Below are 139232 nucleotides of genomic sequence, written 5' to 3'. Positions count from 1 at the left end.
TATATTTCTGTTTTTGTGCCAGTACCATACTGTCTTGATTACTGTACCTTTGTGGTACAGTTTGAAATCAGGGAGCCTGAGTCCTCCAACTCTGTTTTTCTTTCTCAAGATTGCTTTGGCTATTTGGGGTCTTTTGTGTTTCCATAGGAATTATAAAGTTTTTTGTTCTAATTCTATGAAGAATGCCATTGATAGCTTGATAGGGATTGTATTGAATCTGTAGATTGCTTTGTGTAGTATAGCCATTTTCACAATATCGATTCTTCCAATCCAGGAACATGGTATATTTCTCCATCTGTTTATGTCATCTTTGATTTCTTTCATCAGTGTTTTATAGTTTTCTGAGTACAAGTCTTTTGCCTCCTTAAGCAAGTTTATTCCTAGGTAATGTATTCTTTTTGTTGCATGGTAAATGGGAGTGTTTTCTTAATTTCTCTTTCTGATTTTTCATTGTTGATGTATAGGAATGCCAGAGATTTCTGTGCATTAATTTTGTATCCTGCAACCTTACCAAATTCATTGATTAGTTCTAGTAGTTTTCTGGTGGCATCTTTAAGATTTTCTACGTAGAGTATCATGTCTTCGGCAGTGACAGTTTTACTTCTTATTTTCCAATTTGTATTCCTTTTATTTCTTTTTCTTCTCTGATTGCTGTGACTAGGACTTCCAAAACTATGTTGAATAAGAGTGGATAGAGTGGACATCCTTGTCTTGTTCCTGATCTTAGTGGAAATGCTTTCAGTTTTTCACCATTAAGTATGATGCTTGCTGTGGGTTTGTCATATATGACCTTTATTATGTTGAGGGAGGTTCCCTCTACGCCCATTTTCTGGAGAGTTTTTATCATAAATGGGTGTTGAATTTTGTCAAAAGCTTTTCTGCATCTACTGAGATGATCATATGGTTTTTATTCCTTAATTTGTTATTGTGGTGTATCACATTGATTGATTTGTGTATATTGAAGAATCTTTGCATCCCTGAGATAAATCTTGCTTGATCATGGTGTATGATCCTTTTAATGTGTTGTTGGATTCTGTTTGCTAGTATTTTGTTCAGGATTTTTGCATCTATGTTCATCAGTGATATTGGTCTTTAATTTTCTTTTTCTGTGATATCTTTTTCTGGTTTTGGCATCAGGGTGATGGTGGCTTCATAGAATGAATTTGGGAGTGTTTCTCCCTCTGCAATTTTTTGGAAGAGTTTGAGAAGTATGGGTGTTAGCTCTTCTCTAAATGTTTGATAGAATTCACCTGTGAAGCATCTGGTCCTGGACTTTTGTTTGATGGAAGATTTTAAATTATGGTTTCAATTTCATAACTTGTGATAGGTCTGTTTATATTTTCTAACTCTTCCTGGTTCAGTCTTGGAAAATTGTACCTTTCCAAGAATTTCTCCATTTCTTCATGGTTGTCCATTTTATTGGAGTATAGTTGTTTGTAGTAGTCTCTTATAATCCTTTGTATTTCTGCAGTGTCAGTTGTGATTTCTCCTTTTCCATTTCTAATTTTATTGATTTGAGTCCTCTCGCTTTTTTTCTTGATGAGTCTGGCTAAGGGTTTATCAATTGTGTGTACCTTCTGAAAGAACCAGCTTTTAGTTTTGTTGATCTCTGCTATTGTTTTCTTCATTTCTATTTCATTTATTTCTGCTCTGATCTTTATGATTTCTTTCCTTCTACTGACTTTAGGTTTTCTTTGTTCTTCTTTCTCTAGCTGTGCTAAGTGTAGGGTTAGATTGCTTATTTGATATTTTTCTTGTTTCTTGAGGTGAGATTGAATTGCTATAAACTTCCCTCTTAGAACTGCTTTTGCTGCGCCCCATAGATTTTGGGTCATCGTGCTTTCATTGTCATTTTTTTTCTATGTATTTTTTTTTATTCCTTCTTTGATTTCTTCAGTGATCTCTTGGCTAAAATTTTCTGAGTCTTGATTTGTGACCCAAGATGTGATCTATCCTGGAGAATGTTCCATGTGCACTTGAGAAGAAAGTGTATTCTGCCACTTTTGGGTGAAATGTTCTGTAAATATCAATTAAATTTATCTGGTCTGTTGTGCCATTTAAACCTTGTGCTTCCTTACATACTTTCTGTTTGGAAGATCTGTCCATTGATGTAAGTGGGGTGTTAAAGTCCCCTACTATTATTGTGTTACTGTCGATTTCTCCTTTCATGGTTGTTAGCATTTGCCTTACGTATTGAGGTGCTCCTCTTTTGGGTGCATAACATTTATAATTTTTGTATCTTCTTCTTGGATTGATCCTTTGATTATTATGTAGTGTTCCTCCTTATCTCTTGTAAGAGTCTTTATGTTAAAGTCTATTTTATATGATTTGAGTATTGCTACTCCAGCTTTCTTTTGATTTCCATTTTCATGGAATATCTTTTTCCATCCCTTCACTTTCAGTCTGTATGTGTCCCTAGGCCTGAAGTGGGTCCCATGTAGACAGCATATATATGGGTCTTGTTTTTGTATCCATTCAGCCAGTCTGTGTCTTTTGGTTGGGTCATTTAATCCATTTACATTTAAGGTTATTATTGATATGTATATTCCTATTACCATTTTCTTAATTGTTTTGGGTTTGTTTTTGTGGGTCTTTTTTGTCTCTTGTGTTTCCCGCCTAGAGAAGTTTCTTTAGCATTTGTTGTAAAGCTGGTTTGGTGGTGCTGAATTCTCTTAGCTTTTGCTTGTCAGAAAAGTTTTTGATGTCCCCATCGAATCTGAATGAGGTCCTTGCTACGTAGAGTAATCTTGATTGTAGGTTTTTTTCTCTTTCATCACTTTAAGTATATGCTGCCACTCCCTTCTGGCCTGCAGAGTTTCAGCTGAAAAATCAGCTGATAACCTTATGGGGATTCCTTTGTATGTTATTTTTTGATTTCCCCTTGCTTCTTTTAATATTTTTTCTTTGAATTTAATTTTTGTTAGTTTGATTAATATGTATCTTGGTGTGTTTTTCCTAGGGTTTATCCTGTATTGGACTCTGTGCTTCCTGGACTTGGGTGACTATTTCCTTTCCCATGTTAGGGAATTATCAACTATAATCTCTTCAAATATTTTCTTAGACCCTTTCTTTTTCTCTTCTTCCTGTGGGACCCCTATAATTCGAATGTTGGTGCATTTAGTGTTGTCCCAGCGGTCTCTGAGATTGTCTTCAATTCTTTTCATTCCTTATTCTGCTTCTCAGCAGTTATTTCCACCATTTTGTCTTCCACCTCACTTATTCGTTCTTCTGCTTCAGTTATTCTGCTATTGTTACCTTCTAGTGTATTTTTCATTTCAGTTATTGTGTTGTTCATCTCTGTTTGTTTGTTCTTTAGTTCTTCTAGATCTTTGTTAAACACTTCTTGTATTTTCTCAATCCGTGCCTCCATTCTATTTCCATGATTCTGGATCATCTTTACTATCATTACTCTGAATTCTTTTTCAGGTAAATTGCCTATTTCCTCTTCATTTATTTGGTCTTGTAGGTTACCTTACTCCTTCATCTGTGACATATTTTTTCCCCATCTCATTTTATTTATTTATTTATTTTATGAGTGGGATTTTCTTCCTGCCTTACTGGTTGTTTGGCTTGAGGCTTCCAACACTGGAGTTTGTAGGCTGTTGGGTAGAGTTGGGTCTTGGTGCTGAGATGAGGAACTCCATGAGACCTCACTCCAATGCATATTCCCTGGGTTCTGAGGTTCTCTGTCTAAAGCTCCAGCAGTTCAAACTCAGAGCTCCCACCACAGGAGCTTCAGCCTGACCCCCAGCTCATGAACCAAGATCCTGCAGCTGTATGGGGCTGCAAAAAAAAAAAAAAAAAAGAGAGAGAGAGAACAATAACAAAGTAAAAAATAAAATTAGACTAGGAAACTAACAGATGTGTTAGAAAGAATATAAAAATAAAAATATAGATGAATCAATAAATGGAAGGTACATCAGTACCACAATAGTAAAAAAGAGGAGGAGGGGAAAGGAGAAAAAAACGTGGGCGGGGGGAGGCCTCGGCTGTGGAGGGAAGGACCTAAGCAAGGGCGAGGTTTGGGTGGTGGGCAGGGCCTATTCTTAGGACCCACAGGACTGCAAAATGCCCTGGGGGCTGGGGGGAGGGGGAGTTAGGCTCAAGGAACAGAAGGGGTCCAGGCATGCCCCCCACCCATGGTCTCAGCGGGCCAGGGACGGGCCTGGGAGCTCAGCAGGCTCCCCGTGCTGTAGTGGGCAGGGCAAACACCTTCTGCTCCTCTCCAGATTTTCCCAGAGAGTCCCTCCCACCTGCCTCTCCTGATCTCCCCAGCCTCAGTGGTGCCAATACTGTCTGACCTCCACTTCTCCTCCCCTCTCTGTCCCCCCACATCCTACCTGTTCACTTTGGGGTTCCTCCCATTTCCTTGGGTGTCAGAGTCCCCCACCAGCAGCCGGCAGGTGCCCTAGTTGTGGGGAGACGCTAACTCCACATCTTTCCACACCACCATCTTGACTCCCTGTACATAACATTTTTTAAAGGATGAAAAACAGACTCAGTAAGAATGTTCAGTTGGGTGGCTTTTATTATTTAATTTTTTATACTTTCTGTGTATTATATGATAAAGCATTCTGGAAACAAAATGTTATTAAATATTCTAGAAACAAAAAAACCACTGGGATGACTATCCTTGAACATGTATTTTTATGTAAGTCATTGAATATTGTCTTAAATTTTTAAATCAAAAATTTTGTAAAAAGATATACTCAAATTTAAGGCTTATTGTAGATATTTATAAACTGAACTTGTTAATAGTCATTGTGAAGCATTTCCTTACTCTCTTGCTTTCACTGGTATCATTTTTTTGGAATCTTGTCCATTTCACAAAGATGACATGTCCTTATTTATTTATTTATTTATTTATTTTTATTTTTGGCTGTGTTGGGTCTTTGTTGCTGCACGCGGGCTTTCTCTAGTTGCAGTGAGTGGGGGCTGCTCTTTGTTGCGGTGCGTGGGCTTCTCATTTTTGTGGCTTCTCTCGTTGCGGAGCATGGGCTCTAGGTGCGTGGGCTTCAGTAGTTGTGGCACGCAGGCTCAGTAGTTGTGGCTTGCGGGCTCTAGAGCACAGGCTCAGTAGTTGTGGCACATGAGCTTAGTTACTCCACAGCATGTGAGATCTCCCCAACCAGGGTTCGAACCCGTGTGCCCTGCATTGGTAGGTGGATTCTTAACCACTGCACCACCAGGGAATTCCCGACGTGTCCTTATTGTTTTAATTTCATTTTTTAGTTTATTAATAAGGTTGACTATTGCATACATTTATTGGCCAATTGTGTCACTTCTTTTCAAAACTTATTCTTGCCTCTTGAGGGAAGAAATGAAGTGGCACACAGCTTGAAGGCAGAAAGCCTGGGTTTGAATTCTATCTCTGCCACTTCCTAGCTGTGTAACCCTGGGGAAATTACATAGTGTCCTTCCTTTTTCTTAATCTCCTCAATCGTAAAATGGAGAAAATACGAGTACCTCCCTCAAAAGTTTGTTGGAAAAGTTAAGTGAGTTAACAAACATAAGCACTAAGAACATATCTGTTTCAGCGGAAATGCTCAATAAATGTTAGCTATTGGGGCTTCCCTGGTGGCGCAGTGGTTGGGGGTCCGCCTGCTGATGCAGGGGACATGGGTTCGTGCCCCGGTCCCAGGAGATCCCACATGCTGTGGAGCGGCTGGGCCCGTGAGCCATGGCCACTGAGCCCGCACGTCCGGAGCAGGCGCTCCGCAACAAGAAAGGCCACAACAGTGAGAGGCCCACGTACCACAAAAAAAAAAAAAAAAAAAAAAAAAAAAAAGTTAGCTATTGTAATTAGTATTGTTTTATTTACTATTATTAATGATTTTATTCTTGTGACCATAGTGTGTGAATGGGCAAAGGACTGTGGTGAGTCTGAGTGATTCTTATTTATGTAGAAAAGTATTATCTCTGTTTAGAATATTGTCTTTTTCTGTTATAAATACCAAAATGTCTTTTCAATTTTGTTTCTGGCTTAATTTAAAATGTCTTAATCAGTGCAGAAGTTTTTTATTTAAACTTTTATGGATCTAAATCTATCAATCTTTTATAGTTTCTTTCTTAGTTTTTAAGCCAAGAAAGAAATTGCATTCTAAAAATTAGAACATCTTTTCATCAGATATTTTTCTGTTTTTTTACTATTTTGTAATTTCACATTTAACATTTTAAAGTATTGACTTTTTAAAAATGGTGATTTAACCATTTTCCCAAGTACCTAACCAGTTAACACAGCATCATTTGTTAAAGAATCCATCCATTTAATGAGGAAGATATTTTGAAGAAAGGTGGAGAATGAACTTTGCTGATGGCTCTAAAATCACAACTTCAGCTCCACATAAGGCCACTATGCTAGAAGACCTTTAGAAATTATAGAAGGTTTGATAGAGCATCTGTCCATTTTATCCAGGGTGGAATCCCATTCATCAAATCCAGATGTCAAAAGCCCCTACCAAACAGTTGGCAATGTTTCTTCTGAGTATCTGACCGTTAGATTTGGAGAGCTGTAAGAAATTAGCCCTCTGAAGGCCCAGTCTTGAAGGCTTTCTGGCTGGAACTCAGGAAGCAGGCAGATAGCAGCAGGAAAAAGCCTGGCCATTTAAACACAGTTATTGGTCAGTTACCCCAGAAGAGAAAATGTGCTCCACAAGAAAAGGTCTTCTGTCTGGACCCCAGAATGATGTTCAGCGGCTCATATGCAAGTTGTTTCCTGTGTATTTCATCTGGGAAGGTTGTTATTAGTAATAACCACTCACCTTACAATGTTTGTGTGAGAATTAAACAAGATAATGACAATGTCAAAGAAAGTTTTACCAGTTGCACAGAATTACACAAATGATAGTAAGTTTGGTATTTACAGAATACTTTCATGTACACTATCACACTCAGCTTGTAATTGTTAATAAGCAAAGCCTATTATAAAATACTTAGTAATTAATTGGTAGCTTAAGAGAAAATAATGAAAAGGAAGCAATAGCAAATCTTAAAATTTTCCTACTGAGAATTAAAGAAAACAATTAATTAATTCAGAGCCCACCTTAGTCAAGATAAAGCCAAAGAAAATTAAGAATTTGAACACTTATGTGCCTGGCACCATTCCACTTCCTCTCTCTTTTCTTTTAATTTTTTTAAATTTTATTGACAGATAGTTGATTTACAATGTTGTGTTAATTTCTGCTGTACAGCAAAATGACTCAGTTATATATATCTATTCTTTTTCATATTCTTTTCCATTATGGTTTATCATAGGATATTGACTATTGTTCCCTGTGCTGTACAGTAAGACCTTGTTGTTTATCTGTCCCATATATAATAGTCTGTATCTGCTAATCCAAAGCTCCCAGTCCTTTCCTCCCCAACCCCCTCCCCCTTGGCAACCACAAGTCTGTTCTCTATACCTGTGAGTCTGTTTTTCTTCGTAAACATGTTGATTTATGTCATATTTTAGATTCCACAGTTAAGAGCTATCAGAATGGCCATCATTAAAAAGTCTACAAATAACAAATGCTGGAGAGAGTGTGGAGAAAAGAGAACCCTCTTACACTGTTGGTAAGAATGTAAATTTGTGCAGCCACTATGGAAAAACATATGGATTTTTCTCAAAAAAACTAAGAATAGAGTTGCCATATGATCCAGCAATCCTACTGCTGCATATATATCCAGAAAAAACCCTAATTTGAAAAGATATATGCACCCCTATGTTCATAGCAGCACTATTTACAATAGCCAAGACATAGAAACAACCTAAATGTCCATTGACAGTTGAGTGGATAAAGAAGATGTTGTACATATATATAATGGAATATTACTCAGCCATCAAAAAGAAAGAAATAATGCCCTTTGCAGCAACATGCGTGGACCTAGAGATTATCATACTAAGCAAAGTAAGTCAGAAAGAGACAGACAAATACCACTTCCTCTCTGTTAAATCTACATTTGCCCTGGCTTGTTAAATACCCAATATTTTTCTTTCATTTCTTGAATAATTAGATGAGAATGTCTTTCCCAATAGCTAACTAACGGCTCTACTCAACCTTCCCTCTAAGACTTCTGCCCTCTGTTCCCTCTTTGTATTCTCTTTCTATAGAGGTTTTAAAACTTGTCCCCAAAATTCTTTGAAACTCTTCCCTTCTTGGGGGCAGTGGGGGATGGTCTCTGTCTCCTCCCCTTGATTCTGTGACTGCTCAACCTATAAAATACAGTGGAAGTAAACCCTAGCTTTAAGAAACTGGCAGCTTCCACTTCTAAGGACTCAATTTCACTCTTGGAATTTAGCATCCATGCCCTGTGGAAGTCCAAGAAGCCCACAGAGAAACTCACATGGAGACAACTAAGGATCTTAGCTCTCAACCCTAACTGATATTCCAGGCAACAGCCAACGCCAAGGCAGCCATATGAGTGAGCCATGTCAGAAATGGATCCTCTAGCCCAAGTTGAGCTTTCTCAGCTAATGTTGTGGGGAGCAGAGATGAGCCCTGCCCAAGTTACAGATTTCTGAGCTAATGAATGGTTATAGTTACTTTAAGTCATTATGTTTTGGGTTGGCAGGTTATGCGGTAGTCATAACCAAACACTACCATGCCATCTAATGCTAGTCCTGTGGCCTCGTGAGCTCACCTACCAAAGTTTATATGGAAGGCAAAAGACCTAGAATAGCCTACACAATATTGAAGGAGGAAAAAAGCTGGAGGACTGATGCTATCTGACTTTAAAATTTACTAAAAAGCTATAGTAATCAAGACAGTGTGGTAATGGTGAAAGAACAAATATATCAACAGAACAGAATAGAGAGCCCAGAAACAGACCCACATAAATAGAGTCAACTGATCTTTGACAAAGGAGTAAAGGCAATACAATAGAGCAGAGACAGTGTCTTCAACAAATGATGCTGAAACTAGACATCCACACGCAGAAAAAAAATGAATCTAGACACAGGCTTTACACCCTTTACAAAAATTAACTCAAAATGGATTACAGGCCTAAATTTAAAATGCAAAACTATAGAACTCCTAGAAGATAACATAGGAGAAAACCTGATGACCTTGGGTATGGTGATATCTTTTTAGATACAACACCAAACATCCATGAAAGAAATAATTGGTAAGCTGGACTTTATTAAAATTTAAAAACTCTGCTCTACAAAAGACAATATCAAGAGAATTAGAAGAGGGAAAAAATATTTCAAAAGACACATTTGATGAAGGGCTGTTATCCAAAATATACAAAGAAGACTTAAAACTCAGCAATAAAGAACAAACAGCCCAATTAAAAAATGGGCCAAAGACCTTGACAGTTACCTCATAATGGCAAATAAGCATATGAGAAGATGCTCCACAGCATCATTAAGGAAATGCAAATTAAAGGAACAATGAGATGCCACTACATACCTCTAGAATGGCCAAAATCTGGAACACAAAATTGAAGCCATGCTTGTGTGGGTGTAGGAGGTATAAGAGAAATCTCCATGCCTTTTCCTCAAGTTTGTTGTATACCTAAAACTACTTTAAAAAATTAAATCTTGAAAAAAATCTTATCTAGCTGATAGCATAGGATATGAGAATAATTTGGTTCCATTGTTAGTTCACTCGTGACCAGGATTCATTCCCGACCAAGCGTTGACTGGACAGGTGACCTCCTCTGTCCTTTTAACTCTGTTTTTGTCTTTCCAAAATCTACTGGCTTTCTCAGAGTTGACTCATTCTTCTGTCCAGAATTTATAAGAACTATGATTCTTCTCTAGAAATGACACAGAATATTGGAATTTGAAAAACCTTTCAACTTCTTCCCAATACTTAAATTGCCCCTACAAATCTAAAGCTATTTTTCGTCAATAAGAATAATTCAAGTGATGAAAATCTTACTAATTCAGTAGGTAGTGAGATTTACATGGAAAACAACTGATTGGACTAGCCAATACCATGGATTAAATGGCTACAGCTGGCTGACTATAACAATAACTCATATTTTATAGTGTTGTACAAAATTTTTACAAACTTTACAAATTCCCTTCAAAAATTCATACCTTGCACAATATTTGTGTCAGCAAAACATCCTGGTCCTTCAAACAAGCAAATAGTTAGGTAAACTAAGGGGCCCATTTTAATGATGGTACCCATTTAGATGAGGAAACTGCAACTCGAAAGACTTGACTTGCAGAAGTGACTTGCAGAAGAATACACAGCAGCAAGCAAGAACTTAAGCTTTGGTCTTCTGTTTTCACATTTATCACTTTTCCTACTATCTTATCCTACCTTTATATGACGCACCATTTAGCATTTGTATAGAACTTCACGGATCTACTAAGTGCCTTCTCCCTCATTTTCTCATTTCTCCCACAAAGATAATTTCCACATTTTTAAAGATATTCTTCTTAAACTGCAGGATTAGTCACATCTCAGACAGTATGACATATCTCTGACTGATTTATTTTGAGTCTTTCAACACAGGGAACCATATGCTCCCAAGAATGTACCAAATAACACCAAAAAGAGAAATTTAACCTAGATAAGAAAAGGAATGATCCTTTAACTTGGGGATGGATTAGGAAAGAACATTGAAAAATTCGAACTAGTTATTCCTCTATTTCTTAAAAAAAAAAAAAAAGGTGTAAGAACCCTTGACAAAGATAATTTGGCTAAGATTTTTAAGACTTAGGGAGCATAACAGTTTGTTAGCAGTTTATATTCAGTACTTTCTAGACACAGAAGCTCACTGTAAGAAGTAAGTGTTGATAAAAACAAAGAAGGAGAACATATTGTTTGTGTCCTAAAGAATTTATATGACAAAGCAAAATATCAACATAGACAAAATAAGGTATTATAAAAGTAGCTACAGGCTGCGGAGTGAGGGAATAATCACTCTGAGGTTTAAAATGCTGAGGTTACTTTAAAGGTTGTAGGAGGTGGGAAGATATGCAAAGCTCCTTAGGTGATATGATGGATGGAGAAGGTGTTTTATGTGTTTTGTGTGTCATGAGCTTACCAAGAAGCTGGATGTATTACATATACTATATTATAATTTTCTAAACCGTATAAGAAACAACAAAGAAAACTGCCCTGTTGGTAAGAATGGGAAGGTGAGAAGCAGCAGAGGCTGGGAGTCGCTCCTTCTGGGCTAAGATATGGAATGTGGGATGGCATGGCAGCCAGTCATACACCACTGGAAAGCTGAGACATGAAAATGTCTTTATAGGAAAAGCATTCTGTTCGCTCTGTGTAGAGCAGTGAGGAGGAGCCAGGGTATTGTGCAATAATAACAATACACCAAGCACTGTGTTAAGTACTAGAGCTTCAGACAGAACAATCTCATCCTGTCTCTGATGTGGTCCCAAGAGGGAGCAGCGGACGCAGTGGAAGCCCACTGCACCCTGTGTGGGTGAGAGAAGATTTCTAGGGGAAACATGGACACTGCGTGTGAAGAGCGGCTACGTGTGAGTCAACACAGGGGAGGGACGCTGGAGAGGACATTCAAGGCAGGGAGCAAAGTCTGCTCAAAGGGAAGGAGATCGGGGAGAGCGTGACGGAACGTCAGCGTGAGAAGGGAGGGGAGGTGCAGCTGCAAGTCCTGAGGATGAAAATGACAAGCAGGAAAATGCAGAAGAAAGGGCAGAGCTGAGAGAAAACTTGAAAGAAAATATTAACAGGACTTGGTCACCGACTGGCACTGGAAGATAAAAGGGATGATGGGGTTTTTAAAAGTCCCAAGTTTTGCAAGTCTTGGGGACGTAAAGAATGGGAATAGTGTTGGCTGTAATGGAAAGGCAGGAAGGGTACTGTTTTGAGAGGGAAGAGAAGCTAATCTTGACGTTCCTCGTATGACATTTCAGGTAATATTAGAACATAGAGGTGGCAGGTGGGGAAGAATTTGGGGATTGAAGAGAATGTGAAATTGGAGAGTGAGGCTAAGATGAGCGCTAGAGCCGGATTTAGGAATCGTCCAGATACAGGTGGAAGCCGAGACCACCTGTGCAGGAGTTACTTGAAGAAACTCAAAGTAATGAGAATATAAATTATTTTTTCATAGAACCTGTACACACACATCTAATATACAGAGCATAGCATAATCCTGTTGTATGCCTCCTTCAGACGTTTGGAGTATAATTAACAAATGAGCAGGATGTTGGTAAACTAGCTCTACTGACTCTCATGTATCCATATCCAGTTGGTTTCTAATCTGGAGCTATGAGGTCAACACTTGTCAAACATTTATTAAGATGCACTATGAAATGTGCGTTTATTCTCTCCACAAAACTTTTTTGCTTGTACGGAAAAGTTCAAGAGATACAAATATCTGTGTAGATGTCAAATATCTTTTGATAAAAGACTATCTTGATTAGTTGAACTATAACACACATACACTGTATTTCCAATAAGACATAAATAGGCTTTAGAAATTAAAGAAACTTAATAGAGCCATTATATATTGAACTCTAGCTGACCTGATTTGAAAAATGTTTAGATAAAGTTAAGTTATTGTCTAATTTTTTCAGATCTAATAATTTTCCCTAAATTAAAATAAATCAATGGGATCTGTATAAAAAGTTATAGATAATGTAATAAACCTAATACCAAAGTAACCACGAACATAAGTTATTCTGAACCATCCATTAGTGACCTGGGTAATGCTATTTTTACTAGGTTACCAGGTTAAACTAGACATCTAAAATAAAAAAGAGGCTTTAATGAGAAATTCAAATTGCTCTTGCCATTCCTGAAAATAAAAGAATATTCCTTCACAGAGTAAATAGCCATAGCCTTTCATTTTAGGTGGTCCCAAGGATAGGTACTGATGACTAACCCAATAACTGGGCAGATTTTTTGGCAGGTACTTCTCAGGATATTATAATATTACAAAAGAGAAACGTCTACTAAAGTCAATTCTACCACTTACCTTTGAAGGAATTTGGACCTCACTAGTTAGAATTCATATTTTGTTTTATTTGCAATAAACAAGTACCTTACTAGCCTCTGGACATATAACTACTATAATACAATATTTATTTTTGTAAGCTATAAAAAGCAGCATTATCTGCAAAGACAAAATAGGTCAAATAACTCAAGGAAGTAGTCTGAGATTTAGAAAGAGATTAATTTTCCAGATGGTTTAACTGAAGACCTGTTGAACTAAAGTTTTATTTTCTATGAGGTAATTAATGAAGGTTTAAGGCTCGACAAAAAGTGAGTGTCATTATAAAGGGCTGGAGTAATATTAACATAGAGGTTTGCATCTCTACTTCAGATGCTGGAAAGGAAAAGGTAAGCAGCAAGCCTGCGAACTTTTCTCTGTCCCTCAAATCTCTTTGTGAAGATGCTGTATTGGTGGGGCGGCAGGGAATTCCACAATCTTCACTCTGGATGAATTGCTAGAAGGACTCCTAGGACACAGAAGCTATTATATGCGTGGTCACAGTTCGTTACAAAGAAAGCATACAGGTTAAATTCAACATAGGGAAAAGGCACATGGGGTAAAATTCAGGGGAAACCAAGCACAAGATTCCAGGTGTCTTCTCCCAACGGAGCTGCACAGATTTTAATACTCTCATCGATGCATGCAAAGCACTGCCAACAAGGGAAGCTCACCCAAGCGTTAGTGTTCAGGGTTTTTACTGACCTCACCTACTCCATCCTCCCCCTACCTCAAGCCAAAACAGATGCTCAAACATAGATCCCTTTTTTAGCATAAACTATCTGGTCAAGTCAGCAAGGTCTCAGGCGTACAAAAATACTTTCATCCAGCAGAATATTGCTGGGCTCAGAGCTTATCTCTCAGGAGTCACCCAAGGGCCAATCCTGAAGACTTGGCCTTTTGCGGGAACGTGCAGGAGGAGATCCACCCAGGCCTGCTGAGCTAACACACCCCTACACACATGTTAATGACCAAACTTCCCAGTAAAGATACAAATGGTATTTACTAGGAATGGAAAGATAATGGGGAGAGATCTATATCTGTAAAATGTTGTTAGGGGGATATATCTTGACTATGTATGCTGTTTCTTATAAATAAACTTAGAATTTGTGGATTTATGGGCGATATAGTTTGCTACAAAATGAGATGACCATGCAGAATTAATCAACAGGGTGTGAGGGGCTTCCCTGGTGGCGCAGTGGTTGAGAATCCGCCTGCCGATGCAGGGGTCACGGGTTCGTGCCCTGGTCCGGGAAGATCCCACATGCCGCGGAGCAACTAAGCCCGTGAGCCATGGCCGCTAGGCCTGCGCGTCCGGAGCCTGTGCTCCGCAACGGGAGAGGCCACAGCAGTGAGAGGCCCGCATACCGCAAAAAAAAAAAAAAAAAAAAAAAAAACAGGGTGTGAAGAAGAAATGTTTGAGAACCAGAATTACACCCTTTGTTTGAACAATGTCTCTGCATACATTGCTTAGAAAGAAACCTGTCTGTTGAATCTAAAACCAAAGCTCATTCTACTGCAGGAGAATAGGGACATTTTCAGAGGGACATTTGCTGAGAGGCTTCAGACTTCTCCAAGAAAAGACTATTTTATTTGTGCCTGGTGTTTGCCTGATCTTTTGAATCATTCGTCAAGTTTGGTGCTTGTTAAGAGCTAGAATTCAAGAGAGTCTAATTTGAAAATTCAAGCCTCTGCTGTGTTATCACCAGGACACAGGTCGAGACAACTCTTCTCTGCTTGAAGACACATTGCTCTAGGTATGAATCAAATGGCACAAGATCAAAATAGCAAATTGGTAATATAACAACTTTGGGAAAGACAGAAGTCCCTTTAAATATTGTCAGCGGAATGCTCTAATCACATTCCAAACCACATCCCTACACCCAATGTATGGGCTCTAAAATGACTCTCTCTAAATAAAGATAAGTCCCTAAAGAAGCTTTTCCTTTTGAAGCCAAGAGTGTGATTGTTTTCCTTCTCCCTTTTTCTGTGTCTAAGATTCTGTGCCTAAGAGTCTATGTCTAAGGACACACATTTAACTCCTCCACTAAATCACAATGGTAACTGGAAATGGGTGAAGCACTGATGGCAGCTGCTACAAAAAAATAAACACTTCCAACCAACCATCACTGTAAGTCCACGGTGAGTTTGTTGTTGTTGCATTTCTTGTATAAAACATGTGTGTGCCTTTCACGGCCATTCTGGCATCAGATCCTTGAAGAGAATTCCAAGGAATACTAAGTGTGACATGTATATTTCTGTATATTGAAAATTAAGAAACATCACTATTTCGTTATAGATAATGAAGATATATCTGTTATGGGACTTAAAATATTTCATTCTGAGAGAAAAAGAAACTAATATTTTTGAACAAAATGCCTAGGGTAGTAAATTCATTTTTGTCCATGATTTCTGTAGCTTACAGAATATTAAAAATCCAAAAAACGAATTTTCTATTCTTTGATTTTATTTTTAGGCTGGAAGATAAATTGCTTTCTAGTAATAAATCACATGTATTATTACTACTATTATTCATTGAATAATAAATACTTTCAATTAATATCTTCTGATATGTGGTATTTGGAAACCAAGAAAAATATGACTATGCTCTCAAAGACAGGACTAAAAGCAACTTGTTTATCTTTCAAAAACATATTTATTGAACACCTACTGTGTGCCAGATGTTTTAGGTTGTGGCAATACCATAGTTTTTTGGTTTTTGGTTTTTGGTTTTTTAACATCTTTATTGGAGTATAATTGCTTTACAATGGTGTGTTAGTTTCTGCTTTATAACAAAGTGAATCAGCTATACATAGACATATATCCCCATATCTCCTCCCTCTTGTGTCTCCCTCCCACCCTCCCTATCCCATCCCTCTAGGTGGTCACAAAGCACCGAGCTGATCTCCATGTGCTATGTGGCTGCTTCCCACTAGCTATCTATTTTACATTTGGTAGTGTATATATGTCCATGCCACCCATAGTTTTTTAGAATCAGGAAATTCTTTCTTCAAGGATCTTAAAATTTTTCTCATTGATAGTCTGCAATAAAACATCAGTGTTTGGCGCACTATGTTAGAGGTAATAGCAGAGCCAGTTTAACCGTGATTCACGACTCCCTTTCTGGGTCATGTACAGCCTAGACTTGGCAAGAAGGTGCTATTCCAAGCCTACATACCCACAGCAACCTGCAAACTAACAGGAGCTAAATCCTATTTATAAGCTAGAACTTAAAAGATGTGTTTCATTATCAGTCCTCCAGTGCTTCTGTTATCTTTTGACATTTATGAGAGTTAATAAACTGCCATGGTTTCTGCAAATACAACTGGCAGTAATCCACAATTGATTGAGTTAATTAAGCAGAACAGTTGTCAAGAGCTAAAAATAGTGTGAAGGAAGAATTTTAATGAAACGGTGCATAATGCTATAGAGCTGCACAAGAGTGTAGACAGTTTATTTACAAATTTTCCCTAATAAACCGCATGTGTGTGCTTGTTTTTAATGTATCATTCTATAAAGTATAGCATATTCCTAACATTCAGGTAAAGGAAAATAAATTTTTAGAAAGTCAGTCTTTTCCAATAGCTTGACTGTGTAATACTTTCTGATGTTTAAATTCTGATATAATGAAAGCATCTTCTCATTATGAATGCCCTTTTATTATTAATCATAATCTTTTAAAAATTTATTTAGTTATTTATTTTTGGCTGCATTGGGTCTTCATTGCTACGGGCAGGCTTTCTCTAGCTGCGGCGAGTGGGGGACTACTCTTCATTGCGGTGCACCTGCTTCTCGTTGCAGTGACTTCTCTTGTTGCAGAGCATAGGCTCTAAGTGTGTGGGCTTCAGTAGTTGTGGCACGCAGGCTCAGTAGTTGTGGTTCGAGGGCTCTAGAGCGCACGCTCAGTAGTTGTGACACACAGACTTAGTTGCTCCACGGCATGTGGGATCTTCCCGGACCAGAGATCGAACCCGTGTCCCCTGAATTGGCAGGTGGATTCTTAACCACTGCGCCACCAGGGAAGTCCATAATCATAACCTTTTGATTCTAAGATGAAGGGGGCAAAGATGTTGATTCTAAGGTTACTTTATTCAATTCAATATATTCGTTAAAGGTTCAAATATTCTTTCGTTGCTTTCTTATTATGTGTGTGCTATACTGCAAGGAACGTGGGCTACAGGATATTCACTGCTTACATCCATGAGTTCTTACCAGGTATCAGACCCTGGTGAGTAGATTGATAACCAAACACCAGAAGAAGCAGAGTTTCAGGGATCTGGGCAGTGAATTGGTGTGTGTCGTATCCTAATAGTTTGGCCATCCTCTTTGACAGTTCTCTTTTTAAAGTCATGTTTATTTCACCACTTCTACTTTGTCTATTCCAGAGAAGTTACTCTTACTTGATATTTCAAATCACACAGTCCGTAAACATGTATTTCATGCAAAGATAGAGGATTTCAGGAGTTACAATAGCTAGATACCAACACAGAGTAGGTAGATAGATAAATATGACCTAACAGTTTACCCCAAGTCTTGATGGAATGGGACTCATGAGTGGACACAACGGAAGAAAGAGATCTCATGGCAGTGTTGAGGGATGGCATGAAATGTTACCCAAGACGAGACCTTCCTGAAAGTATGTGTGAAATTCTGACTTTAGTGGTGTTAGGTCCAATGCAATTGGTCTTAAGCTGTTGCAAGTTCATCCTGACCTCATCTACTACTATGTAGCCTATCTCCCCAAGGAGATAGGAGTTTGTGAACTGGCTTTGAGTGCGAGAGCCCTGCACCCAAATCCAGGTTCTGTCAGTGCCAGAATCATCTGTGATCCTAGAATAAGTTATTTAACCCTTAAGCACCAGTTTCCTGCTTTTGGTAATGCAAAGCAGAGGAGAACGATACCTGTATCAGAGATTTGTTGCAATGATGGAATCCGTGACTGAGATGGATGTGGTCACTCCCCTTCAGAGAACAGTCAAGTAAAAAGGTTACAATACCTTTAAGTATACTAGTGTGACGGTAGAATAAAAAAGCAAAATCTCCCCAGTGGCATTTTGACTAAGTCATTTTCATTTCATTTTCATTATGGCCGCTGAGCCTGCGCGTCCGGAGCCTGTGCTCCGCAACGGGAGAGGCCACAACAGTGAGAGGCCCGCGTACCGCAAAAAAAAAATAATAATAATTTTTAAAAAAATAAAAATATAAAAGAGGAGTGAGGAGGTCATCTTTGAGAGGAGAAGACACTCTTCCTGCTTCAGGATGAGGTTGAGAGGAATACAGGTGAATTGAGAAATGAATTCATCTAATTCACACAATAGACTTAAAATACTGTATAAATGTAAATAGATGATACGTAATACTGAGTAATCTGAGGAGCCATGAAATTTCACATGAACTGGAAAACTAACATTTGCATGGATTCCGGGTTCATCTTATTCTAAAAATATGTTGTTGCTGCCCTGAGAACAATAAAATTCTTCGTTTATCCATATGTACATATTGTTCTGGAACGATAGCTTTTAGTTGGCAATTTTTTAAATCAGCAAGTGTTGTAGCAGATATAATTGCCAAAATTAAAATTAAAAGTTGTCTCATTTATATGATTATTTAAGCATAAAAATTTCAAAATCATCAGTTTATTCATCCATTGCTGCATCGGTTAATATATTAAAAAATAGCTTCTACTATATACAACTTAGGTTTTCTCTGGTTAATTAAACTTGGCTGAAAGCAAAGCAAGAACAAAAGAAAAAGTGCCCTAGAAACACCCAGCTGTTGATCACTTTCCCTGTGAATTGGAGTATACATACACACAGCAATTTGGGGAAATGTTGCAAAATCAAACAAGAATTGAGAACCAAAATAACATGAAGCAAAATAGCCATGGGTTGATTTATTCCAGGGAAACCCTCTATTCACTCAGTGGTTTATTACCACCAGGATAGAGCATAAAGTGTTGCTGATATAGTATGAAGAATAGCACATGTTGCTGAGAAGTAGCAGACAAAAATCCCACTCCTGTGGCAGCCAGACTGAAGGTGCCAGATAGCATCTTCCCAACTTGGATTAAGGCAGTGAGTATCCACCTTCCAACATAACCAAAGAGCTGGGATTTCTCAGTCATCTCATGCAGTTTCTTCAGTGTCACCAATGATTATATTCACTTCTAATGGACAGAAGGAAAGCACAATCCTCTTAAAGTAAGAAAAATCCTTGTAATTTCCACCTCAGGGCATTTATAGATGAACACAGAAAAGAAACAACAGGAGCCCTGTACAGTAGAGATGAGACCAGTCAAATTATAGAATTTACTAAAGGAATCATTTCCAGAATGCTGAGGAGTACGCTTCTGGAAGCAGCTTGAACTGCATTTCCCTAAGGAGTAGCTCTTTGGTGATATGTTGTCGTTTAAGTGATATTACTGGAGGGGAGGATGGCCGTCAGTCTGGGGGGGCTGCAGCTGCCAGATGGGTTTTTCCTGGATGAAGTGGCAAGTTAGCTGCAGAAATGACAATCAAATTCTATGTGGAAAAATCTAGAAGAAGCTACCAAGTTCTGCTGCCAATAAGCTACAGGGCAATTAATTATACCTAGACATTCTTGAGCAATCTCGATGTTCAGCAGCACTTCAAAGATGAGAAGGTAAAAGGCAAAGATGGTGGCAACACCAGGCGTCTGGCTCAGGTGTTGTATCTCCCTGGAGTGTGCTCTGTCCAGGAGATGACATGTATCTGTGGATAGGGTCACAAATATGCTCAAGCCATATTTTCCCATATTGAGCTAATTACAATTTTCTCTTCCTGGTATGCTACTGTCTATTCTAATTTGTTGCAGATACCAGGACTTCGATTAAGAGAAGAGACTGGATTTTTAAAAACATTTTTAAAACAGTAATGAATAGAAAACTACCTTTGACTTTGGACAGAGAAAACATTGTATCAATGATCCAACACAGCATTTAGATAGAATCGTTATAAAATTTCATCTGACTTGGCCTTCTGCTTCTGGGCAAGGTGAGATAACAGGGACCAGATTTACCCTCCTGCTTGAAACAATCAAGAAAACCAGGCAAGATATACAAAACAGCAGTTTTTGAGATGGCAGCAGATATTAGCCAATAAAGGACAGGAATCCTGGAGAGAGAGGAAACAAGTCAGGTGAGCGCTGTTTGTCCCCAGTTATGCCTGGAAGGATCCTGTTCTACCCCCTGGGGTCAGGAGACAGAGCAGAGAATCCAGGGAGACCAAGACCCTGAGTTTGAAGGGCAGAGTACTAGAGAAGAGAGAGCTGCAGAGAGAGAGAGCCTCAGAGATCTGCAGAGGATGGGTATCCAGCAGGGCACTGATCTGACATACATGAAGAAACTACCCAAGGCCAGGGAGAGAGCCATCAGAAATGGCTCTACAGTCATCCCTCATTATCTGTGAGGAATTGGTTCCAGGCCCCCCACGGATACCAAAAGCCACAGGTTGCTCAAGTCCCTTGCAGTTAGCCATCCATATCCACAGATGCAGAACCCAACTGTGTATCTTCATTTCACTTGCTTAGCTTCAAAATGTAGAGCAATTGGTTCTTTGGTTTGGGGAAAGAAAAAATATTTTAATAGGACAGTAAGAACAAAAAAGACCTTCTAACTTAATCTCACTAAAATCAGCGTCTCTAAGGTAGGGCTCTTCCTATCTATCCACTGTAGAATCACTCATTTTGTTGTTTTTGTTTTGTTTGTTGGTTACAGAAGAATAGCAAAGATAGTATAGACAGTTTCCATCCACTACTATTTCTGTACCCTGTTTCTCCTGTACCCTGTTTCTCCTACTATCCATGTCTTACATTTAGTAAAGTACAATTGTCACAATTAATGAATCAATGTTGAAACATTAGTATTAATTCAAGTCCACACTTTATTGAGATTTCTCTAGTTTTTCCTAATGTCCTTTCTCTGAAAGTTACTCATTTGTACAGCCTTGACTCTACTATTTCAGGGATGCATGGACGACAAATGTATCAAGCATGTGCTCTGTCAAATGAAAAGCTGTTAGTGTTACCTTCATCTGAAAAAAGAATTACACTCAGTAAAAAATATTAAGCTATTTTCAACTTAAACCTCCATACGAAAACTACATATTCTAAGATTTAACGCACTCTTGTAAAAGAATAACTTAGGACTCTGGCAAAGATTTGGGGGACTTGGGTTCCCCCAGTCCCACTGGTCCCTCTAACGGCTTCATACTGCTCTGCCAAGCAGATCCGTAAATCTTAAGATCAAGTAGTGATACTTCAGAGCCCTCCACTGGCCACTGCTCACTACTGCAACCTCATTTTGGTCCATTCTTGACCTTGCAATCTCCCTGAAAATATCTTCCTCCACCAACATGAGCGAGGTCAGCTTTTATGGCACCTTGCTAAAAGCCACATAAGTGCAAACAATGTCTTAAAGGTGAAAATTTACACAGTTAAAAGTTTACACCCGGCCACACATATTGTGGCAAATTTGAAAAATTTTAAAGTAATAGTCAGCAAAGGACAACCAATCAGGGCCAAATTCAAGACACCTAACTCCAAAGATGCATTAAAGGACATTGACTACAGTAAAATTATCTTTTCATAAATTTTATTTTCAATTTAACAAATCAGGAGAAGATACAAAGTTAAAAAAATTTTCTTAATTAAAAAAAAAATTTAACTTCTTTTAGTAAGGTGAAGACATCAGAAAAAATTCCTAGCGCAGCAACTGGTGATTTGCTCATATATCTCACTCATGACTATCAGTTTCAAATCACTTTACTTTGATCTCTGCTTCATCTTTCTTCTCTTTTGTTTTGGCCTAAGACATCAGTATACATGTTGTGGAACAAAAATTTTCTTCGGGGAAATAAATTGTTAACAAGAATGAAATCATACCAAGTATATTTACCAACCACAATGGAATGAAATGACAAATCAATAACGGTAGGAAAATTAGAAATTTCACAAATATATGAAAATTAAACAACACATTCTTGACCAACCAAAAGATCAAAGAAGAAATCACAAGAGATTAGAAAAAAATCTCAAGATAAGTGAAAATGTAAACACAACATACCAAAACTTAAGGGGTGCAGTGAAAGAAGAAATAAGAGGGAAGCTCACAGGTATAAATATGTACATTAAAAAAGAAAGATCTCAAATCAATAACCTAACTTTATACCTCAAGGAACTAGAAAAAGGAGAACAAACTAAACCCAAAGTTAGAAGATGGAATGAAATAATAAAGATTAGAGCAGAGATAACAAAATAGAGAATAGAAACACAATAGGAAAAAAATCCAAGAAACTAACAGTTGGTTTTTTGGAAAGATCAACAAAATTAACAATCCCTTAGCTAGATTAAGTAAGAAAAAGAAAAGACTCAAATAAGTAAAATCACAAATGAAAGAGGGGACATTACAACTGATGCCACAGAAATAAAAAGGATAAGAGAATACTACGAACAACTATAGGCCAACAAATTGGATAACGTGGAAGAAATGGATAAATTCCCAGAAACATACAACCTACCAAGACTGAATCATGAAGAAATAGAAAGTCTGAACAGATCTATAACTAGTAAGGAGATTGAATCAGTAACTGAAAACCTCCCAACAAAGAAAAATCAGGACCAGATGGCTTAACTGGTGAATTCTACCAAACGTTTAAAGAAGAATTAATGCCAATCCCACCAAAAAATTGAAGAGATGGAAATACTCCCAAACTCATTTTATGAAGGCAGCATTACCCTGATCTCAATGCCAGAGAAAGACACTACAAGAAAAGAAAATTATAGGCCAATACTCCTAACGTATATAGATGCAAAACTCCACAGCAAAATACTAGCAAACTGAATTCAACAGCACGTTAAAAGGATCAGATGACCATGATGAAGTGGGATTTATCCCTGGGATGCAAGGATGGTTCAACATATGAAAATCAATCAGTGTAATATACCACATTAACTGAAGGACAAAAAACATTTGATCATCTCAATCAATGCAGAAAAAGCACCTGACAATAGTGAATACAGCTTCATGATAAAAATACTCAATAAACTGGGAATACATGAAAACTACTTCAACATAGTAAAGGTCATATATGAAAAGTCCACAGCTAAAATCAGTCTCAATGGTGAAAACAGAGCTTTTCCTCTAAAGTCAGGAACAAGGCAAGAATGCCCACACTTGTCACTTCCATTCAAAATAGTATAAGAAGTCCTAGCCAGAACAATTAGGCAAGAAAACAAAAGGCACAAAAATTGAAAAGGAAGAAGTAAAATGATCTCTGTTTGCAAATGAAATGTATACAAAATACCTTAAAGAGTACACACAAAAATTTAGAAGTAATAAATTCAGCAAAGTTGCAGATACAGAATCAACACAGAAAAATCAGTTGTTTCTATACACTAATAATGAACAATCCAAAAAGAAAATTAACAAAACAATTCAATTCATAATAGCATCAAAAAGAATAATACTTAGGAATAAACCTAACCAAAAGGTGAAAGACTTGTACTCTGAAAACTACAAAACATTGCTGAAAGAAATTAAAGAGCAAAAATGGAAAAGCCTCTTGTGTTCATGAATTGGAAAATTTAATATTGTTAATATGTTCATACTACTCAACACAATCTACAGATTAAACACAATCCCTATCAAAATGCCAAAGGTATTTTTTGCAGAGATAGAAAAATTCACCCTAAAACACCTCTAGAATCTCAAAGGACCCAAAATAGCCAAAACAATTTTGGAAAAGAAAAATGAAGTTGGAGAGAGATCTCACATTTCCTTATTTTAAAACATACTACAAAGCTATAATAATCAAAATAACATGATACTGGCATAAGATACATAGACCAATGGGATAGAATAGAGAGCTCAGAAGTAAACCCTTGCTTATACAGTCAAATGATCTTTGATAAGGACCACTCAATTGGGAAAGGACAGTATCTTTACCAAATGGTGTTAGGAAAACTGGATATCCATGTGCCAAAGAATGAAGTTGGACCCTTATTTTACACCACATACAAAAATTAGCTCAAAATGGGATAAAGACCTAAATGTAAGACCTAAAACTATAAAATTCCTAGAAGAAAACAGGGGAAAAGTTTCAAGACATGAGATTTGTCAATGATTTCTGGATATGACACCAAAAGCACAGGCAACAAAAATAAAAGTAGACCAATGGCACTACATCAAACTTAAAAACGTTTGTGCATCAGAGGATACAATCAATAGACTCAAAAGGCAACCAACGGAATGAGAGAAAATATCAGCAAATCATATACTTGATAAGGTGTTAATATCAAGAATACATAAAGAACTACAATTCAACAAAAAAATCAAGCAACCTGATTAAAAAGTGGCCAGAACATTTGGAAATTTCTCCAAAGATAATATTTAAATAACCAACAAGCATATGAAAATACACCCAACATCACTAGTCATCAGAGAAATGCAAATCAATACCACAATATTATGTCACGCTCATCAGGACACCTACCATCAAAATTAATAAATAAATAGATAAGCATTGGAGAGGATGTGGAGAAATTGGAACACTTGTGCACTGTTGATGGGATTGTAAAATAGTGCAACTACTGTGGAAAACAGTATGAAGTTTCCTCAAAACGTTAAAAAATAGAACCACCATATGATCCAGCAATCCCACTTCTCTGTATTTACCCAAAAGAATTTTTAAAGGAATTTGAAGACATATTTGCACTACCATGTTCATAGACGCATTATTCATAATGGCCAGGAGGTGGAAGTAATCTAAATGTCCATTGATGAATAAATAAAGAAAATGTAGCAACATACACACAATGGAATGCCTTTCAACCTTAAAAAAAAGTAAGGAAATGCTACAACATGGATGAACGTTGAGGACATTATGCTAAGTGACAAAAGCCAGTTACAAAAAGACAAATACTACATGATTTCACTTATAAGGACGAATCTAAAGTAGTCAAATTCATGGCAGTGGAAAGTAGACTGTGGTGGTTACCACGAGCTAGGGTGAAGGGGAAAAAAGAGTTAATGGGCATAGTTTCAGTGTTTGCCAGAAGAAAAAGTTCTGGAGATGTATTGTGCAATGTAACACTTCTGAAGTATATGCTTAAAAACAATTAAGATGGTAATTTTTCATTTCTTTTCCATAATTAAAAAAAATAGGTTTAGGGACTTCCCTGGTGGCACAGTGGTTAAGAATCCACCTGCCATGGGCTTCCCTGGTGGCGCAGTGGTTGAGAGTCCGCCTGCCGATGTAGGAGACACGGGTTTGTGCCCCGGTCCGGGAGGATCCCACATGCTGCGGAGCGGCTGGGCCCGTGAGCCACGGCCGCTGAGCCTGCGCGTCCGGAGCCTGTGCTCTGCAACGGGAGAGGCCACAACAGTGAGAGGCCCGCATACAAAAAAAAAAAAAAAAAGAATCCACCTGCCAATGCAGGGGACTTTCAAGCCCTGGTTCAGGAGGATCCCACATGCCGCGGAGCAACTAAGCCTGTGTGCCACAACTACTGAGCCCGCATGCCACAACTACTGAGCCCGCGCACCTAGAGCCCGTGCTCCGCAACAAGAGAAGCCACCGCAATGAGAAGCCTGAGCACCGCAACGAAGAGTAGCCCCCACGCGCCACAACTAGAGAAAGCCCGCGTGCAGCAACTAAGACCCAACACAGCCAAAAATAAATGAATTAATTTTTTTAAAAATAGGTTTAAAAAGTCTCTTTTAGCGTTAACCCAGGTATTTTATAAGTAATTAATTTCTGATACGAGACATCAAGATAGTGGGGACAGAAAGCTGGTACTATGCATATGCCTTTTCCACCGTTGGGGGTTGAGAGAGAGCAGAGACAGGCCGCCTGGGCATCCCTGGGCACAGAGGCCATCCCCTCTGTCCAGCAGTTCTCACTTTCGCCCTGTGAGTCTGGGCATGGTGAGTAGGAGTCGTTGTGCTTACAGCTGAGGGTTGCGGCACATTGGATCCACTTCAGGGATCCTGTGAAGGGTGGGAACAACTAATAGCGGAGGCTGCCCTCCAGGTGAACTCAGCCATTCCCCGATGGGCAAGGCCAAGCTTTCTAGAGCACCCCATAAGGAAAGCAGAAACAAAGAATTGAAGAGAGGCAGGAGGACAGAAAAGGCCAGGCCCATACTGGGCAAAGTGAACCCAAGGATTTAGCACCCCCTTTCTGAGACCTAAAGAGGAAGGTTATTTACTGGAGAAAGACTTCAATTCTCCCGTCGGAAGGGGGAGAGAATGAACAGAAGACTCCATCTCCTCTTAATGTCGTCAAGCAGATTCACAACGGAGTGAAGTTGATTCTCAGTTTATTGTAAGTGCTCTTTTTACAGTTTAAGTCTCCAAAAGGTCAAGGCAGTTTTATCTCATAAATAACATGTCAATCATATAAAACAGCTGGAACCAAAGTAGAGAAATATATACATTAAGTATTTTCAATATTTTTAATTGAATTTTTCATATTAAATTAAAAGAGGCTATTCTGATTTACAATGTCATTTCTCTAGTTAAAATTAAACCTGTCAAAGACGTAATATACATTTTTTTACAAAACAAGCAGAGCAGGATTAATAAAACTGCTCATGATTGTAATTTTTATTTTTCTATAATACAACTGCACCCGTGTTACAAAAACAAACAAAAAAGGCATTGCACTAGATGGTTTGAATACTGCTTAAGTCAGTATGTTAACACTTGAGGAATAATGAATGGCCTGATGTGTTTCACCACCAGGCTCATTCGCAAGGGTTTTCACTCTGCCAGGGAAGCAAACTTTCTATACCGGTAGATTACTTTCCTCAGCAGTTTTATACAAGCCCACCACACTAATGGGTAAAAAGCCAAGGAGAAGCTAATGCCACAGAAAACAATACAACCCTACTATTTACAATACCCAATAAAGGCCAAAGCTAGAAAACCACTCACTGCTGGATCAAGGAAAAAATTTTAAGTAGGCCATTCTGTAGGAAAATTTGAATATCTATAAATTTAAAATATTCAATAGACTACAAAAGGGCTTGCAACAGCTTATTCCCCTTATTTTTTTCTTAGGCTGGGTAAGAAAAGCGTGAATCTTTTTTATTTTTAAATAAAGTTTTGATGGCATCAAAACACTTCACATTTATAAATAAGGTTTTTATACAATGCAACATGTTCACATAGCTTTCTTGTGCTATCAATTATTCTCAGAATTCATTTTTTTATTCTAAAGAAGAAAGTATTAAGATTTCTTCCTTGTTCTTATCATCATCAAGGTTCTCCAGGCCTCAAATGGGAATTCAAGAGACGTAAACAAACAACCATTCAGTGCCTGACACTGAGTACACAGTATTTGAAAAGCCTTATGTACCTGGTAGTGGCCTAAACAAGAGCAGCAAGAGGCTGGGTATATAGTTCTACCACTCAAAACAAATTAAATTTTGTATTTCCCCTTCTTTAAGACAGTTTTAAAAGGACAGATCACCCTTGCAAGGCAACAAGTATTGTTTCAGATTATATCATATTGGAATTTTTTTTAGCCACAACATTACCTAAACAGCAGCAGTACTTAAAAAAAAAATTGGTTCTTCAAGTCATGGGCAAGGAAAACAAAATCAACATGACACATTATTGTCAACAGCTATTCCGATGGAGCATTCAAGCTATACACGTGTTACTGAGACTAAAACAAAAAAAACAACCTGATTACATCTGGGGAAGACACCTGCTCCTGGAAGTGCTCCTGACTGGGGTGAGGGAAATGGACAGGATAAATAACCCTAAGTCTCCTCACATAAAAAATAAACAGATGCAAAATATGTTTGCATTCAAAATGAGACACAAAATCCATGTTCCTGACACATGAGAAGTGAATAATGTTCCACATCTTTCAGCCCTGTACAACTCCTTTACTGGCCTTTGATATCAAAACTAAAATCGTCATTTTTCTGTACGTTTTCAAAAGGCACATCACATGTTAAAAAAGAAACAAGTGCTTATCATCAGATCAGTAGTAAGTCCTTGGTCAGTTTCTTTCTAGTACAGAACAAACCATGTTTCTAATAAGCACCAGGCACCAAACTAATGCTTTTGTTTTCTCCAGCAAACTTTCCAAAATGTTCCTATTTTACATACTTAGTCTCTGTAATTGGAATGTAACCAGATTTTTTCTTATTATGTGAAAGTTGCAATAGAAACATGCTATTATAGGAAGCCTGAAAAGAGTGGAACCCTTAAAACTTTACAAACCCAAAATTATCCTTATTACGGAAAAGAAACCAAGAGAAAATATTCGGGGTTGTGTTATCTTCCTCAAAGACAGTTTAATATACTTCTGATCACTTTTTAAATAAACAAAAACTCTATTAAACAATAAGTTTCTCACTAAGAATATCTTATCTGTTAACATTTCTCAATAGTCAGAACTGGCCTAGAAACTGGTACAGAAAGTTAGAAAACAGGGATGTCCATACTGGAAACTTCTTAGTTTTATATAGATGCCACATAAATTGCTAGTTATATTGAAAAGGATACTTTATCCTTATAAAAAATAAAGCAAGTGCTTCCCTCACCCAATTTACTGGATCAGGCCTAATTTATTTTTTATATTTAAAAAAACCCTTCATTAATAATTATCCCTTTGGGGATTTAGTCATTGTAGACTAATTTACTAATGTTTCCCTGAAAGTGGGAGAAAAACCTAGAGTATGAGCATGTGTAGACAAGTGCAGTTCAGCATATTACTTGCACAAAAGCTGTAAACAAGCTTCAAAAAACAGCTCCAGAAAAAGGCTTAAAGTTACTGGCTGTAGCCTCCTGTCACCCACAGACAAGTCGAGACAGAACTTGAAAAATATCAAACACACTTGAAAACAGGGCAAGATACAGAACATGACAGGACTCTCAATTTAAGTCAAATTCCTCAATAAAACAAGAATAGACTGTATCAATCTGTTTGTTTAACTGGCCATTAATAAAATAATTCAGAATTTTTTTAAGGTTTCAGAAATTCTGATAAGAGGTAACATTAAATTGTTACATAAGAAACACAAAACAAATTCACCAGGTCTACAAATGCTTTCTAGGTAAAGAATCCGTCCAATATGATGCCGGGAGAGTCATAATCTATGAGACACTGTTCTCTTAACAGAATTGCTAGCAAATATGACAACCCATTTTTTCACCCTATCTCATCTCTAACCATACATTTGTCCTCAGCCCTTTGAAATATGCCTAGATTTCAGCTTAAGTGAACAAAATGTTCATGCAACATCCCAGCCTATGGATAGCTCATTTGTCGGTATCAAAAAACCAAAGTGCAAATCCATGGAGTTTTAACCCTTCAGGCGACAGATGGCCTCCACAGCCGCAGAACTGAAAGGGCTTTGCATACAGTGGTGAATGTGATGAAGGAATAAAACATGTAGCTTATTTTTGGTCCTTGGTTCCAGGCCCCTTTTCTTCCTGGTCCATTTCAAAATATGTGCTTCGTTTCAGCAGTTCAGACCCAAGCCTGTCCAGTGGTCTGGTACCATCAGGAAATACTTGTCCATTGCTTCACAAAATCTGGTCCTATACAGCTCTGGAGAGACCACAGTCGGCATTTTACCTAGGATTATGAAAGAGAAGAGGGAAAAGGAAGCTGTTACATAATTGGTAAGACAACTGACTTCCACGGCTATGTTCTTTCATGTAAACAGACATGAAGGGCCATGGTCTGTAAACAAACACACTGCGGCGGGCTCAGAAAGGGGGGAGGGTGTTCACTGTGCCACATGACAAGGGACAGGTCCTTCTTGGCAGGAGGTTATTTTTTCATTTTTAAAGACGCTCTTGCTTAGAGATGAGAGATGTCTAAAAGCACAAATGGTGCTGGCAGCTCTCAGAGAACCTTGAGGATTTCAAGTGTTAACTCAGGACAACCTCCTGTTCAGAACTTCTGGCCTTTTTAACTTATCATTTTGAGAACCTCTGGCATCTTAACACAAATTTAAAACCCCATATTTCCCCACCTAAACATTCCCCTTATTATTTGATCACCTTGGAAATGATGATAAAATCAAAGATATGTTTTAGAATTTTTTTTAAAGTATCAATTTAGTATATGTTAACTGATGAGGAAGATAATGAGAATAGTTTAAAGAGTAAACAGAACAAAAATTCTGCTCACCTTGTCCTCCTAAAATTCCTGTTGATTTCACAACCATCTCAAGCTTTTTGTCCCATGTAAATGTTCGGATATAATCTGTTGCAGAGGGCGAGATTAGCAGTAAAGGTTCTCTTAATAAATACAAGCAGATGACAACCGCAATTACCATTACTATTACTTCTACAATAGTTACTGAGTCCTGGCAATACTGCAGGTGCGGACAATATGCCAGGGACTGTCCTAAGGGTTTTTACCATATTAATTCATTTAATCCTCATAACAACCTCATAGGGCTTCATCTTCAAGTGACTTTTGAATACAGATATTTTTGGTAAAAATAATGAAAATGGAAATGAGGAACCTGAATAAAAGGTACCAGAACAGAAAAACTATTATTTTTAAAATTTCAAATGAAAGTTTGTGAAATTATTCAATAAGCTATTACTAGACCAGATAGTCTTCAAATTTTACTCTGGCTTCAATCATGAACTATACGTAAGGCATGCTCATCAACTTACCTATAATTCCAACTACCAGCTCATTGCTGGTATCATCTCGCCCAACCAGCAAAGAATAATCTATAATGAGGTGGCTAGAAAGGAAGTGGGAGTCGCTACGGATTGAGGCTCTCAGCACAGCTTTGGAATGAGAACGGATATACAGAGGGTTGTCTCGAACCATCTTTAAGAGATTTTCATCCAGCAGGACTACATCACAACTCTCTTTCCCAGTATCGGTTTTTACATTTCGATTCCTAAGTGAACCCTTCAAATCAAAAACCTAGCAGAAAGAAAACTCTGTCATTTATGTGTGAGTTGTTACAAATGGTTAATTAAATTAAAAAGGCAGAAAGCTTCCTTGTAGCCACTACTGTTATAAACACTTTAAAATTTAATTTTAAAACCTAATAACTTATATAAGTCACTAAATGCATACATTGTAATTGTATCATACATAAAATACATGGTCACGTAATTGTATCATATGAAATTAATAGCTAGGTACTCATTTATTGAAATATTTCAGAAATATACTGACCCATTTAATCAACTCTAAGAAACACTAACAAGTAACTCCAAAAATATACTGCTGAATCATAAAGCAGTTTAAAAAACAGATGCAAAGGGCTTCCCTGGTGGCGCAGTGGTTGAGAGTCCGCCTGCCAATGCAGGGGACACGGGTTCGTGCCCCGGTCTGGGAAGATCCCACGTGCCGCGGAGCGGCTGGGCCCGTGAGCCGTGGCCGCTGGGCCTGTGCGTCCGGAGCCTGTGCTCCGCAGCGGGAGAGGCCACAACGGTGAGAGGCCCGCGTACCACAAAAAAAAAAAAAAAAAAAAAAAAAAAAAACAGATGCAAACATTCAGAGGAAACTTTAAGTACTGATACCAAAACTGTGCAATTACTTAGGACAATGTAGAAGCAACAGCATATCTCTAGGAATTTCTGGGCATTAGGAAAAGCAACACACTCAAAGGTCAGGGACTTGGGTACTAGACCAGTGCGACCTGAAGTGTTATTCGACAGACCACTGCTAGACAGGCTTTCCTGGCTCATGATGACAGAGAGGCTAGTGCCAGAATGTAAATCAATTACATCATTAAACCCACAACTTAGTACAGCAGATGCTTTTGCCATAGCAAGACATTCTCGATGAAGAAAGCAGTGCATTAAATTACATTCTATTGATCAGTACAAGCTCTTATCTCACCACGGACTGGAAACAGTTCAAGGACCAGCACATTGAAGAGTACTGTTCTAGAATCTAGACCAACCTGAGTTCTAGGCATAGCTGTGTGACTTTGATAAAGTACTCAATGTTTCTGAGCCTCAGTTTCTTCATCTTTAAAACTGTTATGTTGGGCTTCCCTGGTGGCGCAGTGGTTGAGAATCCACCTGCCAATGCAGGGGACACGGGTTCATGCCCCGGTCCGGGAAGATCCCACATGCCGTGGAGCAGCTGGGCCCGTGAGCCATGGCCGCTGAGCCTGCGCGTCCGGAGCCTGTGCTCCGCAACGGGAGAGGCCTTAACAGTGAGAGGCCCGCGTACCACAGAAAAAAAAAAAAAAAACTGTTATGTTCCATCTGCCTTCTTTTTCTATAATTCTGTGTTGCTAGGATGTTGGATATGTTAAATTTTAGGACCAGTCCACAATATTCCTCTTTATTCTTTCCTACAGGGTTCAATAACTCAAAAGTTAAATTTTGCCTAGTAACCAAAGTTTAATATTTACTATCAAATATCATGTTACTCTCTGATTCATCATGTTCAGGAACCAGAAATACAAAGGGTAAACGCTAGCTAAATGCTTTGCATAGTCCAGTATCCTTACCTGTGCCATCTTTCTCCCATAGAAAAGATTTTCCATGACAAGGAGATCTAGCTTCTTCTCAGTGTTGTTCTGGGAATTCTTATAACCAATTCTGTAAACTCCAAGAATCTTGGCCAATGCAGTGGGCCTCTAATCAAGAAAAAAGTAAACTCTTATCAAAAAGGACTATTTATGAATAATATGCTTAGTGAAATAAGTCAGTGAAAGATAAATACTGTATGATATCACTTATATGTGGAATCTAAAAGTAATACAAATGAATGTACATGCAAAACAGAAACAGACTTCGATATAGAAAACAAGCTTGTGGTTACCAAAAGGGAAAGGGAATGGGGGAGGGACAAATTTTTTGTATGAGATTAATAAACTACTCTGTATCAAACAGATAAGCAATAAGGATATATTATATACACAGGGAATTATAGCCATCATCTTGTAACGACTTACAATGAAGTATAATCTGCAAAAATACCAAATCACTTTGCTGTACACTTGAAACTAATATTGTAAATCAACTATACTTCAATTTTCCAAAAGGGTTATTTATAATTTAATACCAATATCTGGATTATTCATGTATTACCCAAACATGATTTTCTATTAATATGATCAGAGGACCTTAAAACAAACTCAAACCTTTGTATCTATGAAGCAAGTAAAGCAGCAATGCCAATAAAATTATTAGATCTTTAACATTCTCCCAAGGGGTAATCGTTCTCAATTTCTCAAACTCACAAATTTTATTATGACATAATTTCTCCAATAATAGGCAATAAACCCATAAATGGAAAAAAAAATTTGTATGACTCTTTCATACTCACGGGAGGGTCACTGCTTCATGACAAGTGGGTAATCTCTCTCTCTCTCTCTATATATATATATATATATATGTAGGAAAAAGAGTTTGAAATCCCTGCATTCTACCACACCTCAACAGCATAGCAGAGATCTAGTCATGTTCTGTTCACATATTACCACGGAGAAAACTGCCATTAGGACTCTCAGGATGTGAAAAAGCCCAGTAAACTTACAGATCAAGGTTTGGGTTTCTACCTTTTGTTGAACGGCATTTGTAATATAATTGAAGTAGTGCGGTGCAAAGTCAAGGAAAGACTGGACCTCCAGACGAGGCATTTGCTTCAAAATGAATCTATCATCTAAAAGGCAAAAATTTCATGTTTATTCAATTGCAATATTTACTGAGGTATTCTAAAATAAATCATTCTAAAAATCCCAAATGATCTGTTTGCTTCACATTTTTAAGGGATATTTTCTGACACCACTGTGAAGATTTTGATCAGAACACAGTTCTCAAGTAATTGAAGGTTTGGAAGGGTTTCTGAGGATTTATATAGTCAAGAAACCTCTACTTTTGACAGTACCACACCTAAATTCATAGCTAAATGATCTACTTTTTTTAAACTACCAAGTAAAATGTTATAAATTCCTTTGTTAACAATCCAGTAAGTAACAGTTATGAAAGTTCTTATCTAGCACATCTTTCCTGATGCATTTTCTCAAATAATTTCGCTTTCAGTGAGTATGGAAAATGGAATGTGAAATAAAAATGGTCATGATCTTCTGTAAAATTTTGTAGGTTAAGCACCTGGCCTTCTGGTTTTTAGGTCAAATGTTTCTATTTTTATCTCTCTCTCATGAGCTCTGAGGTACCTTTTGAGTCTTCTAGAAGTTCTCTGTTATTATTTACATTTGGAAAACTCAGGACTAGTAAGAATTTAGTAAGGATCTGATCAATATTTGTCTCTCATTACACACCATACACCATATATTCTTTTAAATATGCTTCTTTCATCCTCTCAAGCATAAAAAGAAAAACATGTTTGCAAAAAGACAGTATCGTATTACCTCAGTTCAATTATCCGAGGGAAAAAGATGGATACCGCTTAATTAGTAAATGATTAAAAAGACTTACCTTCAGTCGCATAAAAGGCAGCTCCTGATTTGCCTCCTCGGGCCTGCCACGGAGAAGAGTGAGAAAGGGAACGAATGAAATCTTCTTCGCTGCTGCCCAGAATCACTTCTCGCATCTTATGAAACTCTCCCGCATAGTAGAGCCGACAGTAAAACTTGGCGTTGGCATCAGAAAATTCTATAAACAGAAGTGTTTGTTTTTTTTTAAAAAAAAAAGCTCCTCTGGATCAGAAATACCTTTTCCTTTTCCTTCTTGCTCACTCCCCACCCCCACCAAATGCAATCATTTAAGTTTCTCCACGATAGCATTTTTCACATTAAGTCTACTACATCCCTGTTTATCACAATTCAGTTAAAGTTATCTTCAGGAAGGATTAAAGAGCATCTTATGACCACCCTTCATATTTCTAGAAAAATCAAACAGAAAATAAGACCCATTTCTAATTTTATGCTGGTTACTGTAATTTCATCATTGCACTTTTTTACATCTTATATTTTTCTATAGTGTTATAATGCTGGATAATAAATTTTTGGCACTCACATGTACACACACAATTCTAGATGCCTTATTAAGGCTCTGTGGCTCTAGATTACATAAAAAGTAATTATTTAAACATCAGACATTGCATTATTTTATAATTTATAAATTATAATTTTAATTTATAAATAAATTTCCTTCTAAATTAAATAATGAATATTTATAAACTAAATTTAGACTAAACAAATGTTCATCAGTACACAGACTTAATATTCATTTCAAGAAGTAGAATATTTATCTAGTGAGAAGCTGGAAGCTTCAAATAATGGAGTTTTGCTCAATTATAGTCCTGGTCCCCAAACCAAAGGTATTTATCTCATACTTACGGAGCTCCACATGAGGATTTGTGAGTTGTTTCTTCTGTGTATCTCCTCCATCTACTTCATCTAAAAGATTTAACATCATTAGTAAAGCCAAAGTTTTAGATCGTTATCAGGTCATTTTGTCTGTTCTTTTTCCCCTGATATAATACTAAAAACAAGTCAATTCATGTTATCCTAGTCAAGTCACTCTCAAGCAAGCATCATGTATACAATTAACTGTGTAAATTATAATAAAAATCTATGTACCTTCTGAAAGATCAATTTTTAGATTAAAAATCAGAGAATTCAGATTGAAGAATAATTTTTCTTATAGTTAAGTAATCTCTATGATAGCAATAAAATAACTCAGCTCTAACATCACAACTTTCTGGGCTTCTTTACCAGAGTTTATGACCAGTTTTCCCTGTGTATGGAATAATGCTTCCCCAGTAGTCTGAGATGCTTTCTTTATCATATACTAAGATATATATGTACAATACAGAAAATATACTAGTGTCTACTTCAGAGCTATCTTTTTTTATTTGACTGATTTGTCTGGCAAACCTACTGCCAGATCCACTCTAATTATTGTAGAGTTGTGATACATTTTAATATCTAGAAGCACAAGTCATCCACTAAGTTTCACATTTCAAAATTATTTTTTTCAAAGCACCAATGCCTTCCAAGGATCACAGCCCAATAGCAGCCTACAGAATACTTAACGCATATCTTCATTACTGATGAAAACTTATCATGCAGTTCCTATTTTTTAAACTAATAATTCATGATCTAACCCAGGGGTTGCCAAACTATTCCTGTAAAGGGCCAGATGGTAAGTATTTTACTCAGTTGCAGCTACTCAACTTGCCAATATAATGCAAAAACCACCAGACAGTAAGTAAATGAAAGGGTGTGCCTGTGTTCCAACACAACTTTATTAACAAAGACAGGTCAGCATAGTTTGCCAACTCCTGGTCTAATAACCCTGTATTCAAACACAATCAGGTAGATATATTTTTTAAATATCCAAATGAAGGTGGGTATCCACAGCTTCCACCTTACAGAGACTGGAAAAGAAAGGAAACGTCTGAGGGCGTAGTGGGATGAAAACGTTTGAATATATACTGTGAGCTACATAGTGAGACAGATGCTTTACATGTATAATGTCACTTAGTCCTCAGTAAACCCAGTAAACCTTGGAAGACACGGCTTTTCCAGTTTACAAGTACAGAAAGTAAGGATTTCTGATTCTACCACACAGTAAGTGACAGCAATGACATCTGAAACCAGTTGGATCCTCCAAGCGCCATGCTTTTCCCACTCTACCCCCACCAAGGTGTGAGAAGAGAGGGAATGCCCTGGTCTCAGCAACAGAAGCATCTACTTCAAGCTATAAGGAACATAACCAATTAAAATAAGTAAATCAAAACCTAGAATAAGCACATTTGGTCTCCTTTAACACACCTTGAGGCTCAATGCCTTGATTCTCCGTTCCCTCCTTGCCCGTCTGCCCAACCTGGTAGTAAGCACTATCTGCTCCACGTAAGGTCTCTCTTTTCTGGGAAGAGAGATCAGGGCTTTTCCCTGCTGTCCCTCGGAAGAAGGACAACATTCCAGAAGCCTTTTTGGCTAAAAATAAGAGGTAACATATTAAGTACAGGTCACTGCAGGTAGAAAAATTAAAAGTTTCAACTCATTCCTTTGTTAGCAGTAACCATTATATGAGAGTAATAAATATGAGTAACACTGATAGTTTTATTTGCACAGATTATTCCACATGTTTTATGGGATCTTTAGGGGGAAGTCAAGCACTCTTACTATCAGAAACATAAAAGAAGAGCAATGTTCAGACAGCTATATATCAAAATGTGAGAAATTATATAGAAAGCCTTTTAAAAATATCTTTCCGGGCTTCCCTGGTGGCACAGTGGTTGAGAATCCGCCTGCTGATGCAGGGGACATGGGTTTGTGCCCCGGTCTGGGAATATCCCACATGCCGCGGAGTGGCTGGGCCTGTGAGCCATGGCCACTGAGCTTGCGCATCCGGAGCCTGTGCTCCGCAACAGGAGAGGCCACAACAGTGAGAGGCCCGCATACAAAAAAAAAAAAAAAAAAATCTTTCCAAGGCTGTCAGAATATCTTAAGCAACAAGATTAAGTTAGGGCTGCGTTCTTATAGTATCACAGTATAGTTAATTAAACTAATACAAAACAGTATTCCAAGCTACAATGCATCAAAATTAAAGGTTTTTATATCATCTGTCTTCCTACATTTCAACATAGCAAAATATACAATTTTAGTTTTAGCATTTTTCAAAAATAAGTAGTACAGGATGACCAAAAATATCACTAAAGCTTGCTCTATACTTTTATTCTCAGTTTTGAGCTTCATCATATCACTAATACATATGATCCTAATCTTGTACATTTACCATTAACAAAACCCACATCAAATGTCGATCATGAAGTGCTTACTTAGGGCAGCAGACACCATTATGGCCTCCTTAATATCCAATCCCACCTTGTTCCTTGCTAACAGAACTCCAATTTTGTTTGAGGCAGCAATGTGTAGAGTCCCAGGAAATGAATCATGATTTATGTAAGCCAACCAAGACAATGCTGCTTACCACTTTCTCAGTCTCCTTTGCAGGAAAGCGTGGCCATGAGACTCACTTCTAACCGATGAGACTGAAGGGGGAAGGGCATTTCCCAATACAAGAGAACAGTTGCAGCTTGTACCTCCCCCTTCCTTCTGCCTCAAATGCAGAGATTAAGTGGGACATTTTTGACCATGAGTAAAACTTAACAGAATCAAAGAGAAACTACCCCTATGTTGTCATGACAATGCTGAGTAGCTGAACCAATGCTAGCAACCTGCAGTTGCTATCTTAGAAAAATAAACTGTCATTCAAGATGCAATAGTCACTTGAGTTTTCTGCTACTTGTAGTGAATATTCCTGACTGACAAAGTCAAAGAGATCCAAGTTCAAATCCCAGCTCTCCATTACGTGTGTAACCTTCAGCAAATTGCATTATCTAAGTCTTAACTTACTTTCTGAAAGATGGAGATATGTCAAATAACTCTTATGGGGTTATTATGGGAATTAAAGGAGACAATACATGAAAAGTTCTTTTCACAATGCCAACAATGCTGCAAAAACAAATAGGCAAAAACTCTGTTATATTTCTTCAGTTATATGCTTTAAACTGTAAGCTCTAGCCAGGAAGGCAGATTCTGCTTCTATTTGCAAAGACCTATGAGTTTCTAGGAGTTTCAAATTCAATAAACTTAAGGTAAGAATCAAAGAAAAGTGAAATGTGTACAAAAGAAGATATACAAAAACTTTTACATCCATACTGTATTTCAAAGACCAGAAGTAATATATCCTTGCCAGATGGCATTTCTTATTTAATGTGTTTTCTTCTTCACACCACAATTACAAACAAAACTAGGAATTACTTCTCCATTTGTAATCTTACTTGGTTGTGGTTCTACTTCTGCTGTACGGTTTGTCTGTCCTCCACTGATCTCAGGTAATCTAATAGGGCTGCTACTCTTTGGTCTGCTGTCTGAAGTACTAAAATGAAAAACAAAAGAAAAGTTGGTTTTATATGATTCAGACACAAAATAGCAAGTACTCTAATTCCTGATTAACCTATCCCCCACCTAACCCCACCCACAATATCAGAAATATGATTCACAATTTATATAAACACAGGTTAGCATGGAAGAAAAAGGCTTGAAATGTCTACTGGGCTTAAGAAAAAGCAAAATGATAAAGCTATAAAAGTGTATGGAAAAATATATAAAGTATAGGTTCTTATAATATTTTTCACAAGTCTATCAGAGCTATATTAGCATCCATAAGTCCAACAATTATGACAATTTCTGTCTCAAATGTCTAAAATACTGAACACACTTAAAGAACTGGTTTGGTGGGGGGCTGTTTTATTTTTTAACTGTTAAGATCTTTAATTATTATCAAAAATTCATAAATACTTTAAATTACAAAATCAAGAAGTAGTTTACTAATTTCAGAGTTACCATTTTTTAAATGAAAATGATAAAGAGAACTTAAAATGTTAAAAGTTTAAATCTGCAACACACAATGAACTTCTATGACAAATTATCAGAAAACTGTATCCGAAGAGACTTCTTAAGGTCTTTTGCTAGACATGAATTTCGTTCTATCAACTACTGGCTAAAGGATGAGTGCCACTGACTATATTCTAGAAACTTTTATATTGACCATAAGCTAAAATAAAATTGGAGTAGGAGCACCTAGAAAATGATGACGTAGCTCAATGAAAATAGATTTTACTCAATCGCAGATCACCTGTTTGTTGGAAGCCCTTCTTCAGCACTGTTCCGCAGAGTCACTTTGGACAACTCCTCTAAGGCATTCCGGTATTCTTTACAACTTAGGGTAGAAATAGGTTGAAAAATGTTAAACATTATGGTCTTCTTTTAAAGTAAATCATATGCTTTAGAATAAGCTTTGCACGGTAGAAACACCGTCATTGTAAGTATCCATAATTAAACAAACACGAGTTAAGTAACAAAAGTTATCAAGTACAAGCTTCATGAAGAAGGTCAATGTCTTCACAAAAAAATAATACAAAATATGACCCAACACACCAACCAGGCTCAATACCCTAAACTATGATGGTCAAGTCCTCCATACTAACATTTAGATCAAATGCCTTCAGGGGTTGAACAGCTAACTGAAAAGCATGAAACTTCACTGTTTAGTATAATAGAGAGGAAAGGAATTTAGAGTACTTTTCAACTTAAAGGTACTGAACTTTAAGAAAAAGCGTATTTTTTTAGTTTGCATTGGCCAAAAAAATCCAACTCTTGGACTAGCAGTCTGGAAGCCCTGATTTGGATAAATCAGATGTTAGGGAACAAGGGGAAGCACCTTAGCATGTATTATTTTTCCAAGACATTAGAAAAAGGTGACCTCAACTAGAAAACTTGCTTCCTCATAGTACAAAATATATGTTTTTCTTGGTTGACTTTCTTGCCTGTCTTATCTATTAATGTAGTATGTCTAACCAATAAAAGGAGAAGCAAATACTATCTTCATAAACATCAAAAGGCAAAGATAAAAAATTTATCATATGGAAACTTCTAAAGGAAAAAAATTCTTCATTATCCAAATAGTAACTCTAAACTACCTAAATGCTGAAGCCTATAAATCTATCTTGTTTAAAACCCTGTATACCCAGTACCTGGTATACCACACATTGCAGACATTCAAATATTTGTTGATAAATGGACAACTTTATTAAAAATATTAAAATTAAAAATATTAAATATTAAGTATTTAATATTAAAAATAAATATTAAGAATATTTTATATTTAAATTAAAATTTATTAAATATTAAATTATAATGTTATAGGTTATTATTAAATATTTAAATATTGAATATTAAATTAATATTTAATATTAAAAATAAAGTTTTAATTTCAATGTCTTCCAAGAGGAAAAAAAATGTTTTTTATTAAACATCTTAGATTCTACTTAAACTAGGTTCTACCACTGCCAAGATACCATTAAGATTAAAAAGCTTTATTCTTTTAGATGTGATATATAAATATTTTTAAAGAGGGGTCCTTCTTTAAGACACATGATAACTGCGAGCATGTAAATGGGTTAAGGCATAGGAACAGCATTACCGTAAGTAAGGAAACTACCTGCTATGTGTGGGAAGCAGGAAGGAAATGAATGAAGAATACAAAAAAGACATTCAGATGATATAAGGCAGATATGTTCCAAGTATTAGGTCAATAAATAAAGCAAAGGAAAGGATACAATGGATACATATTATAATAGAGAGAATGGTTAAAGGATATTAAGGATTAGTAAATAACTTGCCTAGTTAATTTAATTATTAGGAGCTTAAGAATCATCCTGTTATTATTTGGGTAAAGAGTACCTTATCAGATACAAAAAGAATAAGTTGTCACACCCAAAGAATACATTCTTTTACTTATATTTAACATTTTACATTTACTTATATTTTGCTCTACTCTATGTAACAGCACTCAAAATACAGCGATTAATAAATACACATAAAATATAAAGATACATCCATAGGTGAAAAAGCCCCATGAATAATACCTGAGAGCGAAAGCAATGATGGAGCTGGGCTCCTTCTCACAGACTGCAATGGGCACTCGTTCATGTTCATACATTAAGTAGTGTTTATCTGGATCACTGTTCAAAATTTTTAAATACATAAATCAGAACAAAATTAGCAGAAAATCACATATACCAACCATTAGCACTATTACAAGTAAATCTCAGGACAATTTTAAGTTAACTAAATAATGCACAATTACAAGAATATAATTAAGCCAAACAGCCAAGGAAAATAACATCAACAGAAAGTTTTTGAAGACAACTGAAAATTATCAGAATTGTTTTTCAAATCAGAGTGTTCTGGAATCATCACTCCCAACAAAGCTTTCCACACTGGCAGTGTAGAAAGCCAGCCTATGTTTTTCCCCACTCTGAGTGAGTCCAGTACAAACAAGATCACATGAAAACTTGTACAGCCACTGCAATTCATCATCACTATTAAAAAAGCATCATGTCCCAGTAAATTACTGGGTCAGTAATATCCTCATATACAATCAGCAATATGTTTTTATGATTATGAGATCAACAGATGTAGCAGTATATCTTAATAATATAAATATATAAGCAATTTTTTTCAGAATCAGTACTCTTAAGCATTAAGTAATACTAGTTAATGCTTTTTTAATCCACTCATTTACCATATAATGATTACATAGTCTACAAATTATATTATACCAAAAGACATCTCTTTTACTGTGATGAAGTGTAATTTTGGATTGAGAAATACATATATACAGTTAAATAAACACTTAAATATGTAGAGAGTATATCTACAGAGAGATTTTTTAAATGAAGTAAAAATAAAACCACCCAACAGCCACTGGCTTTTATAAATACTTACAAAGGAAATGGAATAGGGTTATAGCTGTTTCCTGGAAGCAAATTTGCAAAGATGGCTTTCATGGTTGATTTTTCCTTCACCTGGCTGTCTGCAGATCCCAGCAAATGTCCATCAAATACATCTAGAATGAAAAATATTCTACTTATACGTTAATATTCAGAAAGAGTAAAAGAAAGTATAAAGCGTCAACTATATTTCATTTCCTTTTTGGAACACAGACATGTGTTTCATTTCCTTTTTGGAACACAGACATGTGCACACCATAACTACCAATTATGGTGTAAAATTTTTGATCTAGGAATAATGACTATCAAACAGGAAGCAATAGTGAAGCATACATAGCACTGACCCCAAGTGGCTCTTTTTTTTTTTTTTTTACATTTCAACATGTTTGAAGTTGAGATCATCCTGCAACCGATGGGCTCTTACCATCACAGGGCCAGGCAGCAGCCATGACATCATTACTGGCAGAGCATGCGTGAACTCAGTCACAGCTGTTTCCTGTTGCCACTTCAACTCAGTTATGCACACTGTGGCTATTACATCTGAGTTTAATTGCAATTTAAAAGTTATTTTTAAAGTTTACGCTACAATTAAGTAGTTGGTGCTTAAACAGAAAGCAAGGAAAGAAAGAAAAAAGGTATAGATTTGTTATTAGTGAAACAAATATTTGTTGTTAGACAAATGGCTGCAATTTCTCTTTCTTACAAGGCAAAAATCATGTGCTTTTATGAGACTTAAGAAAGTAATATCCCCAGAAAGTAGATGAAGCTGAATAACATTTTGTTACTGAGATATTTACATGTCAAGCAGTGCAACTGAAGAAGGGATATGGTAAAAAGCTACATCTGAAAGAGCCCTTTCAATAGTAAAAACTTTAAATCCTAAGGGCTAAGAAAGCACTGTGTCACAGCACTCAGAGTGTTTGTCTCTATAGGAAGAAGTGCAGTAAAAGTGACTTGACCTGTACCTTCGGAACTGCTGGTGGTATCAAGTTCTGGGGGGCCTCCCACGGCCTGCTCAGGCACACCTTCCGGCGGAGTGGGCAGCTGGAGGTGGGGGGAACTGGTGGAGCTCTGACTGGACAGGGTAGCTAAGAAGCGGTCCTCTAAAGAAAAACAGAGTACAAATGAGTCACTTTAAAACATTATGCCCACTTCTATCTAACAGCAACGTTTTTAAAATGCCAACTCTTATTTCTACTTCATAAACCAAAGAATTTTAGCTTCTTAAAAGTTATGTAGGCCATGTCAGTGCATATTTTAGAAATGGATATAAAAATCCGGACAGGTTATATGACTTGACCCTAATCAGATCTTAGTGACAGCACTGTGACTGGTAACCAATTCTGGCTCCTATGCCATATTCTTTGCACTAGACCATAATGCCTACCTAAATATTAGTTCATTTAATTTAATAGAGAATGCAATTATGACACTACTGGGGGGAAAAAAATCACATGCTTATTCTCAGGGGGGAAATTCGCTTACTTATGATAGAAAAATGCCAAGAATTCTGAGTTGAGCTCTTGTTCTACAAAGACAGTCTAAGTAAATTTCCCTACCAATTTTCTAGGATAGCACCTAGAAAAGTTATTCTATGAAATACTGAGGAAAAATTAAGTCTGGAAAGGATTTTAGTGATATAAAAATATAAATTAAATTTTATAAGATTTTTTTCCATGAAACCTGGCAGTTGACTTCATAACAATCAAGACAGAAATTCAGCTTCCTTTTGTCTTTTTGTTCTTTCCCTAAAAGCAGTCTTCTCTATATATCATGTATTTCTATATCCCAACTGATCTTATGCAATGTACTTTATGATAATCTTAAACTCAGAGTGCTACAAACGTTTTACAGGAAGGAAAAAAAAAGTCTATGTCCAATTGCATCAGAAAAAAATTCTCAATATTTAGTAGTTAAAAACAACTTATAGACTAAGAAATGTCTTAAATTCAATGACAGGTGATCACCAGACTCAAGGACCAACCTTTTTCCCCGTTTTGAAGTCCTGGAGAAGCATTCCGTGGAGATGCATCCATTGCACTTATCTGTAGAGAACAAAATACTTTGTTCTTAAGGAAACACTAAATTTAAAAATTTAAATTAAAAAAAAAATTTTTAACCCAGTGAATCTTAACCATTTTGGCCTCAAGACCCTTTCAACCTCTTAAGAATCATTAAGACACTCAGATAGCTTTTGTTTATATGGGTTATATCTTCCAATTTTTCCTTATTAGGAAACTGAAACTGAAAAAGTTACAGAACATGCATTTATTAATTCATTTTAAAATAACAATAATAAACGCATTACATATTAACATAGAAAACATATTTTAATTAAAAATAGATTTTTTTTAAAAATTGTTAAGAGTGGCATTGTTTTATACTTTTACAAATACTTTAATGCCTAGCTTAATAAAAGACAGCTAAATTCCTCTCTGACTTCTGCATTTAACCTGTTGAGCTATAGTATTATGACTGAAGTACATAAAGAAAATCTAGCCTCACACAGATATACAGTTGAAAAAGGGAAGGCTTCCCCGGTGGCGCAGTGGTTAAGAATCCTCCTGCCAATGCAGGGGACAGGGGTTCGATCCCTGGTCCGGGAAGATCCTACATGCTGCAGAGCAACTAAGCCCATGAGCCACAACTACTGAGCCCGTGTGCCACAACTACTGAAGCCCAAGTGCCCAAAGCCTATGCTCCGCAACGTGAAGCCACAGCAATGAGAAGCCTGTGCACCGCAGCAAAGAGTAGCCCCTGCTCGCCACAACTAGAGAAAGCCCATGCGCAGCAACAAAGACCCAACACAGCCGTAAATAAATAAATAAATAAATTAATTAATTAAAAAAGAAAGAGAAACCTTGTGGAGCCCTTGAAAGGGTCTTGGACCCCCAGGATCCCTGAACCATACTTTGAGAATACTGTTCTAAACAATAGCTCACAGACCCATTAAAGCATCTAGGAACTACTTATGATTATCCATTAAGCCTAGTAATCTTTGATTACCCGCTGGACTTTCACAAGTCCCATTATCCATAGATAAGCTACATTTTAAATGACTATCAGTCCTGTGTACAATTTCATTACAAAGTCATTTCTTAGACTGCTACTTAAAATGTTCTTTGATTTGTTCACCATACCAGAGAGACCTCCCTGGACACCCTATGTAAAATAACTCACCATCACCTACTCCCCTAGCAATACTCTCCATTTCTCTTAATTTTTTTCTTCATAGCCTTGTTTCCATTTGTTTTTTAAATGTTTACTGGTTCATCTGTTTATTGTCAGTCTCATTAGACAAACATTCCATAGGGACAATAACTATGGCCTTCATTCACAAACGTGAATTCCTTGCACTCAGAACAGTGCCTAAAAGCACTCAAGAACTATTTATCAAATGAATGAATACAAAGGCAGTGCTACAGATTTTCAAATCAACTTTTAATCTTTCAAAAAGATAATCACCTACTGACTGATTTTGTATTTTCAATTCTATGTCTCAATATTATAATTAGAGGTCTTACACCACTAGCTTCACTGTTTCATCAGTAGGCAAACAGAAAGGCCACTAGCAGTTTGTGAGAGCCGTTAATTGTCCTAAACTACTTGGCATATACTAATAAATCATCTTCAGTAATTCTTATTCTTACTCTCACCTAAACTTTAAGGAAAAGTGATTCCTGGGCTTCCCTGGTGGTGCAGTGGTTGAGAGTCCGCCTGCCAATGCAGGGGACATGGGTTCGTGCCCCGGTCCGGGAAGATCCCACATGCCACGGAGCAGCTGGGCCCGTGAGCCATGGCCGCTGAGCCTGCGCGTCCGGAGCCTGTGCTCCACAACGGGAGAGGCCACAGCAGTGAGAGGCCCGTGTACCGCAAAAAAAAAAAAAAAAAAAAAAAGTGATTCCTACACAATTATTTATGAGACAAAAAGGAGGAATTCAGTTACACAGTGTTACTAAATAACACAAAGATCCAAGGCACTTGAACCCATCATTCCATGAAAATACTCTGCTACAGATACTACACACTTGTACAAAAAGATATTCTCTCAAAAGCCCTCATGATAACAGAACATTAAGCCCTTATAATATACTGACATTAATTCATCTGTTCATGGTTAGCATGGTAAGTAGAATTCTGTGATGGCCCCCAACAACTCCACCCCCTGGCATACACACACACACAGTTATTCAACTAAACATTAATCCAGATACTGTTGTGAAGGGATTTTACCATGTATGTAAGGTCCCAAATCAGTTAACCTTAAACTATGGAGATTAACCAGGTAGGCCTGACCTAATCACATGTGTCCTTTAAATCTGTGTCCAGAGGTCAGACACAGCAGAAGGATTCAGAGATTTGAAACATGAAAAGGATTCAATCTACTGCTGTAGGCTTTGAAGATGAACAGAGCCACATGCAAGGAATCAAGCAGCCTCTAGGAGTTGAGAATCGCCTCTAGTCAACGGCCAGCAACAAATGGGGGACCTCAGTCCTATAACCACTAGGAATTGAACTCTGCCAACAACCTAGATGAGCTTAGAAGAAGATCCTGAGCCTCAGGTAACAGCCTTGGCCAAAACCTCCATCTCAGTTCTGTGAGCAGAGAACCCAGCCATACTGTGCCAGAGTCCTGACACACTGTGAGATAATAAATTTATGTTTTAGGTCACTAAGTTTGGGGTAATGTGCTGTGCAGCAAGAGAAAACTAAAACAGTTAGGAAAGGTTAATTAAATCAACATGTAGAACTAACCTGGTGCAGACCCCTTAAGAAAAGCTTCTCACTTAAGCACAGAGATAAGAACACCCAGAACTCATAGTAAAGTAAATTAGGACTCTATTATACACTCAGCATATCCACACGTTCTCCTTTATAGCACTTACTGCCTCTGTGATACTATCCTCAATGATGCCAGCAGACAGTAGCTTTTGATAAATGTTTCCAATAAATGAATTATAATGTATTTTATTTCCGGCTAAGATAAAAAAAAATCCAGGTCACATCACCAAGAAACCTCATAACTTCAAAATTTAAAACTCCTACTATTATTAATAAAGTATATATTAAGCTACCACTTTATTTTTTTTTTGGCTGCATTGGGTCTTCGTTGCTGCATGTCGGCTTTTCTAGTTGCGACGAGCGGGGGCTACTCTTTGTTGTGGTGCATGGGCTTCTCATTGCGGTGGCTTCTCTTGTTGTGGAGCACGGGCTCTAGGTGCGCGGGTTTCAGTAGTTGTGGCTCGCAGGCTTAGTTGCTCCATGGCATGTGGGATCTTCCTGGACCAGGGATCGAACCCGTGTCCCCTGTGTTGGCAGGCAGATTCTTAACCACTGCACCACCAGGGAGGTCCCTGAGCTACCACTTCTAAGTGTCATAAGAGAAATTAATTATATCTATACCAATATATACAGACCCAAAGACAAAACTACATTTCATTACCTTGCTTTCTTCCCCTTGCCTCAGTCTTCCAGGACTTGGAGGAACTGAAGGCCGCTTTCTACCCTTTTCTTGCTGGAAAAGGTCCTGCAACCTGTAGTTAATGAAAAAAAGGAAAAGAGCAAAGAAGCATATGATTTTCCTTCTAATATCCTAAATAATGTTTACACATATTCTCCTTATAGCTTTGAAACCACAAGAATTAGATTTTCCTATTTTGAATGCAATAGATTTTAAAGCTGTACATAACTAACACTAAATTTTTGTTTTCTTTCTAATCAATCACTTGTTACTGATATGACTATAGTTATAAAAGAATAGCAAGTTATAATGAGACAATACAACATAACATAAAAAATACGGGTGTTAAAGACCAACAGACCTGGGCTCAAAGCCGAGCTCTGACAATTAACAGCTATATAAATTGGGCAAATCCCTTAGTCTCGAAGAGCCACAGGTTCCTCTGTAAAATGGAATTAGTATATATACTCTGTAGGACTCAAAATCAAATAAAAGAGTGCATGTCCATCTACTGCCTTACTTAGTGCCTAGCATGATCCAAGTGCTCAATAAATAAATGCTATAATAATCTAACTGAACTTTTCAATAAGCATTAAAGGGAAATATTTCCCCAAATAAATATTTAAATAAAGGTACAAGATACACAAAATAATAGAGTTGAAAGTCACGGCCTAGAACCCAATAATCATTCCATGACATACTAATGCAGATAAATTAGATTCATTAAGCACACACACTGTATTTGAAACAGCAATGAAGGCTATTCTCATCTTCGATTTTTTTTATCTTCACAACCTACACTTTAAAGGATGAAAGAGGTGAAGGGTGGTAGTGGCAATAAAAATAAAGCTCCTACAACTTGAGAGTAAAAGGAAAACATCCAAATTAATGAGGACATTTACATCGAAAACATGACAGCAGAGCAAATTTTGCAATACTATAAAAGAAACACCGGACTGCAAAGTCACACCTGTTATTCCAAGCCTGCAGCACTTCGCAGAGGCTTTGTTTCTTGGCGATGAGTGACTCGAAGACCGACTGCAGCTGCTGAGGGGTCTCCACCGAGGAAGACAGGAGCCGTGCTTGCATCTTCTCAGTCCAGCTCTTGAACTCGCTTTCTTCCATCTACGAGGAACAGAAACCACTCCAGCAATTTGAGACACACCCCAAAAGGAACCTCTAACAAGTTCACAGCTAACATTTGGATTGCTGTCAGAAAAATGAATTACCTCTTTTTGTGCAAAGATATCTTCCATTTTCTCCTCTCTTGTTTTGCTAAATGTATCAGTTTTCAAAGATGCGAGTCTTTCATCCACAGCAAGATATACCTGTGAAACTCTAACAATATAAACATAAACAATATTAAACACTTTAGAAAAGTCAGAATCAAATTATCTAATCTCACACAAGTAGAAAAAAGATGTACACACAAAACTATAACTAGGTCTTATCTAATTAAGAATCACATACAATTTTGCAGAACAGAAAAGGATGTATATCAAAATTTTAATAGTTGTTATGCCTGAGAGCATTTGACTTCTTTGTTAATACTTTTATGAACTGTCTACACTTTTCCTTTTATACAGCAGGCATATATAACACACAATTAGAAAAATACGTTATTTCTGTTTTCAAAGAAAGCTAAATGAACAAACATGATATTTAAAATAGTTTAGATTTCAGGCGGTACTAAACAAAAACAGATGACCAAAGAAAATAAAACTTACTTTTGAAAGAAGTCCTTCAGATCCTGAAGAAGGGACACTTTTAGTGGGACCTGACGTTTAATGAATATTTTGGGAAGTGGAACACACACTTCAAGAAGCCGAATGGGAGAATAACTGAGAGGAAAAAAATACAAGTAATAGTAGAAAAGTGAAAAATATTTTAATATTTTGAGTAGAGGTGTATCATGACAGCTAACTAAGTCCTATGAGGGGCAAGAGATCATAAAGTTTCTATGAAATGGCATTTTTAAAACAATCAAAAATACTGAAGTCAACTTTCAGCCATTACAAATACCCTCCCCAGTTTTAAAAAGATTTTGTTTTATTTTTCCCCTGCATTGTGATGTAATCATTTATCCCTCAAGGCCATCCTCATGTGCTTTCAAAACAAATGACTGGGATATAAACCTCCATGAATGAGGAGAGGGACTCCTTCCTACAATTAGCTTAGACACAGGTATTCACTACTTTCTCAGTTCCCAAGGATTCTTTGTGAGTTTCCTTTCCACCTGAAGTTCACGATGTCTAGTAAATGCTATATCCCACCTAGGCCCTAGGTTCTTGATTAACAGCTCTTGTTTAAAAAAGGAAATAGGGTTCAATTACAAGTACTTCCTATTTGTGTGCCTATATGTGCCTAGTATGTGTCAGATGCTGTTTTAGGTGCTGAGATACAGCATGGAGTAAAGGGCCAAAATTCTTGCTCTCGTGATTCAGGAATAATAAGACTTGGGCGATAAACAAAAACAAATACTTAAAACGTACCTTACGCCAGATACTAGGTGCTACAGGACAAAATAAAGCAGGAAAGGGAAGCAAGGAGTGCCAGGGGTGAGAGGGAGTCAGGGCAGGTGAAATCTGAACAAAGACCTGCAGGAAATAAGGAAACGTAGGCAGGTATCTGGGAGCAGGCAGCTCAGAGATGGAAGAGCAAGTGCAGGGCTCCCAGGCAGGAGCCTACCTGACATAGCTGAGGTCCAGCCAGGAGGCCAGTGAGGCTGAAGTACGGTGAGCGAGGCGGGGAGTAGTAGGGGGTGAGAAGCCAGAGCATGTAGGGGCTCACAGGCCCATAAATGGACTCTGGCCTTCACTCAGGATGAAACAGACACCCACTGGAGGCTCTAGAGCACATGAGTGGCCTGAGTTGATTTTCATATAACAGGACCACTCTGACTGCTGTGTTGAGAACAGGCTGCAGCGGGTAAGGCCGAAAGGAAACTGACTGAGGTTAGTGCAATAATCTAGTAAAAGACAACAGAGGTTCAGTCCAGAGTGGTAGTGGTGGAGGTGGTGAGACATGTTCTGGGTATATTCTGAAGGCAGAGCCCGAAGGCTTTCTCAAATCATTTAAGAACAAGTGCAAATAACCATTCTTTGAACTAGTGATTGTAGCTCTATCCGGAATATGCGATTACCCTTATGCTAAGTAATGTCTTAGCAAAAATTCTGATAAGCTCTCAGATGCAAAGACAGGGGTTAAGAGTAACACCTGCAGTAGCAAGAATCATGGATCATGACTTGCTAGCTCTATGTGTCAGCTTTAAGCTCTCTAAGTTAGGGTTATAACAATACATATTTCTTAAAGGATTAAATAAAATAATAACACTGAAAGCTCTTCACAGAGTATGGGCCCCCTGCCTTTGCAAGAGTGGGAATGGGGAACAACACACGCCAAAAATTAATTCAATCTAGTAACACTGGAAATGTTACAAAGCCTTCCAGGGAGTATGTGATTGTGACAAGGTCGCTCAGACTTCTTACCTGAAAGATGCCACCATCTGATTATAGGAGAAATACTGGTGATAATCATGGTGGATGGAGTGACCACACGGCTCCGCATTGGCTCTACGGGTGTACTGGTGCCCATAAAACCGAAGTTCAAGGTATTTTGCAAATGACATGGACCAGGACTCATTGGACAGAGCAACAACTGGTGTTACCTGAAATTCAGCATACATTGTTATCTAATCACATATTGAGAATCTCTTTTTTAAAAAACAATGTATTTTCTTCTCTAGTACTAATCTAGTATATTCTGACTGCAGAAAACTAGAAGAAGAAGAAAATGCTTCGAGGTGGGTAGAGTTAGGGACAGCTGGGGAACCTGTCTTGCCAGCAATCCCACTACCACCATCAATATGCTAGCATGTTTGCTTTCTTTCTATACATGAATACATATATGCTTAGCTGGGATGTTTATAAATAACAACTGTTCCCTATAATTAGGTTCGTAACCTTTTTTTATTAGCAATATATATTTTCCCACATAGAATATTCTTGTACAATTTGATTTTTAATGGCTGCAGAGTATCCCATAATATGGAATTACTTAACCAATCCCTATTGATGTGCATTTAAGACATTACAAGTTTTTCACTATTTTGATGAACTTCCCTGTTTGTGTGTGTGTATGTGTGTGTGTATATATGTGTGTGTGTGTGTATATATATATATATATATATGTACTTATAAATATCCGTAATTATTATTTCCTTGGAATTAATTAATGAAAATAGAAATTGGTAGGTCAAAGGGCATGGACATTTATATGGTCTTTGATACTTTCTGCCACATTGTGTAAACCAGTACACCTGTTTTGGGAGACAATCTCCAACAGTATCTGAGAATATCAATTTCCCTACTTTCTTACCAATCTCCTCAGGAATTATAAATCTTTGAAATGTAATTTGTTAAAAATAAACAAAAACACATTCCACTTATTTTATTTATTTATATTTATTTATACTTCTTTGATTACTAGTAATGAGTAAAATGTATTTGCACATGTCTACTGGCCATTTGTAGTAAATTGCTCTGTCACACCCTTTGTCCATTTTTCTATTATCATGGCTTATAGAAATTTAATAGTAAGTATACTAATATTTGGTCATATATACTATAACTTTTTTGGACACCTGAAAGTTTTCATTTCTGTGTAACAAAAACTGTTTACCTTTTCCTTTCTAACATAACCCCAAAGGCAGAAGTTTTTGTTTCAAAGTAAAGTGCATACACCAAACATGCAAGGTATAAAGATCAAATTTAAGTTATTCATTTAGTTCACTGGTCAATCTACAGAAGTTCACATATTCTACAACAAAATATTGCCAGCTGTCTAACAGCAACTAAAGGCCTAGAAGAACAAGTATAAAAAGACCAATCACTGCAAGAAATGACCTCGTGGCTCTATGTTCCTACCGAAGAAGGCATTACCTTTGACTTGGCCCTCCTCAACCTCTGATACTGAAATAGGTTGCATTATTATTTTATCTATAATTCCCAGATGTGCTTCCAAACATACACTCCAAAATAAGACAATTAAGATAACAATGAAGTTAAATTTGGCATATGTTCACTGTTAACAGTTTGAATAAAAAGTATATATTAAAAACATAATACTGGCACCAAATATTCCCCCCAGAGTTAGAAAAACACACAGAAGAAATAAAACACATGCTTCTTTCCTCAAGAATGTATATGAAAACCAGCAGAGATCAATTAAACATGGTCTCTCATCTCTATGTCTTAAGATAGAAATGTTGACATAGACTTAAACTTACACAAGCATTCTAGCATACTGTAATCACTGTAGGTCTGTCTCCCCGGCTAGAGGACAGGAGCCTTACCTTGTTCTTCCTTCTTTCCTAGGGTCTAGCACAGTACCTAGCACCTAGGTGGTGCTCAATAAGCGTTTACTGAATGAATAAACAAACATAATGGAGAACTGTCAAGATAAAATCTCCATCTATTTTACTGGACATGGTACCTATGTTTTATATAATGACTGATAAATCCTAAAATGGAATCTTTAGGAAACAAACATTAAAGGGAACATACAGCACTAGAAGGTAAAATAAATAAGAGCCCAAAGACAAATACTAAAACCAAAAAAATAGAGGCCACCCTCCCCCCCAAAAAAGAACTATATAAATACAGAAATAAAAGATACTATGTGATATATTATAGCAACAGGGTACACTTACCTGTTTGCAGATTCTGCACCAGGAATAGGTGAGTATTGTATGCTGATATCCAGGTACTGGAGAATCCAACTCCTTCAGGATTATCTGCACACAGCCTTGGCCATGGACAAAGCGTCGAATGTGATGCACCATGGGGGTATCACAGAACATGCTAGGACACTGATAGGAAGGCCTTTGACAAAAAGAAAGTCCTCACATTAACCACGAAACCGAGGAGCAGTGTATGGTGAATCCTGGCTCATCAGGACCACTGCAGAGAAAGTGCAGCGTCCTCTCAAGAGCAAGGATGACTGGTGGATGATCTGCTCGCGGTACCACTCATCCTGCTCAGAGCCTGCAGCTGAACATCCTGCCTTCAACCACATCACAGTGATAGGTTCCACTTGTTAAGCGCCTTCTATCTGCCAAGTATTTCTAAAACATCATCGCATTTTACCTATTAAAACTCCTGACATTTGTGGAGCTTGTTAATACCTATAAAGGGGGCTGGTAAAGATTAAACTACTTGCTCTTTGTCATACTAAGTGGCAGGTGATAGCTCTAAGACTTAAACTGAGGTCCTTAGCTTCTCTTGCCTCTCACTTGAATCACTGTAAAAACAGACATCCCAAAAAAAGTCTGTGCGATTGCAGGGCAATTAGATGGGCAAACATCTGAGGAATGAACTGGAGAAGACATGCCGTGTTGAAATATGCAAGGATAACTTCTCTGTATAGTAAACCCTGGCATGTGGCATGAACAGGAAGGTCACACAAGACTGCTCCAACTCATGTTTATATTTAGGTTGAAATTCTGGGCATCAAAAAAGCATAAATGGAACATAAGGAGAAAACTGGTTCTTACCGGAAACAGTATCTCTCTAAAAATATTCCTAATGTGAGATCATTTTTTCCATAAAATTCCATTGTTACAATCCTAAAAGAAAAGATTTCTTAGAAACATATCATATGAATTACCACCCAGCAAAAGATATTTCATGAGACTCCAAACTGATACCTGTTAGATCTGCTTATAATACACTAATTAAAACAGGTACTATTCTTTTGTTGTTACAGGTTTTACCTCAGCTGACAAAACAGGTTTGTACTAGCCACACTACAGCATCGTATCCATTGCCAGTCACTAGTATCCTAGGAAATTATTTAATCAGGATGTACAAACTTTAATATTAAATGAGTAAAACTGATCTGAGTTAGGAAGAAGTAAAAGTTTCCTTTACAAAGCCTTAAACCCGGTCAATATAAAATGGGACTCCTGCCTCTGCTCTCTAATCCACACCATCACTGAGCACGAAGAGCTGCAGCTCATATTCCTCCAGGAAAGCCAATTCTTAACTTTATACCCAACTTATAAATGCCCACAAATAAGAGAGTTCAGCTATACATACCCTGTCGAAACCCACATCTTATATCAAGCCTTGACCTAAACTCCCAGAGAAAATTCCCATGGGCTCACCCAGCCCCAAGTCAGACTGCTAGAGCTCTACTCATGCTGGAAGAATCCCTGATCTCACTGGTACAAGTAAGTGTTTCTGGTGTCCAAAATTAAAATACAGAACACATTTTGTCATGCAAAGTACTCCAAAAACAAGCAGTTATGTTCTTTAGTACTTTTAAAACTAAACTATGTAATAACTAGGCTTTTGTGACTATCACTGGAAATAAATTATAACATTATAAAATGTGTTTCTATCAATCTACTTAGAATTAAGTTTTAGAATAAAACTTAAGACAAAAGACTGACTGCTTTCATGAAAACGATGCCTAAAGAAAACCTGCCTGATTTGTAAATGTTATCAAAATGCTTAAAACTAGCTTTTATGTATCAACTTTCTCACTTTTATAACTACAAATTTCTCTTCCATCCCTCACATCCGTTTTCACTCTCACTAAAGGTACTTTCATTTACTTCTACCCATGAACAAATACAAATTTCATCTGTAATTCACAAGTTCAAAAGTTCCATCAATTCACATATGACCAGCAGCACGCCATGCACCTAAAAACAGAGCCTAACAGCTGCATGTTTTTCAGACTTGCTGGAATTCTATCCTCAAGTACAATAGTGGGGGGGGTGCAGGCGGGGTGGGCAAGGAATCCTACCACGGACTGACACAGGCACTGGGAGCGTTGCTGGACTGGGCAGAAGAGCTGCTGAAGAGCACGCACAGTCTCTGGTGGTTGGCAGGATTCAGACAGTCCACCTGGAAGAGAAGGAACATCCAGGTGAGCACCCACAAGTCATAACGCACTCCAACCCCAAGGCCCACCTCCAACATCCAACACACTCCACTCGGTTTGTAAAGCCTCTGTCATCACTACGGGGGTTTCAGTGAAGATTCAAAACTACAAGACACTAAGTATAAGGAAGAAGAGCAGTTAGTTTTTAAGGTAAAATAATCCAAAAGGTTTAAGTGAAACGTAAAAATACAAATAGATGTCTAAATAGCTTGTTTTCTTAAATAGTCTTATTTTTACAAAACTACATTAAATTATCTTGGAAGTAAATCAGTAATTAGATATGCAACAGTCTGAATTGATAGCTGGATATAACACCAACCTGAGATACCCAGAAATCTAAATCCTGAGGTATTTATTTGTACTTTATACCTGTTTTTGATCATTACAAAGGTAACACCTGTCTCTGCTGAAATTCAAACAGTACAGAGGTATATGAAGATGTTCATGAAGTACTTAAAGCCTCCTCTCCTTTGATGCTGCCCCACCTCCCAAATTGACAAATTTGACTGTATGGTTAAAAACTATGTACTTTCGCTAGCTCATACACATAAACACACAAAAACACCCACATAAGTATACACAGGTGATTTCGGTCTTCTACAAAAAATGGTTTGATGCTACATATATTAAAACACAATTTGCTTTTTAACACGAGAAAATATATCATGGGTCCTCTCTGGGTCACTAAATGAGATCCAACTCATCCTTTTAACAGCAAACAATTAGAAATAATGCTTCAGTAAACACCCTTGTACATACACTATAATAAAATGTAAGCATCCTTATGCCAAATGCTTACTTATCTGCAGGAATAAGTTATAAAAGATAGGAATCCTAAATCAAAAATATATATGTACTCATGTAAATTTAAAAGACCTCCCTATCACTTTTAATAAGTTTACATAAATACATATAAACATAAATTTACTTAGGTTATTGTAAGTATTTTTCCATACCTCAATAACCATGGCTCTTACCACATTCTTTTTTGCCAATTTCATGTATTGAAAACGGTGTACCATTATTATTTAATCATTCCCAGACTTGTGAAAGTCAACATCTTTTTGTTTTAGTAACAAACTGTATTTCCTCATCTAGAGATAGATTTGTTCATTAGTTTTATTACCACCATTATCAATAATGTATCCATGAATAAATATTCCTTATTTTTTTAAAACACATCCATTTCCTATAATAAACTTCCAACCCTTACTGTCCTGCTCACTGCCGTTAAAAGGATCAAGGACGCATCACACTAAACCCAAGTCATCATGCCAGAAATTTTAAGCAGCTCCACACTGCCCCACTACCTCAGAGCTCCTCCTAGTTTACTGTGAGCTTAGCCTGAAACCCTCAAAATCCAGTTTCATTACATTACACTCCTATTTCATACATTTTAAAGCAACACAGAAGCCGAAAGACCTAGACCAAAAAAAAAAAAGCATAGAGGAAATATTTAATAAATCTGCATACAATTTGTCATATTTGATTATTTTTACCCTGCCATAGCAGAGATTTTCAACACATTTTTTTTTAAAGACGTGTATGTTAAGTAGATTTATTTATTTATTTGGCCGCGCCTCAAGGCATGTGAGATCTTCAGTTACCCGACCAGGGATCGAACCTGCGGCCCCTGCAGTGGGAGCGCGGAGTCTTAACCACTGGACGGCCAGGAAAGTCCCCAACATATTTTAAATTTACACAAGCACACAATGTGGTTTTGCTCACCTTTGTTGACCACACTGCATCACTTGTAATCAACCCTTTCTCTTCGTCACCTTCACTTTTGCTTCCGGATTTGCCACTTGAAGTACCCGATGCATCCTTAGAATAAGCGAAAGGGTCTGAATTGTTTTGCTGAATTCTTCCTCCTCTGGCCCGATAATCGGCCAGCATTCTCCCCAGGCTCTGGCTATCACCCAGGTGCTCGGCAATTCTGGTGCTCACTAGCTCGTGTGAGGGCAGGACTTGAATAGACTTGGCCTGAACACTTCCATTCATGCCCTGAACGCCAGAGAGATCCCTGAGCATCTGTTTCTTCCGCCTGCTCTCCATTTCTTTGAACTCTTTGTTGAGGAGAGGAGACCAGTAAACCTGCTCCGCAAAATAATCTCGGGTAGAGCATCTCATCCCCTTTTCAGTTAAAAGGAAGGGCTCCCGGAATGTGATTACTGGGGAGATACAGAGGATCACATCTTTCAACTCCTGTTTAAAGGTCAAAGAATAAGTCTTTCGTTTATCTTCAGAGGAGGTAACTTCCTCAGTAATATACAGGCCAGTGTCATCCTGTAGAGGGTCTCTAAAGGCTCTCATCTGGCTTTTGGGATCCTGTAGCTCCTCTGTTTGCTGCAAAGCCTCTGGCTGCTCACTGCCTATGGCATCCTGTTGGTCGTCTATATGCAGCGGCAGCAATGATTCCGGTACCGATGGAAAGAGAGCACAGGGGGCACCTGCTGGGCAAGCTGCTGTGGCATGCTCTTGATGCTTCGAAGAGGCAACATCCTGTGGCACACTTTTAGTTTCCTGATCACCCTTCTCAAACAGAATCCTTGGTTCTGGCAAACTGCTATCATCAGAGGGCAGAAAGTCCGGAGGGAAGTCAGGCTCCTGGGGGAGGGGACTTCCGCTGAATGGCTCTTGTGCAGCCCCTTCATCCTCCTGTCCCTCAATCAGAGAATGGAAGGAGGGGTTTGGTGTTAATGTAGGAGGCATAGCAAATTCATCCATGAGGAAGGAGATTTCTAGTTGAGAATGATAAGCTACACAGATCATAAATATTAGGATCTCCTTAACTCGGGCCAGCTCATAATCAGAGCCTCCTCTAAGCTTGATTGTACAGCCCAAGTGCTGTGGACAGCCTTCAAAAAACATCAGTGTTTTGGTCTGTTCTACAAATAAACAAACACAAGGTTAAGAAGGCTTAGGGTGGCAATCCAGAAGTCCAGACAGAATTCACCATCTTAACATCTACCAGAGAAAAACCCTTAAGTAAAACCACAGTTGCCTGTCCTCATTAACCACTGCTAATAGCTATTTCCTACTAAGTCAGCCTGATAGTACTGATGAATTTACTCATGTCCTCAGGTCCCCAATTCCAGGTAAATCTATACTAGAGATCACTCACCATTAGGCAACTGAAACGTCTGCATGTAAAATTTGTGACAGGTGCCCAGGTGAGGTTTTGTAAGCAGCTGGTCCATCGACATCACCAAATCACCTTGGGTCATCCGACTGATTCGTTCTAAAACTTGCTAGAACACAGAACAACATTATATTACAAAATTAGAGAAGAATAAAATTCTTAGAAAATTTAATATGAAAAAATAATAGGAACATATGAAAATGCCCTCACAATGAATTTCCTTGATTTTAATAATTAAATGACTTTTACTGACTCTAGATTAGTCTACACTGAAGAAATCAATATGTGCCTACTAAAACAAACCATACTCATATTAATGACATTATCAAAAGACATTTAAGCATCATGCACTGGCAAAGGGTACTGATTCAGGGGCGGAGAGTAGGAAGCTTCCAGGAGGGTGGGAAACTTCCAGAACTGACCTCTGTTCTGAAGAGGGTAACTTTTCAAGGGAGAGAACATTTTCTGCTACAAAATGAAGTCTCCACAAATACTACTTATTAACTAATGTCTATTACACCTTTGGTCTTGTAGAATCTATGATGAGCATTATATAACTCGTATGAGTGCTATATGAATCGTACTTTCTTCCAGCCTGAGATCCTCCTGTCTTATAAATAATGAAATTACTGCCATGCCTGTCCTACTTTCAATACATATGGCACAGCATAGAAATAAATAATTAAAGATCCCTGCATATCTACCATACATGCATACAAATTTACAAGCCGTGATTATTTTTAAATAATATAAAAATAGAAAAATAAGAACACTCACTGATTTTACATTAATGACCAAAGTAATGCCATGTTCCAGTAACATATCCTGGGCAATTCGAGATACCGTTTTCTCAACTAAAACCAATGTGGGCCGAACATCAACTATTCGCTGAACGTAGTTCTTCAAGAATTCCCTTTCCTAAGTAAGATAAATCAAAAATATTATGTGTGGTACAATATCTAGACATGTAAAAATATCAGGATAGTTTGACTATTAATATCAAACTCAGCCTAAGTTTTCTTTGCCCACAAACCACTACTAATAAATATTTCCTACTAAGTAAACACTGTATTACTGATGTGTTCACTCATTTCTCAGGTCCCCAGTCTCAGGTGAAACTATGCTAAAGATCACTTACCATTGCTATAAGCAAATTAACTCAAACACAACCAGAATATTTTTCATCATTCTAATCTACTGATTATGCTGAAAAGAGTTTCAGGAGAAATTTCATTCTCCAACTCACTAACTTTACTTTGAAGGATTTTGAATTCTTAATAACCTATGACATAAAAGCCAAGAATCCAATTAGCTAGCTCTCAAAGGTTATAAATAAATAAATAAATAAATAAATAAATAAATAAAAACCCTTAACCCTAAATGAAAGCAATTTCTAAATGTTTTTAATATAGTTATGAATTCCCCCTTTTACATTCTGAAACTAACCAGAATATCCTTTCTTTTGGGTATCTGAATAAATAACTCTATACAAATGCTATTTCAGCTACTTCCTAATTTCAATCTCCGAACAGGTAATATTCTACCTAGAACAGCTATAGTTAAAAATTAAAACATTTTTAATACACTTTCATGACAAAGGCTTACTTTCAAAGCAAATGAATATCGTAAATAATAACCAGAGTTAAAACAATATAATTCATTAATTGTTTCATAACATTTCTGGGCTCAGAGAGGTGACAATGGAACGTGGGAGCTCGTCTGTCACTTCTGCTCCCTATGCCCAGTGCCTTCTGAGTAAGACTGTGTTCATGGTCAGTGCCACCAGCAATGGACGGGATGAGCCTATTCCCTGCAATGAACCTGCCCTGTTAGATGGAGTATATTTCTTCTCACCCTTCTCTGTCTTACTGATAGAAATTGTACATTTTCAAATTCTCCCATTATTAACAAAATGGAATTTTTTTCCTTGAAATGTGTTAATTTCCCTCTCTGCTTATTAAATCGTTATTTAATGACATTTAAAATGATTTTATTTGTGCAGCTCCAATAAAGAATAACTAAAATAAGTTGATTTTTTTTTTTTTTTAAGTTTCTGGCCTCTGATACAGGGATAGCAAATACATTTCTTCTCAGTTGCAGCTCCAGTCAACTATTATGATTATACATGAAGCACCACGCTAAAGAGGGGTCCTGGGAGAGGCTCAGCAAGGAAAGAGTATCAGAAGGTAGGCCAGGAACACAATGGAGCAGTGGCAGACCAACAGATCTTGAGGGCCGACCTTATGAAGACAGTATGGCACCACAGGCTAACTATCTCTTTGCCCACTGTTTCTCATCCTCCTTTTTCTAACTGTCTACATTTCAGCTTCTTCTTTGATTGGTTATTCCACAATAAGTGGACCAAAAAAAGGATTTAAAAAAAAAGTCATATCAATTGATACTTTCTATCAATTCAAACTAAAAACTTTAATAGGTCAGAACTTAAAGATACAATAAACTATGTTTTATAGCACTGATGAACCAGATGCTTTAAATTATATGAATTAAATCATGTTTACTAATATACATTACCCAGAGCATACTTCTCTAACATAAAGATTTTAGTCGGTTAACCGGGTCGTAAGGATGGAGTTAAAGTAAAGCAGATAAATTTAAGTATAACTTTTTTGTAACTAAATATCTATGGATTCTGATTACTAGTTCATCAACTCCAAGACATAAAATTTTACACATTTTAACATCTCTGCAATTAGGATGCATCTTGCAATCCACGTGGTTGTGATCCAAACCTAGAAAAGTCTTTCACTGACACCTTCAGTGAGATCGAGGAAAGTCCCAGCATCACAGTAACTTAGATTCTATGAACGATAATTGTGCTTCCCCTTTTTCCTTATTTCAGTTGTCACTGAAAAGTCATAGTAAATACGAGCTAGAAGGAATGGTATAAATCCAGCTGAAAACCCTCACTTTTACTGATACATAGCTGAATTCCAAAAAGGAAACAGTCCCAGTTAACAGCGTTCCTTAAGCAATAGAGCAGTTTCATAACCCATGGTGCCTTTCACCACAATTCAGTTTTTTCTGTTGCTGTCTACAAATTCAGAACAAAAGTGATTGCTCTTACCACTCTTGAGAAAACGTACCTATCACGTATGAATTTTCAAGCAATGCTTTTCCTAAATGTTTCTGGAACTGAATGTAAGTGTTTCTGCTATAATAGGAATACACATTCCTGAAAACTTCCCATTTTGAACAACTACAAATTAATTAATAGCATTTATGGGAGAAAAGAGGTTGGGGCAGACAACTTTTAAAACCTATGTAACTTCATATTCAGACCACTAACAAGAATAAAAATTGGAACCTTGACAGAGAACTTGGACAGCCCAGACAGACAGCTCAGTGTAGCTGGAGGCAGCCTCAAGAGAAATTTAAAATGTACAAAAGCAAGTGCAATGGTACAATTGGAAATGGAACTCTGAACAGTGAATGCCTAAGAGCCATCCAGGACCAGGGGTTGCATCTCTCTAGGGAGAGAACTCTTCCAACAGGAGCTCACTTCTAATTTCTTAAAATAGAGTTAAAAGGGTTCCTGCCTTTATAGGAGCTGAGCTGAGGCTGATTTTCCTTCCAGCTGAGGGTTATAATCCTACCGCAGTTATTCTGGGCCTCCTCACTTAAGCAAAACCAGACAGAAACTGACACAACTTCCATCTGATGTTATTCCCTTTTACCAACTGTGTGTAAGCTACTTAGTGTTCTAGAAACACATGCTTTAGTAGAACAGACTGTATTAAAAAATCAGGTATTATCATTGGGAACCTGATTAAGTTAGAGAAATCCTTAAAGTAAATCCATGACCCAGGTGGGAAGGAAAAACAGGATTTGGATTGGCACTTTTTCTTCATATATTCCCAAAAAGTCATGTGTTGCCTTCAACACTTTGAAACTAAAAACAGTGACAGAGGTTTCGGTAAACTTCTAAAGTGGGATACATAAAAACATCTTTTATAATAAATTTTTTAAATGAAACAACAGCAATTAAGTTTGTCTGTCAAATTTAACCAGCTGGAATGCGTTATAAGAGCTAGCAAGCATCATAGTACACAAATATCCCTCCAGATTACTGTTTCCGTAAGTTCTTACCTGAAGCACAATAGGATCAATGCAAGTAAATTTAGTTTCTTCTCTGTAGAGATACTCAATGGAACACTTCAACAGAAGAATTTTGGGGTTTTTAATAGAAGAATTCATCTAAATAAATGAACAGTTTGTTAAAACTTTGAAGTTTGCACCTTATGGTCCTCCTTTAATCACAACTTTAAATTCACACTGTTCATAATTCCTCTTAAATTGATGGATCTCATTATATTCATATTAGAATACTCTCATTTAGTTCTTCTGTGGTATTCTCTTAGTTTTTTTAAAAGCAAATTATTAGTTTAGGGCTATGCAAAATTCTTCAAAAATTGGCTTCTTTTCTACTAATGCTATTTTACCTAATCTTTTATACTCTTTAACTATTTTTTTTTTAAATTTCTAATGTTGCAAGAAAAGCTATCCAGCCCTGGGTAGGGCAGAGAGGGGCTTAAAGACAGTCTACTCCACAAACTCCCACAAATCAGCAACTCTGAAGGCAGAATTTAACTTTTCTGAAATTCAAGAAGGGTAGATGAGGGAGAAAAGAATTAAAACACCCGATGAATATCTTTTTAGTGGAATAAATTTCCAAGCAGTCCTAAAGTTGCAAGCCAAATTGGGTAATAAGAAGTTAAAACAGAAAACCTTAAAGCATACCCTGAAGCAGTGACTCAAACAATATATCCTAACCACGCAACTGAAGCCACAAGCAGAACAGCCAGGGTTCTGCAATCGAAGTTTCCGACTGACCAAGCTTATCAGGGCCAAGCCAGTAAATGGTCCTGAAAATAGTGACTCATCAGCTGGGAAACTACATTCAGGGCTCTTTTAGCAACTACAAGTTAAAGACTACCTCTAAATATGGTCAGTGGAGCAAGACAGTCATTCATGCATATGTGTCTACCACACCCACGTAACAGTTTTTAATTCCGGAGATGAGCACAACATACCTACCTCTGAATTCAACAAAGACCATTTAATTTGATTTAAAGTACTACTTTGGGGACTTCTCTGGTGGTTCAGTGGTAAAGAATCCACCTTGAAATACAGAGGACTTGATCCCTGGTCAGGGAACTAAGATCCCACGTGCCGCAGGGCAACTAAGCCCACGTGCCACAACTACTGAGTTTGCACGCCTCAACTAGAGCCCACGTGCCGCAAACTACAAAGCCCACGTGCTCTGGAGCCTACGCATGACACAACAAACATCCCGTGCACTGCAACTAAGACCCGACACAGCCAAAAATTTAAAAAAAAAAAAAAAAAAGTTTTTTTAAAAAAATAAATAAAATAAATAAATCTTAAAAAAAATAAAGTACTACTTTGATGGGTAAAATGTTTTAATAAGACTCTATGTAGAAATATGAACTCTGGATCGTTGCTATAATATCAAATCCAAACATACTTTTTTCTCTTTGGTCACTAACAACTTTCAGGAGGCTTAATGACTTAAAAAAAAAAAAGTATTAGACTCTGCTTAGAAAAGAGTGAAAACAGGACTGCAGTTTCTCCATCTAGTTGTTCAGGCTTGAGATCTGCCTGAGCTCTCACTGTAACCAAATCAGTATCCTCAGAGGTGGGGTCAGGGTGTCTCTATGTTTAATAAGTTCCCTTAGTGATTCTGAAGCACAGCAAGGTTTCAGAACAGTGTTACAGATCAATGGTTTCTCAAAATATGAGAACCAATAAACGACACTGGAAACACCCAGAGTGCCTCCATTAAAAGCAGTCCCAGCCGAATGTGAATTGGTGCAGCCACTATGGAAAGCAGTATGGAGGTTCCTTAAAAAACTAAAAACCGAGTTACCACATGATCCACAATCCCACTCCTGAGGATACATCCGGAGAAAACTCTAATTTGAAAAGATACATGCACCCCAATGTTCATAGCAGCACTATTTACAATAGCCAAGACACGGAAGCAACCTAAACGTCTATCGACAGATGAATGGATAAAGAAAATGTGGTACATATATATACACAATGGAATACTACTCAGCCATAAAAAGGAATGAAATAATGCCATTTGTAACAAGGATGGATCTAGAGATTACCATACTAAGTGAAGTAAGTCAGACAGAGAAAGACGAATATTACATAATATCACTTACATGTAGAATCTAAAATATGACATAAATGAACTTATACACAAAACAGAAACAGACTCACAGACACAGAAAACAAACTTATGGTTACCAAAGGGGAAAGTAGTGCAGGGACGTATAAACTGGGAGTTTGGGAATGGTAGATGCAAGCCACTGTGTATAAAATAAATAAACAACAAGGTCCTACTGTACAGCACAGGGAACTATATTCAATATCCTGTAATAAACTATAATGGAAAGGAATATGAAAAAATATATATGTGTATAAAAAACTGAATCACTTTGCTGTACACTGGAAACTAACATAACATTGTAAATTAACTATACTTCCTTAAAAAAAAATTTTAAAGTAGTCCCACCCTTCCCACCCCCAATTCCCACCCCCCTAAACCTACTGAATGAGAATTTCCAGGGTTTGGACTTAGGGATCTACATTTTTAACAAGGTCCACAGGTGATCCTGATGCACACTACACTTTACTAATCAGTAGCCTTCAGAATAAAGTGAGATACAAAGGCCCTGCCTGCTTCCTCCAGCCCCATCTCCTGCCATTTCCCATCTTGCACCTTAGGATCTCAGAGTTTCCTTAGTCCACCAGGTTACTTCACCCTACTCTCTGTGCTAGTGCTAGAAAGGGCCTCAGGGTTGAAGGTAGAGATAAAAGGGGAGAAGGATAACAGAATTCCAGTGATAATTCTGAGCTCAGCCCTATGAGGAAGAACAAAGTTGTCAAATGGTAGGCCTCTGGAAGGACTCCAGTCTGTTAGAAAATCCTGCCTCCCTGAGATGCGGTGGAGTGAAGGGAGAAATGATACCAGTGTCCTGTCAGCCTGCTGGTTGGGAAGCCTTCTTCTGTCTGATGAGTTCCCACTGTACAAGTCCCAATCATCATCGGCTCTGGGAGACTCTCCCTCAACCCCCAAAATTTCACCCCTACGGGAGACACTGCTGCTAGTCACCCCTCAATGTCCAATCTCCTTTTCTTCCATGATTAAGGTACCCCCAGCTTGTTAGCTTGGCACATAGTCATAGTTTGCTGAACTTCACTGTTGAACTGAATCACATTACCTTTTTATGGGCGATATTCTTGGTACAAACAAACCCACTGACAACCACAGAATCAAACTTCTTTCCACCTGGGATCTAATGAAAAAATTAAGAAAACAATAAAATTCAATGATACATCCTTAGAATCCAGTCAAATGAATTCTATTATTTATTATTTATTTCCAAATAAGTACAAAAAGTTCCAGGATGCATTTCTTCCTTTCAACCAATAATTAATGGCCTCGGGCTCCCCTGGTGGCGCAGTGGTTGAGAGTCCGCCTGCCGATGCAGGGGACACGGGTTCGTGCCCCGGTCCGGGAGGATCCCACATGCCGCGGAGCGGCTGGGCCCGTGAGCCATGGCCGCTGAGCCTGCGCATCCGGAGCCTGTGCTCCGCAACGGGAGAGGCCACAACAGTGAGAGGCCCGTGTACCGCAAATAATAATAATAATAATTAATGGCCTCTTAGCATGATCATCAACACTCTAACATACTACCTGGTACTTGATGCCAGATGTCAATTAAGACCACTATTAAGTTACATATCATAGGTAAAAAATACAGGCAAAACTCCACTACTCTCTAAATAAAGCAATTACCCACTGCTTTTATTCAGAGCAGTGACAGTAATCTGTGGGAAGAGGCCTTCTCATAGATGACACATCAAGAAGAAGAAGCAAGAAAGTCTGGGTTCCCAACTCATTGCAAGCCCAACTTACCCCACACCCCCATTCACCTCTCACTTCCTAACAGTGGCTTCTATGACCTTTAAGTGCACTGCTAACAAATAGAGAAGGCAGAAAAACTTCCCCCTCCTCACTTAGCACCCCTCCTGGTAATGACCCTTTCAGATTACCATTAAGAGACAAATTACTATCAGGCCCATCTCATCAACTCCTAGCATTAGGAAAGCATTAGCAGAGCTCACTTTTTTGATGTGGACAAACTGACGGACATCCATGTCATCATCCCGGTTCTTGACATCAGGTCGGACTGTCTGAACAACCTGGCAGACTAGTGATACAATGATGTCCCTCCAAGATGGTGACAATGACTCACTATGGAGCAACTGCTGGAGTAGTGCCATCATGTGGTTGTGATTCGCTGAGCTACAAAAATGTTACAGGAAAGAAGTCTGCATAGTTAACACTGCCAGAGACAACAGTTTTGAAGATACAACATAGTCTACAAAGAAATAAGCACACTAATTATGGCTCACAGATGAGATCTCCTTGGTCAATTTTATTCTTTCTGCATATCTGCACCTTAATGATTTTTCACATAAAGAAAATCTGTGAATATCCTCAACTAAGATGACCCACTTAATTTGATTAAACTTTAACACATAAATGGGGACAGTGGGGACAGACAAGCACAATTTAAGACACTTTTTGTTCTATAAGAAATTTCACCAGAACAGGCTTTATTTCCTAAGTAACGTTAGTATTTTTGACTTTCTGAGGAAGAACTATGCACATGCCTATCAAGTCACTGAAGATTATAAAAATGGAGAATTAAAATTAAAAAGCTCACTGCCTTACAGCAACCTCTCCATGGCTTGTTTCTCTCCATTCTCCTCCCTCAGCAGCTCCAGGCTGTTATGATGCCAACCCAAAGGCGTGAAAGGCAGCTCTTTGGATTTTTCCTCAACTCGACGGTTAAATAAGGATTCTAAGTGTAAAATAAGAAATTATACTTCACTGTCACATTTTATACCATCTACTCATAGATTTAGAAATTGCCAACTTAACGTTTCTACATTTTTTAAGTTAGCCAATTCAATTCTTGGTGTAAAAAAAGCAAGGACGTGTTTAAATTCATAAATAAAAAAATGAACTCTGAGTTAGATCATCAATACTCTCAACAGACAAAATCAGAGACAGAAGTGTGAAAAGTAAATTTACATAAGCAACCAGGACTCTCAAGAAAATAATTATAAATACGGCTTCTGAAAAGCAAATAAAATGAGATTTTTTTTTACAGTCCTTTTATTCATTTGGGGACATTAACAGAACGAGGTGGTTAATTTGTCCTATAAAATCACAAACTGAAAACTGCATTCAGTAGAAGTCAGAATGCAAGCAGAACACGTGATAGTGTGGGTGGTGAACTTTAAAGAGAAAAGCTCAGCCCTGATACGTCTGAACCAGTACATGACAATATAGAAAGTCTACTAAGACAATCCTTTTAGTGTTTCTTTTTCAATACAGGAACAAAAGGCTTTCTTTTTAATTGGCAAAACTTTTACAAGTCAGAGCTAAAAATTAACTGTAAAGAAACTAAAACATGGTAAATAACAATTTATGTAAAATTTTGTTAATGGATCAAGACCAAAAAAATGATAATACTACATGCTTTGCAAAAAAAGATGCTCACTAAATGTTGAAAAATGTGACTGAAAAAATGGAAAGAAAAGAGGTGAGAAATGCTTACAAATATTCTCAAATCTTTCCCCTCTTAAAGCAAACTAAAGAAAGAAAAAACCTTTCAACTAAACATTCCAGCAGCTTACACAGTAAAGCAAGTGTCCACGTCAAGTGATGTACAAAAATGGCACATTTCAATTATTTAAACCCCTGGTCTATAAACATCTAGTTGAACCAGATGCTTGGAGGTGAATTTACACTGCTAAATTATGACACCAGCTGCAAGTGGCTGCCCTTGTACCAGCTTGCCCTACCTTCTCTCTTTTATGTGAAACCCTCCCATTATCTGAGGCCTAAGCTGTAGAGTGTTATGGACCAATTAAGTAAGTGTGTCTTCACTCCACAGCAAGCTAAGTAGGGTCATGGTTAGAAAAGGCTTGTACTTCCTCTTGTCCCCAGGGAAATGATCAGCAGAATTAGTTCTTTATCTCTTTATCTCTTCTGTCCACTTGTCTTCGCAATTCCACAGGGCAAGTAGCATCCTCAATTGGATGATATCTGCCTGTAGGTTTTTTGATAAGCTTGACAATCACTGATGATATGTATAACAATACTTAATACTATACTCATGATATAGGAAAGCATAAACTATTCATGCCTTTAAATGAATAAAATTCAAAATCTATTTAAAAGCTTTTAAACAATTACTTTTCAGATCAGAGACCTTCTTTCAAACCAAGTCCAAGTTTATATTTTTGCTTCTCAAAAGTCTCAAAGTTACTACACATATTAAAACCTGTGTTCCCATGATACTAAAATAATCAAATACATTGTCAATACCTACTCTGTAGCTATCAATGTGCTTGGCCCCAAGTATATCCCCATGAACAAAAGAGACACCATCCCACGTATAGCTTTTGATAAAATTACCTTTGATGAAGGCATCACTTATTGAGAGCTGTTGTCCTCCATTGTCAGAAATCAAATACTCTGCATAGCAGGGAGAGAGGAGAGAGAAGAGGAAGGAAAGGAGAAGCTTATGACTATAACATGCCAGCATAATTTTACAGGAAACACACCCACATGCAAAGTATTACCCATACTAAACCCATCAGTACACAGCCAAGTCACGAAAACTTTAGGCTAAAATGATGCTTTATAACTTGTTCTGCACACTTCGTACTAAACCTGATAGACTTAAATTAATAACTCAACAGAACCCTGAAACAGTAATGACAGATAATCTTTAACAGATCATTTTTCCCTTATCAAAACTGAACTGGTTTATGAAAACTGAGATCGTCAGTAATTTTCATGACAAGCCTAAAAAGTTACTCTTTTTCTCATGTACAACTGTATTATTTAACAAAAAATGAGTTCAGATAGAGAAGCCACCTCATAATACAATATAAGGTGGGGTTTTTTAAATTTCAGAATATAAGCTATAAAATAAATTAATACAAAAGTGACAATGGCAGGGAATAAAGATGTAACTCATAAGGATTTATATTAGTTTTTAGAGTTTTAATTTTCAAAAATTCTAACCAAATACTTCCAAATAGTTGCTGAAAGATAACTTCTGAACACACTGTGAATGTGTTCTTTTAGAGCCTTTAGAATAATAAATATTTTTCTTATAAGTGAAACTTACTCTTTATGTTTTCTCTAGGTCTGTGACCAAGCACAGCTCAAATGAGGTTCTTTCTACCTTGCAAATTTAACCACAATGCATTTTAAGCCCTTTAAAAGGTAAAGGTGCTCCACAAAATTCTTTGCAGGTAGAGTTTATTTATAAACAAATGGGCTTCAGAAGTCAATGTGTCTATAAACCAATATGCTCATCCTTCAAACAAGAAGTGGAGAAAAAAATTTTAAAAGTTCAAGTGTGCCATGTCAAATACAATAAAATCAAGTATTATAAGGACCAGTGAAAACAGATGTTATACTTTATTCCTATACCTCCTGCACAGAAATTAATAATGTCTACCCTTATTTGTTCAACTAATGTAGAGGCTTTACAAGCTTTACTCTTCATACTAAAGGATATATATATAAAATTCCAGAAGCGATGGATTTTCCCCATTTTATTATGAAAAAAATTCAAACATACAGAAAATTCTGTATACCCTCCACCTGGACTGAACAACTTGTTAATGATTTGCCATATCTGATTTCTCTCTATATGTGTGCTTTTTTTTCCAGACCATTTGAAATTACACATATCATGACATTTTACCACTAATACTTCAGCATGCATCTCTTAAAAATAAGGGCATTCTCCTCTATAGCCATAATATTTACACACTTAAGAAAACTGACAATTTCTTAATATCATTGAGTTAGTCCATATTCAAATTTATCTAACTGTTCCCCAAATGCTTTAATAAATGTTTTTTCCCCCTCAAACCTGGATCCATTAAGGTTCATACATTACATTCTCTTTATTCTCTTTTAGTCTAAAGTAGACTTCCTACCTTTTTTTTTTTCATGATATTGAATTTTGAAAGAACCCAGGCCCAATGTCCTAGTGAACATCCCACATTCTGGATTTGATGGATTGTTTCCTCATGGTGCCGTTTAAATTGCGCTTATACCCCCTGTTTCCCTATAAATGGGAAGTTAGGTCTAGAGGTTTGTGGAAGTCACGATTTTCACTTTCTTCTCTAGGTTCTACTTGCTAACTTTCCAAGAATGGTTCAGAATCCTGCATCCAACACAGAATAAAATATATTTTAATTGCATAACTCTCCAAGACCAATAATGAAAAATTAATCAAACCAGAAGATCGCACTGTCTCAGTTTTACAAGTTTCTGAAAATGAGGGGTTTGCTTATGTAACATAAAATACATGACCAGTTTTTTTTAAGTATAGCTATTTCAATCAATTTTATAAATTCAAATTTCCTCAGCCTTAAAAGCTAGCAGATGATCCCAAAGAAAAGATTTAATAAGTGTTACTTTTAACTTTAATGGAAAGATTAAAAGTACCCATTCTCATTTTTATTTAAGAAAAATGAAAACCAGAAGCAGAGGAAGTCGTTCACACTTCCCTAACCAGGTCACTCTGACGACCTTTATTTTCTGGTAACCAGTGTTCTTCGTAATTACAGTGAAGAAAAAAATAATTTATTGTATCTCAACTTCACAAGAAAAATAGAAAAAAGAATAATTCCTGTTAGTATGCTAAAAAGTAACGAGAGAACTGTGAAAGCCAGAAATGTTTATTAAGGGATTTATAAAGTCCTCAAATTACAGGCTCTCAAGGTTGCAAATGACCTAAGAGGTCAATCTAATAATTACCTTCTTTCTGGGGTGGGTGGGTGGGTGTGTGAGTGTGTGAGTGTGTGTCTGAGTGTGTGTGTGTGTGTGTGTGTGTGTGTGTGTGTACACATATACAATGTAATATTACTCAGACACAAGAAAGAATAAAATCTTTCTATTTCTGAAAACATGGGTGGAACTAGAGGGTATTATGTTAGGTGAAATAAGTCAGAGAAAGACAAATTCTGTATGATTTCACTTATTTGTGCAATCTAAAAAACAAAACAAATGAACAAACAGAACATAAAAGAAACAGAGTTATAGATACAGAGAACAAACAGGGGTCGCCAGAGGGGAGGGGGGTGGAAGGAGAAAAGAAATAGGTAAGGAAGATTAGGGGTACAAACTTTCAGTTGCAAAATAACTAAGTCATGGGTGTAAAATATACAGGGTGGAGCATATAGTCAATAACTATGTAGTATCTTTGTATGGTGACATACTGTAACTAGACTTAACTGGTAATCATTTCAAAATGTATAGAAATATGGAATCACTATGATGTGTAACAGTTGGAGGTCAATTATACTTCAAAAACAAACTCAGAAAAAAGAGAACAGATTGGTAGTTACTAGAGACAAGGGGTGGGGGAGGGGAAATTAGACAAAGGCAGTCAAAAGGTAGAAACTTCCAGTACTAGGGACAGATGTACAACACAATAAATACAATTAACACTGCTGTATGTCATATATGAAAGTTAAGAGAGTAAATTCTAAGAGTTCTCACCACCACAAATAAAAGAATTTTTTCTATTTCTTTAATTTTCTATGTGAGATGATGGATGTCCACTAAACTTATGCTGCACAAGTTAAACTTATACAGTGCTTTATGTCAATTATATCTCAGTAAAACTAGAAGGGAAAAAAAACAATGAGGCATTCTCTAACTCTTCATTATTTTGCACTTCACTTCCTCTTGACAGAGAGTGTTCTTTCCTGGTTAAGATTATCTTGACAGAGGTTAAAAAAAAAAAAAAAAAAAAGTTTAATTAATATTGTATCAACTTCCCCAAATAACTGGCCTAATTTTTCCTTCTTTGCATCACAATTTTAAAAATCTTTCCCAAGATATCCTTGGCATTTCCTCCAATCTTCAGTGCAGTCTGGACTTTTGCTATCCTGCCACTTTTCTAAAAGCACTGGCCCCTCTTTCAGACTGATCCTCCTATGAAGGTTCCCACTCACAATTTTTCTAGAAAAAAATTTTTAAAGGTTGAGATCAGAAAGTTGCCAGAGGAGTCATGATGGGTTTTTTCAACTGCAGGTGCTGCCCCTTTAATTTTCCTTATAAATGCAGTTTGAGGTTGTACTGTAACAATGTCACTATCAGAGCCTTCTATTCCCATTCTTCCCCCAACATTATGAAGTTAGGTTTCCTAAAGCAAGTGCCTGACTGTGCTCAGCAGTCCGCCTTTTGCTATTATTAGTTGCATGATGACAGATCACTTTCTTCATGATTTTCAAAAGTTCCTTAACTTTCCAAGGATGAAATCACCATCAAGTCAAAAATGTATTTCACACTCTTCTTTCAGCACAATGAAATTGCCAACAGAAGTGTCCAGAGAACAGATACCCTCCGTCATGACAGATCATCCCACCTCTGAACCACATCGGTCATTTATATTACAAAAATCCAATATCCTCCACGTGACCACAATCTACAGTTAATTCTCCCACAAGTGCCACGTCTGCTTCACTGTCCTTTCATACTCACCCAAATGTCTGCCATCATTTTTCCAATTTCTGTTTTGAGGATTCCCATAAAGATGTGTATCTTACTTGTCCTCAATGCTAGTCAGGTCTCCTCTTTTATCACACCCTCTCCAAGTTTCTATTCTTAAATAAGATATACCTTTTTATTACTATAACCCTTAAATGCCATTTTACCACATCTTGATGATAGTGGCTAATATCGACAATTATATGAGAAATCTGTTGTAGAAATGTGAATTTGTTTCCAATTATTTTTACATAGATGTTTACATTCAAAAGCTTCTCTCTTCTGATAATATTCTGAGGCTCAAAGTAGGCAGCAGCAAAGAATTAGGCAGGAATTTCAGATCTAAGTAACGAGACAATTAAAATTTAGAGCGCTAAATGTTAAAAATTCAAACTACAGGTGAAATCATGGAATAAATTGCTTCATCTGTAGAATAATGATTTTTCAGTTACTGTAACATAATGAAATGCCACAGTTACTTATTACTTATGTTTTTTTCTCTTTTTTGGCCACATAGCATGCGGGACCTTAGTTCCCTGACCAGGGATCGAACCCGGGCCGCCTGCAGTGAAGTGCGGAGTCCTAACCACTGGACCGCCAAGGAATTCCCAATTATGTATTTTTTATTTATTTACCTTTACTAATGCCACTTTAGAGCTAAAATTTAAATTGCTTTTTAATTATATACAACAAAGTAAACCTCATCATCCATTTTTAAAGAAACCATTTCATTTCTATGAACTGCTATGTTAGATTTTAGTAATGGTTTACCTTATTTTTCCTTTTATACTGAATGTCTTTTGAATTATTATTTTTCAGTAGACTAAAGCCTCAAATAAGACAGCTAAAAGAATGAATTTGCTTTGTATTAAAGAAGAAACCTTTTTTATAAATATAGCATATGCACAATAAGCATTTTAAATTAGAGTAGAAAGATGTTTTGGAATGTGTGAATGTTTTTCACCAATCCAGTTCAAGCATCTGGAAAGGTTGAGTGGAATACTATGCTACTGGGTAACAGCATTAGCGAATAAGCTTTAAAATATTAAATGAAGAAAGAGAAATGAATAGAGCAGAACATCCATGTTATAAATGCAAAGAAATGCCACCTTGGAAGTTGCACATTATGCTAAGGGAAAAGCAGTCAGATGTAATTCATTTTAAAGACTACCAGCTTTAAACTGGGTGTGGTGGTACTGAGGTAGAAAACAAGAAATAAAAGGAACCAGAACCAACCAAAAAAAAAAAACATGTGGGGAAGAGGTGTGGGGAAAATGAGAAGGGGTGGCCCAAAACCCACACCAAATCCCCTCAGCCATAAGGGTCAGAGGAAGCCAGAAGGACAAGCTGGCTTGAGATCTCTCCAGCCTGTGTTTGGATTGCAGATGGTGACTACCTCCTACCTTTTTGGTCAGCAGGGTGAGGGGGCACATGTGGGTACTTGGAGGGCTTCTTGATATGGAAGTTCACGTTGTCCAGCTCCACGTTCAGGCTGATAGAAGCGGCTGAGTCACTGTCCACTGTGGACTGGAAACTGCTTACTGATGTGCGCTTGCTAGGACTGGCAGAATCTTTTAGTGTTGGGGAGGGGAAAGAAATATAGGGAGAGGAGGGGAGTAAAAACGGGTTTCATCAGGGTATTGGAGGAAAGGAGAAAAATGGTTTTTTTAATATACAAGCCCAATGTGCAATACCAAAATGGATACAGTATTTTCATGTACTTCTGTGTAGACTTAATAAAATTTGAGCAAGTTAAATATAAAATGAATTTTTTAAATGAAGAAATATGTTGGAGGTTCTGCAGAGAGAAGGTCTGATATCATAGTGAAGAGGTGAGAAAGTTGTCTACTGCAATATTAGCTCGGAGTTATTTTTAAGCTGCTGCAAACTAAAGACTACAGCGAAATCTGAAAACACCAGTAGCCTAACAAGTTGGTTTCTTAAGAAAATACTGTATCTAGGACAAGGACTGCTATCAGATGTTGTTACATTTAGTTGGAGCCATAAATCTTCTAAGTAGGACTGTTTCAACTAAATAAACAAAACGCTCATTTTATCATACGTACACAGTAATGATTCATAAAAACTAAAATGTCAGAAACTCACTGGTCAAATTATCGTCACCTTCTTCAGCTATCTGCTCTGTGTCGCTGTCATCAAACTTTATGTCTTTAAACCAGGATGGCTCAGAGTGTCCTTCCACAGAGTTCACTGAATCACTGTCCGGAGAAGGGGTCTCGGAAAATTCTGTACTCTGAAAGGGTCAAGACAGGATCCAAGCAATTGACCCTCAATGGCAACAATGTTGAGGCTGTCACACTACAAATAAATTCTAGCCCAATATTTGTACAAGGCTAACCACTAAATAAATTTATGTAAAAATAAGCAAATGAATAGAAGCTAAGTTGTAAACCAGCATCAAGCTGGCAACTCTACTCTTACAATTATAATATTTATGAATTAGTAAGCTTAAAGGCAGCATATTACGAACAAAACATAATATACAGATTTTACAGTGTTTCATTTCATCTTTTATTCCTGAGAGTAAAGACAGCTTAGAATTTATCCTAACCCTGTGCCAACATCCTGGAAAACAAATGTTAGATTTTAACACATAACACCACACTAGTGTTTTGGGTCATCTGTCTTTTCTAACCATTGATTTTTCAATTTTAGTTCACAAAGGTGTTACTGAATATTATTTATATCAAATTAACATAAACCAAAAGTGAAAGTATATCTTTTTTAAAAGTTCTATCTTTAAGTAATTTCCAATTTCCTAATTAAAGTAAAAAGAAAAAAAAAAACAGAAAAGAGAATATTCACCGTTTTACCATTACTGTACAGTTGAATACTGCTATAGAGTCAAAATCTACTGCAATGGTACCATTAAGTTTTTTCAATTGTTTTACTATATATACTCCCTCTTAGTGCTAAACCTACAGACAGAGTAAAACTGAAAACCACTGAAGATAAATGACAAGCAACTATAATGTCACAAAGCCAAGCTTAAAAGAAGCCACACCAACTGAATAGTGTTTGATTCCAATGGGTTTTTTTTATTGTTTTTTTTGTTGGGTTTTTTTTTTTTTTTTTTTTTTTTTTGTGGTACGCGGGCCTCCCACTGTCGTGGCCTCTCCCGTTGCGGAGCACAGGCTCCGGACGCGCAGGCCCAGCGGCCACGGCTCACGGGCCCAGTTGCTCCGCGGCATGTGGGATCTTCCCGGACCGGGGCACGAACCCGCGTCCCCTGCATCGGCAGGCGGACTCTCAACCACTGCGCCACCAGGGAAGCCCCCAATGGGTTTTTTAATCACCACTACCTATCAAGTAAAAATGTTTAACTTTCCTCAAATGGCAGGGAAAACATGTTAGAAAAGTGTATCTTTGGGTAATTCAACTAGTTTTTATTCCCACTGATGAAGACTTGGCAACAAAGCGCACTATACTCTCATTAGCGGTACCACTGAACACTACCTGCAGTGGTCTGTACAGCGCATACTCATCCCTGAAGAGCTGGTCGTGATGACTGACACAATCCAGCCAACGTCCATCCACCATTGCCTGTCCAATTGCTATAGCTTGTGCCCTGAATAAAGACCAAGAAAAGAGAAAACTTTTAAAAGTCAGTCAGAATAATTTTACAAGTACAAGATGAGCCACAAACTGAATTTTTTTTCCTTTCTAATCAGAGTTGGAATTTCAAATGGTCCTTGGATAGGTGAGGGATAAAACAAGAGAGACTTGAAGCTAAATTAAAAGATCTTCCCACGTACCATAGTAAAGGAGAACCAGTCCCAAGAAAACCTAATTTCAATTACACAAACATTTACAAGTACTCCGTGCATGCATACCCCTGTACTTACTAGGAGTAAAAAGTGTTAAGAATAGCATGGCTCCTGTCCTCAAGGAGCTTAGTCTTTGATGAGAAGACAATACCAAATATTATAGATATAGATATAAAATGTATATCTATATATATACATGAAATAGACACTTATTAACACATTACATTTATACGGCAATGTACCAAACACATTAGCCCATATTATTTCATTCTCACAGCTTCTTCATAGGATCACATATTGTCCTCATATTAGAGCTGAGGTCAAGTCTCTAAGAGATTGAATAACTTGACAAAGGGCACAAAACTAAAAAGAGATACAACCCAAACTGGAACCCAGGGCTTCACTGCTTACAGCTGTTTCTTCTCTTCCTACATACTTGTTTCTTCTAAGCAAGCAGAAAAGCCGGGTGACGCATTACCCTGAAAGGCAACAAAACCTGTCTGTCTCTTTCTCACAAATGATTTGTGAGGCAGGCTAGGACACTCCAGGTGTAGTTAATGGACCCAATTCTCAAGACAGGTTGAAAGTTCAGATTAGGGAGAAGTAGCAGGAGAATCTACTGTGGCCTTAGGATCTAGCTGCATTCCCCAATCCGGCTTAACTAGAGAGCTCTGGGCTTTAGGAATTAACTGCACATTTCTGCTTTTAATAAATAAGGTGAACTGTGACCCCATTTGGCTCCTTGCATCTATTCTCTACTGATTACAACTCAGAAGGGAGGAGGGTTGAGTAATTAGCACCCCAAACACCAAATGCAGTGAACAAGCAGCACCCCACTCACAAAGAAATTTGCTCCCTTTATAGCTACATGATATGTCATTAAAAGTAAATTCATAAATAATATCAAAAAGTCTTTCTTAAGCTCCATTACCTTGTAGCAATGTGTCCATTTCGGATTAACCAGTTGACTAACTCCTTTCCTACAATGCAGTTGGGATGAGTTCTCAGCCAGTAGCGGTGATCCTGAAACTCCATTCCGCTACTGTGATGGCAAATTTTTTTCCACAGGTCTTTTAACTGAACACTGTCCTGAAATCACATTATGAGGAAGTAATTACTCCTGAGAAGGATGCTATATAACTTTTCAGACTGCTTCTTTTGATTTTTAGAGTCATAAAAGGAAACTCAATTCAGATTTTTTTGTCATAGCTAACTTACAAGATTTAATAGAAATGACACATGCATGGGGAACAGCTTGAACTCAGCTCATCTAATTGCAAACACAACTTTTTCCCCTGAGGAAAAAAAAAAAAAAACTATCCCAAATAATTTTTTTTTCAGTCAATGGCACATACTATCAGTCTCCTGATTATCTAAACACAGAATGTCACACCCCTCTTTGGAGACAGAACAAAAGAGAAGGCAGGAACAGTGAATCACATTAATCTAAAGTAACTTTCTGTAGCTTTTACCCCACCAGATTCTTACCATTCTCACATATACCCAACTGCCAGGTGGATTTCCTAGAGAAAGGCCGTCAGGGAATTACTCCCTGCTCAAAAAAACCTCAACACTGCTCAGCACCTACAGGTTCAAATTTAAAACTTATAGAGACTGAATTCACCACCTTCCACCAAGTAGCCCCAAATAACTTTCCATTCTCATTGCCCACAGAATTGAACTTAATATCCCTCCCAACATCTCCCAATTAATAAACCTCACTTCAGTCCACAAAAAATGCCATGCTTATTCTCATCTCTATACCTTCTGAATTTTAAACCTGAGGACAGAAGCCATATCTTCTTCCATTTCTTTGAGTCACTCTTATGATTGAACACAGTATTTTACAAAGATAAATTCAATAAACAACTGATTACTACCTACTTAAACATATATAATATTAAATGTCTGAAAAGTATTCCATGTGTATAAGAAACATGTTCCAAAGTTTAAACAGCGACCTGGGACCTAACTCAAAGTTAAGCTCTAGTATTATGTAGGCATCTGAATTCTGATTTTGCCAGATAAAAGCAGTCAAGAAAATATTAATGTAGCATATGAGCATGGAATGCTTGACCAATTTCAGGTCATCCTAGTAAAAACTTAAGCAAATTACTTCCTCTATTTAATTTATATGATAACTGGCTATTTCATTTGTATTTGTCTTTTTAAAAAAATTAGTGAGATAAACATTCTTTATGCTCAGAAGTTGCAATGGGTCAAAGATACTGGACCGGTACCAGAAGAATTTTGCGTTCATCCTCAGTGGTCTCTGTCCTAACATATGTTCGGTTAGCCTGGGGACTGACAGATGTCTCATATGATGGTACCATGGGAGACCCAGATCGATCCAGTGACAGGTTAGTAATGCTGGCTGATCTGGAAATAAAAACAGAAAGTGAAAAAACAGTTGAAAATTCTTCATCAATAAACGGGATTACAATAAGTTCACTTGTAAATAAATGGTTACTTGCCAATGTTAAGGGCACTTTTAAAAGTAGTTATGATGGTTATGTATGATACTATCATTGGGGAAGCTGGGACAAGAGTATCCAGAAATTCTCTGCACTATTATTTCCAACTTCTGTGTTAGTCTGTAATTATTTCAAATTAAGTTTAAAAGGAAGTCCTTATGGACCTAAGTGTCCATCGACAGATGAATGGATAAAGAAGATGTGGCACATATATACAGTGGAATATTACTCAGCCATCAAAAGAAACGAAATTGAGTTATTTGTAGTGAGGTGGATGGACCTAGAGTCTGTTATACAGACTAAAGTAAGTCAGAAAGAGAAAAACAAATACCATATGCTAACACACATATATGGAATCTAAAAAAAAAAAAAAAATGGTTCTGAAGAGCCTAGGGGCAGGACAGGAATAAAGACACAGACGCAAAGGATGGACTTGAGGACACAGGGAGGGGGAAGGGTAAGCTGGGATGAAATGAGAGAGTGGTTTGGACATATATACACTACCAAATGTAAAATAGATAGCTAGTGGGAAGCAGCTGCATAGCACAGGGAGATCAGCTTGGTGCTTTGTGACCACCTAGAGGGGTGGGATAGGGAGGATGGGAGGCAAACACAAGAGGGAGGAGATATGGGGATATATGTATATGTACAGCTGATTCACTTTGTTATAAAGCAGAAACTAACACACCACTGTAAAGCAATTATATCCCAATAAAGATGTTTTTTAAAAAAGTCATTATGAAAAGACTACAGGAAAAAAATTATAGATGTCGTTCATACAGCAGTAATATCTCAAAGGAAATAAATACAAACTCTTCTTAAAATGCTGAAAATTAGGGTGTTTTCTTTTTTTTAATTGACGAATACAAAGCATCACAGTCTAAATGCAGAAAAAATCTTGCAGATCAGGCATGGGAAATTATGGCTCACAATCCAAAAAGTTTTTGCATAACCACTGAACTAACTAGTTTTTTTTTAGTTGAACATCTATAATATTCTGATGACAAGAAACACACTAATTTTGAACCCCAACTCAGCTAAATCATCCCCCGAAAAAGAATTCCTTTCTTCTCATTAGTAGACCTATGTTAAAAATATTGTCCTCAATTATTATTATATTTTGAATTTGATCAATAGAAAAAGTAGTGAAAATTTATTTCATCTCTTGGTATATAAGTACTTAGAAAATATCCTTTTTTTTTAACATAGGAAAAAAATTGTATTTCTAAAGTTTACAGTCAATCATTAGGTAAGTGTAATATCAATAAGTTACCAGATAAGTGACTTGTAAATGGAATATCAATAGCAGCAAGCAAGCTTTTACTTATAAATAATTTTTAACTAGAAATTTAGTTAGCTTCTACATAGAAAAAAATGAAACCCAATTTTAGCTTCTATATAAAGGATAAAAAGGCAGAAGCATCTACAATGTGTTCAAGTCCCTCTCAGGCTGTATTATCCCTCATTTGGTCTCACAGAATCCTATTGAATAGGTACAACTAGATCCATTCTACAGATAAAGAAATCAAGTCAGAGATTAAGGAATTTGTCTAACTCAGCTTAAATAACAGGACTGCCATTCAAACCAGGTCTCAATTGAAAACCTATGTTCTCCTAGCATAAAGATACTCGTAAAATAATTTAAGAAATTATTGACAGATTTGTAACAGGTTTAGGCAAAAAAATCATTCTTAATAAGAAACCCTGATATCAAATAAATATAGTCTACAAACAAAACTTTTTAAATAACCAGTTCTTCATGGGTTTTTATTCCTCTTTTTTTTTTTCTTCATGACTTGGCATATTCTTTTAGTGAAAAGTTGCCACTGTGTCTTATTCAACCAATTAAAGTCTCTTGTCCAATATGTGCTTTATCCATGCATTCTTCTTCTCTAAAAGTCCATCATCCCTACACATATTCTGATTTAGTGGCAACGAAAGTAAAAGAAAATTAGTCAATTTCATTGTCAAATATTCAAATAAGTAGCCTAGTGGTAAGAATGCTAGGTAAAATTTTACTTAGAGACAGTACTCACTGACTAAATTACATCTTTCCTAAAGACATATACCAATATTAGCATTAATTCAAAACACAGAGAGATATACTGTAAACCAGCACAGCTATCTCTACATTTGTATCTGTGCCAACAGGAATCCTGGAATTTGTCCCATCTTTTAAAAAACTGTCTTAACTTCACATTCTTCTAGTGCATTCCCCTGCTTCAGTATAACAAAACTCGTCTCCAATTCTTCTTCCACTCTCGCCAGAACCCCGAACAACTCACTGAAATTACCTATACCAATGTTATTGTTAAATCCCATAATCAGTTTTTACTCCTCATCTCATTTGACGTATCAGCAGGATAACTCCCTCTTCCCTGAAATACAATGTTTTCTTCACTTGGCTACTAAGAAAACACACTCTCCTGACTCCCTTTCACCTTATCACTAGTCTCTCCTTCTCAGTCTCCTCTTCTGGTTCCTCTTCATTTCCCCAGTCTCAGTCCCTGGTCCTTACTTCCTCATTTTCCACACTCACTCTTTTGATGATCTCCACGCAGGTTCATAGTTTTAAATACCATCCACATGATAACAACACCCAAGTTTATATCTCCGACTTGTACCCCTCTCCTGAACTCTAGATGTATACATCCAACTATTTGATATCTCAGCTGGATGTCTAGAAGGTATCTCAAATTCAACATGTCTAAATGTTCCTCCCCTCTTCCCCATATCAATAAATGTCCTTTCAACTGCTCAGGCAGGAACAAGGCAAGGATGTCCTCTCTTAACACTTATTTTCAAAGTCATACTGGAAGCACTAGCTAATGTAATAAGAAAGGGAAATTAAAGGAATACAGAATGGGAAGGAAGAATTAAAACTGTCTTTCTTCACAGATGGCATGATCATCTATGTAAAAATCTGAAAGAATCAACCAAAAAAACTCTCAGAACTATACCAAGGTTGCATGATGCAAGGTTAATATACAAAAGTCAGTCACTTTCCTATATAACAGCAATGAATAAGTGAAGTTAAAAATTAAAACACATTACCATTTACATCAGCACCCAAAAAAATGAAATACTTAGGTACAAATCTAACAAAATATATACAAGATCTGAATGAGGAAAACCACAAAACTCTGATGAAAGATATCAAAGAACTAAATTAATGGAGAAATAGCCATTGTTCATGGATAGGAAGACTCAATATTGTCAAGGTGTCAGTTCTTCTCAACCTGATCTATAGATTCAATACAATCTCAACCAAAATCCCAGCAAGTTATTCTGTGGATATTGACAAACTGATTCTAAGGTTTATATGTTGAGGCAAAAGACCCAGAATAGCCAGCATAATACTGAAGGAGAAGAACAAAGTCGGAGGACTAACACAATCCAACTTTAAGACTTACCGTAAAGCTACAGTAACCAAGACAATGTGGTACTGGTAAAAGAACAAATAGATCAATGGAACAAAACAGACAGCCCAAAAACAGATCCACATAAATATAGTCACTAATCTTTGATGAAGGAGAAAAGGCAATACAATAGAGCAAAGACAGTCTTTTCAACAAATGGTACTGGAACAACTGGACATCCACATGCAAAAAAATTAACCTAGACACACATACCTTCTACCTTTCTAAAAAATTAACTCAAAATGAATCACAGACCTAAATGTAAAACGTAAAACTAACTCCAGAAAATTACATACGAGAAAATCTAGATGACCTAGTGTATGGAGATGACTTTTTAGATACAACACTAAAGCATAATCCATGAAAAATTGATAAGCTGTACTTCATTAAAATTAAAAACTGATGCTCTGCAAAAGACAACAGCAAGAGAGATAGCAGACAAGCCAGAGACTGGGAGAAAATATCTGCAAAAGACCCATTTGATGAAGGACGGTTATCCAAAATATACAAAGAACTCTTAAAACTCCACAGTAAGAAAACTCAGTTAAAAAATGGGCCAAAGCCTAGAGAGACACGTCACCAAAGAAGGTATACAGATGGAAAGGACAGAAGCATATGAAAAGATGTTCAACATCACATCATTAGGTAAATGCAAATTATGAGAGAGGATTATACACCTATTAGAATGGCCAAAATCCAGAATACAGATGACACCAAACACTGCCAAGGATATGTAACAAAAGAACTCCCATTCATTGTTGGTGGGAATGCAAAATAGTACAGCCATTTAAGAAGAGAGTTTGGCCGTTTCTCACAAAATTAAACATACTCTTAACCATAGGATCCAGTGATCACAATCCTTGGTATTTACCCAAATGAATGAAAAACATATCCATACAAAAACCTGCACATGGATGTTTATGAAGCCTTATTCATAGTTGCCAAAACTTAGGAGCAACCAAGATGTCCTTCAGTAGATGAGTGGATAAATATAACTGTGGTACTTCCAGACAATGGAATATTCTTCAGTGCTAGAAAGAAATGAGTTATCAACCCATAAAAACACAAGAAAGAAACTAAAATGCATATTACTAAGAGAAAGGAATCAACCTGAAAAGATTATATACTGTATGACTCCAACTATGTAACATTTTGGAAAAGGCAAAACTACGAAGACAGTAAAAAGATCAGTGGTTGCCATGGGTTGAGGCAGGGAGGGAGGAATCAATAAGCAGAGCACAGAGGATTTTTAAAACACTGAAACTATTCTGTACTTTACTATAATGGTGAATATATGTCATTATATATTTGTTTAAACCCACAAAACCTACAACACCAAGAGTGAACCCTAATGTAAGCTACAGGCTTGGGTGATAATGCTGTGTCATTGTAGGTTCACCAGTTTTAACAACATACCTCTCTAGTGTGAGATGGTTATAGTGAGGGAGGTTGTGCGGAGCAGGGGTATATGGGAACTCTGTACTTTCCAGTCAATCCTGCTGTGAACCTAAAACTGCTCTACAAAGTGAAGTTTATAAAATTTTTTTTTTAGGTAAAGGATGATGATGTCTGCAACTTACTCTCAAATAGTCTAGAAAAAAAAAGTAACAAAGCAAATGGGCAAAATGTAAATTAGTGAACCTTAATGAAGAATATATGAAAACTTATTTTACTCTATTACTTGAAACGTTTTTGCAAGTATAAAATATTTTCAAAATAAATTAAAAATGGGGCTTCCCTGGTGGCGCAGTGGTTGAGAATCTGCCTGCTAATGGAGGGGACAGGGGTTTGAGCCCTGGTCTGGGAAGATCCCACATGCCGTGGAGCAACTAGGCCCGTGAGCCACAACTACTGAGCCTGTGCGTCTGGAGCCTGTGCTCCGCAACAAGAGAGGCCATGATAGTGAGAGGCCCGTGCACTGCGATGAAGAGTGGCCCCCCCGCTTGCCACAACTAGAGAAAGCCCTCGCACAGAAACGAAGACCCAACACAGCCCAAAATACATAAATAAATGCTTTTTAAAAATAAAATAAATAAATAAATAATGAAACTCTCCAACAGCTTCCCATCTCACTCATTAAAGACAAAGTCCTTACAATGAATTGTAAGAAGGTTCTACTCCTGGCACACAGGACTCTTTGTTATTCCCTGCCAGGCATGTTCCCTCTCAGGAATTAGCAATTCCCTGTTTGTTTGGTAAACTCTTCTACAAAATTTCCTCATGGCTTACTCCCTCACTTCCTCAAGTCTTTGCTTAAACATCACCATCTCTGTGAGGTCTTCACTGACCATACTATTCAAAATTCCAACCCTGGGACTTCCCTGGTGGTCCAATAGTTAAGACGTTGCCTTCCAATGCCAGTGGGGGGCGGGGGAAGGGGGGATTCGAAGGGGGGGGGGGTTCGACCCCTGGTCTAGGAGCTTAAGATCCCACACACCTCGCCACCAAAAATCCGAAACATAAAACAGAAGCAATATTGTAACAAATTCAATCAAAGACTTTAAAAATGGTCCACATCAAAAAAAAATCTAAAAAAAAACCACCAAAATTCCAACCTCCTCCCCTATTCCTTATGCTTTCATATGCTTTAAATTTTTGTTTATTTGATTCACTGTTATACAAGTACCTAGTTCGTAGGTACTTATTAATTACCTGTTGAAAGAATAAACTGAAAGTTATGTTAAACCATGGTGAGTCAGATATCTAGTTCTTCAGGTTTATAACCACTTACCAATTGATTTTGTAATGACAGTATTTTTGGTGGGGAGGTGTGGATGTTAGTAACACTCTAGTAAGTTGAAAAGGAGAGGGAAGTGTGCAGGTATAGAACAGTTATGGGCTATTATTTCAAGGAATTTGGCTAAGAAAATAAATTGAGACTACAGGTAACTAGAGGTAAAACACAAAGGTGGGGTTTTGTTTGTTTTTAATAGGTAAGACCTGAGTTTGTTTAAATGCAGACTGTAAGGAGTCAGCAGAGAGAAGTGAAAGATAAGGAACACTAACAGGGTAACTAATAAAAACTAGTAAGGGATGAGAACCAAAACACAAGTGGAGAGCCAGAAGTGAAGAGAAAAAGGATGAGCTGCAACTGTAATCAAGTTGGTAAGTGATGTTAAGAGTTGAGGACATCCTCGTCTGTTATCTCCCCTCTTTGCTGTGTAACTGAGAGAGAGGTCACCTGTTAAGCGTGAAGAAAGAAGGAATGAAGGTTCCGAGATCTGAAGCCAATAGAGAATAGGAGAAAACGGCCACTGAGAGAATGCAAGTGACAGCTAACTAGCAAAAACGAAACGATAGTTTAGTTCAGCTTTTAGAGCTAAGAAAGTGTGTAACAATCAATCCCCTCCATTTTATGTCTGTTCTTCTCATTACTATAAAAAAGAAAAACCAGTCACAGAACAGTGTTTTCATTTGGCAGTTTACCTATTTCGAGCAGGAGATTTGCCAGCGTCCTCTTGAACAGATACAAGTCTTGTTGAAAGAGCAGTATTTGAGGAGTCTGGATGAATCAAACTATAAAGAAAATAAGAAAATACTGAGATGATTTAAGAGAGTTACAGGCAAATCCAATTTCAATAAAATGCTTTAACATTTAAAAGCCAGGTCGTTTTTCTGCAATAATGAGCTTATGGGTCATTTTTGTTTTCTTCTTTTAGTTGAAGTGGAAAAAGGATGGTTTTTGTCTTAAGGATATCAAATGCCAAAAGAGAGATAAAGAGAGTTTATTAAGTATAATGGGTGTCAATAAAATAATAAAATTGGCTGGATGAGTGACTTGTAGAACTCCTTCTCACATCACATATACAAAATTGAAGTGCTCTGAGGGGGGCCGGAATCCTGAGTTCAAATATTTTATTCTCAGTCCCCACAACTAGGTGGAACAGCACTGCAGAGTCACACAAACCTAGGTCCAAGTGCAGGCTCTACCTCTTACTAGTTGTGTGACCTTGGGCACGTTACTTAATCTCTCTGAACGTCAGCACCCACATCTGTCAAAAGGAGAAAGTAGTGCCTACCACAGAGATATGATGGCTAAAAGAGAATGAACATTAAACTATTAGCACAGAACCTAAAGTCATTCTGCCTTTGACATCAATCCGGCATCTCCCAGGAAGCTTTCAAACCTGGTCTGTTTTATTAAATCACACTTGCCAATTCTGGGCTCACACAACAGGGCCAGGCATCCACATGGCATTGCTTACTTAAGTAAGAAATGAAGAATCCCTCTCCTTTCTTTCTTGTTTATTAAATGCACAGTCAATCTTTAAAACTTATAAAATATATGTAAGGTATAAAGAATCATGATGCCACAAACACCAATGCACCCATGGAGCAATTTAAGAAAAAGAACATTACCACCAACTTTGAAGTGCTTATTCCCCTGACCCAATCCCATTCCCTTCCCTGCCCTCAATGAAACTACTGTTCTAAATTTTATATTTATCATTCTCCTCCTTTTCTTTAAGTTTAGCATGTTTGTATCCCTAGATAGTGTATTCATTTGTATATTTTTGAACTTTCTATAAATAATCACTGGCTATATCATATGTGACTTTCTTTTCTCCTCCACATTATATCCCTGAGATTCATACATGTTGAATGTAGGTATAATTCATTCATTTTTTACTTTTGTCTAAATTCATTGGTTACCTATTAATTCCTCACTCCACTAAGAGGTAACTGAGAAAATAACAGAAAGATGCTAGTTAAAACTTCAAGCACTTTGACATGGCCATATTTGGTATGATGCATGAGAAAATTATTTAGCTAACGAAAAACAACCAGAAACTGATGAACCTAGGATTCTAATTCAAACAGTTCCAGGTAAAGAAAGAGTAACATCCTCCACAACCAGTGTAGCATATTTAGACATACAAAAAAAGATGAAATGTTCCTCAGGAAGGGAAAAAAAATCTAATTTCATTTGCAAATATTATGAACACAAATCTTATGAGCATCCTCCTTCTCAAAGAAGTCTACATTGGAAATTATTAATGGAAATGACTCCTGTTGTTTATTCAACAAATATTATCAGGATCATATATACGCCATACACCGTTCTTGGTGCCAGGTGTAGAAGAGCAAACAAGAAAAAGTCTCTCCTCTGTGGAGCTAACATTCTAATTAGTCAACATTATCACTATCCATAAACATCTTCTGTGATCCTTCCTAAGGCAATCTGAGAAAAAAAGAGAAAATGGTGTATTTTCAGAAAACAATTCAAAGAAGTTAAATGTTAACTTAAAGCACCCTTAGGTCACAAGACTATCAGTATTTATCAAATATAAATAAAATTACAGTACCTTTGCCAGGCAAAATCATCCTCTAAAAATATGTTGCGGCTGGCTTTTCTACTCCCTACAGGTGTTCGGGGTTCACTCGGATCAAGTACAGACACAGAGGAAGCAGAATCTGAAAGAGCATTCAAGTCTTCTCCAATGGAATTACTGTCTGTGGAATGAGCATAACTTAAGGCTATTTTTCTACAGTATGTACAGGCTCGGAGGTCCCCTAGGAGGAAAAAAAAGAGAAAATTAAGTAAAAGATAACTAATATATTACTTACCAGAACATATTAAACCCTTGGGTTAATAGTTAATCTAATAACAGGAACCATCCTCAAGTAAAGACTATCAAAAAGGACATCTTTTAAAAATGAAGTAGGGCTTCCCTGGTGGCGCAGTGGTTGAGAATCCGCCTGCCGATGCAGGGGACACGGGTTCGTGCCCCGGTCCGGGAAGATCCCACATGCCGCGGAGCGGCTGGGCCCGTGAGCCATGGCCGCTGAGCCTGCGCGTCCGGAGCCTGTGCTCCGCAACAGGAGAGGCCACAACAGTGAGAGGCCCGCGTATCGCCAAAAAAAATAAATAAATAAATAAAAATAAAAATGAAGTAACTTCATTAGCTCTGTTATATATTTTAAAAACCATCATTATGCAAAATCCATCCAGGTATCCAAATTACCCCAAATATTTATAACAAGAAAATATGACTCAAGGTACTAGAAAACTCTGCTACAAGAATATTCCTCAAGGTTCTAAAAGTGAAGTAAGGGATCTATCAGAGACAGGAGGTTCAAGAAAAAAATTTGTTTTAATTGAGTACATAAACCAACACAAATAGAAGTAACACTTTTTCCCTAAATAACAAGTAAGGAGGAAAATGTTATTTAGCTATGTTTATGAAGCCATGAAGAGTGGCCTCCACAAAGGGGTACAGTTTTAAAAACAAACTAACAAAATTGGCTTATGAGCAATATGAAATATGGGGTGGGGAGTATAAAGGAAATTCTTATAGTGAAAGTAAGGGTGGAAATGAAATATTCTTGGGAAGACAAACAATAAGGCTATTTAATAATTTTAAATGCATTTTTTTCAGGATGCAGTCCTGCCCAAATGTAAGTTTTCATTTCTACCCTCTTTTTCTGTAACAATTTTTTGTGTGGTTCTATAATAATTTAGTGTACTAAAAAAGGAGGTAAGATAATTAAACTTTATTAATAACATGTTATGTAACAATTCTACCTTTCTTACCATTAACATTAGAGAACTGAAATGACATGAACAAAAGACTTCTGAAAGTCAACTGTACTGTGTTTTTACCATAATTACTACCAAGTACAATAAAGGGTCTTTTATTTTTCATTTTAAGACAACTATTACATAGTACTCAGCTTTATTAAATTATGCATGCATTTTAAGCAAATTTAAGTATCACTTGTGTTACTCATTTCTAACACCATGATTCAACAGATGAATCTAAAGAACGATACCTCCAATCAAGAGCCCCCCCAAAAAAATTGAATTCCAGTCCAGGATAAATGAGAGTGCTAGGACATACTACCACCGGCTGACCAAAGGAGAATTGTACTAAGGAGATGGAATTACTTCCTGCAGAAAGGTCCTTCAGTTGCCATAACAAAGGCTTGGTTCTTACACTGTAAAGGAAATCACCCTTCATCGTTCAGCTATTAGAATGAAAAGATCAGATCAATAAAGGGAGCCAACCCAGACCAGAAACGTTTTCATTTCCTGAAGAATTCTCACCAGCGAGGGCCTACTGAGCGCATGCCTAAATTAAAGGATGTGGTAAAAAGGTCGTTGAGACACAGACCTGCCATCAAATAACTCAGTCCACTGGAGACAAGAGACACATATAATCAGGAAGCTGCATGGCAGATACAGAGATAGCACTGCTACACCACTATAACTTAACATTCATTGATCTGTTTCTATGTGCCTAGGTATTCTAGGTATTTATTCGGGGCCTGGATATACAATTGTGTCCATAATTCATTGTCCCATCTGCAATGGTTAATTTTATGTGTCAACTTGGCAAGACTGATTATTTGGTCCAACAATAGTCTAGTTGTTACTGTGAAAGTTGTTTTTTTTTTTAAGATATGATTAACATTTGCCATCTGTTGACTTTAACCAGATTACCCTCCATAATATGGATGGATCTCATCCAATCATTTGAAGGCCTTATGATCAAAGACTGAGGATTCTTAAAAAAAAAATCTGTCTCAAGTCTTATTTATTTATTTATTTTTGGCTGTGTTGGGTCTTCGTTGCTACGCGCGGGCTTTCTCTAGTTGCGGCAGGCAGGGGCTACTCTTCGTTGTGGTACACGGGCTTCTCATTGTGGTGGCTTCTCTTGTTGCAGAGCATGGGCTCTAGGCACGCAGGCTTCAGTAGTTGTGGCTCGCGGGCTCTAGAGCAGGCTCAGTAGTTGTGGCACACAGGCTTAGTTGCTCCATGGCATGTGGGACCTTCCCGGACCAGGGATCGAAACCATGTCCCCTGAATTGGCAGGTGAATTCTTAACCACCAGGGAAGCCCTGTCTCGAGTCTTTAAGACAGAAATTCTGCCTGAGTTTCAAGCCTGCTGGCCTATCCTAAGAATTTCAGACTTGCCAGCTCCCTTAATCACTTGAGCCAATTCCTTAAAATAAATCTTTCTTTCTATATAAACGTGTGTGTGCTTGCGGGGGGAGGGGCGTAAATACCCAATTAGTTCTGTTTCTCTGGAGAACCCTAATACAAATTTTGGTACCAAGAGAAGTTCTAGAGCAACAAAATCTTAAGGTTGAATTTTCTGAATTTTGGGGTTTCTGGAATTGGTTCTCTAATTAGATTTAAAGGCAATAAGGACTCTATTCCCAGTAGTAAAGAGAATGCTGATAGTCCACAGTGTGATGGGGCAACAGAGTTACGTGAAGTATCACCTACGGATACTCCTAATCAAATACTTATAAGAGGCAAAGACCTGATTGACCATGTACTGCACATCTTAGAACATTTTTGTCAAACTAATGAGTATGAGATTAGCTGCTCCTAATTGCACTGGACAAAAAGGGAAAAGAATGACATCAGGAATTCAGATTCCCAGCTCAAGAACTGTACAGTGTACCTGAAAGTGTCTATGTCTTCCCTGAAAGAAACCATATACAGCTGCAGAGCTGAGATTGCTGAAAATCAAACCAAGAGTCTCATCATGCAAGTGCCTGAACCACAACACACACTGAATCACTTAACCTTACAGTGTGTCTACTAAAGTTAGGGCATCGACTAGAAAGGAATGAGATCCTGAAAACTGGAAGGGGATATTTGGGGAAGCTGGGAACACTGAATTGCCAACTTCTACTTAGTCTTCTTTGCGAGTGGAAAAATTCCACCAGTTCCACCCAGTCTGAGATTAACCCTGCTTTGCCTGAGAAATTCACAACGGCCTCCCTGAGTTAGCTGCCTTGCAAGACCCTGCTTATTTTCCTCACTGAGAATAGGTAGTGGGAGTGGGACCCACTCCCACTACCCTCTTTGCTTCTAGGCCTATAATAAGACTCAGGTCCCCTGAAAGAGAGTTATAAAGCGTGACCCATGAGGAAGTACACTACACTCCAGAAGAACTACATGATTTTTCCAATTTAGACAAACAGAAACCCAGGGAATACGTGTGGGAATGGCTACCGAGGGTATAGAATAATACTGGAAAGAACATAAAGTCAGATCAAACTGGATCTACTGACATGGACCCACTAAGCAGAGATTCTGGATTTAATGTTATAGCTCAAGGTGTTCAAAGGGGCTCTAACAGTCTGGTTAATTGGTTGGGTGGCTAAAACATGGACCAAAAGTGTCTTATACTAAATGAAGTTGAAATGCCAGAATTACCCTGGAATGCTATAAAGGAAGGGATCCAAAAGCTTAGGGAAACTGTTAAGAGCAGATTTACCAAGTAAGATCTGCTCACTTGCCCCAGGAGGATCCAGCGGACATACCTCTCACCATGACTATGAGAAAAAAAATTTGTGAGGGGAGCCCCAGCATCCCTGTAGAGCTTTGCAGTCACCCATTATAGCGGGAACTGCTGGTGCTGAACTGGGAAATCTAAATGCACTGGGGACCACTGGATCCCAGGTTGGCAGGGGCAGAGTGGTGGCATTTAATCGCCAAAGACAAGGTAGGCATGTTACCAGAACAGACATCAGAGTCAAAGCTGTAAGCAGAATGGTGTAACATATACAGAGATCTATGACACATCTGAATATGCTGTTTCCTAAAAGTAAATGGGCAGTCTTCTAAACTCTTACTGGATTTGTATAAGAAAAAGAGTTCTAGATCAAGTGAACAAAACTCAAACTTGAATCACAAAGAGTCATGACCCCTCAACCAATTCTCAGACTTAAGCCATTTACAGACCCAGAATTCCTTGAATGAAGGGAGGCTGGGTCACCTTCAGGAAGGACCCCACTACACTGCCAATAAATGTATACTGTCTATCTTCCTAAAAGGCTTCCCCAAAGGACCTATAGCCTTTCACCAGAGTGACAGTGCATTGAGAAAAAGGTAATAGTCAAACTTTTAGGAGATGACTGGACTTTGGCACTGAATTAACACTAATTCCAAGAGGCTCAAAATGTTACTATGGTTTCAAGTCAGAGCAGGGCCTTACAGAGGTCAGGTGATCAACAAGAGTTCCAATTTAGGTCCATCTTACAAGTGGGTTCAGTGAGTCCCCGAACCCATTTGTGGTTATCCCTCAGTTCTAGAATATATAACTGGAATAGACATACTCAGCAAATGACAAAATCCCTAACATTTGTTCCTGACCTGTGAAATGAGTGCTATTATGGTAGTTCTAGCCTCCAGAACTGTGAGACAACAAATTTCTGTTTGTCCTAAGCCACTCCGTTTGTGGTATTTTGTTAAGAAAGCCCTAGGGAATCCATACACCAACCACATTAACAAGACAGGATTTTATCCTAAAGGTAATGAGAACTCTGAAAGGGTTTTACGCAAGGGAATTTGACATGATCAAATTAGCATTTAACAGGATACTGACTAGTGTATGAAAAATGAATTCGAGATAGGGAAAAACTAAAGGTAAAAAAATTTTTTAAAGGCTGCAGCCATAATCTGGATGAAAGATAACTGGGGTCTGAACTCTGAAGCAGTTGAGGTTAAAAACAAAAATCTTTTATTTTTTAAGTGAGTAAGGCCAAAAGGAAGATCTACATGATAATAAAAATAACATGAGAGAGATATTAAGAGTGTTCTCAGACTTCCCTGGTAGTTCAGTGGCTAAGACTCCGTGCTCCCAATGTTGGGGGCCTAGGTTCAATCCCTGGTCAGCGAACTAGATCCCACGTGCTGCAACTAAGAGTTCACATGCCGCAGCTAAAGATCCTGCATGCCGCAACTAAAAGATTCCCGCATGCTGCAACTAAAGACCTGGCGCAGCCAAAGTAAACAAATAAATATATTTTTTAAATTATATACACACACACACACACACAATACACACACATATACACACACACATATATACACACACATATATATACTTTAAAAAAAAAGAAGTGTTCTCTTTTTGGTAACTTTGTCCGCCTTCCATTTCCACTCCCTCATCACTACACACACCGTTTAGTTTTTTTCTGCTTCAACAAATAATTTTAAATCTCTATATTACTAAAATTTAGGGAAGTATATGAGTAAATACAATTTGCTAAAGCACAATGTCATATAACTCAAGGAATATCTGTATTTTGTAAAATAAACTCATAATAATATAAATTAGTGATCACTCCAACCAACTTGTCTAATAAACATTAATGGGGCTTCGCTGGTGGTGCAGTGGTTAAGAATCCGCCTGCCAATGCAGGGGACACGGGTTCGAGTCCTGGCCCAGGAAGATCCCACATGCCACGGAGCAACTAAGCCCGTACGCCACAACTACTGAGTCTGCGCTCTAGAGCCCGCGAGCCACAACTACTGAGCCCACGTGCCACAACTACTGAAGCCTGTGTGCCTACAGCCCATGCTCCGCAACAAGACAAGCCACGACAACGAGAAGCCACGACAATGAGAAGCCGGCGCACCGCAACAAACAGCAGCCCCCGCTCACTGCAACTAGAGAAAGCCCATGCGCAGCAACGAAGACCCAACACAGCCAAAAATAAATAAATAAATAAATAAATAATTTTTTTAAAAAAATTTTTTTTAAAAACTAAACAACAACAAAAAACCATTAACGATCCCATGGTTTTCTGGTAGCATCTATGATACACTCTCTTCTACTCATGTTATTTATGAATATCTCCATCTACTTTATTATTTGACTATAAGGTCCTTAAAAGCAAAGCCACATCTCCCTCATGTTTGTGCCCCCCATAACTCACACATGATGTCCAAAATTTAAAAATGACTTAACATGGGTCCTGTATTATAACTATCTTATTGTTATGACCTGTAAAAATTGTAAACTTGTCAATACAGCTCATTTACCTGTATAACCCATAAATTTTCCAGGGATTTCTTGATTGCAGCAACGACTGCAGAAAATCTGCCCACACAGTCGGCAGTGGTGTCTGCGCCTAAAAGTGGTAAATTTCTCATTACAGTCATAGCACTCTTTACACTGGCTATCTGGCATCCAGTATTGCTTCAGGTCACTATCCTGTAACAATAAAAATGTGTGAAGGCTTCTTGAAACTATTGATCATTAAAATGCAATGGCAAATGCAATGCTAATCAAAATCCTAGAAAATTTCTTTTGCAGAAATTAACAAGCTATTTCTAAAATTCATATGGGAATGCAAAAGGTCAAAATGACCAAGACAATCCTGAAGCAGAATAAACTGAAGGACGTATAATTTCAGCCATTAAGATTTATTCCAAAGCTACAGTAATTTTAGACAGAGTATTAGTGGCAGGAAAAAACAGAGCTGTGGAAGAAAAAGGAGTGCCCTGGACATTTATGGACTCACCCTCACACGTATAAATGGATTTCTGACAAGATCTGTAATGCAGTCAGTGAAGGGTGGTCTTTAAAAAAAAATGGTGCTGGGACTTCCCCTGTAGTCCAGTGGTTAAGACTCTGAGCTTCCGCTGCAGGGGGCATGGGTTCAATCCGTGGTCCAGGAACTAAGATCCCGCATGCCGTGTGGCGCAGCCAATAAATAAATAAATTTTTAAAATTTAAAAAATGGTATTGGGTCCAACTGGACATCCATGGGGGAAAAAATGAATCTTGATCCATATACTTCACACAAATAATAAAGCTTCTTAAAAAAAACATGGGAGAATATTTACTACCCTGGGCTAGAAAAATATTTCTTAAACAGAACACAAAAAGCACAATCCATAAAATGAAAAAAACTGATAAACTAAAATTAGGAACTTATGAGTAAAAAATATGGTGTCCACAGGTGAAGTTAGTATTAACTGAACTTTCTTTCAAGTGGCATTGTACCATTTTTAGTGAGTACCGCATGGTCCCCATGTAAGTGCTTAATAAGTAATCTTCTAAAGCCTCTAGACAGTACCTGGCTCTTCCCCTCCATGATTTCCTTGAGGCGTTTTAATACTGTGCTGAGGCTTCGGAGCTGAACAGCTGTACGAGGGTCATGACCTCCAAAGGCAGGTTCTGCCTTCCTTCTGGTATCTGAGTCAGATTTACAAAACAAAAAAACAAAAAAAACTACCTTAATAGTCTCTAGTATCAATGCAAAGTACCTCTTATTTTTAGCATATATCAATACTTACAATCTCCCAGCCAGTGACACAGACTGAGAGTTAAAACTAGTCTTTATAAGGGTAAGAGTCTGTTGAAAGTGTTTATTACCATGTGAAACACTGCTTCACAAGCAAATGAGGGCTACCTGAGACGAACACTGTCTGAGACCACTGATGATTTTAAGGACTGGATGAGAGCACCACTTAACATGGTCCAAAATTCATTAATGATTTCTTGGGCCCTTCGGTCCTGCTAGAAATACCTGCGAGAAATTTAACAGAAGGAAAAGCAATCCCTGTGTGTTATCCTAGCCCAGTCTCTACAGTCAAACAGGTCAGCAACAGGGTTGAACAGTTCAGTTCAGTCTGCAGACCACAAACCCAAAGGCTCGTGGAGTAGATCATCAGAAAGGAATTTAATAGCCAACCCCACAGAGTCTGACAGACTTCAGAACATCCAGAATGGTAATTTATCCACAAATTTCCCTTCACCAATGTCCAAGCAGACTTCTCTTCCCCATAGAATTGCTAAAACCCCAATGCTACCCTTCCTTGCCACCCCCCTACTCCTACAGTTCCAAACTAGATGGGATCACTTGCTCTTCAAACAACAATACTGAAGCCAGTTCTGTCAATAATAAAATACGCCCACGTTCCAGCTCTGTGTCCACCAAAGCTGTGATGTATCATTTCCTTATTTTAGAGCAAGATTACAACTGAAGTTTCTACCTATTCCTGGCTCCAGCAGTTATTAAACCTAAGGATGAAGTAGAGGTGGCTTGACAAAAAGGATGAACATCCTTATTAGCTTAAACTCATTACCCTAATAACCTATGGTAAAGCAAGATGGAAAATGGCCCTCTCTAAATCCTTCCCAAACTCACTTGTTTGCTAGATTAGATTTAGGTGTTCTTTGTTTTGGTTGAGTGGGAAAGAAAAGATTACCAAAAAAATGTTTAGTTGGCATCTAAATCTAAATTGATGAAGAACTTTCCAAGATATTAATTACGGAAATAATTATCTAAACAGCACCTATGTTAGAAAACTTTGAAAACTTTATCTTTCTATAAATAATACCTTAATTTCAGCAGATACCTCAGATGTGTTATTACCAGAATAAAGATGTATGTGTATTAGATTGACCAAATTGTTCTCGAGTCTATGTGATAAACCAACTCTCCATGATTTACAAATTGAAAAAGGAGACAGATGAAGCTGTTAGAACAGTAAGGCTGTGCTCCCATGCACAGGCAACAATTAATTGTGAAGCCCCTTGCATTTAGCCACTTAGGAGTATGAGAAAGTAAAAACAGCATCATCCACAGAAAAAGCAGGAGCAAGACTGTGCCTGGAACCAACAGATGATGGTCTCATCATGGATGAAGATGAAAGAAACATGAGAGAAAATCTGGTCTAGCACTCTGCCCTCAAGCAAATCATCTTAGTTGCTTCTCTTGTAAAATGAATATTAGAAAATTAAATAACTTCCCAAGGTCACAGAGCTAGCAGACTGTGGAATCACAGCCTTTTAGTAGGAAAAGATTGGTAAAACAGTCCCAGGCTTATGAAACTCAAATGCCTCTAGCAGCTAAGGCAGAATCAAAGAATCAACTGGACTTGATAAAAGACAGTAAGGAATGGTGGGGATTGCAGCAAACTAGACATTACAAGCTCCACGTAGTGATATTTAAATTCAAGTTTATCAAAACATCAAGGCCAGGTTTGGTAGGCTGTCAGTCTGTAACCCCTAAATGATTAGATTCTAGTCCAACTCCTCAATTTTATAAACAAAAATATCCTATGCTTGACTCAGTATAGGATTTAGTCAAAAGAGCTCCCTTAACAAAAATAGGAGTGTTGCCACGGGCCAGGTTCAAGAGCTAAGGAGAGCTTAAGGTTAAAAGTGGGGACGGTCTCTTCCTTCCCTCCATTTGGAGTAAAGAGCTCATTTCTCTCTCTCCCGCCTCCTACCTTCTGATTCTTCCTTCCAAACAGCTGATATGACCCAGGCTGAGTCCCTTTGCCCTGGGAAACCTACAGAGGTGATACAGCCAGCTCCTCTCCAGTCCTTAGCGTGAAACTCTTCTTCTGCTTGGTTTCTCCTTCTTCTCTGACCCACCAAAAGAAGATTCTGAGCCAAGTCTCAACTAGCAATAAAATATCCTTCTGCCAACAACCATTACCTGTGCCTGCCTACTTTTCACTCGAAGACCTCATGGGGAAGACTGGCCAGATAAGGCAGGATCTGACATTCACGGACACCTGATTTCCAATGCTACATCCTTTTCCCTCTTACGCCACCTCTCATTGCTTTTCTCCTGTCACCTTGAGTTGGGCAACCACTGCACTGAGTTTAATAATCTAACAGAAATAGAACATAAAACAACTCACTTTATCTAGTCTGTGGATTCAGGCTGATCCCAGTCTGTACTCAACAGAACAGCATGAAAATGAAGGACATGACCACGCAGCAGACCAGGATGGAGAACAAACAGGCAAGAGGAGCTCAGCTTATCCAGCCACACTGACAGTTTGCACCCCGACAAGGACAGAAGGCCAAGAGCAAGTGGCAGCCCACTAACGGAACTGAGAGACTTCTGCAGCCAGAGGCATGCACATCACATTACACTGGCCACCCCAAGAATAGATGCAGCAGTCAGTCACAAAGTTGAAACTAACCTGTGTTCTCCTGGGGGTGTCGCAAACTGTCCTCTGCTGAAACCCAAGCAAGTAATTAATCAAAAAACAGTCAAAGAAAGCTCTGCCTTGCCTAAAGTTTAATGAAATGTTTAAGAACTCTTGCTTAGGTATCAACAGTTATCCAGTGAATAATCTCATTGATTCTCAAGAGTACCTGACTATTCCAAATAGCAAAAAAGTTAAGTCAATAAACAACCTGCAAAACACAATGACTGTAGGAAAAGTCTAATACACAGAGAGGAATGAAATGGGAACCGTGTCATACCTAACACTGAAGATCGCCGCTGGAGCTCCTCAGTAAGCTGTTTTTTATAAGGTGTAGGTGATCTCACAGATTGTGTCCTTGAAGGGAGCTGAGGGCTGGTCCAACTTCCACTCAGAGACTGTTGCTCTCCCTGACCCCCTTCTCCTCTCTCTGCAGCAAACAAAAGCTTGGAATTATTGGAAAAACTAAGACTCAGAGTTCAGCAAAGAGAAGGAAATAGATGAGAATGTTTTAGGAAAGAATGTGTACTTGTATTACATGCCTAAGTAAAAATTAGGTTTTTCTTAAAGAAAAAAGAGAAAAATTCAAAAAGGTGGCAAAATTACATCCTTGGTATATGTGACCTTCAGTTTGTTTCACTTTTTTTTTTTTTTTTTAAATATTTATTTATCTGGCTGAGCCGGGTCTTAGTTGCAGCATGTGGGATCTAGTTCCCTGACCAGGAATCAAACCTGGGCCCCCTGCACTGGGATCATGGAGTGTTAACCACTGGACCGCCAGGGAAGTCCCTGTTTTACTTTTCATTAGAAATTTCTTGAGCATATTTAAGGAAACAGAATGCAAGCTCCACAAGAAGGCAATGATTTTTTTGTTGTTCTGCTTTATTTATGGGATAGATCCCTTGTACTATTAAAATAGTGCCCAGTGGATAGTAGGTGCTCAATAAACATATGCTAAATAAAAAGACTACTGTCATTTAATGGCTAAATGTAACGTATCCTAGACAGGATCTTGGAACAGAAAAAGGACATTAGGTAGAAACTGAAGAAATATGAATAAAATACTTACTTCAGTTACTAATAATGTATCAATAATAGTTCATTAATTATAATAAACATACTCTACCAATGTAAGATGTTAATAACACAAGAAACTGGGTGTAGGGGTATATGAAAACTTCCTGTATTATTTTCCTAATTTTTCCATAAATCTAAAACTATTGTAAAAAATAAGATTGTTGCAGTTTCTTTAAAAAAAAAAAAAAGAGAAGATTATTGTCTTCAAAATGGACTAACAGGTTTTACAGAGCTTTAAACATGACTGCTAATAAAAGTCAGTTAATACTATTAAAATTTCTACTGAGTTAATTAAACTATTAACCCCCAAATCCGTTACAACTAGAGGGATTATTTTCTAACACATTTCAAACAATACAGCCAAATATAAAGCAAGAGATGTGGGCTTCCCTGGTGGTGCGGTGGTTGAGAATCCGCCTGCCGATACAGGGGACACAAGTTCATGCCCCGGTCCGGGAAGATCCCACATGCCGCGGAGCGGCTAGACCCGTGAGCCATGGCCCCTGAGCCTGCATGTCTGGAGCCTGTGCTCCGCAACGGGAGAGGCCACAAAGATGTAGGCCATGTTTTTTTTTTTTTTTTAATTCTTCTAACAAGTAAAAAATCTATTACTTAAAAAGAGCTCATTTTAAAAATATCTTTTCATTTGGTGTCATTAAATGTATACCTTACCTTAACAGGTCAACTACAAGCCTGCTGACAGCTTTCAATTTTTGAAAAATATGAACCCCCTTCCTCCCATGTGCTGGTCCTTTAGTTTCATTGATTTAATTAAAATTTTTTGCTTATTAACCCCTAAAAGAGAAAAATCCATCCTATGAAGTTAAGAAAACTGAGATATATTAAGAAAGGAAAAAAAAAAGAATGCTAACTTCACTTTAAAAGGAGACCTCCTTTTAACATTTAGTTTTCAATTCTGATCTTCAGTTGCCAATAATTAATAAGATTAAAGTGAAAATTCTAGCTTTCTCTTCTTATGCAGTTAACCCCAGTGACCTATGATTATAAAGCTACCTCCTTGTTAATATTTCACTTTCTTTCAAAGACATAGCATTAAAGTTGAACAAGAGAATTTCAGAGAATCAAGATGGTAGGGTCTCTGATCTTTCTTTTTTTTTTTTTTTTTTTTTGTGATACGCGGGCCTCTCACTGTTGTGGCCTCTCCCGTTGAAGAGCACAGGACGCACAGGCTCCGGACGCGCAGGCCCAGCAGCCATGGCTCACGGGCCCAGCCGCTCTGCAGCATGTGGGATCTTCCTGGACCGGGGCACGAACCCGTGTCCCATGCATCGGCAGGCGGACTCTCAACCGCTGCGCCACCAGGGAAGCCCAGGGTTTCTGATCTTTAAGAATAAGTCTTACCTTTGTTAAATCGAAAGAGATTTACAAAAGAACTATACGCTGATTTAAAAGGAGGTTCGTCCTGATCAGGAGTCAAAGGTTTAAAGTGTGTGAGATGAGAAGGACTAGCAGGAGATGGAGGCAGATCATTAGCGGAGTCCAATGTAGGGGAAGTCTTATCATCTGTGGCCATTTCATGAGTCTAATAAACAAAAGAAATAAGCAAAAGTAAGTTCCTCAGGAAGCCCGAAGGTTGATTCCAAACAGCATCCAAATATCTAGAAATATGACTTCAAAAATTCAGACCTGAAAAAACCAACGAGTAAATAAATCTAGTTTAGCATACACTCCAAATTAAGACTTGAAAACACTGAAGTCTAGATCATAAGGAAGAGCGCCTCAATTATCTAAAACTAGGAATATATAGTCAATCTCATTTTCAAAATTACTATTCAAATACAGAAAAATACTAAAATTATTAAAAATTTGAAGGTAAAAGGCATAAATGTGAGCAGACAAAAAGGAAAAAAAGGATTTTCACATGATTTATATAGTTTTCAAGATTTTTTTTGAAAAAATAGCTTTTTAAAGGGGAAAACTGGTTTTACATAAGCATACAAATTCCTCAAAGTTTTATTTTACTTATTTCAATGTTTTCTTTCCAAAAAATATAAAAAATGAATATTTCCTCAAACTATGCCTCATCACCTATAAGAAATATCCAAATCAACAAGCTGATTGATCCCCATCATATGTCCTCCTAGGCACAGGATCCTGGTTTTTCTCCTTTTAAGCCTAAATTCATAAAGGCATTAAAATGAAGATCTTAAAGGGCTTTTTTCTTAAAAAACCAAAAATTATAATTCAACCAAAGCTGTAAAGCTAACCACATCACCAGATGCAGGTAACAGAAAAGCACTGATGTCTATTTTCTGCCATATTGATTAATACTTCAAAGAGGAGACCATGAATTATGCATAACTCATTAAAATGCTATAGCTTGTAATCTAATTTATATTTACAAGGAGGACACTACACTCTTACAAAATGCTTTTCACTTTCAAAATCCTATCTATCATCTCATTTCATTTTTATAAAAGCCTAAAAGATACAGAGCTGGGCTTATTATTACACTTTACCTCTGAAGCAACCAATGTACGCTGAACCTAAAACAACTTTCTCGAGGGCCACATAGCTAGTCAGTGGTAGAGCTGTAACAAGATGCCAAGTTTTACCCCAGAATTACTCTTTATTTTTTCCTGAGAGCAGCATTTTATTTAATTATTTCCTCTTTTAATTAAAGAGATATTTCGAGTTTGCATTGGTTTTGGAGGCAGACACTCTTGGTTTCAAATTCTGACTCTGAAATAGCTGAGTAAATTTGGGTAAGAGCCCTGTGAGATATGTATTACCGTCTTCATTTTACATAGTGGAAACCGAGGTTTAGTGTGATTAAGTGGGACAGTATATGTGAAGCACTTTTAGCAGAGTGCTTGCCCATAAAAGGCACAGAATTAGTCTTTAGAGCAAAATTATCTTGTAGCTCTTCCCAGACTTTCAATTCTGGTCTACCTGAATTCTAACTACTCAGGACACTGACAGATTAAAACTTTAATTGATTATTAATTAAACAAAGCAAAAATAAAACCACTGATGAGAATTTTGGCAACAAGTGTTCATTGGAATGGAGGGAGGGGGAAGGAGAAGAGGAAGGGGCAGAGGAAGAAGAGGAGGAAGAGGGGGAGGAGGAGGGGGAGAAGAGGAAGAAGGAAAGAGGGAAAGGACACGTCCTTCTAAAGTGTCTGGACAACCCATATTCCAGCATAAAGGACTGGGAAATCAGCCGGTGATTGATCAAAAAGAGAAAAAAAAAAAAAGAGGGTCCTGGAGAGAAAGAATAATGTGATAGCGGTAACAACCTCAAGGCCTCAGAGAACATCCTATATTCTACTTTGATGCAAGTAACATGAGAAGGAGAGTTAGCAACCTTCCTAAAGAGTCTTAGCATCACACCTAAGGGTCACCCATGTAGAAACTTTTATTAGGTTTTGAAGATGTGAGGATAAAAATTACCAAGAAAACACTCACCAGTGTAGTTTCTAAAACAATACAATCACAGAGTTAATATTAATAACTACATAATAATACCAGGACCATGAAAAAACTACCTTGCGACTCTTATTCTGTGCTAGTTTAATAACGAACTGTCTGTGATATAAACTAGGATTCTTTCCTATCTGAGAAGTAATTAGAAGCATTCACTTACTCATTCAAAAACCTCTCATACATCACCAGCACTTTGCCTCTTCTCACTTGAATGCGACTAGTATATGCAGACCCACTCAGCACTATCAAAAGGCTTGTCAGGAACTGAAATTTAGAAAATAAGCCTGCTCTGCCAGCCAAACCAAAATTTTAGCAAAGAGAAAAATGCAAGTATCAGTTCAGTCATTTCTAAGTACGGTGGTTTTTTTTAATACTCAAAATATAGCAGGGCAGCTGAATACTAGAAATGTTAGTTTCCATCTACAAAGATTTTTTTGTTCAATTTTTGATTGACGTACCAACAGATGTTTTCTAAAGGAAAGCCATATGATCCATATTATTCTTCCCAGAAAGAAGTAAAAGAGAGGACATAGGAAAGTAATCTTGCTCTGCAAAAGAAACTTAACCTGCCGTTCTTTGTCACAAACTCGAATCTAACCGAGAGAAACTAAGAAACTTTTTTGTAAGAATCCTGATAGTCGGAGTGCCAAAAAACAGGATTCAAATAAATCAGAAATAAGACACTACAATATACCAAGAGACCACCTCTACTGTCAATATCGGAGTAGTTTTACAAAAGGATGTACTGAATCAGTACGGGATAATATAATAAATACACTCACCAGATAAACTGGAATAACTTGACTAAGACAGAATTCCAGCATTTCTCATATTTCTTGAACGCCTTAACAGTGACTTCTACATAGAACATAAGACCCCTAATTCCTAAAAATATTCCACTCTCATCCTTTTGTTGGGAACGTTCTAAACAAGGGGGAAATACTAACTGGGAAATCAAGTCTTCTCCTCAAGAGACTTTGAAACATAGGTACAAATGGAATAGCCTCAAAGACGAGAGGCAAGCATTTAAGGAGATATATACATATTTGAAACCCCGCTACCGGTACCGTTTTTGTAGATGAGGAACTTTCTTATCCAGTCTACGCATACACCTCTGAAACACAGGCTCAGAGCTTATCCATCAGAGGGAGGAGGAACTAGACTATGCATCTCCGAAGTAAGTTCAAGTACACGGGACAACAGAGGAGCAACAGAACTTCAAATGCTTCCAAGGAAACCTCTTCCAGAACAGCCCCATCCGGCTCCCTTCCCCACTCGCCAGACAAGGGGCAGCCGGGGAATCAAGGGAGCCGCCTGAATGCAGGCACGGGTTCTCTGCCCTTCCTTGCCCAGCCTCGGCCGCAGTCCGGCCGAAGTCGCGGCTGCAAAGCCCCAGCTCTCGCCTTCACTTCAGACTTCCCCTCTGCTCCGGCCCCAAAGCTTCCTAATCCCGCCTTCTTCCCCACTCTCAGGCCCAGCCGGCCGCGCGCCAGCCCCCTCCCTTACCTGCGCCTCCCGCCGCGGCCCCGCCGGCCACCCTCCACCCCAGCCCCCGCTTCACCGGGTCCAAGCGCAGGTAGGCAGCTTCAGAGCCCAGTGCCGCGGTTCTCAGGAAGCCGGCGGTTGCGGCAGGAAGCAAAGCTGCTTACATGGTTGCTGCGGCTTCTCTCGTCCGCCGCCCCCCCACCCGGCTACGCCCTCTGTTCCTCCTCCCCTCCAATCCGTAACTCCCCCGGGCGCCGGCTCCGCCCTCCCTGCTCCGCCCGCACGACGTTTGGATCAGACGCTCAGGCAGAAGGAGTCCAGCCCAGATAGAGTCGTGCTCAACACCTTGACCGAGATTAGGCCGCCTCAGCCTTCCTAGAGGAAGCCACGGCGACTGCGCGCGTGAGCGTCAAGTGTGCCGGGTCACCTGATGGGTGCAGGCTGGACTGCGGTTACCGTATGTCTCCGATGATATGGGCACTCATAATATGTTACCGCGCTCAGCGTTCTTACGGACTGACATTCACTTGCGTAACACTTGTGCCTAAAGCGAATATTGTTATCAGACTTGGGTGACTCCGCCGATAACTAGCCAAGTGACCTTAAATTACCAATTTCTTTAGGCTCCAGGCCTCTTATCTGTAAAACGGAGCTAATGATAGTACCCTTCACAGATAGTTTTTTGAAGATTAAGTAAAACATTGTACGTAAATGTTTGTAGACATTTGGCACAATGTCTAATCCGAAATAAGTGATGTTAGGTTTATAGCTATTTTTTTCACTCAAGTTTTGTGTTGCAAAGACTGGCGCAAATAAAGTTACCAAGCCCCGTATTGCTCAGCCTGGCTAGCATTATCCATCATTTTGTCCTGCTAGAGTGTTTTGCCATTAGCTGAAGAGAACATACCAAAACCTGCTGACAGGATTGTGGGACTTGACAGGGGCAGTCAGAAAGGAAGTGAAACCCACAGTGAGGCGCTGTTTTAATTAAATTCTGCAGACCCATTTCCCCCAAGAGTTTTGGCAAGTTCCCACCCATTTCTCCTTGAGCTGGGTCTTTTCAGCCACTGGAGAGTAGCATCGAAGCCTGAAGGCTGATAGCAGTATCAATGCCAGTCACCACCCTTAGCTGAGCCCCTCAGCAATCTTCCTAGGAGTCAGCAGTCAACTTCCTCTTCCATTCCTCACTACTGCTATTCCGCACCAACACCACCTTCACTATCATTCTCAGCAAGAGAATCTCATCTACCTGAGTGAAATAGCCGAGGTATTGGGTGCGGTCCCTAACTACCTAACCACCCCAATCACATTTACCTGCCTTCACATCCACCCTGGCCTGACTCCTGCCCTCATTTCTGGGAGAAAACAGTCTCATCTCCTGCTCAATCCTCCCAGCTCTCAATCCAGTCTCTCCTCTCTCCCCTGGGAGTGCCACCAAGTCCAAGCTCCAACTGCTGGCGGCGCGACAGGCCAATAAATCGAGAGACGAGGTGTTGGGGCAAGCGACTTTATTCAGAAAGCCAGCAAACCAAGAAGATGGTGAACTCGTGCCCCCAAAGAACCATCTTGCCTGAGTTAGAATTCAGGCTTCTTTTATACTAAAAGGGGAGGGAGTGAAGTCAAACATTTCTTGTTTCCAGTCAGCCTCCACAGGAGATGGGTTAATTTCTTCCTCCCCTGCAGTCATCCACAGGTCCGCCTGGTCAGGATGTTGCCTGTGAGCTAAACAAAGGTATTTTAGCTAAGCTCATTACCTGGGAGGCAGGATTCCCAGAGATGGGCCATTATGTATAATTTAAGCTTACAGGCAGTATTTCTTTAGTGATTAACTCATAATAGAGTACAAAGTGTCTTCCCTATTACAGAAGTTTGTGCTGTCTCTTCAACCTCTCTTTTTCCAATGACCCCTTCCTCCTTAACCCGTGAACATGCTCAAGTCTATGCCTTCCAGAAACAAAAACAAAGACAAGCAAAAAAATTCCCCCCTCTTGTAGTTAGCCTGGTGACGTTAATATTTCATAAACATACAATAAGGTATAAATTAGACCAAGGGAATCATATGAACAGAATAGATAGCTCAGTAAAGATGGCCCACTGAACAGCAAAATGATTCAGTTATACAGGTGTATACATTCTTTTTTATACTCTTTTCTAATCTGTTTTATCACAGGATATTGAATATAGTTCCCTGAGATACACAGTAGGACCTGGCTGTTTATCCATTCTATACATGGTAGTTTGCATGTGCTAACCCGAAATTCCCAATCCGTTCCAACCCCACCTGCTCTCCCCCTTGGCAACCACAGGTCTGTTCTCTATGTCTATGAGTCTGGAAGACTGGTGTTCTAAATGAATCCTCACATGGCATCCAGTGGAAAAGCCAAGTTAAATTCAAAACAACCAGAATGTAAGCAGTGAGTTTCATATTCAAATTGCAAGCAGTAATTTAATTTCAGCCAAACATTGTTACATTTAATTAATGTTGACAATGGTAATATATTTTTTATAGTTTTGCTTCTAGTCATTTTGTCTATAAGTTTGTTATTTTATAGTTGTATGAGAGCTATCAGCATAAGTAGCATATATCTGTATATATTAATATAAGTCACTGCTCGGGATCTACAAAAAAACTTTTCAGTTGAAAAGTACTTCCTACATCACTGACTTAGGAAACGATGTTTTAGATTTTTAGAAAGGTAACGCTATTACCTTTCCTCCCACATTGGCTTAGAACCAAATTTGTAGCCCCCTTTTGGCACTGTTTAGGATTTGATGGAATACGTTTTGTGATTAAACTCACCTTGGTTCTGTACAATTTCCTGTTTATTCTGTCTTTTCCTCACCTATATTCAATGTCCTTTGTCGTGCTATACTGTATGTATCTTGAAGGTTGCCCTAAATCCTTTCTGGAACAAGAATGAATATAAATAATTTTAATAGTGGACAAGGGGTAATAACGTGAGCCTGATATAATATAGAGTAAATTTACAATCTCAGGTGATTTGGAGTCTCAAATTAGAGATGAAAATACAAGACCATACACCTCTATAATCAGTTCTATAGGACTAAATGGAAATGACCGCTACTTTCAGTTAATCCATCTCAATCAACAAGCGCGAGGCTGTGTATGCTTTCCTTCTTCCTTTTCTCTTGGGAAAAATACCAGTGCCCTCTAGTGACCAAAATGCACCTCGCATCGTACCCTTCATAAGAGTAATAATAATAACCCGGTATTAGAGATAATTTTAAAAAATAAATTTGGGGGCATTGAATCCTGGACCACAAATGCGATTATCCTACAAATCACGATCTAAAATACTCCTCCCCCGCCTTCCATGTTTTCAAGAGTAAGAAATACACAAAAAATAATCCCCTGCAGAGGACAGAATTTTTTTTTTAATCCACTGTTCTCTAAGACTTCCGATCTTTATTTGAACTTCTCTGGAACCCAGATAATAATCTCATTATCCTTATCTTCTAATGCAAATGACGACTGCGTTTATTTATAGTACGCAGTGGTAATTGAAATTATAGATACAGAAGCTCTAAAGACTTAGTCATCGGCGGTGGCGGAAATGTACTGTAGCATGCCTTCTTGTGCAACTGTTCAACCCTTTGCATTCCAGCTGCGCGAGGCCCCCAAAGCGACGTCACGCTTGCCCAGGGTACTTTTCCCCTGTCCAAGCACGTTCCAGTCTACCGCACAACCGGGGCGCGCAGGGAAGGGGATCGGTCCGAGCCGCGCCGTCCCCGGTTTGCCATTATTGCAGACGTGGAAACTCACTCCGTCTGGCCCTAGGTTGTTACAAACCCCTGGGGGCCCCTTCGCGGCGGAGGATTCAGAAGACAAGCCCAGGCGTGCCCTGCTTCCCAGCCTGCAGGTGGCAATGTCGTCCTTCCGCCGTGGAGGAGTGGCGGCCGACTCCAAAGGCGTGCAAGCCCTTTCCCACCTCGAGCGCTTGGAATTCGCCGCGGAATTCGACCTAGCCTTTCGTGACCCGCCCCTGGCCCCCTGGCCCCGCCCATCTCAGAGGGTCAGCGCGCGGCGATTGGCGGCAGGGCAGGGGCGGAGCTCCGGGAGGTGGACTGAGGGGGCTGGGCCTGGGTCCGGACAAAAGCCTGGAAGCGCCGGCGTCCCAGCTCTCGGTTTCTGCGGAGGCCGTGTCAGAGGCCGAAACAAATGGAGCATAGCTGGGATTGCCAGGGTGTGCGCTTGTGGGGTTAAGCGTGTGAGGGCTGTGGCGTTCCCGGGTCATCGCCAGCGTACCTCCTGCAGGTAACCGCAGGCTTCGAGGGGCGTCTTCGGCCCCTGTCTTTTGTGGGGAGTCTCTGTCAATAGCTGGAGTGGGAAAAAGGAAGGAAGCTCAGATCTTGGGTATGGTAGGGGCAACTTAGCGGCGAGTCGTGGTCGCAAGACAGGGGAAAAAATATCCAGGTATTGGGCGTGGGAAAAGGAAATGGGGAGGAAGAAGGTGCTGGATGCCTGGATGTGTAGAAGGCCCGCTCTTAGGCAAGGGAGGACGAAAACTGGGCGGCGAACGGTTGCATGCCATGACAGACGGAAGGCCAGGTCTGCAACAGAAAGGAAAATCGGGGTGGGAGGATGCAGGGACGCGTGGAAGACGAAGTCTTGCGTTTACGGGGAAGAAAACGTGCGGCCTCAGGAGCTGGAGGACTTGGGAGTGTGCATCGACCTTGGGCGGCTGGGACTAGCGGTGCGGCGAGCTGGATGCGTCCGCCTGGGGAGCCTGAAGTGGGGCGGCGAGGGGCTTTCGCTAGGCCACCTGCTGGCGGTCGGGGGCGGAGTGAGGGTGGAGGAAACCACGCCGCCGCCGGCATCTCGAGTTCTGGGGGAGGCGTCCTTCGGCCTGCTCCTGGCGCCCGGGTTTTAAAGGTCCCGGCACCTGGGAGGGAAGGGGCGGGCGTGGAGATCTGGAAGGAGAAACCGAGCCAGCTTCGGTTGCAGCTCTCTTGCACAGGTGGCCACAAGGACGCATGCAGGCCATGAGCCCTGTGGTCACAGCGTCCCCTAAGGACGTGCAAACCGCAAGGCTAGATAACGGACGATGAACCCGGGACTCCCCACGGACGCACCCTCCTGTGTGTGCAGAGATATTTACTTTATTTGAAAGGTGCCTGCGGACCTAAAACTGCCCTTTACCCCGCCGGGTACACTCAGCACTGTACTTTAAACCAGACAAACCGGGTTGCCTGGCCCGTGTTGAAATCAGCTAAATTCTCCTGACAGGAGTGCCTTGTACCTTACCTTTCTCTTCCCTTTTTTGATTTGTTTTAGGAGATAAACTGCACTCAGCTGAGTCTGCAAGATTGAGAGGAGTTGGGGTGATTAGAAGTTGTAAAGGTGAGAATTAGCAATTTCTCCCATTCTTTGATATGGCAATACTGCGTTTAATTGGTCTGGGAGGTCTTGGAAGTGGTCGGAGCCACTGCAAGGGAGTGAGTCAGGAATATTTCCAACAATAAATTGCACTTGCTTCCTTGTTTCTTTCAGTCTAGTCTTCTGTGCAAGAGACTGATTTTGAGGGGAGTTTGCCCAGAAATTAATGTAGTTTATGAACTCAGCCCCCCAAAAAATGTGGCTAAAAATTTGGGAATAATGAAAATAAAATTAAACAGGGTGAGCAGCTCTTCTTTCTTCGACTACTTTGTATTAGCCCAGGTTTATTTTCTAGCATTGCACATGTGTCAGGAGATTGGAATTCAGCTGCTTTCAGAATAAATGAACTGGCTTGTTGGAAAAAGTCTTCCTTCTGAAGTCAGGGTTTGGGTGGAGACAGAAAATCTGAGGGACTAGGGTAGAAAGTGAATTCAGTGATGTCTAATGCTCACTGCATGGAATTCAACTCTAGAAGAAATAAAATAGTGTCCTACATTGTAGTAAGCCAAGATCTACAATAAAGCTTCACTTTTTTAGTGAAAAGATAGTAAAAATGTAATGGATAAGTAACGTGAAGAAAACATGAAATGTTTCAGTTATGCATTATGAAATATAGGAAGATTACTGCAGAAAGTGTTTTTTCAATTGAGAAGAAAATAATTAACTAAAAAGCATTGTCATTCATTATTGAAATTTCAAGTATGATGTATGACCTTTTATTAACTGTATTTGCCATCAAAGAAAAATAACCAGCATAACCCTTGTGTAATACTATGTAGGAGTATGGCCTCAGAAATGTATCACAACTAAGATAAGTTTTCTGCCTCTTTTTATTTTGTTTTAAATACAAGGACAGATGTGACAGTGGGATCAGCATGACTAAATCATACACTTTAAGCTGTACTTTAAATTATACTTGAAATTACAAATGGGAAGTAGCTGACTCATTCACACCAGTTTGTTCACTTTTTTATTCTAGTTGAGTTCCAGATGGTTCCCCAGTAATGGTCTAGAGAACCTCCTAATACTAATAAGCAGGATCCCAGAGTTAGAAATTGGGAAGTGAAAATGGGCCTAGGGGTTAGGAATATATCCTGGCTTGTGGTGAGGAATTGAAGCTCACAGTCTACTAATCATTATGTTTTAAAATTTAAAGACCAAATTACTTTAGCTTAACTCTTTAAGAAATACTGTTTACAGGCCTCTTCATAATTTTTTTAGTCAGTTCTCCTGACTTCCAGTCCTCAGACATAACTTAAAAGAATAAAAGCAATCTGCAGTTATGTTGCTAGGGGAGAAAAAAAGTTTCCATTAGAGCACCATGAAAGGGAACATTTAGCAGGCTCAGGGCCTCCTCTGCCTCTCAGGAAACATGCCTTTCTTTAAGCCTCATCCAAAGGGTGTACCCCTGCCCTCTCTGGGAATCAGATTGATTTGTATCTGGCATCCTCCCACATCCCAAGAAGACACCTCTTCCTGGAACAATTCCAATCCCCTGTCCCACCCACTGGCAGCTTGTCTTTGCCCACTAACAGCCAGAAGAACAGTCCAGGGGTTGGGATACCGAGGACAGGACAGGGGCATGTCCTGGACAGTAGTCCTTCTCTATACGTACAGATTTCTCTAACTGAGAAATCACTTTGTATTCAGTGTGACATCCTCAATATCCATTATTGTCTCTAGGAGAATATAGTTCCACCTGGAATTCTTCATCTTTCACTTTTAAAAGGACTTAATTAAAGTTCCTTTAAAATGGGTCACTAGAACTTGTTGAATCTCCTCAAGGATAGTTGTTTTAACCAAAACAGCCCCTTAAAAGAGGGGAAATAGTAGCACACATCATTCTGCTCCTCCTGAGGCCCCAGTAAAATGAGGAGTTGGATAGAGGTTTTCAAATAAACATGATATTGTGGAAATAATCTCATTTTATAGGACAAACCAACAGTCAAGAATAATGATTACATTATTAAGGGCATGTGACAGGCTCAGGCTCCCCGACCCTCCAGCCGGATGGCCTTACGAAAGCTTTTTTTTCTTTTAGCAAAGTGGAATGGAAAAATAATTTCCATCCTACAGGGTTGTTGTGAGTGTTTATTCAGAAACCACACGAGAAGCATGTGACAATGCTTTATACAGCAAACATATTCGATTCAAATGGTTAATGTAATTGTTATTATTAGCTTTTTATGCAGTCATGCTGTTAGGAATTGTTCTTTTAGTAGTCACCAAATTGTATTTTGTTTTTACATGGTAATGAGGCAAATGATGAGATATGTGTCTTATCATTTTTCCTCTTGAAGGTTCATTGAAGTCAAAATGTCTCAAAAAATCCAAGGCGGTTCTGTAGTAGAGATGCAAGGAGATGAAATGACACGAATCATTTGGGAGTTGATTAAAGAGAAACTTATTTTTCCCTATGTGGAATTGGACCTGCACAGGTAAATGAATCACTCTTCCAAGCTGCAAAGTCAGAAAGCATATGTGATTTCAGGTTATAAGTCGTTTTACATAGATACCACTGTATCTTGTGTATAAAGCTTTTGGTAAGCTTATATGCAAATGAACGGATAACTGGTGTGCCCCTGGTGCAGAAAGCCAAACTGACAGTAGGTGTTTGCAGCAAAGTAAGGGTTTATTTGCAAGGCGCCAAGAAGGGAGTGGGAGACAAGTCTTAGATCCACTCCAAATTGGTCTTTGAGTTTTAAAGGGGAAGAACTGAGAAGCTTGTGAAATTTCTGTGACATTTCTTAAATGTTAGTTTCAGTGGGTCGGGATGTGTCCTGTTTACCTTCTCTGGCCAGGTTGTTCATGGCTTAGGGGGTCTGTTAGCTCATCTTGACCTGGAGAAACAACCTGAGTTTGTAGTAACTGATGATATCTACAACAGCAATTTTAGTCATTAACAATGTTGTCTATAATAGCAATTTTAGTCATCTGATTCTGGTTGGTTAGTGTTAAATTAGCACAGGATTGAGGTCAGAGGGAACCAGCAAGGGGATAAAGTTTCAGACAGATTAATCATAAACTCAGTAAGGGAGTTCGATTTTAGGGGGACTGGGTTTCAAATATATATGCAAATGAATCTTCTATTTTAATTTTAACATAATACTAGAAACAGTGAACTTGTCATTTTTCAGAAGAGAAGAATTATGATGGCAACAAAGTAATTCTCAGGTCTTTCCAAGCCTCTATTTTCTGTGAGGGTTTTATTTGTAATAAATCAGTGGCCAAGAGCAGCACGAGGTATTATTTGCAGAGAGGAAAATAATAGAGCTACATCCTCTGTTAATCGGTTAAGAATGTAGTTAACACAATTTTGTCCCTTCAGAAGGTTAGTGTATTTTCTGTCACTCTACTTAACTAGTCAGTGGACCCTGTAACCTTTTCATTCCTTGTCTTTTACCCTTTTCATACAATTGTAGCACAGAAATAATTCTTGACGTTATCTAATACAACCCCGACCATTCAGAAGTTCCCTAAACCATTTGTGTCCTGGAGATTGGAGCCTTTGCCCTGTATTAAAAGTATTTGGGGGAAGATGTAATCAGAATAAAAAGAGATTGTACCTCAAAAAAATAAAATTTTTTTAAAAAACGTATTTGGGGGGCTTCCCTGGTGGCGCAGTGGTTGAGGGTCCGCCTGCCGATGCAGGGGACACGGGTTCGTGCCCCGGTCTGGGAGGATCCCGCATGCCACGGAGCATCTAAGCCTGTGCGCCACAACTACTGAAGCCCGTGCACCACAACTACTGAAGCCTGCGTGCCTAGAGCCCCTGCTCGCAACGAGAGAAGCCACCCACCACAATGAGAAGCGCTCGCACTGCAACTAAGCAGAACTAGAGAAAGCCCAGCAAGGAAGACACTCCATGCAGCCTAAATTAATTAATTAATTAATTAATTAAAGTTTTTTTAAAAATCATCCAAGTGGTTAAAGAAGCATTTTACAAACACTTTACATGACAATAGGTGAGTTTGCAGAGCTCTTCCCAGTATAGTAGCTGCAAAGATGCTTTTGAGCTGCTTTAGTATAGAGGCATAAGGAGTTTTAAAGGACAGTCATTATGCCTAGAAGGCAAAGAGTCACTGGCTAAAGACTAAAGAATTTTTAGAGACTTAAACTTAAGTGTAAATTGTTCCAAAATTGCTATTATTATTACATGATTGGTTCTTTTTGAGGGGAGTGGAGTGATTCATTTGTTTTATTTTCTGTTGGCTAGGCTGTAATCGAGGCCATTTATTCATTCTTTTCGCTTAGAAATGTTAAAAAGAGAAGCAAAAAATCCACTAATTTGCTGGCAGGTTCTTCTGATGAAAAATGTTTCCTACGAACATAAATTCTGCAGACCACACTGCTTGTTTGAGTTAGGAGTAGACATTTATAGATATTGAGCATTCCCTAAACCATAAGATAAGAAAGTCAGTGGCTTTGTAGGTGTCGATGAAAAAAAATTAACCAATAATCTTATCTAAGAAAGAAATGGAAAATTTTATTCATGCCAATTTGAGGATTATAACCCAGGAGACAGTCTTTCAGAAAGCTTTGAGGGACTGTTCTGCCCACTAGAGGTCAAAGAGCAGTTAAGGAAGTTTTTGAGTAAAGGGTTGTATGTCAAATGATGTATTGACAGTTTACACACAATCCACATCTGTGCGTACAAAGCAAGTAGTGGGTCATCATGACCCCTTACAAGACTAAGAAGGAAGGATATCTCCTAAGGAGGTCTGGTTAATGCAAATGTACAGTACACCCTCAAGGGGAGGGAGGAAGCCAAAACAGTCAAAGCAGTTTGGAATTATTTTTATTTGGAAATACATTGTAAGATTGGATTCCCTTTTGCATTTCCATCACAAGTTGGGATATCTAAGGAAAGGAAAATACAGGAACTGAAGCGAGAAATCTAGAGGCTTAACGGTTCAGCAAGTTTTGAAAGCTGAAAAAACTTGGAAAACTTTTAAAGCCTTGGAGAACAAAATAAACTGTTCATTACTGTTGTTTTTCCTGCTTTTGGCAAACTATTATATACTTTAAATAAAGCTTTACAGTCTTTTTCTATACTTCATGGACAACCAGCATTCTTTCCTGCTCTGAATAAACCTGCAGTCTGGGTGTCGGTGTGTATTAAGCTATAATTCACTGGGGTATATAAAACCACTGCTGGATTCCGTGACTTATTCTATAAACTGCAGGCTTGTTTCCAGAAGAAAGAGATTCGCCCAAGATTTAGGGGAAGGTTCTTCATATGACTAATTGTCATTAATGAAGGGGTCATTAGCTTTTTTTGGCAGTGTCCGTCTCATCTGTAACTCCAACACTTCAATGCCAAAATACTAGAAACCCTTTAAACCCTCTGACCCCTTTATTTTTAGAGCACGATATTTACTAAGGGAAATTTAATGTTTGGGCTTGCATTCTTACGGTAATCTTGCGGAAGGCAGCCTGCAGAAAGGTTGCTGGTGTGCTATTATTGCCTCTATGGTGAAGAGCAGGCAGCAGGGCAGAGCGCAGTCGTTTCCATTTAGTTTCCTTCTAGACAGCTTCCCACAACATGGGGAGGCATGCGTGGCCTAGCAGTCCAGCCTTTCTTGGTGCTTTTTTTTAGTTGGCAGCCATCTTCTGTGTCTAGGATACACTAATGCTAAAACTTGGCAGATTTGGGTACGTATGGAGTCTTCACTTTCTGCAGGGCAGCCCCTGCATGCCATCATCATGCACAGAGTGGTGCATGGGGATAGAATCTCCTGTCGGTTTGCCTGGAAAGTTACGCTTACATTTTTCCCTCCCAGCTATGACTTAGGCATAGAGAATCGTGATGCCACCAATGACCAGGTCACCAAGGATGCTGCAGAAGCTATAAAGAAGTACAACGTTGGTGTCAAGTGTGCCACCATCACCCCCGATGAGAAGAGGGTGGAGGAGTTCAAGTTGAAACAAATGTGGAAATCACCAAATGGCACCATCCGAAATATTCTGGGTGGCACTGTGTTCAGAGAAGCTATTATCTGCAAAAATATCCCCCGGCTTGTGAGTGGATGGGTAAAACCCATCATCATAGGTCGTCATGCTTATGGCGATCAAGTAAGTGGTGTTGGCATAACTTGATTTTTCCATATTCTTTTTTCACAGGCTTTGACTGCCCAGCAGTTCTGATTTATATGTGCTTTATTCTTATCTTTATTTTATCTTATCTGCTCCCACGAAGTGAGGTACAGAATTGAGAAATGAATGTATGTATACATTTAGATAAAAGTAAATACAGGGCTTCCCTGGTGGCGCAGTGGTTGAGAGTCCGCCTGCCGATGCAGGGGACGCGGGTTCGTGCCCCGGTCTGGGAAGATCCCACATGCAGCGGAGCGGCTGAGCCCGTGAGCCATGGCTGCTGAGCCTGCGCGTCCGGAGCCTGTGCTCCGCGACGGGAGAGGCCACAACAGTGAGAGGCCTGCGTACCGGAAAAAAAAAAAAAAAAAAAAAGTAAATACAGATAAACTTACAGACAGGTACCTGTCTCAACACAAATGATGTTTTTCAGGCATGTTTTTTTCTTCCTTATCTTTTTATTAGATTAAACCATATGATGTAGACATCTTTATTTAGATAATTTCCTGTGGTTTGGCCAAATCAGTGGTTCAGCCAAACCCTGTGGCTGTCCAGTAAGGTCCCTTTACAGGTTTTTTGGTGTTTGTTGTATTTTGCTTCACGGTTTAAAAAAAATTTGTTTGTTTTAATTCCAGTGCCTGAGTCCCACCCCACACCAGCTAAATCTGAATTCCATGGCATCTTAAAGTTCCCCAGGTGATTCTAATGTGCAGACAGAGTTGAGAACTACCAAAGATTATATTAAACATGATCGTTTCATGCATAAAAGGAAAAACTGACCCAGTAGTTGAAAAGTCTCTTTAAAACATTCCCTTCCTGCTTGGGAAAAAAAAAAAAAAATACTGTTTCTGTACTTCTATACAAGTAGGCTTGTTGCCAAATTTAAAGTTGCCAGCTAAGCAAAATAAAAGTTTTGTGTCGAAACTAAGTTTTAGACTTTCATAGAAAACAGCTTATGTCTTAAAAGAGCCTTAAAAACAAGACTCCCTGATGCTGACACCCAGAGGCTTTGATGTAGCCATCCTTAAAAATAGTATGGGTAGAGCAGACCATTCTCTGTTCCTAGGGGCAGGGTCACCAGGTCGGTCCTTGAGGGGTAGTTCACTTTGTTCTACCGTGTGGCTCAGACTATCCCTTCATCCTGGCCAGTCCCTTCACAGATACCTCTCAGAGGCCCAGGAGAGGGGATGCAGATGGGAGTGCTACAAGCTCACTAATTCTGGGAACACCACTCTTAAGTTCTTACGAATTCAGTGCTGTCCTTTTCCTTTTTTTTTTAAATTATTATTTTGGCATCAATCACCTGGAAGAATGGTCATTCTATTTATTAAAGTCTATATTGAAAATTCCAAACCTCTAGAAAGCATTTATTGTACTTTGGTGCCTCGGTTTCTGCCTTTTGAGAAACGGGACTCAATTACTACCCATAGTGAAGGACTTTATATGTCAGAAATATCCTGCATAGAGTGGATACTTAATCTGTATCGTTATCTGACAGCTTTTCTACCAGCTGTCATTAGTATTATTCTACACAAACATACAAATAGGTTTGGCTGGCATCGGCTGGTACCTGACTCTGAAAGTATTCTAATCTAAGCCCTTGAAGAAGATACAAGGCAGCAAAGATTGACATAAGCCTAGTGTGGGCTGGGCACATTTTCCATACCCATGACAAAGGTAGCTGTCCTCCACAGGCCCTTTCCTAAGGGTCATCAGCCTGTTGCAGCTGCTTTCAGAATGACTGCTTCACGTGGACAGGTCCTGGGCTGGGAGTTATCAGTAGCAGTGATTACCATGAAGAGACGGAGTCCTGAAGGTCCAAGGACCAGATCCCAAGTCTTTTGCCCCTAGATGCATTATTTCCACTACATCACAGTTCCTCCCTTGTACGATTGATGGAAGAATCAAATGAGGTAATAAGGGATACAAGTTAATCACTTAAAGTACGTCATCTAGTGAGAACCAGGCCTTAGCATTCTCATCATCATCTTCAGTGCTACAGCTAGTATATATTATCTCCATATAGGAAGACTCCTTGACCTACAGGATACAGTCATTCCTCTCCCTCTGTCTTCTAATAGCATCTTTCATCTGTGCCCCCTTTTGACATTTGAAAGCTCTAATGTTACTTCTTTTGTATGTCTTTGTTAGGTCGTAAGCTTCATAAGGGGAAATACTTTGTTATTCTCTCTCATACCCATATCTATACTCAGAAAACTGCCCCGTGCATGGTAGGCACCTGGTAAACACTAATTTCTAGTGTGTACTACCACTAACTAGCTAGGACAGTTTTGGGGTTTTGTGGAGGGTTTTTTTGTTTTTTTAATATGCCTTTTTTCCTCCATACAGTACAGAGCAACCGATTTTGTTGTCCCAGGGCCTGGAAAAGTAGAGATATCCTACACGCCAAGCGATGGGTCCCCCAAAACGACATACCTGGTACATAACTTCACAGGTATGTGTAAGTCCACTATGAGCCGCGTCTTTCATTTTTTTGGCAGATCATTTAGACAGCGTTATTACTGGTTTTTTTAAGTTCTGTGAAAATTGTATGGCTGCCTAAAAATACAACCTGAATCTACAGCATTTCCATAGGACTCAAAATCAATGCCATGGCTTCCTGTGGCATTGCTAAAGGCATAAAAAGAACTAGCCACTTAATTGGAAATGCACATTGATAATTGGAAATGCAAGTAGATAATTATGCGTCTCTCTTAAAACATGGAGGGAAGGTTGACAGGAGTCTGTTGTGCCCAAGTTAAACATTAATAGCCCCAAAAATTTGGCTCTGGTAGGGTTTGTATTTGAAAATGGCTGGGGCTTCCCTGGTGGCGCAGTGGTTGAGAGTCCGCCTGCCGATGCAGGGGACGCGGGTTCGTGCCCCGGTCCGGGAAGATCCCACATGCCGCGGAGCGGTTGGCCCCGTGAGCCATGGCCGCTGAGCCTGCGCGTCCGGAGCCTGTCCGCAATGGGAGAGGCCACAACAGTGAGAGGGCCCGCGTAAGGCGAGAAAAAAAAAAAAAGAAAATGGCTGCATTATTTATTTGCTGAAGTTTTCTTCTTGTCGTTCTATGAAAGTGGAATGTTTGGGTTTTTTGCTTCTTCTTTCCCCCCATCCTGCTGCTTCTAAGGTCCATTATGGCAAATCCCCCGCAAAAGCTGTTAAAAGAACAGAGGACCCTCTTTCTCTACTGTTACGGTTGTTAAAAGCACTCACACAAACAAAACCTCAAAACTTACGTAACTGTTGTTTTCCTTGCCTCCTCTAAATCATATCATTTTAATGGAATCTAGTTCTGTTAGTTTCAGCAACTCTAACATCCTCAGCCCAAGCTGGCCCTGCACAGTGGCACAGATTCAAGTTCTAGCTTTCAGTAATAACAAAGTTCAAACATAAGAGCTGTGGGGGCTTCCCTAGTGGCGCAGTGAGTGATTGAGAATCCGCCTGCCGATACAGGGGACACGGGTTCGTGCCCCGGTCTGGGAAGATCCCACATGCCGCGGAGCAGCTAGGCCAGTGAGCCATGGCCCCTGAGCCTGCGCGTCGGAGGCTCCACAACGGTGAGGCCCGCATACCACAAAAAAAAAAAAAACCAAAACATAAGAGCTGTGAAACACCAGTGATTACATGGAGCGTAATTATTTCTACCAATGACAGGATGAACTTTCAGTATCCGCCAGGAAATTAGAAGAATTTTCATCCAGTATCTGAAATGCAAAGTTTTCTCAGTAGCTGAGGATTGAGTTCACACTTAGAGTTTTAAAAACATGCTTGAAATTTTTAAAGTATGAAAAGAGAGTTTAAAAATTATTCACCTCTTGAGTGTATTTCTGGTTCGTTTCAGTAGCTTTTGGTATTTCAAGAACTTTAGGATCCTAAAGACCATGTTTTTCTCATTTATGTTGCCCTTTCAGAACAAGTTAGAATGTCCTTACCTAGAACTGACTTTCCTCCGATTATGTGTCTCAGGAACTCATGGAATATTGAAGTTTGAAGCCTGGACTCAGACATGAGAGCTGGGAATTGGGTGTTTTGGGGGTGGTGGGTGTATATAGACTTGTTACAACCATACCCTGTTTACCATCCTTTTTTCCCTCATTGTTGTCCCCCCACAGAGCGTGGTGGTGTTGCCATGGGGATGTACAATCAAGATAAAGCAATCGAAGATTTTGCACACAGTTCTTTCCTGATGGCTCTGTCTAAGAATTGGCCTTTGTATCTGAGCACCAAAAACACTATTCTAAAGAAATATGATGGACGTTTTAAAGACATCTTTCAGGAGATATATGACAAGTAACTACAGTTCTTTTTCTTCTTTTTTGTCACATAAGCTGGCATTTATGATACAGAATTTGTATGCTTATCCCTTTGATTGTGGGACAAATTGAGTGAAAAGTATCACTGTCCCATTCAGATAAGGACAAAACTGAGATTTAACAGGAGTGAAACGAAACTCTTGAGTTGGTTTTAGAAGGGAAATGTGTTCTCAGATAAAGGCCCCACGCTTATTTTCTTCAAGGCCACAGTTATTTAATGTGTGAGTAAAGGTACCCTGTTAGTGATAGAAAGTTCTGATTTTTCATGGGTGTAAGTTTGAGTTTGGGCCCATTTCCATTCTTTCTGAAGCCCACTGTTATGATTTAAAACTCTGCTTTTGGGAATTCCCTGGTGGTCCAGTGGTTAGGACTCCACGCTTTTACTGCCAAGGGCATGGGTTCAATCCCTGGTCCGGGAAATTAAGATCCCATAAGCCGTGGGCCAAAAAGTTTAAATGAATTGATTGATTGATTGATTTTATTAAAAATAAATAAATAAAATAAAACTCTGCTTTAATGGAGTCATTTGAACTTAAGTCTACATTTATAACAACTTTGAGTTCATCAATACCTGAGCACTTGTTGACTTTTAAGATGACATCCCTCCCTTTTAGATAGAAGCATCCAGGCCATGGCTAGGATTTTAGGTATCTTTCCTGAGACATTTTAATTCCTCCTTCTACTACCTATCTATAGCAAACCTAGAAGCTGTCCTAGTTTCCGGAATGATATTGAGCAGTAAAGTAATCTTTTTCTCCCCGTTTACATTCTTAAAGTAAGCTGAATCTCATAAGTGGTGTATTGAAAACTGTAAAAGTAGTACTTGGAACACTGCACTGTCTTGCTTAATTCTCACATCTCTGCAGAGTGGATGAAATCACCCTTACAGAAGGGGAAATTGGGGTTTCACAACTAGAAAATGAGTGGGCAGAGATTTGAGCCCATGTCTGTCTGGTTCCCAAATTTGTGTTGCTTCAACTAAAATGTGCTGCTTCCAGCCCCACCCCGACTCCTTTGGAGAGGCACATGGTATCCCAACAAAACCAGTTTTCTCTGTCTGCTGTTCTCTTTTCTTTCTTGTTTCTTAGGCAGTACAAATCTCAGTTTGAAGCTCAGAATATCTGGTATGAGCACAGGCTCATCGATGACATGGTGGCCCAAGCTATGAAATCAGAAGGAGGCTTCATCTGGGCCTGTAAAAACTATGATGGGGATGTGCAGTCGGACTCCGTGGCCCAAGGTAAGGAGATGGAGAACCAAGTGGAGGTGGGCTTGGCCTGCAGCAGACAGGTCGTGCCCTGCTAGCACTCTGATGCAGAAAGGGGGATTCTGTAGCCCTTTGCTGCTAAAAGTCATGAAATGTTAACACCGCAAGGCATCCTGGTCCATCTTCTCAGCTGACAGATGAGGAAATTAAGCTCAGACTGGGTAGGCGACTTCTGGCAGGGACGCACAGGGAAATAACTTGTAGGTTGAGACTCCCGGCTCCAGCCTCAGAGGCTGACATGGCTTATGTCTCAGCCCTTTCCCCACTTGAAGCCTCCCTGCCTCCAATGGTAGCCCAGTGGCCCGATCTGAAAACCACTCCCCACCCTTATCTGCCTTCTGATGAGAACGTAAAAAGCTAGGGGACTCGGGCAAAGAGGGCCCAGGGTTGCCTCCTAAGCGAGGGGCCTCCCTCTGAGAGCCCATTCATCTGGAGTCTGTAGCAAATCATGCCCCTTTTGCCAGCCTGGACGGCTCTTCTGTCACCATGTAAGACATATGTGTTTACTGCTTAGCTTGAAACACACAGAATTGAGCAAAGAAGCCCCGGGCTCTTCACAGGAATTCCAGGAACCAGGAGCTTCATGCCAGAGATAAGGACCAAATGAGCAAAAATGCTCCCTTCCCTGATTTCCTCGGCACCAAGTTGCCCTCCACCTTCAGTTACTCAGGGTAGCTGTGTAAACTGAATTTCCCCGGATGAATGTTTGCGGTAGCTTTAATTATGTTTGCTTTCCCCCAGGAAGTACTACTTTTTTTTTCTCTTATGAAAAGTTAATCATCTCCTGTCAGTTTGAAAATCAGTAAATCCACCTGGTTAAAGGTAACTTTTATGTCAGATAAATGAAGTTACCCAGTTCTCCTTCTTTACCCTCCTTCTGTTTCTCTTACGTCTGTCCTCAAAATCGTTTATATTGAATGTAGCAGAGGAAGGAGTGTTGCTTTGTGGTGATTCTGTGGTGCGTAAAAAAGCTTCCTGGTAATCAGAGTTCTTAGAAAGGGACCCAAATCATTCCATCATTTCTAAATGTCCTCATGGCAGTAAGAAGAGGGTATCTGGGGCTTCCGTGGTGGCGCAGTGGTTGAGAGTCCGCCCGCCGATGCAGGGGACACGGGTTCGTGCCCCGGTCCGGGAGGATCCCACGTGCCGCGGAGCGGCTGGGCCCGTGAGCCATGGCCGCTGAGCCTGCGCGTCCGGAGCCTGTGCTCCGCAACGGGAGAGGCCACGACAGTGAGAGGGCCGCGTACCGGAAAAAAAAAAAAAAAAAAAAGACAAAGTCATTTTCTCTCATCTCTGGGAGACCCAGTGCTCTTTATGCAGTTGAATCGCATACTTCACGTTCTGCCATTCATAGGTTATGGCTCTCTTGGCATGATGACGAGTGTGCTGGTTTGTCCAGATGGCCAGACAGTAGAAGCAGAGGCTGCCCACGGGACTGTAACACGTCACTACCGAATGTACCAGAAAGGACAGGAGACATCCACCAACCCCATTGGTAAGATAGTGTTTGCTGCTACATTGATTTCCAACCAGAATAGAAATCTCCAAAGGGGCTCAGACGTGTTCCTTTGGCTGCCCGATGCCTTGTGTATAAAATCATCACCAAACAGCTGATTTGCTCTACTCATAAGGACTGTTTTAATATGTTTCTTAAAATATACACAAGATATGCTTTTCCAGTTTGTGGGAGAATATTCATCACAGAGAAGAATGTTATCAACAAGCATTTTCCTTTTCCTCTGCTGCAGTGAAAATGTCACAGGTAGCGAAGAATCTAAAGCCACATTGTTAGATCCTTTTAACTGGGTTTTAGGGATAGCACTTTAAAACAGATTACAGCCTGGAAAGAGGAGAAGAGACCAATACAGGCAAGAGGTAGAAGAGATTGTGACATTTTCCAAATTTGTAAATGCCTTGAGGATCATGTATTCCTACCCTGAATATGTGCATTCTTAAAGGTCTGACAAAATCCAAAACATTTCCTCTACAAAAATGCAGGTTTTTTTAAAAGTTTTAATTTGGTGAAATGTTTACAACTTTCCTAAAACTTACAGCTCATGCAGATAGCATTCCATGAAGTCAGTTACCTAAACAAACAAACAAACAAACAAAATGTTCTATTTTGGGGAATTGAGGCACTTGGGAATATTTCTAACCAGTGTGACTGAAGTGTGCTTTTTTTTTTTTCTCCCTCTCTTTTAGCTTCCATTTTTGCCTGGACCAGAGGCTTAGCCCACAGAGCTAAACTTGATAACAATAAAGACCTCAGCTTCTTTGCAAAGGTTTTGGAAGAAGTCTGTATTGAGACCATTGAGGCTGGCTTCATGACCAAGGACTTGGCTGCTTGTATTAAAGGGTTACCCAAGTAAGTATCAGATGCCTTAAACTCTGTGGTCAAATTACCATTTGTCCTCACTGGACTCAAAATATCAAGTGCTTTTTGGAGTTGCATGAATTAGTATTTCTCATCTGGTTCAGGAGTCAGCAGACATCTGTAAATTGTCAGATAATAAACATTTCAGGCTTTGTGGAACATACAACAATTATTGAACTTTGCCTCCATGGCAGGAAAACAGTCAGTGGTGACACAAAAGCTCATGGGTATGGCAGTGTTCCAATCAAGCCCTGTGTACAGAACTGGGCTGCAGCCCAGACTGGGTTCATGGGCCAAGCTGTAGTTTGCTCACCCCTGATCTAGTTACAATCAAGTGGGTGGCAAGATTCTGCTTAATTTAGCAAGAAAATTATAGGCATTTAGAAACAAAGGGACCCCCAAGACTATTTTATTCCACCTCTTTATTATTTTCTTCAACTTACAGTAAGAAAAGTAAGCAGTGCAGGTATAAAATGTCCGGTTTATCATAGTCCCTTCCTTAAGTATCTGTAACCAGCAGTCAGATATTTGAGGGCCCATGTATCGCCCAGGACTTTTTTGAGAACATGGTAGCCTGTATCCCAGCTGGATCAGCTGCTGATCAGGGATTCCTCCCTCAATCAAAGTTGGCTACTATGACTCACATCAAGAAACAATACTAAAAATTAACACCAATCCCATGTCCCATCCATATGTCCTCAGAGATCTCTGTTAGGGTCAGTGTACCTCAGTAATGGGGATACACTCCATCACTACATCTTTCTTATCTTAACTTTCCAGCAAGAATACAGTGTTTGAAATGTTCCTATGGGTGTGTTAATTCCAAGCCGATTTGAATAGGCACCTATTAGCAGGATTAGATAGCCAGTCTATTGTCTTTTGCTTTTTAAGTAAGACAAAGGTAGAAATAAGAGCACTAAAGCTTTTCTTTTTTTGTTTAATGTGAAAAGAAGTGATGAAATTGTCTTTATTTTCAGGTTATAAATTATATATCTATAAAATTCAAACAATTGAACAAAAAAAAGGCTGAGGTAGCTGGATACTAGATAAATAAGCAACAACAAAGTAGCTTTTCCTTACACCACCAATAAACAAAAATGGAAATGGAAGAACCATCACATTCACAGTGGGAGCAAAACTATATTTTTGAAATATTTGAAAAACATATTTGAAATATTCTATTTATGATAGCATCAAAAAGAATAAAATACTTATGAATAAATTTTTTACAAAAGGTTTTTTTTGAGGACATGTGACATTTTGTGGGGATATGAGTAAAAGAATGACTGTACCTGGATATGTTCTATTATTTTTAAGAATGAGGAATAAGAAGTGGGATGATTTCAGTGTCCCAGGCATTAGTCTGAATGAAGCTCTGGGGCAGTTTCACCCTCAAAGCTGCATAGCCAGGAACCTCCTGTGAGTGTGTGTGTGGCCCAGCCTCTGCTCCAACTGCCTGTAACCTGGTTTAGCCCCTTGAACCTTGAATGCAGTCATCGGCCATAAACTTACAGCTTGTTCACATTAGTCAGTTTTCTTCTAGAAATAAATAGAATGTTACGTTAAGTAGCATGTGTAGGACTTTTCCTCTACCTGCCACCAGATCAAAGACAAACTAAATTTCCTTCTTTTCTTTTTCCTCTGCTATTAGTGTGAAGCGTTCTGACTACTTGAATACATTTGAGTTCATGGATAAACTCGGAGAAAACTTGAAGTCAAAACTAGCTCAGGCCAGACTTTAAGGTCATCCCTCATCTTTGGAGGATGTGTGTTTTTGGTAACTAGGTCCACTGGTTTACATTTTTCTCTATAACACTCAAGAGTAAAGGCAAAGTCAATTCTGTAATTTGTTTAGAAGCCAGAGTTTATCTTTTCTATAAGTTTACAGCCTTTTTCTTATCCATACAGTTATGCCACCTTTGTGAACGTGGCAGGGGACTTTTTTTAAATTTTATTTTACTTTCTACTAATAGCCTAGGAATTACTTTTAGTGTCCATTTGTACTCACTGTCACTTTTCTTCATGTTCTGATATAAATGACCAAAATGAAGAGTGCTTGAAAGGGTAAACTATAGCCACAGTACTATTCCCTAAAATTGTATAAAATAGAAATTCATTCCCTTTCCTACTTTCCATGGCCTGTGGCACTGGGTGGTTTTGATTTAACAGATGTCCCATTATGTGAGGTAGAAGCTGTATGTTAAACTTGCGCATGATTTGGAATGAAAAGCATGGCTGTAACTAAAAGGTGTTGAAGACACAGTCATCCTTGTAAAGAGCTCTAGCTGAATGTTTCAAAAATACTACATATTTTTGAGCTCACTGGAGAATCCAGAATAAATACTAACTAGGGGTTTGTCCTCTGTATTTGTCTCCTCCTCGCCTTGTGTGGCCTAAGTATTATGCTACCCTGAACAGCATATTTCATCCACGTGCAATACTACAAGCTGCACCTTTCTTGGACTTCTGCTGACCTGTTTTATTTCCTTTATATAAATGTGATTTTTCAGAAGTTGATTGTAAACACTATTATAGTCCTGTTCTTAATCTAAACTATCAATTTTAATTAAAATTAAGTGCTGATGACTAGTCTTCTGAGTTTTTATTTATCAAGTATATTTCAGTTGCCAGGCTAGGTCCTAGCCATAGGAATTTGATTTTTTTTTAGGAATTTGATTTTAAAAAGTCTCTGTCCTCAAGGAGTTTATTGAGGGGAAAATGGATAAGTAAACAGTAAGATGTGGATTCTACAGTGAAAGGGAAAGAAGACCAAACAAAAGGGTAATAATGGAATATTAGGGAATAGAGTCTACGCATATGCTAAGAGGTTTAGGTATTATTAGCACGTAAGTTAATAGGGAGCCAATTAAGACTTAGGAAGGGAGGGACGTGATCATATTTTCATTTAAAAAAATAGCACTCTGGGCAGCTTTTATGAAGAATGGATAGTAGTGGAATGAGGCAGGGAGTAGTGGGCACAACTGAGGAAGGAAGACCAGTTACAAGGTGGAAAAAGGTGAAGATCTCAACTGGGACAATGGTGCTGAAAGTAGAGAGGCTGGGGTGGATCCTGAGAAATGAAAGTGGAATGTATGGGGATTGGGGGATCCCAGGGTATGTGAGGGTTGAGGGAAAGAAACAAGTCAGAGAGATTTCCCAAATTTCTGACTCCATACCTGGAGAAAGTTTGGTCCATATCCCAACATTATTTGGGGGAAGAAAATTGAGGCTTGAGAGGAGTTTTGATCAAGCTGACACAATACATCTGTGGCCATTTTGGCCTGGAATCCAGGAATCCTCATAGCTGAGCTAGGGCTCTTTCTACTATACCAGCATACATTCAGGTTTGGATGGCAGGGGAAAGCATCCCATGAAACAAAATGGTGGCTTTGGATTGGTTAATCTTAAATAGTCCTTCCAGCACTCACACATCCTGGGAGTCAATCAGATGAGTGTTCATGGCACCAAACCCCACTCTGAACAATGTCTATCAGGATCAGCATTTGGCCAAGAACCAGTTAATGTTCTAAAATAATTAGCAAATGAATAGATGCTGACCAATACATCCAGAAGCTAATGGTTTATTTTGTAACTAGAGGATCAGAATTGTTGGCCTGGAAAATGACTGGTGCTTAGCATAACACTGAAGGCAGCAGGATCCAGGGACAGAGAAGACAAGAGTTCTCGATATTCTCTGTATTGCAAGTATCGTTTCTTAGGTAGAATTTTTAACAAAATATTTAAGATCTAATCTTAATTAGAATCACAGCTGCCTGTATTCTTGCCTGATACAGTCTTTTTGAGACACTTCTGACAAGTGATTTCCCATCTTCCATTTGAATATTTACCTAATAAAAATTTCTCCCAAATTCAGGGTTTTATCTTTTCCTGTGAAGAAGGAAATAAGATTAGAAACCAACATAAAAAATATTAAGGAAGACTTTGAATATTTATATAAATACTAATTAAAATGTACTTTTATCACTTAATATTTTGTTTCATAGTCCCTGTTTTTAATACTAGGGAGAATATAAAATCCAAACTGCTAATTCATCTGCAACAAGAAATTTGAACAACTCTGAATTTGGATGGTTTCTCAAACTCTGAAAGAGGTGAATTTTGCAGACATTGTACCATTGTTTATAACTTGGAATTTTGGTAGTGCAAATTTACAGAAAAATTATGAGAACGGCATGTTATTTTTCATGTTTCTATTTTTATTGTTTGAGAGAGCCTGCATGTTGGTGACTTGTTTATTGCTGCAAATTAATTAACACAGTGGAGTACTAGTCCATGAAACCTACAACTTAGATCTCAAACAATGTTTTAATTCTGTTTTTTCCATCTGTATCAACTTATTTATAAGAGGGTTTTTTTTCTTTTCTTATATCTTTGAACACAATTCACCCAACAAACAGATGAAGTATATCCTCTAATTCTGACACTTTCTTGGGATATCAGTGTCCCATAAGGCCCACAACCTCTAGGTTGGGGTACTTCTTTTACAGTTAAGGTCATACCAGATGCTCAAATTGTACCGGGCAGCTTGGATTTTGAGTCATTGGACTCATTACAGTGTTTCTTTACTGTTGTAATGGGAGTGACTTTCAGAATTTATTTAGAGTTAACTTGGGTCTGTTTCCATGAATACCTTCTTCAAATGTCCTAAAGCTATGGCAAGATACACAACATCTTTATCTGTACAATAAGTGCTTTAATCCTCACCCTTTTGCACAGTTACGTCTAACTCACCTGGTTCAGTGATACTGGTTCTATTTCCTCAGACAATTACTGGAAAAGTATCAGTAATTGTGATACTGCTTCATAGACTCCCAGCTGAGCACAGGAGGAGATTTAAGATGTCAGAGGATGGAATTTTCCTACCAACACATTTATTTCTAGTCTAATTCTCTTTTAGGAAGTGGTTTGAGGTTATTCCTTTCTCAGAGTCTCCCGTGATAGACTCATTAGTGATTTTGTATATAGAAGTGGTATTCAGGTCTTATCATTTGCCTGTACATGAGGCATTAACCCATTTTTGGATTCTCAACTACATTTGGAATGCTTTCAATGCTTCCCATAAGAAAAAAGGTGGCATGTGATACCTTCTCAGAGTCAAGAAGACATAAGCCTTCCCACTTGAAATAGTTTGCAGATGGTTATTTTAATTATATAGTGTCAGTCACCCTTGAGAAATAGCAGGCCACTAACTATTTTGCCTATAAATATCATAATAGGAATCAAGTCCATAGGTTTATTTTTTATGTAACTAATACCAGTGTTTCTTTGCTATAAACTTCATTGGGTTGGAAGCCACAGATTAAAAACATAAAACCTGCTATGAATGTGAGGTAATCTGATTTTGCAGTAGAGGTTACCATACCCCATTAAGAAGAATCTGTCAAAAGCCAATGGCAAGGAGAAAATCTTGAAAGCAGTGAGAGAGAAGCTACTTATGTACAAGGGATCTTCAATAAAATTAACAGCTGATTTCTCATCAGTAACCATGGAGTCCAAAAGGCAGTGGAATAATCTAGTAAGTGTTGGGGGTGAAAAAATAGTCCAGACACACTTGAAAATTGTTGAGTCTATATGTAAGAATAGCCTAGGAATTGGAATGATTTCTGAGGGTAGTTAGATCACTTTTTTTTAATATATATAAATTTATGTATTTGTTTATTTTTGGCTGCACTGGGTTTTCATTGCTGGGCACAGGTTTTCTCTAGTTGCAGAGAGTGGGGGCTACTCTTCCTTGTGGTGCACGGGCTTCTCATTGCGGTGGCTTCTCTGTTGCGGAGCACTGGCTCTAGGCATGCAGGCTTTGGCAGTTGTGGCTCGCAGGCTCAGCAGTTGTGGCTCGCGGGCTCTAGAGCGTAGGCTTAGGAGTTGTGGTGCACGGGCTTGGTTGCTCCGCAGCATGTGGGATCTTCACGGACCAGGGCTCGAACTCGTGTCACCTGCACTGGCAGGTGGATTCTTAACCACTGCGCCACCAGGGAAGTCCCAGTTAGATCACTTTTGAACTTCCTTTCTTACTACCAGGATCTATTCAACCTAAAAATATGTCAATGAATATGTCTCAGAGTAACATCCAGGGGCTTCCCTGGTGGTGCAGTAGTTGGAAGTCCGCCTGCCGATGAAGGGGACGCGGGTTCGTGCCCTGGTCCGGGAGGATCCCACATGCCGCGGAGCGGCTAGGCCCGTGAGCCATGGCCGCTGAGCCTGCGCATCCGGAGCCTGTGCTCCACAACAGGAGAGCCCACAGCGGTGAGAGGCCCGCGTACCGCAAAAAAAAAAAAAAAAGTAACATCCAGCATCTTATTGGTATCACACAAACATTTTTTCCTAATCTGCTGTATAAAGAGTATGGATTTCTCACAACCACTAAAAGGCCTTGTTAACAACTATTAATTCTACATTTATTTATATCTATTACACATACTTCATGTCTATGGTAAAAAATTAGGAAAAGATACAAGTAAGCATTGTACAGTCTGGAGCTCTGTACTATCTATTTTGTTTAATCTCTTTATCAACTTGGCTTTTAGGATTAACTGATACACTATTCAGTAAATCTTCTATATTGGTAGAAGCCATTTCACATGTCTTTGAAATGACGGTGTCTTAGTTTCCACATTATCCACTCAGCAGCAGATATTTCACTTTCAAAATAAAAAGGTGAAAATGCATTTTAAAGATTCTTCTTTTTGAGTCTGGAGGAGTGAATCACTAAGGAACCACTGTCAAAAATAGAGAAGTCCGAAGAAGATTGCTGGTTCCAAGCTAAAGATGAGTTCGGTAATAGACACAGTGAATTTGAGATAGGCAAAACACCCAATTGGAGAATTCCTAGCAGCATTTGAAGATGAAGGATTGAAGTCGGGGCTAGTGATGTAATCAGTAGCTAAAGTCTTGAAAATAGATATGCTCTAAGAAAGAATAGCAAAATAAGAACAATAGATGGTCAATGATTGCCACATTTAGGAATCAGGAAGAAGGACAAAGGAGGAACAATCTGCCGGACAGGGGAGGTCAGTGTCAAAGAAAGTCAGAAGAAAAGCTAATTCATGTAGAAAGGGGTAGGCATTCATGTAGATGTTAGAGAAAAATGTTAGAGAGAGAGAGAGAGAGAGAGGGATCAAGGTAAATGAAAACTGAAAAACTCTCACTGGCAACTCCTGACAATTATACTCTAAAAGGCCTCCTAAGATTTTAAAATAAACGTTTAAATAAATGTTTTACTCATTTGTATGAGGCTTATCACATTCCCATCTTCTAAACTGATATACCTTGCCATCTATGACTAAGAATCACCTTGAACAAAGGCAGTAAAATCATTATCAGTAAGGGAACAAAATAAAGGGCATCACATAAGCAACTGAATAAAGTTATTTTCTTAATTGCAGTATAGTTGGTTTACAATATTATATTAGTTTCAGGTGTACAACATAGTGATTCAATATTTTTATAGATAATACTCCATTTAAAGTTATTACAAAATAGTGGTTATATTTTCCTGTGCTGTACAATATATCCTTGTTGCTTATTCACTTTATACATAGTAGTTTGTATCTTTTAATCTTCTACCCCTAATTTACCCCTTCCCCCTTCCCTCTCCCCACTGGTAACCGCTAGTTTGTTCTCTATATCTGAACAACTGAATACAGTTCTAAGAGAAATTTACCTCTACTGAAACTCCAAACCTGTGTATTAATCCAACAGATATTTTTTGAGGATCCGCTGTGGGCCAGTTACTGGCCTAGGCAATGGGCACACTGCGGTGACTTACACTTGACCTCTGCCCTCTTGAATCTTAATATTACACCATTTACATTCTACCCAGAGAGAGGGGGGCTGGTAAGAATATATGTGATGTATATTACATATCATTTTAGATCGGCATTTAGGGCCTACGTTTATAAATTATACAGGCAATTTTCATCAAACAAATGTAAATCCATTTATCATTTCAATAACTATATCAATTCCTCATGGAGGATTTGGTCTTGTTTTTATTCAGATACAAAGTGAGTAGGCACTTTTGAAGTTTTAGTCTCAAGTGGCATAATTATATCTTAAATATAGTTTTCTCATTCTGATCTGCTTATGGAAAAAAATTAGTTAACATTTTGCAGGGGGTAGGGTGGACTAGAAGAAGAAATACAAAGAAAAGAGAAAAATGAACACCTGCAGAGTCCTAGACAGTGACAGGGTGACCAATTCTAGACATAAGTTAGAGTGGTTGGAGTATATGAGTAGAATTACCCACGTAAACTGGAGTTATGGAAAAGCAGATTATAGACTGAGTTCTATGCAAAAGAGGAGGATGATGATGAATTGCAAGTAATCCCTAACAGGTGCAATTTAAGGTGTATTACTTACTTTACGCTCCTTGTATTATTTACTTGAATTACTTGTATTATTTATGTCCCATCGGCAATTTTCATTTATAGAAACTTTCTCTGAGGTTCACTATCCAACCTGTTGTTTTCAACTTCCTTCCTTTCTTCCACTTCAGAACCCATAGGCTTTATCAAATACTTAAGCTAGGGTTGATGTCACTGTCATTCTTTTAAGAACTCCCAGTGGTGAGGTCAGGAGAGTGTCAGGGCCAGCTGTGGTACTTTGTAAAACAGGTCATTTGTGAGTTCTTGATTCTCTAGCTATTGAGATGTTTGTCCTAGTTTTCAGGCAACTCTATGATATTTTCCCCAACATCTCCTGGATAAAATTCACATTTACATTCAAAGCCACCTTGGATGTGAAAACCTTAATGATAAAGGCCATTAATCACAGATACGTCAGGAGATATGCTATCACAACATTGTTACGACTGCTGCAGGGAAATATAGCTCAGGTTATATTTTAATGGTGTTTTGTGATAACTCAGCTAAAGAGTTCAAATTGATGATGCAGAAACTGTTCCATCATCTGTGTGGGGGGGTGTGGGGGGGTGTCCCCAGCATCCCTATCCTCCTCCCTTGTCCCACACATCAAGTTTTTTTCCTCTCATTTTTTTCTTTCTGTGTAGGGATTATTACAGACAAGGTTGACTGGGCTGAATTAGTCATAGTGAATCCAGATTCCAGGGCAACCTCCAAAAACACCCATACAGATCACAGGCAAGGACTAAAACCTAAGGGTTAATGATTCGGCATTTTCCAAAGTCTGAAGTTCTAAGTATTTATCCAGATGCTGCCCAAGGGCTTCTATTGCTACAGTGCATCCCTGCCCTGCCAGGCAGCTGTAGTCAGCACTTTTGGGTGAAATGACCCCTCCTTGGTTTCCTACTGGGCACTAACTCTTGAGGGAAATTCAGACTCCTTGGGGGTGACCTCAGGACACCATCCTCCTCCAAATCAATTCCGCCTTCCCTTCTGTCAATTCTTCCTTCCAAAGGTTGTCTGCTGTCCTGACCTGTAGCTGCAATAACTATTATGTGGTCAGGAGGTAGGAGTAGGGTGGGAATTATAGGATAATTTTTTTTTTAATGGTGCAGTGAAAAGAGGGCTTTGATTTAGCACACTCTGTGCCCAAATTGGGGAAAGGGAGAAGGCCTGTTTTAATGCTGTGTATTACAGAGTGGGCTTCCAACTAGCTGAAATGTTCAAGCAACAGACATTTTCCATAAAAGAATGTTCTTTGTCCCAAGGAGCAGATTAGCACCCACAAATACTTTTAACCCATATAGAAGAAAAAAGTTACTCCCTCTGGGGTTGAGGGAGACGGGGGTAACTTAACAGAGCCATCATTTATTTTTAGAATGTACACTTACCCCACCGGCAAACCACAGGGTAGAGGTCATACAAGGATGTGCTCAAGATAGAAGCCACTCCATTGCCAAGTTCTTGTGGCTTGCTCTCAATCTCTGGGGATAAGAGGGGACAAGTCATTTAGTGTCGTTTTGGAATTGACCCAGAGCTATATGGGCTATTTAATATCTTGCTTGTCCTTTTGTTATAGTTTGTATACACAGTAATAATAACTGTAGCTAACATTTATGAACCTCCTTAAGCACTGCCCTAGATTCTTTACTCGATTACTTGTTTCATGCTTGCAATAAACTGTGGTGCAGACACTATTACTTTTTTCATAAGTAAATTAAAAACCTGGGGCACAGAGGTGCCCAGGTCACATTGATGGTATTCTGGTCATCTTTTGTTGCCTAATGAATTATCTCAAACCCTAGTGACTTAAAGCAATAATATTACTTTACTGTTACCTCACTAGAGGTTGACTGGGCTCAGCTGGGCAGTTCTTACTTAGAGATTCTCACCTGGGGTCTCACACATGGTTGGAGTCAGATGGCAGCTGTGGCTGTTTCCCCACTCATGTGTCTGTTGACTGGGACCCCAGATGGGGCTGTCATGCAGAACCCCACAATAACCTCTCCATGTGGCCTGGACATACCTACAGCATCGCAGCTGGGCTCCAAAAACAAGCATCCCAAAAGGACTGATGAAACGTATACAGTCTAGAAAAACAAACAAACAAACAAAAACTTTTTATATTGAGTTAATTAGAGACTAACAGGAAGTTGCAAATATAGTAATAGAGTCCCATGAACCCATCACTCAGCTTCCCCCAATAGTGATCTTCTGTAACTGTAGGCCAATATCATAACCAGGAAATTAACAATACAATTTACTAGACTGTAAACTTACTCCATTTTACCAGTTATTACATGCCCTCATTTGTGTATGTGTGTGCCTGCATGTGTGTTCTGTGCAATTCGATTTCACGTTAAGATGCATGTAATTGCCACCACAATCAACATACAAAACTGTTCCATCCAGAGACTCCCTTGTGCTATTTCTTTATAGTCACGCCCACTCCTCCCCACCCTGATACCTGTCCCTTGGCAACAGCACACCTGTTCTTCAACTCTATAGCTTTATCATTTCAAGAATGTTACATAGGGCTTCCGTGGTGGCGCAGTGGTTGAGAGTCCGCCTGCCGATGCAGGGGACGCGGGCTCGTGCCCCGGTCCGGGAAGATCCCACATGCCGCGGAGCGGCTGGGCCCGTGAGCCACGGCCGCTGAGCCTGCGCGTCCGGAGCCTGTGCTCCACAACGGGAGAGGCCACGACAGTGAGAGGCCCGCGTACAGCAAAAAAAAAGAATGTTACATAAATGGAATCACACTGTACGTACCCTTTTTAAGATTGGCGCTTTTTTCACTACACATCCACTTCAGATCCATCCACTTGTGCATGTATCAATTGTTAGTTCCTTGTGTTGCTGTGTAATGGTCCACATATGCCTTTTAAGACCTAGTCTTGAAAGTCACATAGTTTTACTTCTATGATAATTAGAGACCTGTCAGATTCAAGGGGAGATACCTGTCCCCTACCTTGATAAAAGTGGAGTCAATATCCCCTTATAAGAAGAGCATGAGGGGGCTTCCCTGGTGGCGCAGTGGTTAAGAATCCACCTGCCAAAGCAGGGGACACAGTTTCGAGCCCTGGTCCGGGAAGATCCCACATGCCGCGGAGCAACTAAGCCCCTGCGCGGCAACTACTGAAGCCTGTGCACCTAGAGTCGGTGCTCTGCAACAAAAGAGGCCACCGCAGTGAGAAGCCTGTGCACCGCAATGAAGAGTTGCCCCCGCTCTCCGCAACTAGAGAAAGCCCGCATGCAGCAACAAGACCCAATGCCGCCAAAAATAAATACATAAATAAATTTATACGGGAAAAATAAAAAAGAAGAGCATGAGGAACAGGAGGACTGCTGTGGCCATCTGGGAAAATGTAACCTGCCACAGACGGTAAGTGGCAAAGATGGGATTCAAACCCGGGTAGTTTGACTCCAGGTCCCATATTTTTAGGGTGACAACATGGCCATTCTTGCCACAACAAAGGGAATGAAATCATTACAAACTTTTTTTTTTTTTTTTTTGTGGTACGCGGGCCTCTCACTGTTGTGGCCTCTCCCGTTGCGGAGCACAGGCTCCAGACGCGCAGGCTCAGCGGCCATGGCTCACGGGCCCAGCCGCTCCGCTGGATGTGGGATCTTTCCGGACCGGGGCACGAACCCTCGTCCCCTGCATCGGCAGGTGGACTCTCAACCACTGCGCCACCAGGGAAGCCCGAAATCATTACAAACTTAATTGAAGAACAGGCTGATAAGCATATTTTAAATATGCAGCATTCGTTATATTCAATTTAAAGAATTTGGAGACAATTAGGAAAGGCTTGGCAACATTAGAATCCTATATGTTCATTGAAAAAAAAAAAAAAATGATGGTAAGAAACGTTTAGGTAAGCATCCTGGAAGTAAAAAGACAGATATTTTAATTCCTTTTTCATTTTACAGAACTTCTGATTTCCTAGCCTTCTGTTGACTAGAAATACTCCATGAATGTTTACTACTTAGGAAGATCTCTAACTGAAGTTGGAACCTAAAAAGCCCTATCTTAGAGGTAGATTGTCCAGAATGCTTTTCTGAGAGGAAAGAATTCTGGAACCACAGCACAGTTACTGCCCCAAATAAGTTAATCTTCTGTCCTCTCTAGGACTATCACTAGCCCATAGGCACCTTTGAGTGAATTAGAAGAAGACACCCCTTCCCCTGGTCAGATGCAGCCTGGCAGCAACTCTCATAGCTTAGCCTTTGTTGCTGTGCGATAATAGAAAATGTATATATTCATCTCTACTCCCAGTTCCTGGCACAGAGCTCCTGAAACCCTTGTAATTTCCTAAATAGATACACCAGGAGCATCTTTTATTCTAATATTGGTCTTTGACCCTGCATCCTGACACGAAGCTCTTAAATCCCTTGGAATTTCCCGAATGATCGGAATGTATTTTGTTCTAATGAGGTGACTCTTGGTGGGCTTCTGGATGGGACTGGTCATCAGAAAGACCAAGCCATGATTAGAAGCTTGAAACTTTCACCTCCACCCACCCACCCAGTTCTCTGAAGAGGGGCTGGAAATTCAGTTAATGTTCGATCATGCCTATGTGATGAAACTTCCATAAAAATCCCCAGTTGGCACTTTTATGCTCTGAATAAACATAGCAATCAGTTGAGCTCTACCTCCTGCCCTGCAGTGGTAAAGGGTAAACCTAGGATGATAATTCAAATCTCTGTTATTCCAGAGCTTGGGTTCATCACTAAGCTGCATCCATTTCTCTCTCCAAAAGACCAATAAAAGTACTCTGATTTTTATGGCTAAGTAATATTCCATTGTATATATGTACCACATGTTCTTCATCCATTCCTCTGTTGATGGACATTCAGGTTGCTTCCATGTCTCAGCAATTGTAAATAGTACTGTAGTGAACATTGGGTTGCATGTATCAATATCTTTTCCAATTATGGTTTTCTCCGGATATATCCCATTTGCAGCAACATGGATTGACCTAGAGATTATCATACTAAGTGAAGTAAGTCAGACAGAGAAAGACAAATATCATATGATATGGTTTATATGTGAAATCTAAAAAAATGATGTAAATGAACTTATTTACAAAACAGAAAGACTCAGAGACTTCAAAAACAAATGTATGGGGCTTCCCTGGTGGCACAGTGGTTGAGAATCCGCCTGCCGATGCAGGAGACACAGGTTCGTGCCCGGGTCCGGGAAGATCCCACATGCCGCGGAGTGGCTGGGCCCGTGAGCCATGGCCTCTGAGCCTGCGCGTCCGGAGCCTGTGCTCCACAACGGGAGAGGCCACAACAGTGAGAGGCCCGCGTACCACAAAAAACAAAAAAAAAAAAACAAAAAAAAAAACAAATTTATGGTTACCAAAGGGGAAAGGTGGCAGGAGAGGGATAAATTAGGAGTTTGGGATTAACATATACACACTATTATATACAAAATAGATAATCAACAAGGACCTACTGTAGAGCACAGGAAACTCGACTTAATAATCTTTAATAACCTATATGGGAAAAGAATCTGAAAAGAATGATATATGTATATGTATGGCTGAATCACTTTGCTATACACCTGAAACAAACACAACATTGTAAATCAACTATACTTTAACATTAAAAAAAATTAAATTTAAAAAAGTACTCTTAAAAACAATCTACAGATCCTACCAACTTTTCACTTTAAGTTAGAACCTTGGAAGGAATGAGACTAAGCTCTGTTCAAATATGGTAACAAAAAAGTTGGATTTAATCAAGCAAATAAATCAGAGAAAGTAAGGAATTAGAAGTGAAAAGGAACGTTAGAGAAAAAAGCCTTTCACTGATTTTTTTTAGATTTCCCCTCAGTTTGACACTTGTATACTACTATATTATACTGATTACAATAGTGGGGTCATTTATTCCAAATTCCGAGATGAAGAGTTTACAGCACAGTATTTGTCATCTTTGTCATCTTTCTGAATGACGTCCTTTATAGAACCCCCTTTCAGAGCACCTCTCAGCATAGTACATGCCTTTAGAATGTAGCATAAATTCTAAAAGAAATTGAGGAGGCAGGAATAGACTGGAATAGGACTCCTTATTACATAGAAAGACTTGTTTAAGCAACCATCGTCACTCAAAACCTAGAGACCGTGTCCAGTCATTTACGCTAACAAATCCCATGCTGAAGAACATTCTCAGCACTGGCAGGGTGTCTGGGCACCCAGTCCCCCACTCCACCAAGCTAGACAAGGCTACAGCAACACTCCCAATCACCCCTGAGTTACGGTGAGTGAATGCAGAGTCCCTGGGCCTTCCTGGACCTTGGGTGCTACCAGGCTAAGAGCAGCCAGAAGTAAACCTGGCCAGGCAATCACAGAGGTTTCTTTTATGCTGAGGTGACTGCTAAAGAGGAACAGCTTCAACAACAACTTTGACACCCATATGACATTCCTGGCCTGACCCTGTGAGTCTATGGCATCACCACTTCTATACATCCAGAGCCGCCATTTAAAAATGTCCGAGTCTTGATGGTGTGCCAGTGGCATACAGCTGGGTGTCCACAGATGTCCTCAAACTTTGTTGGTTTTCTTTTCTTTTCTTAATTAACTTTTATTGGAGTATAGTTGCTTTACAGATGTCCTCAAACTTTGTAAAAGC

The 139232-nt window shown here is 38.7% G+C and overlaps 2 protein-coding genes and 1 long non-coding RNA gene across 16 annotated transcripts; 1 reads left to right on the top strand and 2 right to left on the bottom strand.

The window, feature by feature from the left end:
* Positions 1–26209: 26209 nt before the first annotated feature.
* PIKFYVE (phosphoinositide kinase, FYVE-type zinc finger containing) lies at positions 26210–104957 on the bottom strand. 14 transcript variants are annotated; one of them, XM_067026709.1, is made up of 43 exons: positions 104928–104957; positions 101194–101374; positions 99035–99184; positions 98749–98784; positions 95880–95998; positions 94840–95011; positions 88358–88565; positions 86478–86567; positions 79399–79537; positions 78090–78247; positions 76848–76959; positions 75477–75624; positions 74774–74941; positions 69264–69323; positions 67509–67638; positions 66896–67076; positions 65989–66063; positions 62822–62929; positions 59492–59632; positions 58697–58823; positions 57301–58460; positions 55435–55535; positions 54176–54247; positions 53333–53504; positions 51111–51289; positions 49350–49463; positions 48852–48960; positions 48593–48747; positions 47605–47695; positions 44146–44206; positions 43127–43264; positions 42157–42277; positions 41295–41390; positions 39503–39586; positions 38646–38743; positions 36631–36795; positions 35191–35250; positions 34328–34504; positions 33448–33551; positions 32395–32523; positions 30584–30845; positions 30087–30161; positions 26210–29525 (listed from the first exon to the last, which is right to left on the bottom strand). In XM_067026709.1, exons 2-43 carry the CDS (start codon positions 101363–101365, stop codon positions 29410–29412), a joined length of 6333 nt encoding a protein of 2110 aa, XP_066882810.1. In that variant the 5' UTR covers positions 101366–101374; positions 104928–104957; the 3' UTR covers positions 26210–29409. The 14 variants fall into 14 exon arrangements, 13 of the variants coding, with proteins under 13 accessions (XP_066882810.1, XP_066882808.1, XP_066882811.1 ...); XM_067026707.1 differs by having other exon boundaries at positions 104785–104944; XM_067026710.1 differs by lacking the exon at positions 104928–104957 and adding an exon at positions 104840–104917.
* Positions 104958–106256: 1299 nt separating this feature from the next.
* Positions 106257–107637, bottom strand: LOC136793716 (uncharacterized). The gene is made up of 2 exons (XR_010839335.1): positions 107564–107637; positions 106257–106485 (listed from the first exon to the last, which is right to left on the bottom strand). It is a non-coding gene; the product is annotated as an uncharacterized lncRNA (long non-coding RNA).
* A 791-nt stretch (positions 107638–108428) lies between these two features.
* Positions 108429–126801, top strand: IDH1 (isocitrate dehydrogenase (NADP(+)) 1). The gene is made up of 10 exons (XM_059051754.2): positions 108429–109039; positions 110060–110125; positions 112462–112599; positions 115945–116236; positions 118604–118709; positions 120371–120548; positions 121660–121811; positions 123193–123333; positions 124041–124203; positions 125864–126801. Exons 3-10 carry the CDS (start codon positions 112478–112480, stop codon positions 125952–125954), a joined length of 1245 nt encoding a protein of 414 aa, XP_058907737.1. The 5' UTR covers positions 108429–109039; positions 110060–110125; positions 112462–112477; the 3' UTR covers positions 125955–126801.
* Positions 126802–139232: the final 12431 nt, after the last annotated feature.

This window comes from Kogia breviceps, chromosome 2 (assembly GCF_026419965.1).
Source record: "Kogia breviceps isolate mKogBre1 chromosome 2, mKogBre1 haplotype 1, whole genome shotgun sequence".
Classification (NCBI taxonomy): domain Eukaryota; kingdom Metazoa; phylum Chordata; class Mammalia; order Artiodactyla; family Physeteridae; genus Kogia; species Kogia breviceps.
Note: the sequence above shows the minus strand (reverse complement) of the source record. Positions and strands in the feature narration are given on the sequence as shown.

Bases quoted from the DNA above. Each gene is read 5' to 3' on its own strand.
- PIKFYVE (XM_067026709.1), bottom strand. From the start codon at position 101,365: ATGGCCACAGATGATAAGACTTCCCCTACATTGGACTCCGCTAATGAT. The intron at 33,552-34,327 runs GTAAGTCTTTTT...TTTGCCTTTTAG, and splicing joins TGCCTTTTATGCGACTGAAG to ATGATAGATTCATTTTGAAG. The intron at 30,846-32,394 runs GTAAGGATACTG...TCTTTCTGCTAG, and splicing joins ATGGGAGAAAGATGGCACAG to GTTTTTGATTTGAAGGGTTC.
- IDH1 (XM_059051754.2), top strand. From the start codon at position 112,478: ATGTCTCAAAAAATCCAAGGCGGTTCTGTAGTAGAGATGCAAGGAGAT. The intron at 116,237-118,603 runs GTAAGTGGTGTT...TCCTCCATACAG, and splicing joins GTCATGCTTATGGCGATCAA to TACAGAGCAACCGATTTTGT. The intron at 124,204-125,863 runs GTAAGTATCAGA...CTCTGCTATTAG, and splicing joins TGTATTAAAGGGTTACCCAA to TGTGAAGCGTTCTGACTACT.